Below are 121,896 nucleotides of genomic sequence, written 5' to 3'. Positions count from 1 at the left end.
AAATGAACTAGGCAATAAATTTAAATGAATTTATTTTGTAAAGTCCTCATCCGAAAGGAATGTCAAAAACACCAAATAGTTTCAGTCAGCAATAAAGGGAGTAGGCCTGGGAGTCCTGAGAAATAAAGCCTAGGGCCTCAAACCTAAAGCTCTGGACTTTCAATTAATTGAGACGAATTGACCCCAGTTCGGTTTAAGTGAAAGTGGCTGAAAGGAACAGGTCCCTACACCTTCCAGAGCATGGGACCTGTGCCTTCGAGGCCTCACTACTCAACAGAGAAAAGAAGATAAACGTTCACAATCCATTAACCCACACCCAACAGGCTCCGCCTCTCCCCCAGCAGACGGCACAAGCCAACCCCAGCCCGCTCCCGTCTCACTCACACCCTGAACCCAAGGACCGGGCCCTGCGCCCGCGGCTCTTGAAGTGGTCTGAGGATCCCAGGTGGCTACCTCCCACCTGCAGCTGCGGTCTAGCCCCGCCCACCTCGGCCAACGCCTCCGGAAACAGCCGTGCGCGTTGCCCTGGCGACGCGCAGCAAGGCAGGTTCCACAGAGCCGCGCGGCTGATACTACTGGCGCCAAGCTACCACGCGCCACGGCAACGTCCGACGTGATTGCGTCACGAAGTCGGCAGCCAATGAAACGAGGTGCTCGAAAAGCTGGATTGGGTTTGAATCTTGTTGCAGAGTTTGAATCGCGGTGAGGCGGACATCGAAGTGAAGTGTCGCGGTAACCTTTGGTGGACTAGAGGTGAGTGAGAGGCACGTGAGGAGAAACTTCTCGTCTCGGGAACGCTTCTTTTGATGGCCTATCTCGCTGGAAACGGAAGGCTCCTGAGGCCGCCTGAGGAGAAGACGGGATGGGCTTGTTGACAAACGCCGAAGGACTGAGTGGGGGGTGGGGGGGTAGGGGAGGTGGGGGTAGGGGGCGGGTAGTTAGCGTCCCCGGGGAGAAAGTGAAAGGAAGAGGAACTCGAGTCCCAGCTAGAGCAGGGCTCTACCTGATCGGGAGCCCTTCACTGCTCCACAGGAAGGGCAGAAATCTCCTGCCTTAAATTCTGAGAAAGTCGAAAGTTTTAAAGGACATCCTGGCTCTTTCCCTAGACTGGCAGAGCACTTTAATTGCCTTGCACCTTACAGTGTAAAGTTCGTTCCGGACTCCAAATTCAGAATGTTTTGTTTAAGATACAGTTGTAAATGTAACTCTGAGCTTAACTATGTAATAAGGAATTTTGGTTTTCCAACTTACAAACTTTTTGTCCTGCAAGGTCCTGGTGTTAACTTGGCAAAGGTCAGTCGGGAACCTCCTCTGAGTCTCAGTTGTAGCGTCAAGATAAGACCTGCCAGCACTGTGTAACGGGATTGACAAGAATCAGATGAGGTATGGAAGCGATACCACTTGGCAAAGTGCTTTGCAAATAAATAAGAACTCCTTTTACCCTCTGTTCTTAGTTTATGCAAGACTTTTAGCAGCTTACTAGGCATTCAGATACAGAGAGATCAAGGCTAACTGCTGTTTATGAAAAGAGTTTATTTGTCCAGAATTAAATAATTTTGTATAATATATACTTTAGGTTATTTACTATGAACTATGGAGTAGACTGTGTTAAGCATTCTACAGGGTTTAGTTGGTAGTGTTATTCCACTACATTCAGCCCCTCTGGGAAGTATTTATGAACTTTGGTGCTAGAGAATATCAGATCCAAAGACTAGATAGTGCTTGTTAATAAGTTTCTGTTACATTGTAAGAATTGACTTTTTCAGTAAACAAAGATTATCTGCCTTTAACGGTAGTAATTAATCTCTTCTGTTACTGAGCAAGTATATAGAAGTACATAAAATTTTCACTTTAAAAGTGCATCTTGTCAATATCCATTGATAGCCTGAATCAATTAAAGTACACAATAAAGTCACTTTTATGGTAACTCCATGAAATCTAGGAGGAAAAAATAGCCCAGATATTAGTGCCACCCTTAAACTCCATTTGAAATTTTTGTTCCTCCCTGATGTTTTTAAGTTAGTAGAAGCACTGGCTCTAACACTAAAGTAATTTCCAGAGAGGTGTAAGCTGCATAGAGACTACAAATGATATTGTGGAGGATAGTTCCTGCTCCTAAAAAATGTTTGTTGAACCTGAATCTAATTCAGATTTGAGTTTGAATATAAGAAATCATTTATAACTGTATAACTCCACACTCAAGATAATTTGAGCAACGTTTCTGTTCCTTTGTTTGAAAATGTTCTCTTGTTATTCCAGTAGAGTGTAATCATTAGGGACATGGGCTTTGGATTTAGACATGAGTCTACATTCTGGCTTCTCATTTACTAGCTATGTCATCTTGGAAAAATTACTTGTCCTAAATTAAGTCTCTGTTTTTGTAAAATGGAGACTATTGTAGAGTATGCCTTATATGATTATTTTAAGGATTGAATAAGATGATGAATATTAAATGTTTACCATACCATATGTATGTCTGACATATATAACATGCTCAAATGATAATCATTGTTCATTAATAGTAGTTATCACTTTACTGATCTAATTTAAGAGTTCTCAATAGTATATTTGCTGAGAATAGATGCTGTTGGATATCCCACAAGCAGAAAGAAATCATACATTTTTGGTTTTATTTCAGTATTCATTCAAGAGCTCCTACGCTAGGCCCTGAGGTTTCTATCAAAAATAGGCAAATATATATTTTTATTCTCTCTGAGAAAATTTCTAGAGATTAAATATTTACATCTGAAAGAGTAGTGATTTAAATACTTTGACTTCATATCCAGTTAGTCTGAGTTCAAATCTCATGTCTTGTGCTTCCAAGTTAACTTTAGCCAGTTAATTTAATCTCTCTATATTATATTTTTCCTATGATAATAATACCTATATTATAAGATTATTATGGGGATTAAATGAGAAGTATGTAAGTTGCTTAGCAATTTCTATGTGTATACTAAGAGCTCAATAGAAAATATTCCATAAATACAATGTTATTAAATGGAAGATTGTGCTTAAGGTAAATTTTAATAGTTTCTCCTTTGGTTTGTTTTTTGAAATAAAAATAACTAGTCTTGTTTAAAATCCAAATTCTACAAAAGAATATACAGTAGAAAGTAAGCCTGCCTGTCACCCAGACCTTCATATTTCCCCACCATGGGGCAACTGGTGTTACCAATTCCTTGTGTTGTCTTCCTGAGACAGCCCATGCATATACAAATATGTATGTTTTTAAAAATTCAAATGGTTACATGCCAAGTCTATTCTGCACTTATTTTTTTGCACATATATTTTGAAAACCTTCATTAGTTCATTCATTCATCTATTGAACAAGTGTGTTTTGAGTCGTAAATATTGAACAAGCCCTGTTCAAGTTTCTAGGGTACAAATGAAGCCCATAGTCTCATAGTGCTTATATTCTAAAGAGGAAACAAGCAGTAAATATGTAACCAAATAATATTTTCCAGTTAATCTAGATGCTAAGAAGAAAAATAAAGCCCTTAAGAGATTAAAGAGGAAAAGGCAAGGTGACACTATTTTGAATGGAATCTTTAGGGAAAGCCTCTGTGTAGTGCTATTTGAACAGAGACCAGAATAATGAACTGAGAGATTAAGATTTGCAAGTGTCTGAAGGTAGAGCCTTCCAGGAAAAGAAGAGAAAGTGCAAGGTTATGAGGTTAGAATAAGACTGAGTATTTTAGGAACATTTAGGACAGTGTGACTGAAGCAGAGTAATCAAGGAGGAGGATAACATTTAAAGAAGGGGTTGAAGAGGTAGACAGGGCCAGATATAGAACCTACAAGACATGCTAAGGAGTTTACATTTTATTCTGATGCTGGGAAGTCATTGGAGAGTTTGGAGCTGGGGAATGACGTGAGATACATAACATGATCTGATTGCTCTTGAAGAGGACATCAGTGCATGCAATCAATGAATTAAATAAAATTTATTATTTACTTGCATATAACCGGGGGTGAGTCTAACTTATTTGGTTTATATTTTTTTCTTGGGTGAACAGTAGTGGCTTGTAAGTTAAGAATTTGCCTCTTCAACTTGGTTTATATTATCTTGCAGCTGGTGTAGAGAATTAGATTTTAACACCTCTTCATTAAATGTAGCAGAGGAATGAGCTTTTTTTATATAAGTGAATGTCCCAGAAAATTGAATGTTACCCTTGTTAAGTATAACATGGCATGGTGTCTTAACCACCCTCAATAATTCATATAAAAGATGATCTTCCCATTTTCCTAATTTTGTAAACAAGAAACTGCGTACACTATGTTATTTTTTTTTTTTGATGCCTCAGAATCCTCATTGTAACTGCCTATTACTGCCAGTCATACTTACTATAATATGTTGATTCTTTCAGAGAAATATATTGTATGTTTGCCTCTATTCTAAATGAGTGAGTTACTCTCTTGGATTCTGTGTCTGCTTTTTATAATTTATTAATTTACTCATTAATCAAATATTTGAGAACATGCTATTGACTAGGCTCACTACAAGAGATTAGGGATATAATGGTAAAAACATACAGTCCCATTAGCTATTATTTCTTGTCACTTTCTTATACCCTTTTCCAATCACATGTAATAATAAAATATTAGAGCTAGAAAAGGACTTTATCCTTTCACCAATCCTATCACTTTATAGATTAGCAACTGAAGCCACTCCATTCTCATTTATATTCTACTTTCTCAAGACTAAACAAATACCTTCTTATTATAATGAACAGTGGTGTTGGAAGTATTTATCTTTAATGTTTTAGTCCCATCAATGAAATTCTAGCAGCTTACTCTTGGTTCTATTAAACAAATATAATTAGGAGTAGATATGACAGAATTAATCAGAAATTGTGATTCTGTCTTCTGAACAGTCATCTGAAAAGAATGTTTGAATCAACACATTATTACACAGATAGCAATATCTAGGCTTTTCTTTTGTTGCTTCTTGGTCAACATGGTCAAAGAATTTGCTTTCTGTGTGCCTTTATTCAGAATCAACTAGATGCCCATCTCTTTTAGTTGGCCATGTCAGGAAAGAAAACTGGCATCATGCATTAATGTAGGAAAAACTTCATTTTTTAAGTTTATGTGTTTATTTTGAGAGAGAAAGAGAGCAAGTGCACACATGTGTGTGTCCTTGAGTGGGGGAGGGGAAGAGAGAAGGAAAAAGAATCCCAAGCAGGCTCCGAGCCATCCACAGAGTGCAACGCAGGGGTCAGTCTCTTGAACTGTGAGATCATGACCTGAGCTGAAACCAAGAGTTGGATGCTTAACCAACTGAGCTACCCAGGCTTCCCCAAGACATCAGTGTATTTGAACATAGACTAATTGTTTACATTTTGGTGATTCTGTTGACCTTGGGTGTTTTTATTAAGAAAATTATAGTCACTCCTTTGTTTTGAAAAATTGGAGAAATGTGTGATACTTTAGAAGTTACAATGTCTTGGGGCGCCTGGGTGGCGCAGTCGGTTAAGCGTCCGACTTCAGCCAGGTCACAATCTCGCGGTCCGTGAGTTCGAGCCCCGCGTCAGGCTCTGGGCTGATGGCTCAGAGCCTGGAGCCTGTTTCCGATTCTGTGTCTCCCTCTCTCTCTGCCCCTCCCCCGTTCATGCTCTGTCTCTCTCTGTCCCAAAAATAAATAAACGTTGAAAAAAAAATTTTTTTAAAAAGAAGTTACAATGTCTTTCTTAAAATCTATAGCAAGTTGTAAAACAAAGTTGTATTTGAGTTTATACTTCTTAAACCTCTTTAGATATTTGTCAGTATTTCTACTTGATGTATTCCTTGAGTAAGATCATTTGCCTTCTAAAATACCTTCAGCAGTTTCCAGTAAAGTGCAAAATTAAATCTAAACTTGATAGCCTGTACTCAAGATTTTCCAAATCTGGCCCCACTCTTATCTAGTTATAGCTTCTTAATGCAACCCACTCTGTTTCCTTTTGTTCTCTCCAGCTGCCTTAGGACTGGGTAAAGCTAAGTTGAGTATTTCTTTATATACTGTAAAGTTGCAATTAGCTAAAACGAAACAGCTAAAAGAAATGAGATTTAAGCAGATTGACCATGCTTAAATCAGTTATGTCTTCACCACAAGCTCTTTCTTACCACAGGCCTTCAGACTTCCTGCCTAAGATACTCTTGTCCCAGAGAGCCACTCCTCTTCAGTTTCTGTAAAAAGACACTCCACTAGACAAGCTTTTCTCAACTGCCCCATCTAAAATAGGAGCCCACACATACACTCCTGCCATCTGTCCTGAGACCCAGGAAAATGCCTAGCTCATATTTATTTAACGTGTAACTAGTTTTCCTTCATGAAATGCTTTTTTTTTTTTTTTTTACCTGGTTAATAACTATGCATCCTTCAACTCTCCGCTCCTGTCACTTCCTCTAGGAAGTTTCTAACTATTTGAGCCCCCCATGATAGTCTTACGTAGCACTATTAACCTTTATTTACCTTACAGTACTTGTCATAGTTACACCTTTACATATTTGTGTCACTATTTTACTGATACCACTTTCTCTCACTGCACTGTATATAATAATAATAATAATAATAATAATAATAGCAATGGTGGCAAACACTTGTAGTACCTACCGTGTGCCAGGCATTGTTCTAAGTTCCTCACAACAGCTCTGTGAGGTAGGCATTATTATTAGTCCCACTTTACAGATGAGGAAACTGAGCCACAGGGAGGTTACATAACTTGCTGTCACGGCCAATAAATAGTAGAGCTGGAATTTTAACCTAACGTATCTGGCTCCAACATCTAACAGTGAACGTATTGAGTTGATTCATTAATTAATTCATTAGCAAGAGATCCCATCCAACCTTGAGATTCTAAGGTCTATTTTGAAATAATTACCTAATGTTTTGTGCTTATTTAACCATTTCATTTGTGTGTATTTTACCTATCATTGGGGGGGAGGGTAATTGTATCCGTCAAAATCAAAGCATTCAATATTCCTAAGAGCTTTTAGAAATGTGTATGGAGGTCAGTTTTTGGTATCACCCGGAATGTGGGATGCTACTGGCCTATAACAGAGGTCAGAAATGTTAAACATTCTCTAATACATGGAACAGTTCCAAACAAGGAAGAATTGTCCTATCCAAAGGGCCATCATAAGCCCATTGGGAAACACTAAAAAGATGAACATGTCTCTGGCAAGAAGAGACAAGAATGGGGGTGGATAGGGAAGCGAATTGACATTTATTGAATGCCTTAATACAGTTAATACTTGTTATATCTTTTAGCCTTCACAACTATGAGGTATTATTTCTTTAATACAAATGAGAAACCTGAGACTCAATGAGGTTAAGTAACTTGTCCAAGGTCACAGAGGTGAGGCATAGGTGCTTTGTGGAACTTGGCTAGTCAGAAGGTAATTCTTCTGGATGGAACCTGACTGTTGGAATCAAAATGACCATCCTTCCCTCTTCAGCATTCTATTTTTGGGGAAAGACAGAGTCCTAAAAAGGGAGTGCTGTGTCCAGTGTCTCCTGCTTTTAGATTACTTCGGCCTTCTTTGAATTCTTCCCAAAAGTGTATGGTTTTATCATTGTTGATATTCATCCCATTTTAAAATAACAAAATATTGGGGCATCTGGCTGGCTCGGTTGGGCAGCCAACTTCGGCTCAGGTCATGATCTCACAGTTTGTGAGTTTGAGCCCTGCGTCGGGCTCTGTATTGGCAGCTCAGAATCTGGAGCCTACTTTGGATTCTGTGTCTCCCTCTCTCTCTACCCCTCCCTTGCTCACGCTTTGTGTCTCTCTGTCTCTCAATAATAAATGTTAAAGAAAAAATTTTTTAAATAACAAAATATTTTCTTCTAACCTTCCCCCCCCCCACACCATTTCTTGGCTCACTTTTGTATTATTATTACCTGTGTTCACTGAGTCTTCTCTCATCAGGTTTTTGTCCCGTCTTCCCCTAGAACTTTTCTTCTAGTCGACTTCCATGTTACTAAATCTCATGGTTACTTCTTAGTGTGTACTTTATGTATTCGCAATATCTAACACAGTTGATGATCCTGTCCTTCATTTAAAGATTCCCCAAAATCTTAGTGTCATTTGAAACTCTAAAAACTATTAAAAGCTTCAAAGAGCATTAGGACTCTGAGGACAAACTGTACTTTTTTAACTTGGGTTCTATCCGCCTTGACATTTCTAGATTTCTAGATCTTCCAACACTCAGGCCAAGAACTTTGGAGTTATTCTTGAATCCTATCTTTCTCTCATACTGCACATCTATCAGGAAAATCTATTGTCTTTACCTTCAGAATACATCCAGAATATGACCGCTACCTGCTTCTGAGTTGACAGCATCATCTCCTGTTTATGTTACTAAAATGTTCTAACTAGTCTCTATTCCTTATAGTGTGTTATCTACGCAGTAGTCAGAGTGAGCAGATTATATCACAAAACAAAAAATTAAATGACACACACACAAAACCCTGATAAATCTCTCTGCCTGAAGTATAAGTCAGACCCTGGGCTTCCACTTAGACTGAAACACTATTGTTAAACCACATACAACCACAGCTAGGCTGCCCAAACACCAAGCTTTGGCTTTCACAAGAACTTCAGCACTATTTTAGTTTGGGTTATGGGAATGGACAGGAAAAGATCTCTCAGAATCATCATGGTAATGAAGGGAAAGTCTTGGCTTTTGAACTATTTTTAATAAAAGTGATCTTGGCTGCAAGCCTGTTGGCAGTGGAAATTGATACATCCAGACTCTTCTCTACCTGTATCTTCACAAACCCCTGTGTTTAAAAATAGTTACAAGGATGCCTCAATTAGTTAGCCCAGGCATGAAGGTGATAAAGATGGCATATACACGATGATGTGTTCAGAGATCCTAATCTGCTCTGTAATTCTATAAGTCTACTGTACGTCAGAGATGGTAGGTTTAAAAATTGTCTGATTGGAGCGCCTGGGTGGCTCAGTCAGTTAAGCATCCAACTCTTGATCTCGGTTCAGGTCCCGATCTCATGGTTCATGAGGTTGAGCCCCATGTTGAGCTCTGCACTGAGCATGGCGCCTGCTTAGGATTCTCTCTCTCCCTCTCTTTCTGCTCCTCCCCTGCTTACGTGCTTGCATGTGCGTGGTCTCTCTCTCTCAAAATAGATAAACTTCAAAAAAATTTTGGCTAGACTGTCTCACATAAAATTAAATAGTAAAAGTGAAGATAAACTAACAAAGATCAATAATTTGGAAACCTCAATTATCCAGAAAATAACCTAGAATCTAAAAGTTAAAACTAAGAAAAAAAATTAAAAACATTTTAGATTTTCTAACGTATTTATTCATCAAATAGTTATACAGTCTACCATGTGTCAGGCACCGTTTTAGGCTCTTGGAACATTATCAGTAATCAAAACAGATTTAAAAAAATGCATGCCTTTAAAGAGTGCATAGTTTACCTGGAAGAGAGAAAATAAACAACAAATACAATAAATAGGTAAAAAATATATACTATTTGGAGTTGGTAAGTGTTTGGGGGGAAAAGCTGTATATAAGAGTAATTAAGCATTGGTTTGGTAGTTTTAATAAGTCATGAGGAGGGCAACATTTGAGCAAGGACTTGAAAGAAGTGAGGGACTTAGTCATGCAGATATTGAGGGAAGCATTTTGTAATAGAATGGCTAATGGAAAGACCTTATTGGGGTGCCTGGTGTGTCAGCTGGAATGGAGGGAACAAAGGGAAGATCAATAAAATGGGAAATTGAGACCATTTAGAGAACTTAAACATGTACTCTGAATAAAATAAAGAACGACTGGAAGGTTTTGAACCAAGGAGTGAAATATACATTGTATTTTTTAAATGTACATATTTCCAGTAACATTTACCAGGTGAGTAGAATAGAATTATTCATAGTTTTTTTAGTGACTACTACATTCCAGTCATATTATAATAGAATTAATATTAATACTTTATTTTCCTTTTTAATTACAGAGAAATATTCAGGCTTTCACATAAACGGAAGCAAGATAGTCAATAATGTCTGTCACCGAGGAAGACCTGTGTCACCACATGAAAGTAGTTGTTCGTGTGCGTCCTGAAAATACAAAAGAAAAGGCAGCTGGATTCCATAAAGTGGTCCATGTTGTGGATAAGCATATCCTAGTTTTTGATCCCAAACAAGAAGAAATCAGTTTTTTCCATGGAAAGAAAACTGCAAATCGAGATATTACAAAGAGACAAAATAAGGATCTCAAATTTGTATTTGATGCTGTTTTTGATGAAACTTCAACTCAATTGGAAGTTTTTGAACACACTACTAAGCCAATTCTTCGTAGTTTTTTGAATGGATATAATTGCACAGGTAATTATTTCAGTTAGAGTTTAATTTTTCCACCTGATTTCAGTTTTACATTAGAATGTACATCAGCTTGGCCCATTCTTCTAAATATAATCCATTTTAAGGTGCTTTTTGCTAAAAATTATTAAGTTCAGGAGTATTTCGCTGTAAATGTAGACTTTCAATCTTTGAAATTCAATTATCACGTGCTCACTTCGGCAGCACATATACTGAAATTCAATTATCACATATAACATATCTTGAAACTCTCTCTTCTAGAGCTTTGCTATGGTCCCTTTAGGCAGTCATCTTCTCAGTTTCCTATGTTATTAAACCACACATGTCTTGTAATTGATGCCAGATTTCTCACAATTTAATTCATTAGTATTCTCTCCGCTTACCTATACAACGATCTATCCCTGGGGAATAGTTGGACATTTCATTTATAATACCTTGAAATAAAAATGTTAAAAGGCCGTATTAATTGAGTACCATGTGCTATTTCAGCATATCTTCAGCCCAGAAAGCATCTCTAGTGTTCTGGATAGATCTCTAATTTGCCTTTCAAAACAGCCATGTTCATTTCCTAGAGAGAGATCCAAAAGGCCAGTTAATTCAGTGTTTCTAAGGCCCTTAACACTATTATTTATATCTTATTTTTGTAATTACCACCATTTATGACATTTTCTTTAAGATACCCCAAAACTGTAACATGTTTCACTGTCTCTGACTCATTCAGTTTTATTACAGAAGACTTACCGTCTTGGTCAAATAAGAATAGAATGTGGTTTATTGATTAGAACTGCTGTGATTCTCATTTTTAAGTGTATATTTTCCTCATTCATGAAACTCCATATTGTCTCTAGAGATTTTTAAAATTTTTCTTGACTCCAAATGAAAAAGTCTCCACCAAGCAAATAGTGAATCTCTGTTTTCTTCTTGACTTTGTTTTACACTATGATCCAACTGTCTTAAGACTTCTCAGTTTACCACTAGCTTACATAATATAGAACAAAATGAAACATGTGTCAGTTCAATTAATTCTGTTGAAAAGTATTTTAGTAGTTTGTTAATATTTGGTTTATCAGGGAAATTTAACTTATAAAAATATTCTTACCAGTAATAATATGAGGACTTAATTGTCTTAATTGATTATTATGTCAGCAATTGCCATATGTAATTCAGAGTAGCTTTTTGTTTTTTGTTCTTCAAACATCACTTTTATGTTATGCTAGAGAGAATTGTGAAAACAAAGTAATTTGCCTAAAACAAATTTTATTTTTTTAATATTTTTTTTAATGTTTATTTATTTCTGAGACAGAGAGAGACAGAGCATGAGTGGGGGAGGGGCAGAGAGAGAGGGAGACACAGAATCCAAAGCAGGCTCCAGGCTCCAAGCCATCAGCACAGAGCCCAACGCAGGGCTCGAACTCACAAACCATGAGATCATGACCTGAGCCGAAGTTGGTTACTCAACTGACTGAGCCACCCAGGCACCCCTAAATCAAATTTTAAAAAGGAATTTTATAAATGGCTTCTATTGGAATTCATTTATTCAGCAAACTTGCAGTGGATATCTGCTTTGTTTCAGCTGATTCGCTATTTCAGCTATTCGCTGAAATTCGCTATTCGCAGTTTCAGACTTAGAGCTCACAGTTGGAAATACAGGGTGATACAGGCTAGAATAGAAGGATGTGCAGCATACACTGAGAACTCAAATGAGGGAGTACACATATCTGCCTGTGACATGGAAAAGTGACATGTGTGCTGAATATTTAGAACAGGTGTAAGTGTTCCAGCTGGATTAACTGGAGGAACTCTTCAATGGAAAAGCAGTGGAGTAGATAAGGAGCAGCACATGCAGAGAACGTCACACAATCTAATATGCCTAGACCACAGCAAGGGAGGAATAGGATAGAGAGAGGGCTTAATAATATTAATATTCCAAGTGGAGGAATTTCTACTTTCTCATATAGGACTATGGAACAATTAAGGAGATTTAACATATTCGATTTTGTTTTCATAAAAATAACTGTACAAAATTCTAAGAGATGAATTAAAGAAGATTGAGACTAGGTAGGGATACTGATAACTGATTAAAGGTTTTAAGAGTGCTGTAGAGGAGGGGCGCCTGGGTGGCGCAGTCAGTTAAGCATCCGACTTCAGCCAGGTCACGATCTCGCGGTGCGTGAGTTCGAGCCCCGCGTCAGGCTCTGGGCTGATGGCTCAGAGCCTGGAGCCTGTTTCCGATTCTGTGTTTCCCTCTCTCTCTGCCCCTCCCCCGTTCATGCTCTGTCTCTCTCTGTCCCAAAAATAAATAAAAACGTTGAAAAAAAAAAATTTTTAAAAAAGAGTGCTGTAGAGGAAAGGGAGCACATGAGCTGGGGGGTGGGGAGAGTAGTGGTACCATTAACCAGAATAAGGAATACAGGAGTTAAGAGTAGATTTGTGCTAAAATTCCCAGGTTTTAGGATAAGCCTAGAAGTTAATTTTGGATCTAATGAGTTTAAGGTTATGTTCAGGATATACAGATAGAACTCTCCACTGGACAGTGGATATAGTAATGTTGTGTGTCGTAATAAAGAGCTTTGATCCCCTTTTATAAAAACTTAGTACTTGCATATGGTGCCACTGGAGCTGGGAAGACCCACACGATGCTAGGATCAGCTGCTGAACCTGGAGTGATGTATCTAACGATGTTAGACCTTTACAAATCTATGGAGGAGATTAAAGAAGAGAAAGTATGTAGTACCGCAGTTTCTTATCTGGAGGTGAGTTGACAATATCATTCTTTAGATGAGTCAATAGTATTACAAAATCTTTAAGACGTTCCATGGCCTATTCAAACTATTCTATCATATAGTAATTTTCTTATGAATGTATAAAATCATTGAAATTCCTGCTCTTAGGTATTTGTTATGCATCTTTATCTCTTTCTGCTGAGTATGTTATTTTGGCCTAATTTCTGAGTAGCATGATTAGCACAAAGACCTTCCAGATACCCTTCACCCAGATCCCCCATATTTTACTACCTTTACTACCTTTGTTTTTTCCCTTGGTATGTGTGTGTCTTCCTCTTTTTTCTAATCTGTTTAAGTTACAAACTTGTAAAAACAAGAATAACCACTGAATAGTTATCAAAATCAGGAAATTTTTAACAGTGATAGAACACCATTACCTAATCTATAAATCTTAATGAGATTTTGCCAATTATTCCAATGTTGCCCTTTTTGAAAAAGGAAATCTAAGATCATAAGTTGCATGCAATTGTCATATCTCTTTAGTTTTAATTTGGATTTTTTTTCTCTGTTTTATGTCACTGTCATAAAACCTCTAATTTGTGTTAGTCAGCAATTGGATTCAGGTTGTAAACTAGCAAGAACACCGTAGAAGTAATGTTGAGTTCTTATGGTATCATAACTTATGTGGTTAGTTAGTCCCATTACTGGTTTGGTTAACTTTGATCCATTTCATTATGTTGATGTAGGCAAAATTTCTGCCCTATAAAGATATTACTTCACCCTTTATCCTCTTACTCCTCAAACTTTCATCTATTACTATTGGCATCCACTGATGATTCATGCCTGAATCAGTTATTATGATGGTAGATGATAGTGATACTTAAATTCCATAATTTCATCTATAGTCATTCCTCACTTTCTCCTATACGGAAAGAGCTTTTCCTTTTCTTTATTATATCAGTGTGGACTCATGGTTTCTTAATATTATTTAAGAGCTTATAAACCTTTTCCATAATTAAAGCTCAAATTATGCTAGATTTGACTAGTCAGGTCTCCTTCATGTTTCTCTTGTGTCCTTTTGACATACGCCATCATTCTTTGAGGACTTCTGCTTTCTTAGTAATAGCTGACATTCAACAAATCATAACCAGGTGGTAGGCACTCTTAACTTTGTGTTCAGATAGTGTTTCAGATACCAGTGCAGAAACAAATCTGTGATTTTACTGCCTATTCGTTTGTGGTATCGGAGAGAACATTTCTACTGGTTACAGCTCTCTTATTGACATCTTGTAGTTTGGTCCCTACTGAGAAAGTTTCTTCACATTTCAAAAATTGATTAAGATATGTAGGTTGCTGAAAAAACTCATTGTCTATGAGTAAGTGTTGAAAAAATTGCTTTGAACTTAATTGGGGAAAGAGCATAGCAGTATTCATTATTTCTTCCTTAGATCCTTTTATAACTGGGGGAATTCTAAAGTTTGGTTATTTTTATGTTTTTAATTGTTTTTTCTTTTAATCTGCCTTCATGTTATTAATGGTAAGGAAGGCAACGTCTAATCTAGTGGTTTTCATTCAGGCTCTGCACCCGAGTTGGCTATGGAGCTTTTTAAAAATAGACATACCTAGGTATCACCCCCTGGACATTTTAATTTAATAGGTCTGGATTGTGGTTGAGGCATCTTAGGTTTTTTAAAAGTTCCCAGGTGATTCTGATGTGTAGACTGGCTTGAGAATGATTGTTCTAATTGTGTATTTTGTGTGATTGAAATGGGTAAGGGGAAGCGTTTGAAAAGTGACTGCTGCTTATCAGAAAAATAACAACCAACAAAAATTATCTCTTTCGATTTTACTACTTTTAAGAATTTATTACATTTTGGGGCACCTGGGTGGCTCAGTCGGTTAAGCATCCGACTTCGGCTCAGGTCATGATCTCACGGCTCGTGGGTTCGAGCCCCGCGTCGGGCTCTGTGCTCACAGCTCAGAGCCTGGAGCCTGCTTCGGATTCTGTGTCTCCCTCTCTCTCTGACCCTCCCTGTTCATGCTCTGTCTCTCTCTGTCTCAAAAATAAATAAACGTTAAAAAAAAATTTTTTTATTACATTTAAAAATTATGATTCATTGTAGAAAATCTTACCAGAAATGAAGTATCACTATTGGCTATTTATTAGAACATGGAAATAACTTAAAATATTTCTTAAAGCCTTAATTCTGTGTGTGTGTGTGTGTGTGTGTGTGTGTGTGTGTGTTTGTGTGTATGTATGTGTATGTGTTTAAGTTTTATCACTAGTTGTAGTTGTCATTTGTTTGGCAAGTAGAAAATTCAGTAACTTTGATAAATTCATAAAATCAATAGTACCATTTTTATGCCTTGCTTACAAAATTACTAAAAAATATATATATTGCCAGAGACATAAAATACAGATGTGTATTCAATGCCATGCAGTAGGGTAAGGCTATTTGGCACCATTCTGCTATTACTTTTGTGACCATGGACAAATCACTTAACCTTCTAGGGCCTCAGTTCCCCTCATCATTCAAATGAAGGGTGTGTGTGTGTGTGTGTGTGTGTGTGTGTGTGTGTGTGTGTGGTGGGGGGGGGGGTCCTATTATGGAACTTATTATTAAGAATTGCATATTAAACTTAATGCAATTAAAAGATAAATGAAATATATCCCTGATTATGGGTTTTCTTTAACTTTTAAGCTCTAAAATTTAAAAAGTTTTGACTGTTGGGGCATAATAAAATAACAAATATCTTCAGTAAGAACTATGGCATCTCCATATAACTTACTAGAATCTCCCAAGACCTTATGTCCCATATATTTCCAGAAAATAGGAAAAGGCACATTCAGCTATCTTATTTGTTTCACTGTAGTTATCAAACTAGAAATTATGGAGTAAGAATATAATGACTCACCTCTAAATTTCAGTTGCACACCTAGGTAATAAAACTTCTGTTTTCTCAGACGATAGAAAATTAATGGCAACAAGAGGTAGAATGGGTGAGATGAATGAAAATGAGTTGACGCTTACCTTTAAGATGTAATTCTAATACAACCTTAAATCAGTAGCATATGTGATGTTATCACTATTATTTCAACATCAGTGCTAAAGCAGTTGTTTTTCGGTTTTTTTTCCCCCTTAAGGTATATAATGAACAGATTCGTGACCTCTTAGTAAATTCAGGACCACTTGCCGTTCGGGAAGACGCCCAAAAAGGGGTAGTTGTTCAGGGGTTGACTTTACATCAGGTATGTTTATAAATGTCTTTTTCCTTATGCTAATAGCAAGCATGATTATTTAGCCATTTACTTTTTTTCCATTGTGTTCAAGATAGAAGAAAAATAATGAAGTGCAGAGTTAAAATAATCAGAGTGTATCTTTAGTATTATTTTGTTTCCCTTTGAAATAATTGAATGACCTTTTCTTTTAAAAATCTACTTGAAAATTTAATACCATGTGTTCTGCATAATACATTTATATTTTATCTCCACAGAAAGAAAAGATTTTATCTTTTATTTCTCATAGAACACCAAACAAAGTATAGTTGACCCTTGAAAAACCTGGGTTTGATCTGAACGCGTACTCTTATATGCAGATTTTTTCTTATAAACACAGTACAGTACCGCAAATGTATTTTTTCTTCCTTATGATTCTCTTAATAACATTCCCTTTTTTCATTTATGGTAAGAATACAGTGTATAATACATGTAACATGCAAAATATGTATTAATCACCTGTTCCTACTATCGGAAAGACTTCAAGTCAACAGTACATTATTAGTAAAGCTTTGGGGAAATCATAAGTTACACATAGATTTTCAATTTCCTGGAGGGGAGGGGTGGGGAATATTTAATGGGATTCAATTTATAGAAAACGTTTTTTACCTTTTATCTTTAAAAGTCTTTTTCCTTGTTGAAAGTTTATTAAAAATTTTAAAGATAGATGGCTAATTTGTATATTTTTCTTTTACTTAAACTTTTCTAGCCCAAGTCCTCAGAGGAAATTTTACAGTTGTTGGATAATGGAAACAGAAACAGGACACAGCATCCCACTGATATGAATGCCACATCTTCTCGTTCTCATGCTGTTTTCCAGGTAACAGGCCATTAGACTATTGCTCTTAAAATTCAATTTAAAATGAACAAAGCCAAATTCATGTGTGGTAGTTTTCACATATACAAAGAAAATCCCTTCACCTGTGGACTCCTTACTCAGTATTTCCTTAACTCTACAGCTTTGAAAAGATTTTATCAAGAATATTCAGAATTGAGATGATGTAAATCGGAAGTATAAAGTTTTACATGTGTGAAGATACAGGATAGTAAGGTAGTAGTGTTAGAGGGTTTTTTCCTTGAGTTAGTTGTTTTTGTTTTTTTAAGTTAGCAAAAATATTTAGTCTTTTCTAAAGATAACCTTATATTCAGAGCAAACTTTCTCTTTATAGATCTAGATTTACAGAACCAATAAATTGGGGAGATACTGATTCACTTTCTAAAGATTTCACCATAGGGACTGTGTGAGTAGTTGCATTCCTGAAGGACATTGATTACATTGTTACAGTTCTTTTTAGGAATACAATTCTAGAAAGAGTTAAAGCATAGGTTAATAGATATTATTTTTTGTAGCTTCTGGTCCTGTTAAAATACAAATTATTTTATAGCTTCATTCCGGATTATATTATTGGAGCACATCTTATAAAAGAAATTGACATAGTTGAAAGAATTCATATCAGAGGCAGTCAAGTCATTCAGAAAGTCTCTAGTCCATAAAATTTTATTAATCTTTTCTGTTCTTTCCAATGACTCTTCATTTATCAGTGGTCATGAGAGAAATGTTTATCTGTGACACTGAAATTTCCCCAAAATGTCTTAGACCCTGCTTTATAAGAATATTAGCAAAGAGTTTTATAAAGGAATAATAGCTAATCTTCTCCATCTCTTTTAAGTTTGCCACTTAGCTTATTTCAATTAAACTATAAAGTAGCCTGAATTGGCTCAATAAACAATGCTGTATGCCGATGAGCTGAACATGACAAGTACATTTTACTATTTTTTTTTTATATGGGATATTTTCTTAAATATAACAACATACAACAATTTTGGGAATTAGAATACATTTACTCTCCAATTTAGGCCAACATCAAATTCACCTTTCCTTTAGGAAAAGTCCCCGGACAAAGGCAAAGCATTCTGACCACTGCCTTTGGTTTTCTGTTAAGAATATTATTTCTATGGGAATGCAAGCTGGTGCAGCCACTCTGGAAAGCAGTATGGAGGTTTCTCAAAAAACTAAAAATAGAACTACCCTACCACCCAGCAATTGCACTCCTAGGCATTTATCCAAGGGATACAAGTGTGCTCTTTCAAAGGGACACATGCACCCCCATGTTTATAGCAGCACTATCAACAATAGCCAAAGTATGGAAAGAGCCCAAATGTCCATAGATGGATGAATGGATAAAGAAGATGTGGTATATATATATATATACAATGGAGTATTACTTGGCAATCAAAAAGAATGAAATCCTGCCATTTGCAACTACATGGATGGAACTGGAGGGTATTAGGCTAAGTGAAATTAGTCAGTCAGAGAAATACAAAAATCATATGACTTCATTCATATGAGGACTTTAGAAGACAAAACAGATGAACATAAGGGAAGGGAAACAAAAATAATATAAAAACAGGGAGGGGGACAAAAAAAAGAGACTCACAAATATGGAGAACAACCTGAGGCTTGCTGGAGGGGTTGTGGGAGGGGGATGGGCTAAATGGCTAAGGGGCATTAAGGAATCTACTTCTGAAATCATTGCTTCACTATATACTAATTTGGATGTAAATTTTAAAAAATAAAAAATAAAGTAAAATTTAAAAAAGAAAAAAAAAAGAGTATTATTTCTAGAGTACCTGTTCCCTACCACCACCACTGGTAAGTCTATGTTCTGGTTCAAGGGTTACCAGAACACAGATGGTAGTTGTTTTGAGCTTCTGTCATGCCAACAGTCATTTGCCCTCTGGTACACATATGGGAAATCTCACTTTTGAGGTTTTTTTCAACTTCCATAATTCTGGTATTCTTACATATCAGCCAGTCAGAATATTATACTTTCTTCAGTATGTTTTTGAAATGAAAATAATTTTGATTTCATGCTCTTTTAAAAATCAAGTGCACATTTCTCTTTTAATTTTGTTAAACCTTATCCTCATTTTTCCTATTCTCCTGTAATTTCAAAAAGATTTATTTGCGACAACAAGACAGAACAGCAAGTATCAGTCAAAATGTACGAATTGCCAAGATGTCACTCATTGATCTGGCAGGGTCTGAGCGAGCCAGTACTACCAGTGCTAAAGGGACCCGATTTATAGAAGGCACAAATATTAATCGGTCACTCTTAGCTCTTGGGAATGTTATCAATGCCTTAGCAGATGCAAAGGTAGGTGCCATATGTTTACTTATTTAAATATATTGAAATGCTGAAATATGTATAATTCCTAGAAAGATACTACTTAAAATACTTTTTTTAATTTTTTTTTTAACGTTTTATTTATTTTTGAGACAGGGAGAGACAGAGCATGAACAGGGGAGGGTCAGAGAGAGGGAGACACAGAATCTGAAACAGGCTCCAGGCTCTGAGCTGTCAGCACAGAGCCCAACGCGGGGCTCGAACTTACGGACCACGAGATCATGACCTGAGCCAAAGTGGGCCACTTAACCGACTGAGCCACCCAGATGCCCCAAAATAATTTTGTTTTAATGGTCTATTATAAATCAAATGTCATTTGTATATAGGGCAAAGATCACAGAAAGCCTAATATATCAAATAAAGCTATATTTTGTTTCGTTTTAATTTCTAGTTTTAGAATCAGAATTTGTTGAAAGAAAACGATTGACTATCATATTCATAGTATTCTTTCGTACTTTCTCATCACTTATTTTCTACCTGATTATTAAAATCACCATTTAGGGGTACCTGGGTGGCTCATTTGGTTGAGTTTCTTATTCTTGATTTCGGGTCAGGTTATAATCTCATGGGTCGTGAGATCAAGCCACGTGTCAGGCTCTGTGCTGATGGCATGGAGCCTGCTTGGTATTCTCTCTCTCCCTGTCTGTCCCTCCCCTGCTCATGCACCCTTTCACTCTCTCTCAAATAAACATTTAAAAAAATAAAATGATCACTTAATGATCACTACACAGCAAGCATGATAATTGAATTGGGATGAATATGAAAAACATATTTAGAAAAGCTAAATTTTGTTCTGGTTTGTATTTTATATACTGTAAGATTGGGTTAAATGTTAGAGTTTTAATTTTTCTTAGGAAGAAGGGCTTAAGATATAAAGTATAATCAAATCACCTAATAAGGTCATGTTTATTAGATGTCTTTGAGGCATTTAAAAATATTTTATGTCTACTATATGCTGGAGTGCTTACTAGAATACAGCATATTTAACAATTTCTGTATTGGTAAAAATGACTTTTTTTTTTTTTTTAATCAAGTTCAAGCCAGGTTCAAGATTTAAGAAATTGTATTTAGGAAAATACAGGTCAATGAATGCTAGGAAAATGTTGTATTTTGATGTAATAAAATTAAAATGATTTGGGAAGTGTTTTTAAAAAAGGCAAGTTCCTGAAATCACATAAAGATTACAAAGGCAATATGTCTTTTATATTCTAAGTTAAAATCTCAAACGTGTAAATAGCATGATAAAGAGACTGATTTTCTGAACTTAAGCCATTTATAGCATTTTTTCCATACTGTCTAAACTTTTAATAATTGACTCCTATTGAGTCATTTATGAGCCCATGTTTAACGTTTGGACTTGTACACGTAAAATCATTTCAAGTTAACACCAGTAATATACATTCCACACTATTTGGGAAACACTGCTATAGTGGAAAGCACAGTACTACTGGAAACTGGGGCACCTCGGGTGCATTTCTAGCTCTGAATTATCAGGCACATGACCCGAAGCAAGCCATTTCACTTTTGGTTTAGCTTCCATTAGTCTTTTGTAATATGAAAGATCTACACTAGATAGCATAAGATTGCATTTAGCTCAACATTATAATGTTTTGTTTTTATATAGAAAGTGCTTTTTGGAAATTTTGATTTTTACTTTAAAATCAGAACTGTATCTTTTAAGTAAAGGGGAAAACCTAGAAGTATTAAGTTCTCTTAGAACTCTGTTGTCCTTTTAGATGAAGTCTCTGTAAAATTATAATTTTAATTTACTTTATGTCCATGTTAGCTAATTATTTAATGAGAGAAATAGCTGTATGCCATACAAAATTCTTACTATATTTGTATAGGGCATGTAATACTTTTGTATTTTAATTTTTTTTAAATGGTGATTTTTTTTTTAATGGACATTTATTTTTTTAAGAGAGGAAATTTGCTAAAATAATATGGAAAGATCTTCTTAAATATACTCCACACTCAGTTTTCCCAGTTGTTAACATCTCACATTTATCTGGTGTACTTATCACAACTCATAAACCAATATTGATTTTTTTTTAATTAGCTAACGTTTATTGAGATGGGGATATAATCCTTAGGTAGAATATTTGTTTTATATATTCACTCAATAGTTCCATAAGATTCATCATCATCATTTCAATCACCAATTATATCATAAGTCTCTGCAAAGTTGGGCAGTGCTTAAATTCTTAGAGTGAAGTGATAGCAGGTTTGCATTTAAATGTGGAAAATGACATAAGAATTCTTTTTTTGTTCTTTCAGAGAAAGAATCAGCATATTCCTTACAGAAATAGTAAGCTCACTCGCTTGTTAAAGGATTCTCTTGGAGGAAACTGTCAAACTATAATGATAGCTGCTGTTAGTCCTTCCTCTGTGTTCTACGATGACACATATAACACTCTTAAGTATGCTAATCGTGCAAAGGACATTAAATCTTCTGTAAGTGTGTTTACTCTGCCTTTGTTGTAAGGGCATTAGATGTATACTATTTTTATAACTCTAAAAAATATTGTATTTTTACTAATTAGCAAACAGGGTTAGAAATGTCTTTATTGGCTTGGTTAATTGAGCATTTACTTGGACAATTAAATCATTAAACATCTTGATTACATATATAATAGATACCGTTATTTAGTCTTTTGGAAGCTAGAATGCTTTAGTGCCTTTCTTCCTAAACTTTTTCACATCACGGCACATTATATTTTGATGGCACCCTGGGGTAATTGGTCAAGGCTTTAACACATTTGTTATAGCCAAGGATGATGCCATCTGCTATAGCTCAGATCTAGCCCTTTCTTCCTGAAAACCTTGGACATGTTAGGTAATTTCTCCAAGCCACGGTCACTTCATCTGTAAAATAGATATATCTTCCTCAGTTTATGAAGTAAATAGCCCCTTTAAAATAATTCATGATATTAATGCAAACAATATAGCTCTAACAATATAATAATTATTGATCAGGTCAGTATTCTCGCCAGTAATTTGGGGCAATTTAAAGAAATTTAGGTCAAACATGATATATGTTTAAAAATCACAGGATCTCAGGGTTGGAAGAAACCTAGAGTTCAGGTAGTATGATGATTTCTCCTCCTGCTTACCCTTCTGCTACTCCCACTGTATGAAGATGAGCCAGTTATTGTCTTCCTTAGAGAAATGTCTATATACTTTTTATATAATTAATTGGGAAAGATTATATTAAATGGGTACACAAAGCTTTTCACATGTTTTTCATATATTCCTTACACCAACCTATTGATACTCAGAATTTTAAGTACCAAATTCTAAATCAGTTAAGTAAGAAGTGGACAGGGCCTTGAAATCAAGTATTTGGACTTATATCTTTGATGTTTTCCCACTATTCCATAGCTGCCAAGGAGCCCATACAATTATAAAAAGGATAAAATGTAATAAGAACTCATTAAAAACTAGTTGAACTTAAAAATGATTGAAACTTAAAATTATCTCTAAATTTCTTAGAAGTCAGAGGAAAAAGGAAATGGGCAATTTTAATTATAATGTGAATGAATGTTTTGTAAGTTCTTAAAAGTATATTTTCTCAGGTAGTAAGATAATTTCTTTATAATTTCATTTATTTTGTAGATGTGCTCAGCATGTCCTCTTACCATAGATTTTGAACATGAGCGTAAATGATCATGATTATCACATGACTGTAATTGTCTCAAATTTTGAATTCATGGATCTGAATTAATGAGGATATAATGCCATTTTTCTTATATATATATATATATATATATACACATATGTATATATATATATATAAATATATATAGCTATGTGATTATTATCTACCTACATACAATCATAATTTCTATCTTTTAACAGTTGAAGAGCAATGTTCTTAACCTTGACAATCATATAACTCGGTATGTAAAGATCTGTAATGAGCAGAAGGAAGAGGTATGTCTTCTCTTTATGTTACTCTCCTTTAGTTCTTCATTTATGGGATTCTGCAAACTTAATTGCTTAAAAATTTGACATTTTTTTTCTATTATAGTTGAAAATCTAGCATGTTCAGTTATTTTTCACAGCTAACATTTTTCTGTAGCCATGTATTATGGAGACAAATAATTTGTATTTTAACTAGTGTTTCTCTCTACTAGATTTTAATGTTAAAAGAAAAACTAAAAGCCTATGAAGAACAGAAAGCCTTTACTGATGAAAATAACAAAGCAAAGTTAATGATTTCAAACCCTCAGGAAAAAGAAATTGAAAGGTAAAAATGACATTAAGATCTCATTTTGAGGATTTTATGGTTTTGAAATTTAGTCAGATATTTTATGTTATCATCATTTTTTGTGTAAGTATGTCTTTATATATATTCTCAACTGAATTCAGGAAGTCACTGATTGCTCTTTATTTGCACACTTCGAAGATCAGATCATTTTAGTTATGATTATACACAGTTGTGATTATACCAGGACTTGGGTATAAGATGGAGAAAGTAAAGCCAGTTACGTCACTTATGAAATTAGTTTTTAGCTGTTTTCATATTTTTCTTCTCAGGTGTCTTATTCCACTCAGGCTGCTATAACAAAATACCACAGAGTGGCATCTTATAAACAAAATAAATAAACAAAAATTCTTTCTCACAGTTCTGGAGACTGGAAGTCCCAAGATTAGGGGGCTAGTATAGTTGGGTGAGGGCATTCTTTCCAGCTGAAGATTTCAATTCTTGAATCCTCACATGAACTCTGAAGGGAGATCTCTCTCTCCACTGCCTATCTTATAAGGGCACTAGTCCCACATATGAGGGTCTCTGCCCTCATCTGATTACCTCCCAACAGCCCCACTTCCTAATATATCACCCTAGGTGTTAGGTTTCAACATAGGAATTTTGGGTAACAAACATTCAGGCAATCTCATCTGGCATGATATCATTATTTGTATAGTTCACATGAATCTTATCTACTCTTTCTTGACTATGTATAACTCTAATAATTCACTTAGTTTGGTTAATTATTTGAAGGGACATCTCTCAGTGATATAAATTAATACGGAATTTTGATAGGTTCCCACTAAGCTTCCTAGCAGGTAATTGGAAAAAAAAAAAAAAAAAAGGTGTTGATAATACAATATACATGAATACTTCTCCCCTAAGCAGTTAAGATAATTTTCCAAATTGTCCCAAAGGGGATGCTAGTTCAAAAGCTGTGAATCTTGAGTTATCTCTAAGAAGGCAGTAAGAAATTCTTGGATCAAACAAATTTGGAAATTACACCTTACTTGAGGATTCTAGGTGATTTCCAAAGTATATCAGTTTATTAAAGGCTCTGAGAGGTCTTATAATAAAGGAATCTGTTCAATCTTGATTGAAGTTGACTGAAGTTAAAGTTACTTGACATTCTCCAGAGCCAGTGTTCTGTTATCATTAGTATGAGAAACTAACCACAATTTGGAAACCAATGATTATTCACACTGTTTTGGAACTCTAGAGGTTATGGAAGATATCTTGCTATATGTAAGAAGACTAGTTGACAGTGACTTTCAACCTAGTTTCAGGTACGACACCATTTTTAAAATTGGATTTGTATTTTGAAGTTTATGGAAAATATCCTTGATTTAAAAAAAATAATGTTTTCTGACTCAGTTGACCCCAGATGCTAAGATTGCTACTTCTAGTAATAGTACTTTATCTTTGTAGATGACTTTATAGTTTTTGATGATTTTTAGCCCCATATCAATTTAATCTGATCACTAGAACAATCCTTTGAAATTTGAAGTGGGATATTGTTTTTTCAAAGATAAGCCAAGAACTTTTAAATCTTAATCTTTTTCTTCCATACCATGCTGTTTTACAAATATCATAAGAGGTAATTAAACAACTATTTCTCTGAGTGACAATCAGTTTTTAATATAGCATAAAGTTGACCTATATATTGGACTCCTTTCTTGCATGGAATTGTTCAACACTATCTAACCAGATTTAGTTATCAGTTGAAACCTTATTAAACTTTTCTGCAATTGATGGCTTTAAGTTTTGAACCTTTCCTTCTGGTAAGATGATTCTGGAGGGAGATGGCCTGAACTATGAAATAAGCATTTCAGGGGGGTATTTTTCACATTTCAACCTGATTTAACCAAGAGTAAAAGCCTTTAGAGTTTTAATTTGTACAACATGTTAAATAATTTACTTGTATTACAAAGAAGCTTTAATAATCGGGTTATATACCCCATAGCCTTTGTCATTTTCCCTCAAAATTAGCTGTCTCCTGAAAGAAATACATGAAATAACTTTTATCATATCCATCATACTGTTACATAGAGCTTTTTTAATGCCATGAATTTGCAAAGTGTCTTTTTAAAAATAAACTTAACATTTTTATATGGTTGAATGAGATAAAAGGAAGAATGTACAGTATTTACTGCCTATCAAAGCTATTCTAGGAGAAGTCATAAAGAGAAAGTACAGTTCTTTATATACAGAATAATTATAAAACTTCACTATGAGTGTATCATGAAAATTGTGTAGAATTTAATATTCATCATGTATCACCTAAAATTATTGGCAAAGATTTTTGTTACTAGTTACTTGAATGTTTTAAATGACTAGAAAATAGTTGTGAGTCAATCCCTTAGGGTTCTTTCTGTTTTAAAATGGTAAAATTTTTTTTAAAGGAGATCTCTAGAAACCTTTGATACTATTACCTTTTCTTCCATCCTCAACAATAGACCCCCACCAACTAAAGTGAGTCTGAACCACAAAATTACAAAATTGACCAATATTTAACTATGTCCTTGAATAAAATGTTATTAAAAAACCTGAGAAATTATCTTTGAGTATAACCTAAAGATAACTTATCAATTCATTTACTGGCATTAGCGTGTTGTAATATAATACAATGGAATTGCAATGTCCGTACATACTTCCTATGAAATATTTATCAGTTTGACAAAACTGCAGTAAAGTCGATGTATTGTGGTTTATAGCCATTCCTAATAGAGTTTCATTAAGAACTACTGACGTAAATTGGCAATGTTTTTACCACAGGTCCTCACAAATACATTTAAAATTCTAGCTGAGGAACATTTATTTTTAAATGATATACTTTGTTACAGTTGTATTTTAAAGGCTTCACAGTTAATTTTTCTTTGAGAGTTTTACCTGTATGTGACTATTTATACTGTTACTGTAGCTCAGACCTACCTGATCTGAGATTTTAAAACATAAATATATACTTATAAAACTAGAATATTGCTGTGACCAATGTTCTGATGACCCTGGAGGATGCAGATTTGCTGGTTCCTTTTAGGCCTTTTATAGTAGTTTCTCAGCTTGAGGCCTTTTATGTGTTTGGAGATGCTGTGAATCAAATTCCCCAACTTTGATTCTCTAAATCTCCATTGCCTTTGGAGGAAAGACACTGGAGTGGCTTTTCTAGGTTTGCCACATTGCAAACTTGGTTGTTTTGGGTCCTGGCAGTGTCAGCTGACTCTTAGCCAGGCTGTAGGGGGTACCTAACCTTATGGTGTGTTTTTGCTGTAACAAATTCTGAAACTAAAAACTGGCTATCTCACTTTCCCTAGGGGGCCATGGAGGCACCATATGATCATGCCACCCACTGCTTATTTCTTTGCAGTGAGCCAACATCAAAACAACACACAGTAATGTGTTGCTTCTGGGGCCTTGTTAATTGGGATAGTACAGGTCCAAATTATCATCCTCTTCCTACAAACAAAATATTTTATTTTTGCTAATAAGCAGCTGGATTACATAGAGTACATAACTTATATACCTATGACTTATATATAGAGGCCTTATAATACCCATATCTTTTAATAACATGATCTTCCTTGAAAGAGGAAGAATACAGTAAAAATAATTTAATATTCTTTTCCAAACATTTTGTAATTTCATAGGAAACAGTCACTCTAACCTATTTGCTGTTTGTCGTTTAGTCTAATTCTGTGAGTGATATATATTCTTTTGCTCATTTATTTCTTTAGGTAAACATTGTAACATCTGTCACAAAATTAGTGAGATTCTATAATGTGTTTTAATTTTTAATTTTGGTAGATTTCAAGAAATTCTGAACTGCTTGTTCCAGAATCGAGACGAAATTAGACAAGAATATCTGAAGTTGGAAATGTTACTGAAAGAAAATGAACTTAAATCATTCTATCAACAACAGTGCCATAAGCAAATTGAAATGATGTGTTCTGAAGACAAAGTAGAAAAGGTATTTATTTATAATTAAATTTTAGGCACTGTAAAGACATGGGGACTTCTAATTCTAGAAATGTGATAGGTAATGTTATTTAATCGCCCATTCACTACAAATACCTGGAAATGCTGGGGGAAATGTATCAAAGATTGTTTCAAATGCATAGTTACGTATGCAAGACAGAAAATTAAATTCCTAGGTGTCAGAGAGAAAACGGAAACCAAAAGAACAAAATCTCAGTTGGAACTGTTGCTTCTGTGAGGGTTGTTGGAATGCTTAACATAAACCTACCACACTCAGGAAATGTTGGGTATCAAAGGTGAGGCAGTGGGAGCAGTATATCCCAGATGTAGGTGGTAATGTACAACTTAGACCAAGCTCAGATCTTTTTTTTCCAGGAAAGAATATTTTATCACTAACATTGTTAGAATTTCCATTGCGTGGTACTTGAAAAGGCAGACCATCTTTTACTTGGTTTTATTATTTTATGCAACTGTACACTGCCCTACAACCTCCATATACACAGCCCACTCCCGATACCCTAGCTTTGATGTACACTGCTATTTAGATAAGGGACCGAAGGGAGACCAGGGAGATAGAAATGGCAGACCCCACATAAAGCTGGGAACCTCAGAAGCCTTCACCGTTCATATTGGTGGTACACCTTGAAGAAACATCTTAATCAGCAAGACAACCACGCCTAGAGTAAGAAAAAGTCTCATGTAAAGATTGTCATTATAAATATACTTTTCAAAGAGTTGAGGTTTGAATTTTTACAATCCATGTGTTTTATTTAGTAAAGCCTTAAAATGAAAAATTAACATAGAAAATGGTATCAGAGCAGCAATAATCTATGGGTAACCGTGCAGAAGCCGTACAGAAATAGCCTATTGAAACAGACCCTCAACTCAAATTACTAATGAGAACTCACTGTCCAAATTACAAAACACATGGTGAAACAATCCACCATAAACAAGTCAGCAGACTTAGCAAATAATGACAGGATTCCCAAAAATTCAGACACTAGAGCAATCTGATTTAAAAACTAAAAAAACTACTGGGGTACCTGGATGGCTCAGTCGGTTAAGGGTCTGATTTTGGCTCAGGTCATGATCTCATGGTTTGTGGGTTCAAGCCCCACATCGGGCTCTGTGTTGACAGCTCAGAGCCTGGAGCCTGCTTCAGATTCTGTGTCTCCCTCTTTCTGTTCTTACCCCACTCGTGTTCTGTGTCGCTCTCTCAAAAATAAACATTAAAAAAAAAGTTTTTTAATCTATAAAAATGACTGGGGCGCCTGGGTGGCTCAGTTGGTTGGGCGGCCGACTTCGGCTCAGGTCATGATCTCTCGGTCCGTGAGTTTGAGCCCTGCGACGGGCTCTGTGCTGACAGCTCAGAGTCTGGAGCCTGTTTCAGATTCTGTGTCTCCCTCTCTCTGACCCTCCCCTGTTCATGCTCTGTCTCTCCCTGTCTCAAAAATAAATAAAACATTAAAAAAAAAAACTATAAAAATGACTAAAGTCGTCAAAGTAGGAATTAATGATAAAGGAATTAAAGGTCAAAAGAACATACATAATACAAAAAAAAAAACAAATGAAATGTCCAGAAATTAAAGATTTATTCACTGAAATTTATAAGTTCATTTTATAGGCACAATGCTTTAAATACTTTGCATGCATTAACTCAATTCTCAGAAAACCCTATGGGACATGTTATTATCCTCATAATTAAGATGAGGAAACCAGAGGACAGAGAAGTCATTTTGGGCATAGTCACACCTCTCATTGGTATCAGACCTATATGGTCTGAACTCAATCAAGTTGATTCCAGAACCTGTTACCTCTGTCCTTTTCTGTGTGTTAGATACAGCTAAAGATGAATTACTGAACTGGGAGATCTGAGGAGACTATGTCAAATAGAGGATAAAAAATAGCAAATGTAAATAAAATGTTGTTGCATGAAGGACAGACTGAAAAGTCATGCATTCTTCTAATAATTATTATGAGGGAGGTATATTAGTGCAAAAAGGGGAAAGGATAATATGCCATTTCAGGCTTAGAATTTTCTAGGACTAATAAGATGTCAATAAGATGTATGTTCAAGAAGAATGAGTTCTAAACAGGATAAAAAATAATGTATTCCTAGGTGTATGCCATTCCAAATCACCAAAGAGCAGAAAAATAAACATTTTGATAATTATTCCCCCCCAGTTCTGGTGTTCACTGATGATAAGCTTAATTTATTTTTATTTTATGAAATTAGTTACATAGATAATACATGAGATGATTTGCAAATTACTTATTCAAAAGCTGTCTCTTAGGGGCTCCTGGGTGGCTGAGTCGGTTAAGAGTCCAGTTTTGGCTCAGGTCATGATCTTGCAGTTTGTGGGTTCAAGCCTGCAACGGGCTCTGTGCTGACATCTCATAGCCTGGAGCCTGCTTCAGAGTCTGTGTCACCTCTCTCTCTGCCCCTCCCCTGCTTGTGCTCTATCTCTCTCTTTCAAAAATAAATAAACATTAAAATACTAAAAAAAAAAATAAAAAAAACTCTTATAAATAACTTTTCAGTCCTCTTAGACCTCTACCCCAGATGTGTTTTTCCTGTCCCAGAAGTATCAACTCTATATAAAAATTTCACATGTTTTAATGTTGAAAGCCATCAAATTTTAAACAGTGCTTTAAAACACTAGTATTTCAGTTTTTTTTCCAGCCTATGAAATTGTAAAATGTGATATGCTAAGAAACTAATCTTAAAGGATTCATTAGTATATCACTTTGCCAGCGTATCAGTAGCTGTTACACTATCAACATTAGTATTTTTACTTATAAGTATGCATTTATTGTGCCTTATCTTTTCAAAAAATGTCTATTTAAAAAATCACTGTTAGATATGATTGACACCAAAAATGTGAGTACTTAGTAAGATGGAGTAGGGGAATGGGTTTGGCTGGGTTTTTTAAATTTTTTTTTCTGTTTTCATCTGTATTCTTCTGCTTAATTGCCTTTTTTTCAACCCACTTACCTTTTATGATTTCTTACTTTTGGTCATTTCAATCTACATGTTCCAGTTCTTATAGGTATTTTCATGAGACTAGGTAAACAATGGAGATAAAACCTCTTAAGTGTATCGGTTTGGGTTAAATTATTGAAAAACATAGGAAGGCATCTATAGAGATTGAGTTGTTTTTGTTTTGATTTTTACACACTAAAGTGTCAAACTATAGTTTACTAAACTGCTTGCTAAGGCAAGAAATTTTATATCTGTGTTGGACCCTCTCCAAAAGTGGTTTATTATCAGAAGTGCTAAAAGAATCTCATAACATTGATTCAGGCAGAAATGGTTCCAGAGTATAGACTCTGAGATTAGAATTAAAGTGAAGCTCTTGGGTAATTTTATGACCATATAAAGATAATCTGCAGATTATTGTTAGCAAAATAACGAGTTTATTTACCACATTAGCAGTCCTTTTGCACAAAGCAGTAGTAACACCTAAATTTTAGAATTATATGTTTGTTCTCACTCAAAAAGTTTTGTGGTATTCTGGGGGTTTGTTAATAAAGTGTATAAAGTTCTTTTTAAACCTTAACAGGAAGCATTTACTTTAATGTCAGGGTTTAACATGCATATTTAGAATTTATTCTCAGTTATTTGCTATTTATTTCAGAACAGTAGGTCATTATGAGTACCCTGATGGAAAATGTCCCCATAGGGAACCATCATAGAGGATACATTTGATGGACATTAGAAGTAAAAACTCAAAAGCATACTTTTTGGGGTTTTGAGTTAGGAACTTTTTGGTATTAAATTATTGGCTGCCATGAGAGCCTCAGAGCATTTCCTGCCCTGGTTTCTAAGAGTTCCTACAACATTTATAAATGTTAAAGCCAAGTAAAGATAATCTGATTTAACTGCCTTCCTCCAGGCAGGTACAAAACTTTTATGTTCATTTTCAGATGAGGTGATAAAGAACCACTGAGATTAACTTGCCTAAGTTTTCATACCTGCTGAATACAGCAGAAGAAAGTCAAGAAGCTACATATCCTACCTTCTGTTAAGGTAGTGGCTCTAAACTTTTCAGGTCTCAGGACCCCTTCCTATTTAAAACAAAAAAAAAAATTTTTTTAGGACCTAAAAGAGCTTTTGTTCATATGAATTCCATCTACCAGTATTCCTATATTAAAAATTCAAATTGAGACTTATAAAAATCTATTTAGTATCAGTTAATTTTATTTAAAATTTTTTTTTTCAACGTTTATTTTATTTTTGGGACAGAGAGAGACAGAGCATGAACGGGGGAGGGGCAGAGAGAGAGGGAGACACAGAATCGGAAACAGGCTCCAGGCTCTGAGCCATCAGCCCAGAGCCCGACGCGGGGCTCGAACTCACGGACCGCGAGATCGTGACCTGGCTGAAGTCGGACGCTTAGCCAACTGCGCCACCCAGGCGCCCCAGTATCAGTTAATTTTAAAACCATTAGCTCATTGCATGACAACATAACTAACACTTTAATGAAAACTAGTGAGTTATATTTTCTAAAACAAACCAAAAGAGATAGTGAAAAGAATGACACTGTTTCACATTTTTGCAAATTTCTTTAATGCCTGGCTTTCCCCAAAAGTTTCACTACATCTTTTATGAAAGATAGCAAGAAAGAAGAAGTTAGCTTTTAAAGAGAGCCAAAAGGCCAGATTTGTGCCTACATAAAACATCAAAACTATTCAGAATATCCATTATGGGTCCTGAACCAATCATCAGGTAAGATCAGATATTTATAAGCACTCTGATATAAGCTTTATTTTCTATTACTTGCACCAGCCTATCTAAAAGCGTTGTGGGCAAAATCAGAGCAGAGTTATTTCTTCACATCTTTCATGTTGGAGGAAAGGCAAGGTGGGACTTGTGTCTGCTTTGATTTTGAGTAAAATCGTGGGAATTATCAGACCTTGTACGAACTTTTCATATGCAACACTTAATGGAATGTATTTTAGCACACACACACAAAAAGTTATGGTCTTCAATTTGGCCAGTGAAATTCTTAAAGCCATAAACTCTCAACATGTAATTTTATAAAAAGGAGTCACAACTCAATTTCCTATTTTCCTGCAAGCAGTAGTATTGTGGAGATTTCAAAGGGGAAGTAGCTTTAAATATAAAAGTATAGTCTAAATAGATTACAATGGCAAACTTACAAGAAAATCTACTACTTTGCTAATATCACATACATCAAATATGGTAAAAATTAGTCTGGCTATTAAATACATTATTTTTCAGGCCACTTGCCGACGAGATCATAGACTTGCAATGTTGAAAACTCGTCGCTGCTACCTAGAGAAGAAAAGGGAAGAGGAATTGAAGCAATTTGATGAGAATACTAATTGGCTCCATCGTGTAAAATCCGAAATGGAGCTCTTAGGTCAAAATGGCCATATTCCAAAGGTAAGATGTGTTTATGTGTTCAGATTCACTTTGTAAAAACTGAGTTCTTTAAACCCATTGTCTTTGTCATGGAGTAAATATCTTTCATAAGACAACTATTGCTCCATCTCTCTGAGATTTGATTCTTTTTACCATTTATATTTGAATATACCATCTGCCTTGCTAATTACCCGTTAAATTTGCCTTTTCTGTACTTTGAGAAGAGTAAGGTTACTTTTAAGTGACGTTACTCTTAAGCGATCGCTTCCTTTTATGAGGTAGCTCTTAAGTTAAAATGAAGTAATCAAACTACTTGAGGATTCATCATATAGGTAATTTGTTTTAATGCTTGATGTTTTGTGGAAAAATAGTTTTAAATGTAGTTACCCTTACTTGCATTATGGCTAATGAAAGCTGTATGTATGTGTATGAAAGTGAAGATATTCCACCTAGAATGGCAAAGGATTACAAAAAGTAGTGATGGGTAGTGGTTAATGGCTGAATCAGATAAGAATTCTGTTCATCCGCATGGTTACAGAAATGTGTCTTTACTGCCTTTACCAGTTAGGTCTGTATTTTGTTCCTTTCACAATAAGTCTTGGGAATATGCAGTTCATTCCCAATATAGCACCTGCAAAATGTCATCATTCTACTTTTCATTTCATAGTTTCCATGTCATCATTTCATCTTTAGCCTCAAGTTCACACTTAGGCCAAGAAGAAGAAGAGAGAAAGAAATGGGGGAGAGCAGAAGCTTTTCCAGAAACTCTTAACAGACATCTTATTGGCTAGAATTGTCACATGACTGTCCCTAGATATAAGGGAATATGGAAAGGTGACACATTATCACCCTGAACAAAATTAGAGTTTTCTTAATAAGAAAGAAGAGGGAAATGAATATATAATAAGCGACAAGTAGATGCCTACTACAAAGAAACTAATTTTGATCCAAGTACCTAATACTTTAAAAGAACAATTTCTTTACACTCTTTTTTTTTTTTTTAAGGAGGAGTATCTACAGCCTTTACTTTGGTGGTGCTTTTCTGAAATTCACTACTATGTATTAGCAAATTGGTATCTAGTCCTAGAACTTTGAAATTTCTAAGAAAACACTAGACTGATTATCAATACAGATAAAATAAAGCTCAGTATACTCAGTAACAAACGAATCCAAGTTGTAATGGTTAATATTCAAAGGTAATTTTAAAAGATATTACCCAGTACACCATGATTAGGGAAATGAATTCTCTGGTTGTCTAGCAATAGCTATCAGGGGCCATCCTTTTAGCATTACAGCTCAGACTGGAGAGGGAGAAGATTAGAGGGAGCAGTCAGTGATGACAGTCAAGGTAGTGAAAGGAGCAGTGAGCAACAAACAGCAGATACCCTGTTTCCTAAAAAGAAAACCAAAGACAAGTAGAGACTGAGTAATTGTTTAGTGTGGAGATTTGTGGAGGGTCAGCCAACAACTTGATCTACACTTCAGTTATTCTAGAAGTCTTCAAAGTATCTTGCCGAAAGCATGCCACTGGATTAATTCGGTAGATTAGGTATTAAGTGTAATACAAAGCATAATTTAATAATATTTTATAATATAATTTAATTGATAAAGCACTTTGGAATATTCCCTACAGAGAAAGAATGTAAATACTGGGGAAAGGTTAGACTTCAGAGTTGGAGTGGTTAGTCATTCTGTTATTCAGTAGTTGTGTTGAATATCCCCTCTAACACTGTTGTATGATTTTGGATAAGTTGTTTAATTTTGTTGTCTTAATTTCCTGTCTTCAAAATACATTTAAATGAGATGCTATATGCAGAGGCCTAGCACCACCTAACACATAGTAGATGGTTGACAAATATATAGTATTCATCTATAACATACATGTCAGTAGCCAAAGAAAAGTGTCAGCTGCATTACAAAATACATTTTCTATTCTTCCTCCAGAACAGTGATTCTGACCTTTTTGGGTAATAGATGCCTTTGAGAATCTGATCAAAAAGCTGTACAGATCTTCTCCCAGAGATTAGGGAGGTCACATTCATATAATTTCACTTTTTTTCTAAGTCATTTTTCTATTTATCAGCATTAAGAGTATCTACTTTAGAAGCAAACTAAGGGACACTTTTTTTAATGCTGTATTCATATTAAGATGAGAGAATAGACATTTACATAACAAGAGGAGTAAGCAAAAAGAGACAGTGATTAATCAATAAACTGTACTAGAGATTATTTAGGTTTAGAAAAGGTAGCTTCTAAAATTCCACGTAGGTCTAAGGCATCTAAAGTTGTAAGGGCTCATCATAGAATGCAGCAGCCTCCGTCAGAGCACCTACCAGAGCACCCAAGCCAGGTGCTGAGTGACAGGTTTTCTGAGAAAACAGCTGAGAATCCTGGGCACATAAGTGTTTCTCATTCACAGCACAAGAGCCTCTTCTCTTGGAAAGGCAGCAGGTGTTGAATGTTTAGAGTAGTTTTTGGTTTTGTTTCACTTATTTATAAGTTTTACTTATTCATTAGATACCATGTATCTCTAATATGGTCTTGTTTTCAAAATGATCATTGTCAAAATGACTTTAGGTTAGAGGTAAAATTTTTGCACTTGTTTATCTATTTGTTTACTTGTTTTAAAATAGCTAATTTTGAGAAAAGATTCACATTGTAAACTTGGCTTTCCAAAGACAACAAGCTAGCCAAGGCCCATTGTTGACTAATATAATTATACATTCAAGGCTTGTCTTTTTAAGAGATAAGTAATTCAAGAAGATAAAAGAATAAAATTATTGGAGGAAATATTTAAAGAAGGGTTTTGTTTTGTTTTTTTAAGAGAAAGGATGGAATATTTGGCAAATATGTTCAGACCATCAGGATCATTGAATTTTCTAACTGGAAAAGACTATAGAGATCATCTAGTCAAGCTCTTAAATTGTAGTCAAGTAAAGTGATCTCCATAAACACTATATTTTTGGCTTAAGGTAGCACTTTTGTCCTGGCTGAAACCATCTCTAAGACAACTTGACTCATAGGCCAGTGCTCTAACCATATTATCCTGATTCCCTAGGGAGGATTTTCTCTAAAATGCATGCTATATTTCTTGAAATATAAATCATGTAAAGAAACAACCCCCAAGTTTACTCTGTCTCAGATATATTAAATGACATTATTTCCAGTCATAGTGCCTACCACTGGCATGGGAAGTTTTGAAAAAAAGAAAAAGAAAAAACAGTTTTAAGCTTTTAGATAATCTGGTCAAATGCAGGTTAGGAAGGAATATTGAAAAGTTAAAATGGATTATGGGAATTGTCTCCAGGAGGAAGTTTCCAAGCTTAGCTTCCCTGCTTATCGGATTGCTGTCTTAGCCCCTCAAATGTCCAAAAGATTTCATTTCCTTTCATCGTATTGAGTAAAATTTTCCCAGTTAAGGATTCTGAGAATGCTATTGGACTATCCCATTCATTCTTTCATATGACCACTTAGCTGACATTTTCCTACTGAGGGTATAGTAGGCTTAAGGAAAGAAGAATGACATTAGGTGATAGGTTGGAGAACACTTGTACCTAAGCACATGAAGTTTAGGAAAATGGGCAGCTACAAAAGACTTTTCATACTTTTGCTCTAGGATGAAGCTTACACCAGATTGAGTGAGTGAAGGCAAGAAATTTTTATTACATGCAACTTCAGACACTGGACACTAGGTCTGTAACACTAAAATAGTTTGACACACCCCCCTCCTGGTTCTGAACCTAACATTCTAGTATAGATAGTGAAACTATAAACAAACAAATAGGTAAATGAAATAATTACTGATCAGTGCTCTGGCAGAGACTATTGGTAGTAGAGTGTCCATCTTTAAATATAATGCTCAGAGAAAGCTTCCCTGAAGAAGTGACATTTAAGTAAAAACTGGTCATATTCATGTATTTTCACAGCATTATCAACAAATTGGATAGACCAAGAAACTGCCACCAGAATAAAATTTGTTCTGAGTTCCTAACACTTAGTTTCTGAGAAACTTGAAACTTATCTTGCTTGTAAGTTATAGAACTCCTATACCAATATGTTTATTTGTCAAATTGTTTCTAAACATTATCATTTTATATATAAAAAATTAAAATTATTAACACCAATATAAAATAAGTTTTACTAAAATTTATTTAATTTCAACATTCTTAAAGGAATCTGAAGTGTAGTTTGCATTGTTTTCCCCAGGAGCTCAGTAAAGATCTTCATTGTCACCATTTGCACCTTCAGAACAAAGACTTGAAAGCACAAATTAAACATATGATGGATCTAGCTTGTCTTCAAGAACAGCAACACAGGCAAACTGAAGCGTAAGTGCATGGATTTACCTATTCTACAAATTTTAACATTGTGGCCCTAAGGAACCTGAAACAGAAGTTGTTTTCCAGAAAATTGAGTTTTATTAGGTATAGGATACATTATTTTTTAGTGTCTGCCAGCATCAGAAAGTATGCAGAGTTAGAAAACATTGATAAAGTATAAAATAGGTAGTTCTTCTCCAACTAATATTGTTAGTGCTTTATAATAAAGTTTTGAAGGCATTTTTCTATAAAACTTAATTATTAGAAGCAATTACTATTAATACCAAATCAATTTTTAAGGAGGCAGTTTTTAAGTATTCATAATTCCAGAATGATTTTTCTGTCATTAAAATGAAATTACTAAAAATGTATATTTTTTAACATCAGTTGTCCCAGTTTTTATGTGATGCTATAGTAGCTCTTTCGTGCTCTACTAGCTTAGTAGTAACATCTTTTGAAACATAATATTTAAAAAGTATAAGTCTTTATTTTTGTTATATGTCAGTCACCTCTTTCGGTGTCACTTTCATGCTCTGTAGAAAAGAAATTTATTTCTCTAAGGGCTTTCCACCAGTCTACAATTCTGCAGTTCTAGTATTCTTGCATATCTAGCAATTAATTTTCCATACGTCTCATGTAAGGGAAATCATATTAGGATAGTTACTTTAAAAAGAAGAAAAAGGAGGGGTGCCTGGGTGGCTCAGTCAGTTGAGCGACCGACTTTGGCTCAGGTCATGATCTCACAGTTTGTGAGTTCAAGCCCCGTGTCAGGCTCTGTGCTGACAGCTCAGAGCCTGGAGCCTGCTTCAGATTCTGTGTCTCCCTCTCTCTCTCTTTCTCTGCCCCTCCCCCACTCATGCTCTGTCTCTCTATGTCTCAGAAATAAATAAACATTTTAAAAAAAATTAAAAAAAAAAAAAGAAGAAAAAGGAAAGGAAGAACTTTAGGGAGATATTCTTCTGTGGATAAAAGTTCAACCTAATGTCCTCATACTTTCTATATCTCTGTCTAGAACAGACAATGAAAATTCTTTTACTAGCAGTCAAACCACCTACAAGAGTTAAAGTTATCAAAGAAACCCATTAATTTATTTTACCCATACTGTATTTATTATATAAGACATATATACATTTTAAGGTAAATTTTTGTTTCAAAATGGGCAAAAAGATTCTGACTAACTCTCCAATTTAGTAAATTGGTGAGCCAAAACATTACAAGCAGAGGTAACACAGCATAGTAGAAAGAGTATGAGTTTTAGAGTTAGTCTTGAATTCTATTTTATATTAGCAGTATAAACTTGCATAAATTATTTAACCTCACTAAGCCTTAGTTTTCTTGTATGTTAATAGATTATAATACTTTCCTTAAAAGATTTTGAAAGGATTTAAATGACATTAAAATAAAAAGGAGGTGAACTGTCTTATTCTGACCTTGTGTAGTGGAGGCAAAAAAACTTATTTAATACACATTCAAAGTGCTGAAAGAAAAAAATTTCCAACCAAAAAAACCCTAACCACCAACAAATTATCATTCAGAACTAAAGGGGAAAGATAAAGAATTTTCCAGAGAAGCAAAAGCTAAAGGAGTCCGTTACCATAAAACTGGTGTTACGAAAAACATTAAAGAGACTTCTTTAGGCTGAAAAGAAAGAATGCTAATTAGTAATAAGAATACATGAAGGTATAAATCTCACTGGTAAAAGGAAATATATAGTAAAGGTAAGGAGTTAATTACTTAAAAAGCTGGTATGAGAGTTAAAAGAAAAACTCTAACTGTAATAATTAATGGATATATAAGATAAAAAGACATAAAATGTGTCATCAAAAACATAAAACTTGGATTATTAATTATATATTATATATATTATTATAGGTTCTATGTAGAATCTAAAAAACAAAACAAAAAAAGTCCTAGCCAGAGCAATTAGACATTAAAAAGAAAGAATAGGAGTCCAGATTGGAAAGCAAGAACCGAAATTGTCACTATTTGCAGATGACATGATACTATATATAGAAGACTCTAATGACCATCAAAAACTGCTACAACTAATAAATGAATTTAGTAAAGTTGCGTGATACAAAACCAATATACAGAAATCTGTTGGGTTTCTGCATACTAATAAACTATCAGAGAAATTAAGGAAACAATCCAATTGACAATTGCATAAAAAGAATAAAATACCTAGGAATAAATTTAGCGAAGGAGGTGAAAGACCTGTACACTGAAAACTGTTAGGATACTGATGAAAGAAATTGAAGACAGAAATAAATTTAAGATATTCTGTGCTCATAGATTGGAAGAATTAATGTTGTTCAAATGTTCATACCATCCAAAGCAATCTATGGATTGAATACAATCTCAATCAAAATTCCAATGGCATTTTTGACAGAAATAGAACAAAAATTCTAAAATTTGTATAGTGTTACAGAAGATACCAAATAGCCAAAGCAATCTCAAGAAAGAAGAACAAAGTATCACACTTCCTGTCTGATTTATTTCCTTCAAACTATATTACAAAGCTGTAGCAATCAAAACAGTATGGTGTTGGTTTCAAAACAAGTATGTAGTATACTGTATGTTGACTAACTAGAATTTAAATTTAAAAAAAAAAGAAACTGCTCTGTGTATTAAAAAAAAAAAAAAAAAAAAAAATGTAGATTAATAGAACTGAGTAGAGAGCCCAGAAAATAAACCCACAGATATAAGGTCAATTAATTTATGACAGAGGAGCCAAGAGTATACAGTACGGCGATATGCAAAAGAATAAAACTGGACCACTGTCTTACACTATACATAAAAATTAACTCAAAATGGTTTAAAGACTTGAACATAAGGCCTGAAAACATAAAACTCCTAGAAGAAAATGTAGGTAGTAAGCTCCTTACCACCACATAGGTGGTAAGAGATGATATTTTGGATTTGACACCAAAAGCAGAAGAAACAAAAGCAAAAATAAGTGAAATTACATCAGACTTAAAAACTTCTACATACCAAAGGAAACCAACAACAAAGTTAAAAGGCAACCTTCTGAATGAGAAAAAATATTTGCAAATCATATATCTGATAAAAGGTTAATGCCCAAAATACATGCAGAACTTATACAATTCAATAACAGAGAGAGAGAGAGAGACAATCTGATTTAAAAATGGGCAGAAGATCTAAATAGACATTTTTCCAAAGAAGACATATAGATAGTGAACAGGTACATAAGAAGGTGCTCAGTATCACTAACCAGGATAATGCAAATCAAAACCATAATGAGATATCACCTTATACCTATTAGAATGGCTCTTACCAGAAAGACAAGAAATAACAAGTGTTTCCAAGTATGAAGACAATAAGGAATCCTTATGTATTATTGATGGGAATTGGTGTAGCCACAATAGAAAACAGTATGGAGGTTCTTCAAAAGTTAAAAATGGAACTACTGGGGCACCTGGATGGCTAAGTTGGTTAAGTGTCCAACTCTTGAATATGGGCTTAGGTCATGATCTCACAGTCATGAGATTGAGTCCCATGGGCATGAAGTCTGCTTAAGAATCTCTGTCTCTCTGCACAGTCCTGCTCATGCTTGCGCACTCTCTGCTCTCTCTCAGTCTTTCTTTAAAAAAAACAATAGAACTCTACCATATGATCAACCAATTCCACTTCTCAGTATTTATACAAAGAAAATGAAACACTAACACAGAAAGATATATGCACCCCATGTTCATTGCAGCATTATTTATAATAGCTAAGATATGTAAACAACCTAAGTGACTATCAGTGGATGAAAGGTTAAAGAAAAAGTGGTATATGTTTATGTGTATAACATATCTATACACACACAATGGAATATTATTCAATCATAAGAAAATAATGAAATCTTGCCATTGGTGACAGCATGGATGTACCATGAAGGCATTATACTAAATGAAATAAATCAGTGAAAGAGAAATAACAAATGATCTCACTCCTATGTGGAATCTTAAAAAAAAAAAAAAAAAAATTCATCAATACAGAGAACATATTGGTGGTTGCCAGAGGCCAGGGTTGGGGAGTAAGCAAAATAGGTGAAGTGAGTCAAAAGATACAAATTTACCATCATAAATAAATCATGAAACAAAATGTACAACATGGCGGCCATAGTAAAACTGTATTGCACATCCAAGTTGCTCAGAGAGTAGATCTTAAAAAAGTTCTCATTGCAAGAAAAAAAAACTTACATGTGGTAATGAAAATTAACTAGATTTATTGTGGTGATCATTTGCAATATAAATAAATCAAAAAATATAAATGAATGAATGCATAAATACATTCAAACAAACAAATATAAGTACATATGTATGTCATGGGTCCCTAAGACCACCTCCTTGTTTGATGATTTACTATGATAGCTCACAGAACCCATCATATAGTTGTACTCATAGTTATGATTTATTATAGCAAGAGCATGCAAAACAAAATCAGCAAGAGGAAAAGGCAAATGGGGCAAAGTCCAAAGGAAACCATATGCAAGTTTTCAAGTGTCTTCTTCCACTTGGACCCACACAGGATGTGCTTAAGTCCTCCAGCAAAAAGTTGTGAATACATTTTAAATGTTGTCTAAACTTCGGGATCTCATTAGACAATTAGTGCACTTGGGTTTTTACTGGGAGTTGGTTACAAAGGCACCTTCTACCTAGACTGTACCAAAATTCCAGACTTTCCAGGAGGAAAGTAGTTGTTCAGCATAAACCATATTGCTTATACAAATAGTTTAAGTACAGTGAGCCACTCTTATCAGTTCTGAAAATGAGAACACTCTCAAAATTCAAGTATTAAGATGTCAACCAAGGGCCAACCTTGCCAGCAAGCCTTTTTCTTTCTTTCTTTTTTTTTTTTGTGTGTGTGTGTGTTTATTTTTGAGAGAGAGACAGAGTGGGAGCAGGGGAGGGGCAGAGAGAGATGGAGACACAGAATCCAAAGCAGGCTCCAGGCTCCAAGCTCTCAGCACAGAGCCTGATGCAGGGCTTGAACCCATGAACCACAAGATCATGACCTCAGCTTAACCAACTGAGCCACCCAGGTGCCCCAACTAGCAAGACTTTTTAAGAATAGCAACCTCTGGCTGGCTGTGTTATGTGTTCTCTGCACAGCACCTCATTAGTATAGGTGCTCAATAAATACTGTTTATTTTAGTGACTTTATACTTAATGACTTTTCCCTATAGTTGTTGCCTACGTGATTTAAATGGAGTACTCTCTACCCTCCCCAAAAGGGGCAGTGTCACAATTTATGTGTACTACTATCTAAATATTTAAGTCTCTGAGGTAAAAGCGCAGTTATTTCCTTGACTGTTAAAATCAATGCCTATCCTTTTTCCACTGCCCTACCATACTTCAGATAATCCTATTCTGCCGGATGTTATGAGTCAACTGAATCAACCAGGTCCGAAGCATTTCAAGGTCATTCAAGTTGTTTGACATCTTCCTTGATATAAAAATTAGGAACCATTAATTGAGTGTATAAATTTATAACTGTTTAGCTGTGGTATTTCTTCAGTGAGCACTTACATGGAGGTCTAATACATAAAAAGATACATTCAGTACTGCTCTGATTGATAGCATTAGGCAAGATTTTGAATCAGAGCCAAGAATCCAGTGCCCCTTTGATTCCCTTTAGCTACCATCCTTGTCCACAACTCTTCTACTTGGAACCCCTCTGAATGGCTTTGAAAGCCATTGCTTTAACTCATAAAGAGCTATCTTGGAGGAAATTTGACTGTGTGGTTCCTTCAAAATACTATATACCTGAAACGGATCTCATCATTTAACAGTGCATTTTTTCATTTTAATTCCATGGTACTTAGTATGAGTAATAACAGTATCTTTGTTTTATAAATCACATAATGCTTTGTAGAAACCTTTTACATGTATTTAACTCACTTAGTTTTGACAGTAGTCTCCTGTTGTAATGACTGTCTAGTTGTACCCCAAGTTATCGAGAAGAAACCTCAGTTCGTGTATTACCCAAGATCACCTTGGAATTGAAAACTAGCCAAGTGCTTGTAATTCCCATCCAGGATTCTTTCCACTCTTTACTTAATGTAGTGAGAATATGTTGAGGTATTTTATTGAAATATCTAAATGAAAACATATACAAGATATTATTTAATGATGTGCTAATACTTAGGATATTATGTAGAACTGTAATAGTGTATTTAAAATTTAATATTTATCTCTCTTGTCACCTTTTTTATATAGAGTATTGAATGCTTTGCTTCCAGTCCTAAGAAAACAGTATTGTGCATTAAAAGAAGCTGGCCTTTCAAATGCTGCTTTTGAGTCTGACTTCAAAGAAATTGAACATTTGGTAGAGAGAAAGAAAGTGGTGGTTTGGGCTGACCAAACTAATGAGCATACTTTAAAGCAAAATGACCTAACAGGGGTTTCTGTTCTTATGACCTTTCCACAACTTGGACCACCAGATCAATCTCCTTGTTGTAAGTACAGCTTTTCTTTTATTAGGTAAATTATAAAGTTATTTCTAAAGAGTAGCCTCCTTTATATATTGATCTCCAGAACAGTTAATTTTTTAATAGGTTTGGCTATTTTGTGAGAATTAATGGGAAAATTAGCTTCACAATCATTTCATTAACCAGTACCTTTCAAAGGTTTAAGAGCCAAGTATGCTTGATGTTCTAAATAACTCTAGCAATAAAACCTTTAAGTTATTTTACCTATTTTTGATGGAATAATTGTACTTCCACCCTTCTTTAAAAGTTAACCTCATTTAAAGATGAAGATGATAATTAAGAATATTATATTCTGTAATACATAATAATCTGTTCTTAAGATCAACTAACGGCATAGAATAAACTATATTTTATTGCCATATATCACTTGTTATCAAAGTGTGTTTAAGACATTTTAATTGCAAAACAAACATATAATGTTTAAAATAAATTCAGGCAATACAGAATTACACGTACAAGTAGAATGGCCTCTTCAACTTTCCCCAGAACCCAATCTTGTATCCTGTCTCAGAAATAAATACATTTAACAGTTTGATTGTCTTTATAGTGTGTGTGAATGTGTGCATCCGTGTGTGTATGTGAATGTGTAATATTTGTAGTACATAGTCTAACTCTAGCTTTTTGTTAAGTTTCATATGAATCCTAGCACATAATATATATTGATCTACAACTTTTTTTTTATTTGTCTAGTTTATTATGAACATATTTAGGGTATATGCTTAAAGAATTTACCTTGTTGGGGGCGCCTGGGTGGCGCAGTCGGTTAAGTGTCCGGCTTCAGCCAGGTCACGATCTCGCGGTCCGTGAGTTCGAGCCCCGCGTCAGGCTCTGGGCTGATGGCTCAGAGCCTGGAGCCTGTTTCTGATTCTGTGTCTCCCTCTCTCTCTGCCCCTCCCCCGTTCATGCTCTGTCTCTCTCTGTCCCAAAAATGAATAAACGTTGAAAAAAAAAAAATTAATAAAAGAATTTACCTTGTTTTTTTTTTTTTTTTAACAATTGTGAGAATTCAGAGAATAGATGTACTATAATTTATTTAGCCGTTGATCTATTGGTGAACAGTGCATCAGAAAACATGCTTGTATATTCACATTTGTGCATATGTACCAGATTCCTAGAGACTGATTTGTTGGAATATAGGACAAGTAATTTTTTAAAAAATTAATCTGTCAAACTCCAAAATTTTCTCTATGCCAAATGTATATGAGATACCTCTCTCATTCTTATCCCAAAATAATAGCAACCCTAAACTGGTCTGTATTCTTTTTAAATTTGCAGCTCTCAGACTTTACCTCCAAACTTTTCTGTCTTTCTGGAAGTTTGGATCTTCCCAAGGCCCTATTCTACTTTTCTTTGTTTCCAGTGCTGGTACTAAGAGGTCTCCATTTTGTTTAGAGAGTTTTAATTTACCGTACAACATCGCAGTCAATCCATTGATCAGTTAATCTGATTATCGTTGGTAATTACCTTGTAGTCTCTCCCCATTCTTTTTTTCTGAGTTTACAGATTTGGGAAAAGCGTTTCTCATATATACAATAGTGGGGTCCCAATTTTCCTTGTAGCTTTTCTGTTGATCTGATCCATGTGATTTCCAACTTCCAAAAATTACCCAGTTTCTGATGTTGGCGCTGTTTCTTTTTTCTATTGCTGATGCTGTGTCAATGGATTTTAAGAGGAAGATGAGGCAAATCTCTGTAGATTTGTGTATTTGATTTTATTTCTTTTAGTATGATCTCTTCTTGTCAAAACGGTCAGTCAAATATTTATTTTGTAGCTTTTTCCTTTTAGGTGTTTGTTTACTTTTTCGCTGTGGGTTTTATTTTCTATTTAATTGTTTTTATCTTTACTTTTATTATTTCTTTCCATCTACTTTTACTCGGTTTATACTGCTGTTTTTATTTCTGACAGATAAAGATGGATATTTGTTCATTAACTTTCACCTGACTTTTCTAATTTATGCATTAATGTCCATAGGTTTCCCTCTAAACACAGCTTTAACTTCATTTCACAAGTTTTGATACATAATATTCTAGATTATTATTCGTTCAAAATATTTTCTGATTTCTGTTGTAATTTCTTCTTTTACCTATGGAGCATTTTTTTCCTCATTTTTTATTTAAAATTGCACTTTCAGATTGAGCAAATTTCCATTTGTGTTCAGGCTTGGAGAAGCAATTAAAATGAGGATCATACTTTTTTTTTTTTTTTTTTATGTTTTATTTACTTTTAAGGCAGAGAGAGAGCATGAGTGGGGATGGGAAAGAGAGAGGGGGGAGACACAGAATCTGAAGCAGGCTCCAGTCTCTGCACTGTGAGCACAGAGCCCGACGTGGGGCTTGAACTCAGGAACTGTGAGACCATGACCTGAGCCGAAGTTGGACACTTAACCAACCGAGCCACCCAGGCGCCCTGAGAATCATACTTTTTTAAGTGCCATATAGGCATCTGATATATATTTCACAAAACTGATAAATTAGTTTTAATATTTTTTAGTTTTTATTCTCTAAAAAGCTATAGCATATTCCATCCAATTTTTTATTTTTAGCTTAATTAAATTGTATTCAGAGAAAATACTTAATATGATTTTAATCCTTTGAAGATTATAGAGACTTGCCTTATGCCCAACATATAGTTAGCTGGTATAAGTGTTTCAAGTATGCTTATAAAGAATGTGTATTTTGTAGTCATTTATTGCCAGTCTGTTAGGTCAAATTTGCTGTGTTCTTCAAATTTTACTCTTATAGACTTTTTTTTTAATTCACATTCTATCATATACTGAGGAGACCTATTAAAAATTCCCTTTATTACATTGGATTTTTCTATTTTGCATCAGTTTTCTTTCACCACACTAACAAATCAACACAAATATGTCAACCTAAAATAACACTGATTTATTATTTCCGAGTTCTGTAGATCAGAATTATGGCAGGCTCAACTGGTAACTCCACTTAGAGTTTGAGAAGGCCAAATCAAGGTGTAAGCCAGCTGGATCTCTTTCCTGGATGTTCTGAGGAGAGAATGTGCTTCTAGGCTCATTCTGGTTGTTAGCAGAATTCAATTCTATGCAACTGTAGGACTGAGGTCCCTGTTCTCTTGGTGCTGTTGGCCAGGGGTCATTCTCCAATTTTAGAGGTCACCCATATTCCCTGGCACGTTGCCCTCTTCATCATTTCATTTCCTAGCCAAGAAAGGCAGGACACTTCATTCTCATGCTTCGAATCTCTCTCACCTCCCCTTCTGCTTCATCTCTCCTGCCTACAGTTAAAGGGAAGTCTCTGCTTTTAAGGGTTCATATGGTTCTATTGGGCCTGCTAGGTAATCTAGGGTAATCTCCCTGGTTTAAATTCCATAACTTCAATTACATCTGTAAAATCCCTTTTACCATGTAATGTAACATATTCACAGGTTCCAGGAGCTAGGGATGGACATCTTTTAGGAGATATTTCCCCTTGTAGTTCTGTCAATTTTTGGTTTTTATACATTGAGATTATATTATTAAATCTATATATTTCAGAATTCTTACATCTTCCTTTTTTACAAAATGTACTTATGTGCTTATTCTTTTTTTTTAATATGAAATTTATTGTCAAATTGGTTTCCATACAACACCCAGTGCTCATCCCAAAAGGTGCCCTCCTCAATACCCATCACCCACTCTCCCCACCCTCCCACCCCCCATCAACCCTCAGTTTGTTCTCAGTTTTTAAGAGTCTCTTATGCTCTGGCTCTCTCCCTCTCTAATCTCTTTTTTTTTTCTTCCCCTCCCCCATGGACTTCTGTTAAGTTTCTCAGGATCCACATAAGAGTGAAACCATATGGTATCTGTCTTTCTCTGTATGACTTATTTCACTTAGCATCACACTCTCCAGTTCCATCGACGTTGCTACAAACGGCCAAATTTCATTCTTTCTCATTGCCAAGTAGTATTCCATTGTGTATATAAACCACAATTTCTTTATCCATTCATCAGTTGATGGACATTTAGGCTCTTTCCACAATTTGGCTATTGTTGAAAGTGTTGCTATAAACGTTGGGGTACAAGTGCCCCTAGGCATCAGCACTCCTGTATCCCTTGGGTAAATTCCTAGCAGTGCTATTGCTGGGTCATAGGGTAGATTTATTTTTAATTTTCTGAGGAACCTCCACACTGTTTTCCAGAGCGGCTGCACCAGTTTGCATTCCCACCAACAGTGCAAGAGGGTTCCCGTTTCTCCACATCCTCTCCAGCATCTATAGTCTCCTGATTTGTTCATTTTGGCCACTCTGACTGGCGTGAGGTGATATCTGAGTGTGGTTTTGATTTGTATTTCCCTGATGAGGAGCGACGTTGAGCATCTTTTCATGTGTCTGTTGCCCATGTGGATGTCTTCTTTAGAGAAGTGTCTATTCATGTCTTCTGCCCATTTCTTCACTGGATTATTTGTTTTTCGTGTGTGTAGTGTGGTGAGCTTCTTTATAGATTTTGGATACTAGCCCTTTGTCTGATATGTCATTTGCAAATATCTTTTCCCATTCCGTTGGTTGCCTTTTAGTTTTGTTGATTGTTTCCTTCGCTGTGCAGAAGCTTTTCATCTTCATGAGGTCCCAATAGTTCATTTTTGCTTTTAATTCCCTTGCCTTTGGGGATGCGTCAAGTAAGAAATTGCAGTGGCTGAGGTCAGAGAGGTTTTTTCCTTCTTTCTCCTCTAGGGTTTTGATGGTTTCCTGTCTCACATTCAGGCCCTTTATCCATTTTGAGTTTATTTTTGTGAATGGTGTGAGAAAGTCATCTAGTTTCATCCTTCTGCATATTGCTGTCCAGTTCTCCCAGCACCATTTGTTAAAGAGACTGTCTTTTTTCCATTGGATATTCTTTCCTGCTTTGTCAAAGATTAGTTGGCCATACTTTTGTGGGTCTAGTTCTGGGATTTCTATTCATTCCATTGGTCTATGTGTCTGTTTTTGTGCCAATACCATGCTGTCTTGATGATTACAGCTTTGTAGTAGAAGCTAAAGTCTAGGATTGTGATGCCTCCCGCTTTGGTCTTCTTCAAAATTATTTTGGTTATTCGGGGCCTTTTGTGGTTCCATACAAATTTTAGGATTGCTTGTTCTAGCTTTGAGAAGAATGCTGGTGCAATTTTTATTGGGATTGCATTGAATGTGTAGATAGCTTTGGGTAGTATTGACATTTTGACAATATTTATTCTTCCAATCCATGAGCACAGAATGTTTTTCCATTTCTTTATATCTTCTTCATTTTCCTTCATAAGCTTTCTATAGTTTTCAGCATACAGATCTTTTACATCTTGGTTAGTTTTATTCCTAGGTATTTTATGCTTCTTGGTGCAATTGTGAATGGGATCAGTTTCTTTATTTGTCTTTCTGTTGTTTCATTATTAGTGTATAAGAATGCAACTGATATCTGTACATTGATTTTGTATCCTACGACTTTGCTGAATTCGTGTATCAGTTTTGGCAGACTTTTGGTGGAGTCTGTCGGATTTTCCATGTATAATATCATGTCATCTGCAAAAAGTGACAGCTTAACTTCACCTTTGCCAATTTTGATGCCTTTAATTTCCTTTTGTTGTCTGATTGCTGAAGCTAGAACTTCCAACACTATGTTAAACAACAGCGGTGAGAGTGGACATCCCTGTCGTGTTCCTGATCTCAGGGAGAAAGTTCTATTCTTAACCCTAAGTTTACTATTAATATAGCTGTCCGACTTTTCTTTTGCTTCATGTCTTCATGGTTCATCTTTTTTCTGATTCTTTCACTTTAAATCAAACATGTGTCTTATAAACAGCATGTAATTGGGTTTTGCTTTTTTTATATATAATTCTTTTTTTTTTTTTAAGTTTATTTTGAGAGAAAGAGAGAGACTGTGAGCAGGGGAGGGTCAGAGAGAGGGGGAGGCAGAGAATCCCAAGCAGCCTTCACACTGTAAGCGCAGAGCCCGATGCAGTGCTCAAACTCACAATCTCTGAAAGTATGACCTAAGCCAAGATTAAGAGTCGGACACTTATCCCATTGAGCCACCCAGGCATCTCTGGGTTTTGCTTTGTTGTTCTGTTTATTAGTCTTTATCTTTTAAACTATTCATTCCTTTTCTACTTGATGAATGTATTGATATTTGGTTTTAAACCTGCCATCTTGTGCACGTTTCTAGTTGTCCTGCTTATTCCAAATTCTTTTTCTTTTGAACTTTGCTTTAAAATGATAGAGTGATATTTAATATTCCATTTTTTTACCTCTCAGCTTGGAAACTATATACTCTTTTTATATTCTTTTAGTAGTTACCCTTGAGTAACATTATGTATCCTTGCTTTATCAAAGTCTGTTTATCAAAGTAATTATGTTACATTCACCCTCAAACAGTGCTAGAAACTTAAAAAATTCTTTACCTGGGTAAACTCCTCTCCTGACATACCATTGTTATGATGCATTTTATTTTTCTATATATAATATACCCATAAAATGTGTTTTTTTTATTGTCTATGTAATCAGTATTCACATTTACTCTTTTTATTCTTCTATATTTTCTCAGCATCTCTGCATCTCCATCCAATAAATTTTTTCTTTCATCCAAAGAATCTTTTGTATTTCCTTTACAGTGGATGTGCTAATGATGAATTTCTTAGTTTTTATATGTCTGAAGCTGTATTTATTTTACTTTCTTTCTTAAAGACTATTTTGCTGGGTATAGAATTCCAGTTTGGTATTCTTTCTTTTCTTAGCACTTTAAAGATATCATTTCATTATCTTCTGGGTTTTTTTTTTTTTTTCTTGTTGTTGTTAAAGTCAGCTGTCATTTCTTCCTTGAATATAATCAGAATTCTGATCTCCTAAAATATTTTCTCTTTGTTTTTGGGTCTTAGTAGTTTTGCTCTATTATTCCTATATGATTTTATTTTTACTTCTGTATGTAGTTTCATAGAACTTTCAAATTTTGTGTCTGGATTATCTTACATTAGTTCTCCTTGCCTTATATGTGCTTTTTTTTTTTTTTTTTTTTTGTCTCTGGAAATTTCTTTTCACATATTCTATAGTTTACTTCTCTTTGCAGCTGTGTCAAATGGTTCCTAAATCCATCCAGTTCTTAATTTCAGTTGTATTTCAGTTCTAGAATTTCTATTTGATATTTTTTTTATAAACTCCGTTTACTAAAATTCTCACTGAACACAATGGGTGTAATTATTTTAAAGTCTGTGTCTGAGAATTTCAGGTCTGGAACCCTCTGGGTCTGTTTCTGTTATCTCTTTCTTCTGGTTCTCTTTCACGTGGTCTCATTTCCTTGAAGACATGCTGAGTTTTGTGCATTGGGCATGTATTTGCAGAATTGTTTACAGAAATACTTTAAGACTTCTCATAGTAATGTCTTCCTTCAGAGAGGATTTACATTTGTTTCTTCTAGGCCCCTGATGGCATTAACAATCCAAAATCACTGTAGTCCAGTTTTAAGGACTGGGATAATTTGAAACTACACAGAGGGGCGCCTGGGTGGCGCAGTCGGTTAAGCGTCCGACTTCAGCCAGGTCACGATCTCGCAGTCCGTGAGTTCGAGCCCCGCGTCAGGCTCTGGGCTGATGGCTCAGAGCCTGGAGCCTGTTTCTGATTCTGTGTCTCCCTCTCTCTCTGCCCCTCCCCCGTTCATGCTCTGTCTCTCTCTGTCCCAAAAATAAATAAACGTTGAAAAAAAAAAAATTAAAAAAAAAAAAAGAAAAAAGAAAAGAAACTACACAGAAACTTCTGCTAGGGTCTGCCTACCCCCTGTTTTACCCTCAAGAGCATAAGCTGTTTAGAGTTCTAACTCAAAGCAAGCAGAGTTTAGGAAGAACTTTGCCCTAACTTCGAACGCCAGCACCCCAGTTCTACCAAGTTCTCAACAACATTACTAAGTTTTTCTGCCACCTCCTTCAGGATCAGCAAAAAATCTCAAGGGGAAAATAGCTGTAAATGCAAAGATTACCTTCCAGAGGTTCCCAACTTTCTCTTGATACTTACCTATAATTCTTCACAATCTTATTAGCTCTTCTGTGCATTCAACCATATGTTTTTTATATTTTGTCCAGAATTTTTTATTGCCTTCAGTAGAGAGATTGGTCTGGATTACCTAGCTCTCTATTATTAAGTTCCCTATGTTAATATTTTTACATTAAAATGAGTGGGAATTTGGAGATACCTATTTATATCCTCTTTTTCTTTTAATAAAGTACTATCGTCATTAGAACTAACCTAGTTGAGATCTTAGGAAAGAAAACTTAAGATTTTTTTCAGATTCTCTTGTACCTTTTGGGCCTTGGGGTTTTTTGGGGTTTTTTTTGTTTTGTTTTGTTTTGTTTTTTCTTATATAATGTACTCAAGATGTTGGAGAGGAAATAGTGTTTTAACACCAAGATTGAGAAATACTGACCACCTGATGGTCATTATTACTTATTTAAAAATCCATATTTCACTTACAGTGTAATTGCATAGACTATACTTGTCAGCAGTAAAACGCAACATTTATTTGGCTCATAATTCCTTTTCATAACATTTTTAAAAGGAAAAACTGTTGAAGTCATGTTACATTTTATAAACATGTATTTCCTTTTGAAAGTGTATCAGAAGATGAGTTTTGTTTTTATTATGTTTTGTTCTTGGTTTGTTTAATATTTTGTTCACATGATTTCATAGATTAACTATTTGTTGTGTCTTATTCATTCCATGAATTTTATATGTTGTATTCACTATGAGTAGGGAGTCAAAGATGAGTAACAGGGAAGGGACATGGAGTACAAAACGAGTCCACTTATAAATATTTATTTTTCTTAGTCTTAGAATACTAAAATAAAATTGTTCATTAAAAAAACATAGTGAAATTTATGTTTGTGTTTCTAAAGATATGAAGCAATACCTAGATAACATATTATGAAAATTATACTATTAATGGTAGCCTTAACACATTTAAGAAGTAAAATTGAAGAGATTCAACTTAAGCAAAACCTGAGTTAAAAATGTGTCTCGGGGCGCCTGGGTGGCGCAGTCGGTTAAGCGTCTGACTTCAGCCAGGTCACGATCTCGCGGTCCGTGAGTTCGAGCCCCGCATCAGGCTCTGGGCTGATGGCTCAGAGCCTGGAGCCTGTTTCTGATTCTGTGTCTCCCTCTCTCTCTGCCCCTCCCCTGTTCATGCTCTGTCTCTCTCTGTCCCAAAAATAAATAAACGTTGAAAAAAAAAAAAATGAAAAAAAAAATTAAAAAAAAAAAATGTGTCTCATTCATCTAAGCTTATACATGTGTTACTGACTTTTTTCCTACATTCTCATTAATAGGTAATAAGTAGTTTTGTTGTCAAATTTCTTGTTGTTGTTCTTGTTGTTAAATTTCAAAAATGCTAAACACTCTGGTATTTGAGACATGAATTTGGGTTTTTTTTGTTTTTCTGGTGCATTAGGGACCTTTTAATAGTATTTATTAGATCAGCAGCAATCTTTATATTTAAAATGCCTACATTGCTTTTAAAAGTCTGATGAGATTAACCATGATTTAATCTGTGCTCTGTTGTTAGGCATCTAGATTGTTTAATAACTTTTTATTATAAATAATATTGCATTTAGCAAATATGTATATTTATCTTGATGCTCATGTCTGATTACCCTTATGACAAATTCCTAGAAGTAAAATTTCTAACTCAAGAAATAAGCACATTTTTTTAAAGTTTAAAGTATATATTGCTTCCTAACTTCTCCCACCCCCATGTGATTATACCAATTTTAATTCCCATCATCAGTGTAAGAAAATGTGTTCCTTTCTCCCTTTATTCTCACCAACTCTTGGTGTTAAAGTATCTTTAATTTTTAATTTATAGAAAATTGTTTTCAAACATACGTAGAATTGCAAAGTATACAGTAATGAACTCGATGAACCCATCACCTAACTTTAAGGTTTATCTCATGGCTAGTCTTGAGAACTCCATCTGCTTTTCTCCACCCCATCAAATCTGTACTGGATTATTTTGAAAGAAATCTCAGCGTATCATTTCTTCCATTTACATCTTAGTGTCTCTAAAAGAAAACACAATATCCTTTTCATACCTAATGTCATTAAATATCTATCCAATTAGTGTTTAAATTTCCCCCTTTGTCTTAGAAATGATTTCTTTTTAAGTCCTTTCATCAGCATACAAACAAGGCCCATACCTTGTTGTTGGTTGATATATCTATTAAATCATTTTGAATGTGGGGTTCTCTCTCCCTCTTTTGTCTTTGCTAGCTAATTTATTGATTCTTTGCCAATTTCAACCATAAATATTCTTTCCATTTTTCCTTTGTTTACTAGTATAGTTGAATATATTTTTTCTCATCTATTCAAGGATCTATTTTCTTTTCTGTGAATTACTTAGCCATCAATTGATCATTTTTCTTGCATAGTCATCTTTTGTAAAAATTGTTACATATTTACAAGAGCTTAGGATATGAATGTTTATTCATTCAGCAATATTTATTGAACTTCTATGTGCCAGATACTTATGCTAAGGATGCATCAAAGTACAAAACAAATTTTTTAACCCTTCCAGAGTTTACATTCTAGGGCAAGAAGAAAGACAATAAATATAGTAAGTAAAGTAACCAAATCTTAGAAGGTGGTACATGCTATGAGCAAAGAAATACGGGGAGTTCAGAAGGGGGAGGGGGAGAGGTTGCTACTTTAAATAGCATTGTCACAGTAGGCTTCACTGATAAATGTGAAGAAGTTCACAGTTGCCCATGTAGATATCTGAGAGAAGACTCATTTTTAGGTAGAACAACTCACGCAGATCTCTAACACAGTCTGACATATTCAAGGAATGGCTAGGACATATAATTGGTACAAAAGAAAAAGGAATTAAAGTAGACAGTGATGAGATCACAAAGATCAAGTGGAGGAAAGCAGATCAAGTAAAGTCTTATAGGTCATTATAAGGACTTAGACTTTAACGCTGAACAAATCAGGGAACCATGGCATGATCTGAGCAGAGAAGTAACATATTTCCATCATGTTTTCAAAAGATCCTTCTGACTGGTGAGTTGAGAGTAGATTGTAGTATGGCAAGAGTGGAAACAGGAGACTACTACAATAACGCAGGTGAAAGATGGTGGCTCAGACCAGATTGGTAGCAATGGAGTTGGTGAGAAGTAGTCAGATTTCAATATATTTTGAAGGTAGAACTAGCAGGATTTCATCACAAATTGGATTTGGGATATGAGGGAAACAAAAAGTCAAGGATGACCCTAAGGTTTTTGAATTTAACAACAGAAAGAATCAAGTCACATTACAAGAGATTGGGAAGACTTCAGGTAGAGCAGGTTTGTAGGGTGGGGGTGGCAGAAGATTAAAGCACAATTGGGGCATTTTAAATTTGTCTACCATACATCCAAGTGGAGGCCGTGGAAGCAGTTGGAGATAAGAATCTGGAGTTCAGAAGAAAAGTCTAAACTGAAATATAAATTTGAGAGCTGTTAACATTTAGATGATATTTAAAGCCATAGGACTGGATGAAATCATCAAGGGATATTAACTCTTTCCTGTAAGATATATGTTGTGAATATGTTAAGTTTATCATTAACTCTTAACATTGAGATACCCCTTTTAATACTGAATTTTTAAAATTTTTATGTCATAAAACAACTTCATTTTTTTTCTCTCTTGCTTTTGGAATAATTCCTCAAAAGGTCTTTTTATCCGTAAGGGTTTTTTTTTTCTTTTAATTTTTACTTTCGTTTTCTCTAATTTATTTTGATGTAAGGTAACAGGCAAGAATCTAGCTTAATTTTTTGCAAAGAACCTGACATTCTTGTGTAATAAGTTGATAGTCCATCCTCATGGTACCTTTGTTTTAAATGCAATAGGTAGTCCCATAATTCTATTTTTGGAATTATTTATCCTATTCTGTCCTATTCTTTAGCTTATTTGTCCTAGAACTAGTAGCTATTATTTTCATAACTGATACTTGATAGTATCTTTGATATATAGCAGTGCTAGTCCCCCTTCATTATTCTTTGTTTTTAAAATGCTATTAGCTGCCCCTAAGAAATAAATTTTAGTATAAGTTTTTCAATTCCAAAGAAATAAAATATTTGTAAAAATTTATAAGTTAATTTTGTCTTCACATTTTTTCACCATCAAATCTTCTCATTCTGCAATAGTGTGTCTCTCCATATTCATATTTTCTTAGATGTTTCTCAGCAAAATTTTAGAACAGAACTTTCTTTGTATATATTTTGTACGTTTGTTATTAAATTCCTAAATGCAATATTTTATATTTTTGTTACATGGATTATTTAAATTTTTCTTATTAATAAGCCTGTATTATCTCTTAAGAAACTAACTTTTAAAATTTTGTTCATTTTAATATCTTACCAATGTCAGTGCTTGATTTTGGAATAGTTATTTGACTTGAAATCTTTGCCTCCAAACTAAATGTCTGTTTACTTGGAGTAAAACATGCACCTATTTTAGGTCTGGAAAACAGAAAGTGCACTCACTGAGTGCCATGCAGGATGGGGGTGCTGGCAGCAAGGTTTATTTATGGAACGGATAAAATTCCTGACATTAAATGAAAAGTCAAGATTTCCTCATTATCCATCTGGAAACTCACATTTAGTAATATTTCTGTCTCTAACCTTTCCTTTTCTTAAATTTTGTACCTCATGTTAGTGGTTTTTATCTTAAAGTACAATAAAAGAAAAGATACCAGTAGAATCAGTGTCTTCTATATAGTAGATATATTATGATTGATTATAGTTCCAATGTAAGTTTAGGTTTACCCTAAAATTACTTGAATATGTCATTTAAAAAAATAAGTCTCTAGATGAATTCCTCATATAATAAATATGAAATAGCAAAAATATTTATAACCTAAATTTTCCATGTATTTTCCCATTTGGCAATAAAATTTAATCATTACCAATAGACAATGGAAGTCATGTTTATATCCCTAAATACATTTCATTTGGCCCTTATTCTCCTCGTAGACAAAACAGTGTTCAGTTGCTCATCCATAACTGTAAATGTTACTATAAATTATAAGGTTCTTGCATTGTTCCCCCCCTTAAAAAAAGCATGAATAGTAGGAAAATGAGACTGAGTGGAAAACATGGTATCTGCTATTTCCCACAAAGGCAAGTATCAAAAGGTTATGGTTGATTTATTACTCAGAGTGTTGGATTAATTTAAAACACTATGCCAATTTTTTAATACGTAGGAAAATGTATTCTCTCTTTGCAATATTTGTAAGTAGCTGTAAACTATCTATATAAGCATTAATACTGCAGTAACCACAATAGTGTCATATGAATGCATTATAAAATGTTTATTGTATGTATGGTTAATCGTAGTACCTTAAAGTTACATATCTTTTAAATAGTTAAAATTCACTCACCTGTATCATTTGCAACTGAATTCCATGAGTCATAAGGCTGTTAAAGGAATCCAGATTTATGATTAGTACAGTAATTGTATCAAGCATTTGTAGCCTAGAAGTGTTTATTGAAATGCATATATTAATATTTGATTTCACTTTAGACCTTTGCCAACTAATTTTAATTTAGCATAGTTTCCCAAAATACCTCCTCACGTACATATTAACATGAGTACTAGCAAAAGAAAAATCCTTGCCATCATTTTGTACCAAGCCTCAATTAGATCTAATCCCATTCATCAATGTCTCCCTGTCGTGAACCCTGCTTTGCAGCCTGTGACTCATGTTTGCTAAATACTGCATTCTGCTTTTTACACTAACGTACAGCTCTGTAAATCTTTTAACGTTTGCAGTCTTAAGCTCTTGATAAATTAGTTCCTCTGGGTAAAATCACTCAGGACACCTGATATGGCACATCAAAAGATGACCCCAGAAGGCCTGCCCATTTTTTAAGAGAGGGATTTTTCACTCATTAGTGATAAATTATCTAGTCTCTTTATTTAAAGGAACCATCTGTGGAATATTTCAGAAAGCTAAAAAATATAGACCCCTCGTACCTAAGACATCACATGAAATTGCCAATTCATACTTGTGTTTTAGAGATTTATTTAAAACCAAGAGAGAAAGACAGGAAATAGAATGATGGTTCTTAACTCAACTTATTTTAAAACACTTTGAGAAAATGTGATGTAAGAAATGAATAATAGCAATATCTAAACTAGTTTCCATTTCTCTTGTCTCTCCTCTCTCCAATCTACCCTTCACACTACAATTATCTTCCTAATAAAGTGCAGACCCCTTATTTAGGAGAGCCTTCTTAAGGCTTTTGCCAGTCTGTTTTCAAGCTGCAGACTTACTTTTCTACAGCACTTGGTGTCCCGGGCTTTTCTTAAACATACTCTGTTTCTTGCCTCTCTAGTTTCCAAGCTTTTCCCTCAATCTTGAATGCTGTTTCCTCTTGCTTCATCCCACATCCTAACTTATTAAAATCCTTATCCCCGCTGAGAGTCCAGTTCAGATTCTGCTTTCTTTATGAACCTTCCCTTTACTGAGTCCTCTCTCCTTGGCCTGTACATAGCCTTGCATTTCCACCATATTTTTTGTATTTCTGTTACAGTGATTACCACCCCTTACCTTCTCTCTCCCCAACAACTGTATCTTCATTGGCAGTCAGAAACTGTTTTCTGTAATTCATTTTTAACTTTATTGCTCCTTTCACTAATATTTTAGCCTTTTTATTATCTTAGCAATAAATGTTCATTTATTTGAATTTGGAAAAAGAAGTCCAGCCAAAAGAAATAAGATGTCTTTCATTAACGTCTATTAATATTTTGTTTTAATAGTTGGACATTTTTTCTAAGCATTCATATGCAGTTGGTATTTTTTAAACAATAAATATTGAGATATACATAGAATTGATCACCAGCTTTTTCTCACCGAACCACTTGTTACACACATTTTCCTATCAAATATGAAATTAAATTACTTTTAACAATTGCATGCTTACCTAATCCCCTACCAATGAACGTTTAGTTTGTTTTCATTTTATTGCTGTTAACAAGTAACATTCCACTAAACATCTCTCTGTGTGTTTATGTTTCACAGCTTGTCTAATTATTTCCTTAGGCTAAGCCCCTAAAAAATAGAATAGCTAGATCAAGGGGTATGTACATTTTCACAGTATTTGATATGCATTGTCAAATTATTCCCCAGAACTATTATAACTGTAGAATCTACCACTTTACATGGGTAATGAACATGGGCATTTTTTTATGTGCTTTTGTCCAGTTGTGATTCTAAATTACCTGTTCACTTCCTTTGCTTTCTTTTTCTCTTTCATGTTTCTTATTCATCTTTTAAGAATTCTTTCTTGGTAGACCAAAGATAACCAACCACACAGATACATATATATATATAAATACCCAGACAGAGACATGTACACATACAAGAGCTTTAAACCCTTTGCCATATATGGTACTTTTTTTTCTTTTATTCATGGTGATTTTTAATTTTTATGTAACCCAACTTTAAATTATAAAAATACCCATATTTCATTCACTCTTAATGTTCTTTTTCTGACAGTAGTAGTCAGGAGATAGAATCTGTTTTGGGGAGATGAAATTATATATTACCTCTATTCATATTTTTGAATCTGTGAAATTTTTTTTTTAAGTCTTCGTTATAATTATATATGCTATTACTTTGGTTTCTTTACCTGACTTCAGCAAGAGACTTGAGTTCTGTCAAAAACAAATATGATTGATATGATTTTGAGCATGTCACTTTCTTGCTGTGAACAACAAATTATAAGATAATCAAATACTAAATTCTGGTTCTTTGTGTGAGATGGTACCCACTGTAACTTTTCTGTGATCTGTAGTTAGGAAAGAAGTAGGACCTGCTTTAAAGTGGGAATTTCTAAACTGGAAATTCATTTAAAAAATATAGATTGCTAGCCACCTGAGTGGCTCAGTCGGTTAAGTGTCTTGATTTCGGCTCAGGTCATGATTTTGCACTCATGAGATCAAGCCCCATGTCAGGCTCTGCTCCAAGTGTACTTAGGATCCTAATCCTAATCCATCTGCTTAGGATTCTCTCTTTCCCGCTCTCTCTGCCCTTACCCTGCTCACGCTGTCTCTTTCAAATAAATAAACATTTAAATATAGATAGATAGCTAAATGTCATGATTTCTGTGACATAGGAATATCACAGTGACATTTCGTTTAAAATTATTTAGACCTGACTTTCTTAATAATTTATTAATTTAAGGGCATTTCTTATAATAAAAAATAATAATCAAAGAATTATTTAAAAGTAAAAATATACCAACATTCTTATAACTACCTTAGGAAAATCAGCATATCAGTTTTTCTTCTGTTGTTCACTTGAAACTCATGATGGATGACATAACAAACTGCTAGAATTTATCTAGTATTTCTAAACAGTATGCTTACACTGCTGTTTATTGATTTATCAATGTTTAGATTTTTATCATCTTCTGATTCTGATTGATGAAGATTTAGTTCACTTATACCACCACTATTTCTTCTTCCCTGATCTGCTAATGTAGCCAGGTATTATACAATATACATAGTTTATTATTATATATTATTATATAATTACTATGTGATAATTATTAAAACATTATAAACATGTATAATATTATATAATACATAATTAACTTAAATCTATAATATCCTGGCATATTAGCAGGATCAGGTAATAAGTGGCATATATTATATATAATATTATACTTACACATATGTTAATAATATAACAATACTAGGGCCTATTTAAGGAAATTTTTATAATAAAATATAAATATTATTAAAACATTTTTTAAGTTTTAGGCATAATTTTTAAGTTAATAAATATTAGCAAGATTTTTTTTAAGACATTCCTTAAAACTACTTTCAGAAAGATAGATATGAAAGCAATCTGTTTCTGCTTTCTACTAGAAATGTTTCAGATTCCTCAACCAAATCTGTGGGATAGGGTTCTTGGAGAAATGAAATATTGATAGAAATAATGAAGAAGACTAGATTGTGCTTGGAGGTGGATTTAAATGGCTTAAAGAACAATACAGCCAATAAATACATTTTTAGATGTTTCTCTTCAGGTCTTTTGCATATGCTTTTTCATGAGACTGTCCTATATTTCATTAACAGAGTCAAAATATACAACTTATTGTTTTTATTATACTACCATAATTGATCATATTCCTTAAGATCCCAGAAGTTTGAGAAAGAGATGGCAATGGCAGATTAATTAGTATATCAATTTCATTTACTTCTTCATTAACTCCTTACCCAGGGATCAAATATTTATTCATAATTTCTTTTCATCACTAACAAATGTAATTTAATGGAGAAGCAAATTATTCTAATTTCATTATGATTGTCACTGTTTTTATTTTGATTTTAAGCTGTGGCTTATATTAGCATATTTTATTCTGTATAATACTATACAAACTACACAAATGTTAATGTACATAAGTTGTAACCTAGGTAATATTGTGTTACAATCTGGACAATCACAGATGAAAATTGTATTTTTTTTTCCATCTAATCCACAACTTTAGTGCTTGCATTTACAGTTCATTTTAAAAGTGGTTTTAATACTTAAAAGTCTTTTGAAAGGCTTCTAAAACTTGGCAGTCTCAACAAAATGTTTTTGTCTGACTTCCTTTTTAAGCCTCTCTATGGACTTACAGTAAACAAACTTTTTAAAGCGGGAAATCTCTAGCCATAATGCAGGAACAGATGAATAGAACACTAACCACTTTATCCTGAAATGCACATTTTCAGTTGTACATAAGATGCCTTAAAGCATCATATAAATATTTTAAGATGTTTCGTAAACTATTAATGGATAAGTATTACAAAGACTAGGATTGGATTCATTAAACACAACTTATTATAGGGTTTAGAAGAGGAGCTCTTCTATATCTTTCAGTAGTCCTATCTCTGATTACTTTTAAAATCCTGTTTTGAATTATAGCACATAATTATTTCGAAAAGTTCTATTATTTAATCGTATAACTTCCACCGCCTACCCTCTTTCCTAAACTAGGAGTTTATCAATAAGTCTTTAGCATGTCATATGTATTTTTGTTAAATTGTTATTTTTAAGAAAAGCCTCATGATTCTAGAAATAGCAATCAGGTGCATTATATTGTTACCTCATTAATATGTGCCTTCAACAATGTGAAGTGTTAATAAGCCTAAAAAGATCCTCTTGAACTTAAGAATAATTGTATTAGGCCTTTATAACTAAAGAAATACCAAAGTTATTTTTCAGTGAACAATTCTCTGAGTAGTTCCCAAAGTGTTTTTACAATTTTATATAATCCGGTTAAGTAGAAAATAGTAATAGAAAATTTGCAGATCCTTAAAGTGACCTCTCTCTGTTTAATCATCTGAATATTTCTCAACAAACATATAAAGAAATTAAAGTATGTCATGTCATCATATGGAATCTAAATGTGAAGGTAAAGATAGGTATAAGAAATCCAATAACTAAAGCTGGAGATCTTTAAGACACTTAGAATATCTGAAGACAAACTGATTAAATCCTTGTTCTTATACAAAGTATGTCTTCTTTCTTAGAGATTTTGCTATCCTAAATGTTATTTTTATTTCTGCTATTGTTCTTTATATATTTTCGGTATATCAACATTACATCTGCTGGCATTCAGATTACACAGGCAGTTCCCTGAAGAAAAGGAATTTTCCTTCATTCTGGAACTCATGACTTTAAATCTATTTTATCCATTTCTCACCATATTGAATGATTTATTTCTGATAATTGAGTCACATTTTTATTAGCCCTTTTTAAATTTTTCCAGGTAGGAAGTTGTTCTCCCTTGCTTTTTGTTATATGCCAGAGAAAACATGACGTGGGGAGGGAGGTTGGTGGTAATCCTCTAGAGAGTAGGGCTAAGTAAAGATCTTTCCCACCTTCCCTAGGCCTAGAACATTCATACGCTCTTCTTTTTGCCCATTCCTTTCATATTATTTGTTTACATGTTTCAGTTAGACTTTTGAATGTAAAACTTCACAGCTTTGGCCAGCTTGACCCCACTTGGGGTCCACAGATTTTGAGTAAAGCCTTCCCAGAACAAGCAAGATACATATTTTGGCCTGCTTTTCCCTTTACAGCTCCAAAGTCTGATTATTTTATTTTCATCAAAACTCTTACATGTGGGTGCATATGTGTGTTTGTCTGCCTCCCCCTCTGCTTTCTCTCCCCTCTCCACCTTCATCTGCTTTTAAAATCCAGCTTACATTTTTATAAAATAATACATACTTTTTAATATGTACATAGTGAACATAGTGCATAGGTTAGAAAGCTAACAGGTACTCCTATTTGTGGAAATATCTCTGCCATTTTGTTGCCCATTCCCAATTCTTATTCCCCTTTTAGCGGTAACTTCTGGTTTTTCCTTTTAATTTCCAAATTTCAAATTTATACTGCTAATTCCTATTTGCTTACATTTTTCCAATTTTAAATATCATCTACTTATTTTTTTTTACTTTGGACCCTAAGTATTTAATACCTTTACATGCTATATATGTTTCCTCCCCTACTCCATCTTTCCAAAAGTTTTTCAGCTTTGTAAAAATAAATCTCTAGGGTGTGTTCAAGTAAATATTGTTTCTTCTTGAGCCAAAAAAATATGTAAGTTTTCTTTCTTGTATAGCTTTATTGTTTCTGTATGTAGTACTTGCTTTTTTTCCCATCCTCTTTTTTGTTACTCTCCCTTATTTTACAGAAATACATCCTCCAATAGAGTCTTCCAGTGGGTGTGCAGGAAGTAAATTTTTTGAGATAGTGCATGTTTGGCATTATATTATCTGGTTATTTGACTAGGTATAGAATTCTAGGTTGGAAATAATTTTTCTAAGAACCATGTAGATATTGGCTCCACTGATTTCTAAATCCCAGTGTTGCTGTTAAGTGACATGCCATTTTTATTCCCCATACTTTGTGTGTGACTTTTTCCTCTAAGGAAGATTTTGGGATTTTCCCTTTATCCTTAGTTTTCTGAAATGTCACAATGATGTACCCTGGGTATTAGTCTTTTTTACTTCATTAAACTAAATAGTCTGGGCTTCTCTCTCTCTGAAAATCTTTATCTTTTCACTCTGAGAAATGTTCATATATGTATGTGTGCACATATACATATATGTACCTCCATATAATAATATTTTTTCCTACTTCCTGCTCTGTCTTTGGACTCTTAACTAATCTGGTGTTGGATTTCCTGGGTTGAGCCTCTAATTCTTTTATTTGCCTTCTTGTATTTAACTCTTTTGGTTTGCTTGTTCTTTCTAAGAGATGTCCTCCACTTGATCTTACAGACTTTATTTTGATTTTTCGTCCCTCTCATATTTTAGATTTCTAAGAACTCTTTTTAGTAATTCAGTGTTTCTTTCCATAACATTTTGTTTCTATTTCATGAATGTAGTAATTTCTCATCCCTCTGAAGATATTAATTGTGGTTATTCTAATACAGTCTTCTATTTCTACATTGTCTATTTCCTCTCTTTTTTTTTTTTTCCTGCATGTAGTTCTCTATCCTGATTATCGTGTTGAAAGATATATACTCAAACATCTGGTGACCCTAGTTATATTCTGTGTACATAGTTAGGTCTTTCAGCTTTACTTTATGGTGATCTCCAAAAAAATAGTTTTGGGGAGCCTGAAAATGTGAGTACCTATGTCTTTATTGTTATGATTTGTCTATGAAGAATTCTGATTTCCCATTTAGGAGGTGTGTAAGTCTGGCACCAGTGTATTAGAGCAGTAGGAGAAAAATCTGTGCATTCATTATTGAGAAATTACTAAAAAAAACCCTAATGTAAGCTGTGCATGATGGCCCCAAGTCTCCACCTGTCCAGAGAATAAAACCTCATGTCTTTTAACAGGGTGATGAAGGAATAATCACCTGGCAGGACAGGTGACATTGATGGGGTAAGAATTTAGGGGGTCCAACTTCCTTATACAGACTTTCAATCAGTTCTGTTTTTAGCTCCACCCTGTGCCTTCAGAGTCATCCTCATGCCTCCAATTCCTGAGATTTTCTGAGGCTTCAGAGAGCTAGGTTTTTATTTGTTTTTGTCTCATTCCTTACATTACTCTTATTTTAAAAAACATTTTTGCTATTTACAATTTTGGAGGAGCAATTATACATTTATTACAAAAGTGGTCAAATGCTTTAAGAAGAAAATAACATTCAGAATTTTTCCAGCCGTAATCACTAATATTTTAATAGATTATGCATATTTCTTTCTGCTGTTTTCTTTAACTTTCCCCCACCTTTTTTGCTTGCAGAGTTTGTATGTGTATGTTTTTTGTTTTCAAAATTGAGATCATGCTGTGTGTACAATTTGTACACTTCATTTTTCCATATTTTCAGATAATCTATGAAACATGGCTTTAAATAATTTTGTAGTTATGAATGTCCCGTGTTTTATTTAGCCATTATTCTAATCGGTTTCATTCTCCATGTGGTAGGGACTCCATCTTGTGTGGGAGTGAAGAACATGCATCTTGATTATCAGCAGGCCTGAGTTTGTATGCCAGTTCTGCCATTCCTTTGTTCTGCCATATCTTTTTACTGATCCAGTGAGTTCCCTCAATACGTGTTATCAGTATGCTTTGCCCATAACTTGCTGATACTCAAGTAGAAATTAGGATCCACAAATGGGGGACAAATGCATTCCTTTTCATGGATCTAACAGCCCCAGGAGTATAGAAAAGGAACCAGAGCTCTAGGTAGTATCAGCTAGAAACTTTGCCATTTGCCCAAGATCTTCTGATCCATGTGTAGTGTGGTACCAATGCTAGGAGCAAGGCCCACAGGTTTGGGTACTTTCTGTTCCGTACTCCTCTCAATACTGAGACAGCTGGGCCAGGACTGGGTTTGAGGGCCTCTTAGTGCTACTGCTAGTATTCAGATATTACCATTTTACTGTATCCCAGAGCTTTGTCTCATCCTTTCTACTTCTACTTCATCTACTCCCTCATTCCTATTCCTAATGTAAGGGACTCTAGTAACATTCTGCCAGTGTCTTTTACTCAACTCCCAGGGATAGCACTGAAGGATGAGGTGGGGGAATATTTTATCATATTCTCCTCCATGTCTTTCTTTATTCTAGTTCTAGGTACACAGTATCATCCCTAAAGTCCTCTAATGTCCTAGTGTGCAGATAATATTCTTCCCTTATCACCAACATTAAGACAAGTTTTCTCCTATTTTTATTATATGGTCATTTTAAAGGAAATGTGGAAGGAAAGCTAGATGCCTCTACTTAGATTACCATCTTGGTTAAAATTGATTGTCTTTTGCAAAGTTAACCTTCATGTCCCTTCTTGTACCATGGATGCTTCTAAAACAACACGTACAAGGTGAAGCCAACCAAGTTCTGGTTCTTCCAGCGAGAAATTCTTCCAAGTATTTGATGCCTTTCTGTCTTCCCTCCCTATCAAAAAGAAAAGGTTCTGATATCATGTATATCATATATTATTTGATCAAAATGTATTCATTATGGGACCACATTTGCATTTTGAAGCTTCACTAAATACGCATTAAAATGCAGTGGCTCCTTTTTAAGGAATTGAATGCAACAATCAATCAACAAGGTTTGGGGGTGGAGCAGTCAGTCCTTGTATCTGAAATCATAGTAGGTCTATGCCTAGAACTGAAGATAAATCTGTTTCAATTGTTAGAGGGTGTCTAGAGATGAATTTGCAGAGAAAGTAGAGTGCCTAACCTAAAAAGGGATACTCTTTCTGTATCATTCTGTTCACTTAAATCTTTCCCTCCCTTTGTATAAATCCTAGGAGCCAAAGTCCATTTTCAGTAATTGTCTTTCTGCCACCCTTTTCTAGAACCATTTCCTACTGAACCTCTCTCCTCTCTCCTGTTCTTTCCTTTTCCTTACCCAAGCATGATAATAACAGCCATCATCTCTGAATAAGAAGCTATATCCTCAAACCCCAAAAAGTATCTGCTGCCTCAGGTCCATGAGCATCCAAACTAGACAGGGAAGGAAGCAGATTCCCAGACACCTGCATTTACTTGAATCAGAGTTCCTCAGTAGAGGACAGGACCTCAAATGTGATAAGTGGGAGTGGGGGGAGGAAGCTGTCAGTAACAATGAGGATGCCAAATTTGAAGGAATGACATTTAGGACCTTTTGAACTTTTCTGTAATTGCTCACATAGAAATGGCTCATGGTTTCACTGAAAGTTGTCAATTTTGTTGATTAAATTATATGAAATACTGCTCCTTTGTGTGAAGTCCTTATCTTTGGTCCTGATTATTGGGCAGCTAGTCACATGTATGTATGTCACTGAAAATGTTCTGAATTTACTTTATATAATTTTAATCTGGTCATTTGATTACAACACCCTTCCCACATCCAATCATACTGCTACCAGTCTAGTCCAGGCTCTCATTTTTTGCCTGAGCTGTAGCAATAGCTATGTTACTGATTTCTCTGTTTCCTCTCTCACCCATTCATATTGTTATCTACACATTAAACAAGGCAATCTTTTTTTAAAACATAAATCATATCACCTCATATCCATGTTTAAAATAATCCTCCACAGATAGCCCTTTGCACTTAGAATATCTCATTTTATCTCATTCATAAGCCCTAACATTGGCTGGCCTCTTTTGAACTCTCTGGCCTCTTCTTATTTCTGTTTTCCCTCTGACTCACTACACTTCAATCACATTAGTCTTCTTTCTTTTCCTTGAGCTCAACAAATTTATTGTTGCCATCGGGTCTTTGCACTTGCTATTTCCTCTGCTTCTTTCCCAGATCTTTGTAGGGCTGACTCCTTCACAGCCGTTCATGTCGCATCCCATCTCCCATCTTTAGAATCACCTTCCCTGGCCATCTAATTAACACCCTTCCTATATCCCATCACTCTCTATTACATTTCTATGTTTTATTGAATTTAAATGAATTTGTCATGATTATCTTAATTCAGATAATTTACTTTTCTTCCCTCTCTCCCCAGAAATGTAAGTTATTAAATGTCTTGTTTACTGCTAGATTCTCAAAACCTAAAAAAGGTCTGGAACATGGTGGGTGCTTACTACTGGGTGGATGAACAAATAGTGACTTCTCTTTATGCGGATACAGTCCTCTTAGTTGTTTCTCTTGTACCATAGCTGACGAAAACTTTTTTTTTTCCTTTTGTAATTAAAATAAACATTGATACTAGATTGGAAATAATAGTAGTGACTTCTTTTAGGTGTCTTGACATGGTTACTGTTATTATCTGGAAATGAATTTCAACATATTCATTTATATCCCATGGATCATAATTGTTTCAGAGCAGTAGAAATGCAGTATACTTACAATGTGTTGAAGAGCTAGAGTCCCAAAACTGCTATTTCTAGACCATAAGATACATTGCTACCTACTGCCTCCTATACTCAAATATATGATGCCAGTTGGTTTGGGGGATGGAAATGCCCAGGAGAGAAGACATGCTGTCCTTCCAAGGGGCTACCAATCATTTTTATCCCACTTTTTAAGAGCCTATAACAATGCATTTTTAATTTGCTATCCTCTCCTGTGTGACACCATGTTCCTGAGGTATTTTATTGACTATTATCATCTGTTAGAGTCCCTTGTTCTGCAAGTCTGTAACTGCATGATTCCTTTTCTCATTTTATGAAGCTTTTTTTAAAGGAATTATAATCTGCCTCCAGGTTCCTTCTTTATCATTTCCACTCCGTAGGCCCAAGAATTACAGAATCTTGTTAGATAGTATTTTCCCAGTCTGAATCAGGGGAAACTACAACTGCCCCAAGCCTTGTCTTCTGGAAAGTTACTGTACATCCTCTAATGGAAAAGTACAGCAAATCTCTTTTATAGACATAGACCTAGCATACCCAATGGTTCTTAAAGCCTATTAAAATGTACAGTGTCCCTAACCTAACAAGTCTCCAGTTTGCCATGCCCACTTAATATACTTCACTTTATCGCCTAAAGGAGAATAATTGTTTATCATATAATTGTATTTATATATTCTGGAAATCATATTCAAAGTCAAATGTCAGTTTACTGTGTTCTTTTAGTTTTCATGGATTAAATGGAGACATAATTTCTTTATCAAGTAACAGTAGATTGACTGTTGAATTTCTGTGTAAGCCTCTAAATCTTGTTTTTAGTCTGGTTATCTCCTGTGCCTTTCTGAGCAACTAGTCAGCCTAAGTAGTCCTGAAATGACCATCTATTTTCTGCTCCCTTTTTATTATTGTATGTATTTAATAATTGAAAGGATAAATATAAAAGAACCCTCTGGATTTGTGTTTTGCATATATGTTGTAGGTTTGTAGCATCTCTTCTTCCAGGCACAGGAAAACCATGGTATGTGAATCTACGTTAACCACCACATCCCCATGTTTCTCCTTGAAGTTATCATATCTTTCTTTCCAAGAGAGCAGAATTATAGCTAAAGATGTGTCATAATGACATTGCTGTTGATTTCACTGACAAACTGTTAGTCTGATGATATCAAAATTTGATGTTGGGTGTATGTTTAAATTATCCCAGAGAACAGGTGGATATTTCTTCAGTGTCTTATGGAAGACCCCTGTTTTCATGTTCTTTACAAGCAGTAGGGTAAAAGTGGTCCACCATCATGGGAATTTGCCCAGTGCCACTCCAGAGATTATCCCTTTCTAGATACTATGTACAAGAAAAATAGTGACTCTGGATAATCCTTATCTCTTGAGATTTCATGTTCCATTGTGTTTTAAGTTTTACAATATTGTTATGAAGCCTGCATTTTTAAAGAACACTTAGTTGTGTATGCTTTACCAACACTTTTGGTTTATATTACAGTTTACTATCAGCTTTGGTAAACTGGATATCTGATAAACTAAAAATGAGACATTGTTTGAAATGTGTTCTTTTTGTGATAACTGTGTATAAGGTATTAATGGAAAGTAAATTATAACTTTCTCTGTAAAAGTAGTAGTGCTAACAGTTGAATCATATTTACATATCTAGAGCCTTTCTTTGAACCTTAAGTATTTTATAGATCTTACCTAATCCTAGAAAACTCCCTGTACATGAAGGTAGTATCCGCCCCCCCCCCCTCACCGGCCTTTTTTAGGGGGTATTAATGCCCACACTGCTTAAGTGAGTTGCCCAAGGTCACTCAGTGAGTTGTTGCTGAAGCCAGAAATAGAATCCAAGTCTCCTGACTCCCAATTCAGCTCTCTATCCTCGATATAGTTTTCTATCCTCTATATACCCCTGCTGCCTCTCATGGGAAAAGAAGTTAATCTTCCAGCTATTAATAGCCACCAAATTGGTGGTAGCAGCACAGTGGAGAAAAGTAACTGTCTTTACACTGCAGCATTAGTATAAAAATATCTGGTAATGGAAAATTTGACAAATGTCATGTTAAAGGGAGTGGAAAATTATTTTAAGATCTGGATCTCATTTATCTAGTTCTCAGAAAAGTAAAATTCCTTAGTAGAACAGGGATCATATTTTTCTTCCTGTTTTTAAATTGTCTTTCCTAGAGGGTAATTGTCAACCTAGCCATAGCAGAGCCTATTGTCAACTAACATAGTAAGAATAATGCATGTACTGATTATTATAAGTGATTATTATAAGTGTATTTTCTAACTGGGTTGAAAGCTTGAATTGCTTTATTGAAATATGTAACACTTATGCAGCTTTCAGTGTTATTTAAGTTAGTATTATATCATAAAGCAAATGTAGCATTAGTTGGGAATCTTACTGCATGATTTGAAAACATGGGCAGAAATACACATTGTAGTTTCCTGACAATATACCTCCAGCAAAGTTGCTTCATGTCAGGCACCTGAAGTTCACCGTGAATGAAACTGGCAAAGCAGCGGAAAGTTAATTAAGAAAGACAAGATTAGCACACTGGAGCTGATGAAGTGTATGGTTATGTATTCAATCAATTCATTATTCTATATATTTTAAAAAGGTATTTGAGAGGTAAATATTAAGCCTGTCTAGATTGTGGGAATTCAAACTTAAGTTCAAACAAAACAATTTGTCTCTTAATTTTGGAACAAGAAACAGGAATTTCCTTACTAATAATCTCTGGATATCATGTTTCTGTTTAAAGATCACTAAAAGCCTTTAGTCAGAAGAATGACATCAACATTATGTTTCAAGTTTAAGTGTAAGAGAGAAAGGATTGGTGGAGGTTCGAAAATGCAAGGAAACAGTAAGAGTTAGTTATTTGGGACCCAGGTGACTGAGAAAGTAGTGGCGAGAGGATAATTACAAGAGTGTAGAATAAGACTAGAGGTCAAGTACAGATCTTTAGGGAAATATATACGTTTACTGGATGAAGGAAAAAGAAGGTAATAGATGTTGGAGAGGGAAATCATTTTGAAAAGCTACAGAAGTTGTAGGATAGAGCTAAGAAAAGTTCATTAAACTTGATGACCTCTTGACATTTAGGAGACTTACTTGTACAGAGTGATAAGGAAGGGCCATGTAAGAGTATTCTGACCTCTTCAAATTATGTTCATTTATCTTAAGGTACTAATCTAATTTTCAAAAACTGATGAATTATGTATGGTATAGGAAACAAATGATCAGAACGCTTTATTAACCACCATATCTGAGATAGTAACATTTAATTCTTTCATTCACTTGGGATTTTATCGGTTATTGCCATTCTTGTTAATTTAGACTAGACTGCCACCCAATTAAAAAATAACTGGTGGGGGCGCCTGGGTGGCGCAGTCGGTTAAGCGTCCGACTTCAGCCAGGTCACGATCTCACGGTCCGTGAGTTCGAGCCCCGCGTCAGGCTCTGGGCTGATGGCTCAGAGCCTGGAGCCTGTTTCCGATTCTGTGTCTCCCTCTCTCTCTGCCCCTCCCCCGTTCATGCTCTGTCTCTCTCTGTCCCAAAAATAAATAAAAAAATAAACGTTGAAAAAAAAAATAACTGGTGATATTTTATAATCTCTAAGTTATTAAGTTATTAATCTCTGTGTGTACGATTATTGAGTACTTTTTTGTTATCTTAAAACATAAATCAAACATAAAATCTAAATTCTGCTATCTCTAAGAATTAGGGTTGGTATTAGCCATTTATTATTTATTTTCTGTTCCAGAATCTCTTTATAATGAGTTCATTAACATTATTTAAAATTATTAGCAATAAACTATGTTTTTCTTTCCAACTTTCTTTTAAATTTTAATCAGTTGGCAGAAAATGTACTTTATTATTGGTGGTGATGTTGTTGTTTAACTGATATGGTTATTGGAAAACTATTTAGGTGACATTATTGAGCTTCTTTTTAATTTTATTGAATAGGTACATCTTCAAGTGAATCTAATCTGTTTAAAATCCTTCCACAAAAAAGAACCCGAAGAAAATTAATGCCTTCTCCCTTGAACACAAAACATCCCCAAAAGTCTACACTGTCTGAAAGTTTGCAGCTCAATGATTCTCTCAGCAAAGAACTTCAACCTATTGTGTATACGCCGGAAGACTGTAGAAAAACTCAAAATTCATCTATAGTGACCTTACTACAACCATCATCACATTCTACAAGTTTTCAGACCATCAGCTCAAATGTAAACAGTGATAATCCTCTGAAAATGTTATGTGAAGCAGGTATTCCTCTCAGCAGGAGGAAAGAATATGGACAGGAAGATTTGGACTCTACATTTACTATATGTGAAGACACCAGGAGCTTAAAGAGTAAATTACCTGAACAAGAATCACTATCAAACAATAACATTTTACAAAGGTACAAAAAAGAGTATTTACCAGTTCTTCTTTTGTTTGTGTTTTTATTTCATTTTGTTTTGTTTACATAGTCTTTAAACCGTAGATTTTTTTTCTTCTTTTGTTATATTTAAGGTCTATTTCATGAGTCAAGTATGCTATCTTGATTACAAAAGTCAGTGTTTTACCTTCATTAAATCTTGTTTTTATAAATATTAATCCACTAACACAATATTTTAGTCTTTAATTTGATATCTTAGTTGATTGACCCTCAGTAGACTAGAAGAAACCTTAAGGTATATTTAGTTTGTCCTACCTACTCCAAAGTTAGATGATACAAGCCATCATTAGAGGATTACTGTGTTTACTTTTATTTATTAATATGTTCACTAAAGAAAATCTCACATTTTTTATTCACGTTCAGCGAACCTCAGCTTACCCTGAATCATCATATATCTAAGGTATGGCTGACTACATGTCATCCAAGCAAACAGCCTTCTCACTTCTTCTCAGTTCATGTCCTGTACACTTCATCTGTTTAATCACAAGTAATCCAAATATGGGAAGAATGATACCTTCACCTTTCTATGCTGTTGGGATGCAGAAATCTCTTGAGAGTAACTCTTTCTATGAGATAAAAAAGAGAGAAGAAAACCCTAGGGCAAGCAAGAGAGGCTTTATAGTCTACAATAATATTTTTCTTTGTATATTCATACAAAATAATATTCTAATTATGAAAGTGTATGTTCATTTTTCTCCATAGTACAAATCAAAATTACTCATTTTATTTTTTATTTAATATACAGGCTTGCCTCTTCTTCATTTTCAACTAAACATTCTCTGCCTATACCAAGCATAGTACCATCCTACATGGCAATGACTGCGGCTGCCAAAAGGAAACGGAAGTTAAATAGGTACAATTAAACATAAACTGACTCAGTATTTACATAAGATCATCTTTATACTTTGTTTCCTATAGCTGCTTTTTATTTCATGTGATTAAACTGTGAATTATTACATATTTATTTAATGTTTCTTTACTTTGGAGAAAGAGAATGTATGTGAGCGGGGGAGGGTCAGAGAGAGAGAGGGAGACAGAATCTGAAGCAGGCTTCACATTTTCCACACAAAGTTGATATGAGGGACTTGAACTCACAAATCATGAGATCATGACCAACCTGAGCCAAAGTTGGATGCTCAACCAACTGAGCCACCCAAACGCCCCCTGTGAATTCATATTTAAACGTATATATAATTAATTGCTCTGAATGCAGCACTGGATTTATATTATCAAAAGCAGATCTTGATAAATCCTAAGTATTTCACTTGCTATTTACATAAAGTATTCTATATCTCAGATAATTAAAAATAAGTTGGAAAGTCTTCTGGCCTTCAGAAATGTCATTTAATTTTAACTTTTCTTCTGGTGACAACTTTTACTCATTTGGTATTTTTCTTTTTATACATTAATTAATTGCTTCAGTCCTAAAATATGTATTTTGATATATGACTAAAATGTAATGAGCAAAGAGACTTCTATTTCTGGCTATGACAATGTAGCTTATATCAGACCGAGCCCACCCATCAACAAGTTATAAAAGCTGATAAAACACAACCAACGGCTGCTTTAAAGGCACTGGAGAACAACCAACGTAGCCAAGACTTGAAGGTCTAAGATGCAGAGGAAAGGAAGACAAGCTATAGAGAGTCAAACCTTCTCTGCCTCTTTTTTCCATTTAACATTTGCCAAGCATCAAGTGTAGAGGCCAAGCACGAAATGGAAGACTCCAGCTACCAGCAGTCTCACTGATCTAAGGAAAGAAAATAGTTCTATATGTAGCTTTTGCCCTCAAGATGTTTGCCAAGTTCTGAATTCTGTGGCATAAGAGGCCAAGAAATAAAGCCGAAAGAAGCAGAAGTATTAAGTAGAGTTTTGACATTCTCATGCAGCTGGGACACAAAAACTATACCGGGATCCATCAAGAAGAAAAGGTGCTGTTAAACCTTCAGGATTTTATTTGAGACCCTTGAAGGCCTGTGCTGTAGGAGTAGGGCAAACTGGAGATAGACCAGTTCTTAAAAGCCTGAAACAGACCTTACAACAACTCAGTCTCTTTGGATCAGAGTGATCTAATTCTGTCCTGCCTGCTTGCCAGAAGAAATTAATTTCTGGAGAAGTATACCTAGAGCATATACAGGTTTTTGGTTTGTTTGTTTTACATGTTTAGCACTTAAGCAAAAATCACCAAGTATGCCAGGAGACAGGACCAAATGACTGAAAACTGAAGATCCATAAATGATACAGATATTAAAATTATCAGGTAGGGACTTTAAAAATTTAACTGTGATTAAGTTCAACAAAACAGTGACAATTTCCGAAAGAACTATATTGTACTAAAATGAATCAAATGAATATTCTAGAACTGAAAAATGAAAATCTACTGAATTTAAGAATAAATAAGTAATAAAAAAAAATTTTTTAATAGATTAGACACAGCAGAAGAGAGTTTAGTGAACTGGAAGACAGATTGACAGAAAACTATCTAAACCAATGTGCAAAAGGATAAGATAGAAAATATGGAAAAGAGTGAAAAAGACATATGAGACACAATTAGATCTAACATGTGTGTATTTTGAGTCCCAGAAAGAAATGAGAAAAAGAATGGGGAAAACAGTGTTTGAGGAGATACTGGCTAATAATTCTCCCAAACTGACAAAAGATAACTAATCACAGATTCAAGAAGCACTGCAAACCACAAACAGCATTAATACTACAAGAAACATACCTAGTTACATAGCAATAAAACAACTAAAAATCAAAGACAAGGAAAAAATCTTAAATACACTGAATTATAGGACACAAAGTCCATTTTGTAGTCTTTATATCCCACGACACTGAATGCAATGACAAGATTGTAGTAAATGGTTATATTATAAAATGACTGAATTGCTTTATCTCTTTTTCTTTGACATGTGATTATGAGGAAGAGTATAAGATCCTAAAATAGGATAACTCTTTTTAAGTTTACTGTTTTCCACCATGAACCTCTTATCATCTGGGCTAGTGTAAACAAATTTACAAATAGTCTGTTTGTGCCACATAGAGTATTACCTCATTAGCATATTTAAGATCTGTCCTTTTCCCTTCCAAAGTATAGCAGAACCTTGGAACATAGATTTAAGATTCATGGATTGATTTTTCTAGAATGTCTTTATCCATAACATTTAAATTTCTGTATTTTGCTGTGGCACAAATTTGAATGATGCAATTTGTCTGGCTCCTGTATGAGTATCAATCATTTAATGAGTGAGCCTAGCTAACCATCATGTTTCATCCATCTTATCACTAATTTTCATTGCGTCAATTGTGTTATTCTTTCTGCTAATTAGTGTTGGAATTTTTGGTTCTTGTGGTTCTTCACTGATAGCATGCTCTTTTGTGTTAACTAAGATGTAGCAAAAGTTTATAGCTAATTATCATTTCAAAATGTTTGAATCATTATCAAAATCAAATGAGTTTTCAAGAAATGTCCAGGTATGAAAATTATATTTAGAGTGGTTTTAGATGAATTAAAGAGCTTCCACATGAGCAGCTAATATTGCGAAATAATATTAAAGGACATATGAAGAAAGTAAGATTTCTCATAGCCTATTAATTGCTCTATTACATTCCCTCTGGTACCAATAATTAGATCCTGCCATTAACTAAGGTTAAAAGAGATTAATGCTAGAAATGTACATAATTACTTTTTTTCTTTTTTAATCTTCCTTTTCCCCAATTAAGCCTACATGAGTTAGAGTAATAAACTCTGGTATTTTCCATTTAGCATATTTTCCATTTTATGTACATATTTAGGTGTGTATGTGTATTCTAATGTGGTTTCTAAAAATGAAGAAGGGAAGGCTCCATATGTATAGTTATTTTAATTATTTTGTACCAGTTTTTCTCTCTGAAAAAAAAAAAATTACAGTCCAAAAAGCACTGGATATTCTAAAAACTTATGAAACTCAACTTTTTAGTTACTGCTTAAATTGAGAATATGAAATTTTTAATCATTTCAGATTATTTAATACCACTATAGCACACTGATTTAACTATAAATCAGCCTATCAAATGTAATATATACATATGTAAAATTGTACTTATAAATTATACTAATCAGTTTTGGAGGTTTGTTTGCTTTGTGTTTATTTGGTTAGTTGGTTTTTTCTTTGTTTCACAATCTAGCTTAGCACCCAGAAATGAGTCTCACATTCATAATACATTTTTGGTTTGTTTTGAAAGACATCTAGGGGTGCCTGGGTGGCCCAGTTGGTTAAGCGTCCAACTCTAGATCTTGGCTCAGGTCATGATCTCACAGTTTGTGGGCTCGAGCCTGCATCAGACTCTGCATGGACAGCACAAAGCCTGCTTGGAATCCTCTCTCACTCTCTCTCTCTTTCCCTCCCCAGCTCTCTATTTCTCAAAAAAAAAAAATAAACCATAATAAAATTCTGAAAGACATCTAATGAGTCCAACTAGAAACTATCTCAACTGAAAGAATATGAGATGCATTATGTTAACATAATGCAGAAACATACTACTTTTATAAGGGACAGGGGTTAAATCTTTACTTTCATTAATAGTTGTAACAGTATATTTGACACATAACCAGAAGAGTTATTAAATTTCTTCTCAATATAGTCTTTAACATAATTTGAATTTTCACTCATACCAATTTTAAGTCTTTTTATTTTGTGATCCAACATAAATCTAAAATAAATTTATAACATGAATGTTAAACATTTCGTTAGTGGACTGTTTTATCTAAATCCTAAAAAACTGTTTGCAGGTATTTTACTTATATATAAATATATAACTTATTTTTTATTTCATTCCTCAAAATATGAAGATTCTTTCAGATAGATTTATTTGAAAGCCTAATTTTCAAGTAAAAACAATTTATGAGTAAAAACAGAAGTCCTAGAACCAAAGTGAAAAATCGTACCACATAATAATAAAGGTAATTTTAAGATAAATTGTTAGGAAAACTAACTCTTATCAAAAGTAACCCATGACATTGATCTCTATACTTGAAATAACCAAATGACCAAAAAAGAATTTTTGCCTTAGACAGCGGATACATATATTATCCAAAAAGGGCAGTTAGTACCCCAAACAGAATTATAGTAACTTAGTTTATTTAGCACCATTTAGAAATGGAGAATTTCTACAACCAAATTTGTTTGCTTTCATAATACTAGTACTTTTTTGTTAGCATTCTGAGTAGATATAATTTATATTCTTGAACAGAGTAGGCAAAATTACATTTGGAGTACCATAATTACTTTTCTCACAGGCTCTAGAAAAATTGAGGTACATAGGTTGATTTATTTTTGCCAGCACTCAGTGTGCTCATGCCTGTTTTTCTTTCCTATCATAGTAAGTTGCCATTTCTGACCACTGTCAGTTACCATACAACTGATCCATCTTCTCCCTATTCCACAAACACACCCACATCAGTTTACTATTTGGTTAGAGCAAGCTGTTGCCATAACAGGGAAGCCCCCAAGTGTTAATGCAACCCACATTCAAATTAGTATTAACTTGTAAAATGGCATATGATATCTTTTTTAATCAGCAACTCCCTAAATTAGCTTATTTGAATCAGTATGAAGGGGGGATGTTTATCCTTCACTGGATCCCAACCCTGCCTGTTAAAACTTGATCCTCTTTGGATTAAGAAGGATTGGATTGCTATTTTTCAGGACCCAGATCAAACTCCTCTTATCCACAATCTTTCAGTTGTTTTGTTTTTTCTACTTTTAAAATCAGGAACCTACAGCTCCTTGTAGTTTAAAAACCTACAGCACTGTTTTTTGCTTTACCTTGTATTATTTTGTATATTTGTCTTATTTGTCCCCCACTCCCCATAAATTCATTATGTAAGTTTTCAGGACAGGGGTTATTAATGCCTAACTTATTTGTATATCCTGTAACATGAGGCCATAGTAGTAGGTGTTTAGTCATAATATGTCACCTCAAATTGAGTTAGAAATTTGACCCTTTAAAATTTTTTTAAGATAAAACAAATGAAAATAGGCCATTCTTTTCATTTCAGTTTCTATAATTGTAGTAATCAGAGAGAGATTCTCAGTCTATTACCATGCTTCGATATAAAAACAAGGTTTCCAAAAATCTCACTTGTTTATATTCTCCAGATTAAGGTTCATGCTCCAAATGTATAATATGAACTTGGTTTTTAACCTCTTGCAGGGTGCTCTTTATCTCTACACTTGGAATAATAGAGTTTGCTTATATTCTAGCAGGGCACTCTGAAAATATTTTGTTCCAGACTTGTTACATATACCTACAGACATAATCTCCAACTTGAGTAAACATCATTAAAATCACTACATTTCCCTATGGGCCAAAAATGTGTTTAGTACCTCCAATTTTATGGAATTTTGCAATTTAACTGTTTTATTATTTCACTTTCTCTTTAATCTTTATTGCATGTAGAATATGTATTAGAACTTCAAATATAAAAAATGCTTTACTAAAATAAATTTTTTTTTCCCTCAAGTTCTGCATCAAATACTTCATTAACTGCGGAGGTAAATTCTGGATTTGCCAAACGTGTTCGACAAGATAATGCAAGTGATAAGCACTTACAAGAAAACAGACCAACAGCAGGTATGTCTCAGCTCTTAATTTGAGATTTAATAACATGATTGCCAAACATATGTATAGTACATTTTTTTTACAGTGTTCTCATAAGAATCTCCTTTTATCTACCCATTACATTTACTACATGGTAAGTGTGACTTTCCATGTTACAGATAAGAAAATTTAAGACACAAAATAGAAAACACTTACCTGAGATCACACAGATATTTCATGGTGGAGCCAGACTTCTAACTCAGTATTCTTTACACCCATACTGCAGAAGAATTCATAAATAATTTAAGTAATAATTGAAATAATTAGCTAAATGTATTATTTTTTTTTTTTTTTTCAACGTTTATTTATTTTTGGGACAGTTAGAGACAGAGCATGAACAGGGGAGGGGCAGAGAGAGAGGGAGACACAGAATCGGAAACAGGATCCAGGCTTTGAGCCATCAGCCCAGAGCCCGACGCGGGGCTCGAACTCACGGACCGCGAGATCGTGACCTGGCTGAAGTCAGACGCTTAACCGACTGCGCCACCCAGGCGCCCCATAAATGTATTATTTAATAAGTTAATGATTAACTGTATTTTACAGTTTACTTGAAATTTATTAGCTTATTATTTTTAATAATTTGGCCTCTGAATCATTAGTGTAATTATTGCCAGGCTTCAATCTGTATCTAGTTACAGTCATATTGTAAACCACATTAGCAAGTTGCAAAAGATGCTGATGGAGACAGCTACATCTTCTCAATTGCATATGGCAGTGACATGAATCTGTAGTAACAAAACAACATCTTTGGTAAAAGTAGAGGTAGTAGCACAAACCAGGATCTGGGCATTGGTGTCCAGACCTTTGTCTCTCTGACACTGTAATTCATGACTTCATTTAGGAAGTATTTCTTTACTATGCACTGACTATATGCTAGGTTCTGTGACAGATAGCAAGATCTTTAAGACCCAGTTTGGTTTCTTCCCTAAAGTAACTTGTAATTATGGTGCTTGGAATTTAAAGGGGTTTCATGAGATAATGAGGGTTTCTAAGAATAACATGAAAACTTTTTTTTTCCCCTGTCAATCCTCTTTATTAGAGTAATACAGAATCTCTCAATAGCTTTGCCGAACTGTATCGATAAACCCTTACTTTTTGTGGTAGCCAGTGGCATCCTTAAGTTCAGTGGAAATGTCTTTAATGAAAATTTTAAAAATCAAAAAAGTCCTGAAATGTAAAATTTACTACAATTATTTGGTTAGCATGCCAAACTTAATAATGTTTAAAAATGTGTATGTGCAGTTAGTATAGATATATATTGCCCCATTGGTCTCCTGAAAAATTTCCCCAGGAAATCATAATTTACAACTAAATAATTTATGATATTTCTCAAATAGAGATTTGGTTTTCCTAATATGCTTATTTCCTAAGAGTGGTATAAAAATGCATTAAATATCTCATGTATAAAGAGAGGTGAATTAAAAAAATTCTACAGAGAAGAATGTAGGAGTTGATACTAAACTGCAGTGCTTGCCAGAGCAAAGAGGAGCTAAAGCTAAGTTAAAAGATTATGTGTTACTAAGGATAATGGAGTACTTAGAAAGAAGTATTGGTTTAAGGGGCAGTAATAGTTTATGTGTATTAGGATAGCCAAGTGAAAATGCCCAAATACACATGAGAAATTACTAGAAAAGTAAGAGAGAACTAGAGCTGCCTTTCCTAGAATATGTTTATCTGAGTTTTCCAACTAACAATATACAAATAAAAAAACAAAGGAACATCAGTGGGAAAGAAGGTAACTGCTATTTACTGAGAAATAAGAGTGTCAAGAGACTACGTGCCCCTGAAACTAAAACCTAATGTGACCAGGAAAATGGATAAGAGATTAGGCTGATCCGTAAAGAAGTCAGTGGCACTGTTTTTAACAGCTTGGTTGAGCAGTCATGGTGAAGGCTTATGAAGAACCAGAGGAATGGACATTTGAGACGTGGCAGGAAAAGGAATAAGGGCTATGGGATCAGGATTAGCACTTAGGGAAGTACTAGATACAAATTATACTCTTAAATAGGAAAAATATGAAAGTTTAAAAGTCTTAGGGAAGTAATCCCAAAGAATGAGGGGAAAAAATGATGCAAAAAAGAAAGAGAGCAATGCTTGTAGAATAGTTGAAAAAGAACAAAAGTAAATGTAGTGGTTTATTCAGTGATATTGCTTGATACCTGTCAAACTCAGTTGACAACATGGAGAAATGATTTCCTATTTTTAAATGAATGTTGTTAATGTTTCTTTCATGTCATGTTTTAAATCATGTTAGTTAACAACTATGAATTTTAAAAATAAGTTTTTCTTACTTGGTTATAATTTTTAACAAATTTTTATACATTGAATGAAAAGTGAAAATTATTTTTGAATGATACTTTTACCATATTTATATGTCTTTTTTTTTTCCTTTCTAGACTATAAAAGAAACATCCATAAAGTAAAGGCAAACATGGTTAGAAAATTTGGAAGAAGTATTTCAAAAGGAAGTCTAAGATAAGTCACTTCAAAATCAAGGAAAACGAAATTGACACGTCTCCTTTTAAAAAGATTTGTTGCCAGTGCCCTTTCAGGAACTTATTTAAAACCTTTGAAAGAAGACCATCTTAAATAAAGCTCAGTTTACCCTAATTACTTTAACAAGCAGAAGATGAAGTTCTTTCTGTTTTATTCTTTTGTATTCTAAGCAAATATGAAATTTCAACCGAAAAAGTTATGGTTTAATAAAGTTACTAACATATTTGTTACCCTTTGAGATCCCTAAGTCAGCATGGTGGCAGATCAGTGTTACTATGCTACAAGTTGATTAGAACATTTTAGAAAATAATAGTGAGTTACATTATCCTTACTGTTTGTTTTAAAATGAGAATTTAGAAGTGATAAAATTATGGCACAGGATATGTTTAGTCTTACATTATTTTAATCACATGTGACTTTACTTTCCAAAAATACTTTGATGTACAAATGTACATATATGTGCCCATAAAGTTGTTGTAAAGATTATTTAAGTAGTCTTCATGAATAAAATACTAATATTGTTCCTTGCTACTTGGTATATTAAAGATGTAGATTTTACAATGTTGGCTTTTCTGTCTTATTACCACCCCTTACACACTTTAAACTATCATTTTGTGTAACATGTGAATTTTGTAGATTTGTATTTCAATTTAGATCAAGGTATATGGCAGTAGCACCAAGTCTGAAAATAATCCGTAGATTCCTTAATGATAGTGAGACAATGTTTTTAATCATTCCTTCTCCTATAGGAAATATATGGAGCTGCAATTAATCATATTGTTCACTTGCCGTGTTTGACCTGTTCATCTTCTGAGTGCAACAAATATTTGATCAAGCACATTTTTAATTTAATTGGCCTGGGAACTATTCCACCAGAACAAACAACCACTTAACAACCAGTTGAAACATCTTAGGACCTTTAATTTAGTCATGTTTTTCAACTTAAAATCTGGTGGGAGAGTATGAGATGGAATAATAATCTTTCAGGTTCCTCCCAACTCTGGGTCTGCAATTCCATATTTATAAATGTGCACACAGGATCTGTCATAGCAAGAGCCACCCATGCAATTTCTTTGGGGTCCCTTTGACATTAAGCCTTTAGTTGTGTTGCCTATTTACCAGTCACTTTCGCCTGTTTTCCTTTCCATCTGTCTTAGGAAATTATGTGTTTCAAAAAAAAAAAAACACATCCTTTTACTAGATAATGATGAATAGCTAGCAGGATTCAGTGACCACACCTCATGGTCCACCTCATACCATAAGATGTGAGTGATTATTTTTTCCCCCATCTCCCCTCCTCCCCACTCTGGCAACCACTAGTTTGTTCTCTGTATTTATGAGTCTATTTCTGCTTTGTTTGTTTGTTCGTTTGTTTTCTTTTTTAGATTCCACATATAAGCGAAATCATATGGTATTCGTGTTTCTTTGTGTGACTTACCACAATACCCTCTAGGTCCATCCATGTTGAAATGACAAGATCTCGTTTTTGTATGCCTGAGTATGAGTGAATGATTTTCTTATATGCCATTTTTATAAGCCAGAGGTTTTGCCTTCTATAAAAATTAATAATGCATTTGTGATACAACCATATTAAGGAGAAAGTAGTGGGAAGAAATCATAATGATTGTGAGGAAAGAAAGCTGTTGACTATATGAATACAGAGAAACTACATGCATTTAAACTAGAACAAGAGGGGCGCCTGGGTGGTGCAGTCGGTTAAGCGTCCGACTTCAGCCAGGTCACGATCTCGCGGTCCGTGAGTTCGAGCCCCGCGTCAGGCTCTGGGCTGATGGCTCAGAGCCTGGAGCCTGTTTCCGATTCTGTGTCTCCCTCTCTCTCTGCCCCTCCCCCATTCATGCTCTGTCTCTCTCTGTCCCAAAAATAAATAAACGTTGAAAAAAAATTTTAAACTAGAACAAGAATACTATTCAGTAAGTCACTGTGAAATAATTTTTTTTATTATCATTTTAGAGAGAGAGTGAGCAGTGGAGGGGCAGAAAGAGAGAATCTTAAGCAGGGTCCATGCTCAGCATGGAGCCCAACACAGGTCTCTGAGCCCACGACCCTGGGATCATGACCTGAGCTGAAATCAAGAGTCAGGTGCTCAACTGACTAAGCCACCCAGGCGTGCCTGGAAAACAATTTTTAAATGAACTTTATTCATGTAAAAAGACTAATCATTAGTATATAGCTCAGTGAATTTTCACAAAATGAACACATCCATGTAACCAGTACTTAGATCAAGGAAGTGAAAATTATCTATATCTCCAAAAGCCTCCCTTGTATCCCACCTTCCTATAAAGGTAACCACTATTCTAACACTATAGACAGATTTTAACTAAAATAATTTATTTTTATTAAAAAATAATATCTTGTTTGAAAAAGTGACATGAACTATAGACCGTAAAAATGAGTTCCCTCCTCATCCCTTACCAATATCATCCCAGTTGTAACCACTGCTAATAATTTAGGTACCCCACCGGGTCATTTCCAAACCTGTATGCTTGGTTTTATACAAAACTTGTATCATGCTGTATATTGTTTTGCAGTTGGCTTTTTTATTCATATCTGAAAGCAGCATGGCCATCTATGTCAAATTTTTAAGTGTGAATTTTTTAAGTACTGCTATCGCAAATAGACTGCTCTTAGTATCAGCTGACAACAAATAATTTATATGTGACAAATCAAAGATCAGAGAGGAACCTCGATGATGCTCAGTCTCTTTTGACTAACACTGAACATGGTTTCTGAGAATAAGTTGGATTACTCAGTATTATTTGTAGATGAGTGTCCAAAGGATGGTCCACACACATGACTCACCTTGGATATTCTACTAAGAGAAGGGTGTTGTGTAAAAGAAGAGTGGGAAACAGAGTCTCTTGGGACACTGATCATGCACATTGACAATGTAAACCCTAAAGTCTTGCCATCCAGCATCTTATTTGATTTAATCCAGTAATTCTCAAATTCCTTTCAAACCTCAAACTTATTAAAAATGTTTAAGTGAGGATAAGGCAGTGAACCCTTATATAATCCTAACACTGAATCCATTTATCAAAATTTTCCACATTTGCCTGTAGTATCCCTTTTATCATTTGATTTTGTGTTTGTTTGTTTGTTTGTTTTTTTTGCTTTGCACACCCTAGACATTTTATTTCACCTTTATATACTGTTCACGAATCTCTAAAAAAAAATGGCCATTTTTTATTTAAATATAAAAATGTATCTTTTTATTAAAGCACTCCTAGTAATATCTCTAAGAATGTACTTTAAACAATAATGTTCTAGGGGCATCTAGGTGGCTCAATCCATTAAACACCCAACTCTTGATTTCAGCTTAGGTTATGATCTCATGGTTTGTGAGATCAAGCCTTGCGTAGGGCTCTGTGCTGACAGCATAGCCTGTTTGGGATTCTCTCTCCCTCTCTGACTCTGCCTCTCCCATTCTTGCATGTGTGCTCTCTCTCTCTCTCTCTCTCTCTCAAAATAAATATTTAAAAAATAGTGTTTTAGATTAAAAATCTCTATAAAGTTAACAGGATTAGAAAACAGAGCTTTATGGTAGGGATTTACTAGTTTCAAATAACCTCTTTTGACATGTTAGTGCTAAATCCACCAATCTTTTTCATTCATTCGTTTTTGTAGAGTAACATTTTTTAAAAAGTAAGTTTATGTTATGATTTCCTACTTTTTAAAATTAGCTGGGGAACTTGTTCTTATGTGCCTGGATATTGTGTTAACTGTGTACATGCTAAATACACACCTGGTATGTATTCCTAAAAATCACCACTGCTGTGCAGAACTATGCAGTAAAACCACAGAGCTTATAGGGAAAATGGGTTAGGGGACACAACACTCAAAAGCTTTGTCATTGACACAATAAAACAAAGACTGGAAGCTAATATCAACAGTATCCCAGCTTCACACATTAAATGTTTAAGAAATGTATAAATGAATAAATAAATATGGCACTTTGCTTTGAAAAAGAAGTTAAGTTTGCCTGTAAAAGTGGGTGTTGAAGGGTTGTAGCTTGTACAAGTTAATGTAAAATAATGGAAGGAGGGTGATCCAAAGTTAGATGGACATTTATAAGATCAGATGTGGATAGCCATGGCTCCTCGTTCTTGTGAGGTGTGTGCATTTTGTGTACTCCTACATGGCTTGGTTCAGCCGGATGCAGTGTTTTGTGTTCACCTAGTGTTTCATATGGATGAAATAACACAAACATGAAATGCACATTATGCTCAAATTGTTTCCCCTGATCTCTCAATGGTGCTGGAGCAAACACGTGTTTTCAAAACAGTTAAAGCAGAACTATACATATAAATACTAAGTTTATTATTAATAATCAGAATTAGTATTTATGAGAAATGTATTTTATTTTAAATTATCCTTTGGTTCTTTCACATTTAAATAACTTAGAAATATCTAAGATAACTGCTCAATTAGAGCTTTGGTGTTGTTAGAGATACAGATTCTAGAATCAACATTTTAACCCTCACTTGAGAGAATTCCAGTCACAAGTCTTCTGAAGTATCCCATCCTTGGGAAGGAGCCATCAATCAATACCTTTTAATAATAGTCACATTTGGGGGGGGGGGCTCTTATCATGTGCTAAGTGCTTTAAATGCAATTTTCATTTATTCTTCACAACAAACTTAAAATAGATGAAACAGGGGCACCTGTGTGGCTCAGTCGGTTAAGCATGGGACTTCAGCTCAGGTCACAATCTCAGTTTGTGGGTTTGAGCCCCACATCCGGCTGTATGCTGATAGCTCAGAGCCTGGAGCCTGCTTCAGATTCTGTGCCTCCCTCTCTCTGTGCCCTTCCCCCACTCTCACTCTCTCTCCCTCTCAAAAATAAACATTTAAAAAATAATAATAGTAAAAGAAAATAGATGATACAGATCCACAGCCCCTCATACACAGTTCTAAAATTTCATAGGTTTTGAAAATTACTAGAAGTTTTTTGTTTCTGTAATTTTGGGCAGTAAAACCTGAGTTCCGCTAATGTGAAACTAATGAGAGTATTTATCCCACTTGGAGTGAACATTCAAAGTTTTCAGGGGCGCATGGGTGGCTCCGTCGGTTTAGGCGCCTAATTCTTGATTTCATCTCAGGTCATGATCTCACGATCCCTGAGATTGAGCCCTGCATCCGACTCGCACGGACAGCACAGAGCCTGCTTGGGATTCTCTCTCTCCCTCTCTCTCTGCCCCTCCCCCCTCCTTCTCTCTCTCTCTCTCGCTCTCTCTCTCTCTCAAAATAAACATTAAAAAAAAACTCAAAGGTTTTACTACAGAATGTTACTGATTATGGAGTGTTGTCCTAGATCCCATTGAGGGTGTTGTATCAGCAAGTATGTGTACTATATTGCCTTTCCGAAACAAAGAATTTTGAATTCCCGAACTCCTAGTCCCAACTATTTCAGAAGATGTATATCTATTTTTCTGCTTAAAAAAGAGAGAAGACAATTAGAAAATTTTATTAATTTGCCAAAAAAAATCCCACAACTAAATGGTAGCAGAATTGGGATTTTGAACTAAGATTGGTATAAAAGGGTTGCTGTTAACCCTAGACAGTAAACATTGCCTTCATCTACAGTGGAGCTAATATTCTACATATGGATAACTGTACAAAAAGTATCTACTACAGAAAACCAGTTCCACTCCCATGGTCACCTGTGATTAGGTAATTTAATTTGTGGATGAAGGTCAGCAAATTGATTATACTACAGATTTGGTGGAAGTTTATTCAATGCATTTTATAATTATAAAATCATAATTTATAAGTAAATTATATTTATCTCATATTGTTTATATGAAAACAAAAACAATTTAAAGTATTATTAAAATATTATTAACAAAAGTCTATAGTATAATCACTGAAGACATTCACAAATCGTATGGATTGATTATTCAATCAATTGCATATTCACAAATTGCTCCTGAGGTTTTGGCCACTATTCAAGGTAAGATATGTTACAAAATCACTGGTTTATATCCTGAATCTTTTTGTGTTAAGATTCTGTATTCAAAGTCTGAAGACACCACTTGGACACTAATACAAAATATAGTATGTGTTTTAAGAATAAGCACAGAAAAATAGTTCTTTAAATGTATAGGTAGAGTACTAAGTTCTCCCTCTCCTGTAACTTCCCTCAAAAGACAGTAGTTGACAGATAGTCCATACTTCTCAGAGTGAACATCATTTAACAAACCACTCAAGCCCCGCAAATGGCAAGTTCTGCATAACACTATAGGGATTAGTCTGTCAAGTTAAGAGCTGTCAGGAAAGGTTAGTTCTGAGATATTTCTATCACGTATGTGTCTGTATACCTAAAGCAGATATAAGACAAAATAAGCCAGGAGTTATAATTTAAAAAATATTTATTCTCATACTTTCAAACAGATGGAAGGTGAAAGATGTCTGTTTGGTATAATTAAGAAGATTAGTGACATGAGAGGAAAACAGTTCTATGATCAGGACTTTGTCCTCAGCCTCATTTCTCATCCCTGCAGAATGTTCTTACCCTCTGCAAACCACTTCTCAAAAACGAAATGCTGGGAATCCTTTCTACCATCCCCTGCACACATCCCTTTCCCATTCTCCCTTTATACGACTATTCCAGAATCACATGTTAAAATATATATATATATATTACTCTCTCCTGTTTTTCCCAGTAGCAATTAATAACGTAGGTTCTTAATTCCCACCCTAATTCTCACTGTTCAAAATGCTATTTGAAAATGTTCCTTTTCCAAGTATATTGCCACTCTGAATTCTTCATATCAAATAAAACAAATCTACTCAAGCTGAGTCTGAAAGATCACCACCTGACTGCCATTATGTTTTCCTCTTTGCCTGATTCCTTTGCTTTCTCCAAACAAGTCTGCCAGTTTTTTCTACCTCCCCATTCAATTTCAAGCTGAACTATGTTGTTAGTCCCCGATTAGCTCTGCCCCCACAGTTTGAAGAGAATCTCCTCACTCAGAGTACATCTCTGACAACCAGCAACCCTCTTTCTGTCTTTTGCTACAGAGCACTACCTAAAATGGCCCCAACTCAAAAAAGTCTCCAGCTACCACTGAGCTTAATAGATAATCACAGTGGGGTTTTGCCAATAAAAAAAGGTATTTTCCAGGTTTGAGAGCATAAGTGGGTATTTTTAAATCCTGGAATCAGTGTTAGAGGGCTTCTACTTTTTTTTCCCCCAAACTTCAATTTAACCTATTTCAGCTATTCCATCATTTTACCTATAAAAGTTTAGTTTTCTGTATGATTTAGAGACCATGGGGAATTTGTAGTTTTTTGTTAACTTCACTTACATTGCAATTTGAGATTCATTTTGCCCTACATCTTATCATGTTTCTGGTAGATCTTTAGCTAGTTACTAAATTCTATTCAGTCTTTTTAGCCTTAACTCTTCTCCCCCACCCCCCAAAAAATACATGCAATGTAAACCTGTAGCCACTCTTTATTATACTTTATCAATATTCAAATATTAGATTTTCAAGTATTTATATATATCCACAGAGTTATCACTGTGACATTTTAATAGGATAGTAGAAATCTGTATTTTGCCTGGCCCAGCCTAACATGAGTTTGATAAAACCATCTCAGTTTTTCTTTGGGAAACCACTCTTCCTCAGTGAGGTCCTAATGGAGATATTTCTGTGCATGTGTGTGCACACACACAAGCACACACACACACTCCCCCAGCCCACCGTGACCAGTCAATGTAGTCCCTCTTCTTGGCAACAATGATCTGTTCCAAGAAGACATCTGATCCAAAATTTGGAGTCTTCCCTAAAAATGGAGAATTTGTTTTCTTCCCAGGTTACTATTGGATCGTGTAAGCATAGATCTCTGACATCTTCCCCAGCTTCATGGAGAAAGCTGTCAGCAGAATGAAGTCAACACAGAAAGGTGAGCAGAACTGAAAAAAGGAGAGAGAAAGAGAGAGCAAGCGCCTGGTGACATTGCTTGAGCTCCTATTTTTTTTTTATTATTTTTTTTAATGTTTATTTAATTTGGAGAGAGAGCATGAGCAGGGGAGGGGCAGAGAGAGAGAGGGAGACACAGAATCCGAAGCAAGCTCCAGGCTCTGAGCTGTCAGCACAAAGCCTGACTCAAGGCTCCAACTCACAAACCGCAAGATCATGACCTGAATGGAAGTCCGGCCCTTAACCAACTGAGCCACCCGGGCCCCCCGATTGAGCTCCTTAATCCAGGTTTGCCTGAAAGTAGATTCAATTTCTGGACTATCCTATTCCATAAACCAATGTATTCCCTTTATCACTTGAGCCACTTTTCTTTTCTTTTTTTTTTTTTTTTTTTTTTTTTTTACTTTTTAAGATCTAGATTCACATGAAGTTGCAAAAATGGTACAGAGACGTCCTGTGTCCTCTTCATCCAGTTTAAGTACAGCATAATACCAAAACCAAGAAATTGATGTTGGTACAGTATGTGTGAACAGTTCTAGGCCTTTTTATCACATGTATTTTCATTTAACCACCACTGCAATCACTACCAAGACCTCCCTTATGTTACCCCTTTATAGTCAAACCCACCTATAATCCCTTACCCTTGGCCATCACTAATCTGTTCTCCATCTCTAAAATTTGATCATTTTGAAAATATTATATAAATGAAAATCAAACAGTATGTGATCTTTTCAGATTGGCTTTTTTCACTCTTTTAATGTCCTTCGGAGTCACTCAAGTTGCATATATCAATAGTTTATTTCTTTTTTATTGCTGAATAGTATCCCATGATGTGGATATGGATATACCATAATGTGTTTAACCATTCATTTCTTGAAGGATATTTTGGTTGTTTCCAGTTTGGGGCTGTTAAAATTAGAACTGCTATAAACTATTCGCATACAGGTTTTTGTGTGTTGAGTCACTTTTAATTTTCGATCACTTGCATCTAAAAGAGTTTTGAGTAATAGAAGCAGAAAATGACAGAAGAGTATAGGAAGAAAATTTTTTTCCATCTTTACATATTCCTTTATTGCCCATAAATTAGGAATTTTATCCAACATTTTCTTCTCTCTGAATGGAAATAGAGAAGCTTCTTTCCTCCACCTTCCTATTTTTACTTTCTCAAAGAGAATAGATTTAACTAACCTGGGATAGTAAAATCCCAATGCCCATTGTTCTACATTGCTCTACTGAGTTGAGTTAAACTGTAGAATGTTATTACTCTATTTCATGTGTAGCCTGGCCTCTTGCTATATTCTCTTGCATCTCTTCTTGCATTCTCTTGGCTTGTGCTTTCTCAGACTTTATTTCCATGTAGTAAACAGCCAGGATTGGGACACAAGCCGGGAGCCTCGCTGTCCTCCAGCATTTCTATTCTTGCTCATTCACATTCCAGGAGCATTGCATAGCCTATGTCCCTGAGGAGCTAGGTGGTATAAGAATTCCAAGATATAAACTAGGGGGGTAGTGATAGAAAGCTCTATACTCTATTAGTAGCCCCATCCAGATCTCATGTCTACCTCTTAATTGGTTTTGAACCTAGAGAAGAGATGTGAGAGATTAGTTTTTCCCAAACTTCCCAATATAAGATGCTTATATATATTTTAAGAAGTATTATATGACTTCTCAAAGATATTGCCACACTTAAGTGCTTTCCACAATTAAATTGAAATTTTTTTATTGCATCATAGTGATCACTTAAATTCTAATCTGTTTATGTTCACTCTACCCCTTCTCTCCCCCATATATAACATATATATGTGTATATATATATACATATATATGTACACACACACACACACTTCAAACATGGTCCTCAATTCCTGAATTAAATCACTCCTATGCACAACTGACCCATAACTGTATTATTCAACTCCACTTGACTCCATCTCTTGAGTACCTATTCTCAACTTTTCATCCTCAGTTCAAACACATTCACTCACCTTTATTGTTGTGATGAGGGCTGCCACTCTTTTCACATTTTTTTACATTACTGAAATAAATTTACAATGTTTCCATCTTGTCCTCATATGTTTTTTTTTTCTTTTTTTAAAGCCAAGGATTGATAGCAACAAAGCTTGCCTTTCTGTACCTGGCCATCACTGGCACATGAGCCTCAAAGCTGAGAGGAGATACAAGGTATCAAAAAGAGATATGCATGATGGGAAAAGGTAGACCATCTATTGGTAATTAGAGTAACAAAATCCATCTTTCACACAAATTTTTTCAAAATTAGCATTTGACTCTGAGCAGATGCTTCTACCAAAGTCCTCTATTTGGTTCTTAGTTCGATAAAGCTACCCTGAGTATCCCAGAGTATAAATCTTTCAAGCAATTGGGCACTTCCACTACTGAAAGCCCAAAGTTCATGATCTTAGTTCTTGCTTTCAAAGCCTCCAATGAAAGAGGATTCCCTCTTGCTTATGTTTTTTTCTTTCTTTCTTTCTTTTTAATGTTTTCTATTTTTAAGAAGTAACCAAGTCTAATTTAGTTCTGTGTGGTACCCAGACAGCCACAGGGACTCTCTTAAATATTTTAATGATCTTGAATTGAAGAAATGTGCTGTTACTATTCTCCATTTCCTGGCAAGATTTAAAGGACAAGCCTCGAGGGGTGTCTGGGTGGCTCAGTCAGTTGGGTGACTGACTTCAGCTCAGGTCATAATCTCATCTGTGGGTTCGAGCCCCGTGTCAGTCTCTGTGCTGACAGCTCAGAGCCTGGAGCCTGCTTCAGATTCTGTGTCACCCACTCTCTCTTCTCCTCTCCAGCTTGTGTTCTATCAAAAATGAATAAACATTAAAAAGAATAAAAAATAAATACAGGGCAAGCCTTGAGAACTAATTGAACTAAATGAACTCCATGCAGGTGAATTTTAATGCTTCTTTTTCACCAACATAATACTTTTTGATTCCTGTAACAGTGATGTTCCCTGAGAGACTGCTTCCTTATGACTACAAGTTTAATTTTGTCGGCAGTGTAGTGTAATGAACTTTTGGTTGTATTTGGTAGTCATCATGACTCTCTAGATCAACCCATGCTCCCTCCCAAAAAAGAAATGATGGGTAACAATTCGTGATATGAAACATCTTTTGTAGGTATTGGGTAGATTTCATCATCTTTCTTTCCCACTATTGGAAGTTAATTTTTAACTAAGAGCGGTGGGAAGTGATGGCTGTCAGAATTAGTTGGAACTCATTTCAAAATTCTCCATCTGTCAGTAGTTCAGCATCATTGCTCATAGGCCCAAGATGATACAGTTGATTGCATTGAAATGACATTTCCAGGTGAAACTCATTTACAAAAGTAAACTAATTCCCAGCAATGACCTTAATGACCATTAGAGAGTCCCTCATCAACCAAAAGTAAGCTGAAAAGGGGCGATGAGTGCAATCGTTCATTTGGCATGAACCAGACATGAAAATTTTCTAGTTTTTTTCCCCAATTCATTTAATGCTCATTTAGAAATACACACCCAAAAGGACTTGATATTTAATTCTTTTATAAACTGTAAACACATCACAGTGGTATTTGGATATCTTACAGACTTTGTCTGTAAACAGAAGTTGCTTCAAGGCATATTCCAGATACTTGCTGGTACAAAATTTTAGATGCTTAACAAGTTCTTCAAATGAATGCCAATAATTTTTAACATTTGGATATGGAAAGCACATTTGGTACAATGAATGTAAAAATGTTTTCCTTTTATAGTGGCCATTGTAAAGGCTATCTATAGAATTCAAGATAAATCCTGAACTATAGGTAGTTTCATGATACCTTGAAATCTATCTCTATCTGAAACGTATTTTAAATTAAAATTCAAGATTCTACATCCTAACATATTATCTAATGCCAGATGGAATGCAACATAATATTGCACAACTTAGCATGACTCAGCAATCCAAGTGGCTTGGATTTAGAATATTTTTCAATTAGAAGTATCATTAGAAAGAAAAATGCTGGTGTTGGGGGAAGGGAGAAAACCTGTTCCTGAGTAACCAATTCTTCAGACTATTATATTGATGAAGGCAGTTGTAGCATTAGCACACATGTAGCAAAATGGACCCTTTGTATTCAAACATGTCTATTTGTGAAAGGGCCAATTAGCCTATCCACAGGTGTACATTAAGAAGCGTTCATAACTGGTTGAAATGTCAAAGTAAATTAGAAGAAATCATTGATGCAACATGAAACTACCTGTACCTTAGATGAAAACAAAAAGCTGAGTAGAAAATATCCACTGTAAATATTCATGAGGCCAACTTTGAAACCTTAGATTTGCCATTTTAAAATTAACTTATTTGTAAAAGGTTCAGAAATGTCATTTAGGTTTATTTCACCTAACTATAATCAGAGCCATAGTCTAATAGGTTTGTATATCCATAAACATTGGGCAGAACCCAGTGACTTATTTGTGAGTAAACTTGCATTTCTTGGTAATGAGCTGTTTCTATTTAGAGTAGGGAAACCAAGAAAGAAATTATCTCACTTAAAATGAATAAATCAGTATTTCATATTCCACTGCACTTTAGTTATGTGATGCTCATAGCAATAAGACTCGAAGCTGTATGAAATTCAAGATCATGTCACTTTTGTTCACCTTGTACATAATCCAGTACTTGGTTTGGTGTTTTCCTGTGCTCAAGAACTCCAATGGGAGGCCCTATCATGGTTCATGTTTGGCATTTCCCAGAGGGATGCAAACTGCTTAATTTAGGAGAACACAATTCCAACACTGTCTGTACAAATGGCACAACAATTTTTTTTAACCAGCAATTAAAAAGTGATTTATTTCTTACAATTATCTCTTAAAATATGTTCTGACTTCTCCGGAGTGGCCTGGGTCATATGTTCTATATCTCTCAGGTAGTGAGTGAGTCATATAACCTGAGAGGTGTATGCCATTTTTCCCTCTGTGTGGGCAGAGGGATAGATGGCTATGCCATTCTCAGCAAGGCTCTCATTTGAGCCCTAAATATGCAATTTTTTAATAATAACTTCTGTTGAAATTTTTAAAAATTACTTTTAACATATTGGACTCGTCTATAATGCCAAGATAAGTGATTGCCTGGAATTATAACTGTAATTGTTTACAGGCTATTTTTAGCTAAAAGTATTATTTTCTTTTGCTGTATTGGAACTCATACTACACATTTAGTACACGGCTTTTATTAATCCTGTGTAAATTTACCACTTCAATATGTTTGAACATCTAGGTTTTGTACTATAGTTTCATTTTCTTTACCTACTGACTCATAAAGAAAAAAAAAATCACATTTTACATGTAAGTGAAATGTTTCATTTTTGAGTAGGAATTGGATAAAACTACTATTATCTCTGTCTGACAAAATCCCAATCAGAATTAAGGAACCGGGGTGCTCTGGCTATTTGAATTTGAGATTTAATGGTTTAAAAGAAGTTTCTGATTTAAAACTTTTTTTTGATTTTGACACTCATTGTTGAAAAGTGGTATTAGAACCTTAGAGTAAGAAGGAATATTAGGAGTTCCTCCTCTAACCTTCCACACAATGCTAGAATCCAAAGCTATGGTGTTGCTGCCTCTTCCTGAAAATTTTAATGGTTAAGAAATCAATCTCTTTGCAAGAGAGCACACTCCATGAATGGAATACTTTGTTAGAAAGTTCTTTTTTTTTTTTTTAATTTTTTGTTAATGTTTATTTGTTTTTGACAGAGAGACAGAGAGAGAGAGAGAGAGAGACAGAGCATGAGTGGGGGAAGGGCAGAGAGAAAGGGAGACACAGGATCGGAAGCAGGCTCCAGGCTCTGAGCTGTCAGCACAGAGCCTGACACGGAGCTGGAACTCACAGACCTCAAGATCATGAGCTGATCCGAAGTCGGATGCTCAACCAACTGAGCCACCCAGGCGCCCCTGTTAGAAAGTTCTAAATTATGTTGAATTCAATTTGGCCCATTGAAACTTTGCTCCATTGGTTCTAGTCCTGTTATTGGAAGCAATAAAGGTATATCCTTTCCTCCCATGTTACCACTTATATATAATGTAAAATCTGCTATGCAGTATCATTAACCATTATTGCAAGTACTTGATAACACCACTGTGAAACATCCAGTTCCTAATCACTTGTGTATGCTGTGTCAGTCAAAAATGCCTTCAGCTGCAAGGAAGAGTACCCAAGTACAAAAGCTTAAGGAATGAGGATGTACTTCCTACCCTAGCTAGAAATCTAAAGATAACTAATTGCTAATGTTTGTTCAGCAGTTGAGCAAAGCTCAGGAATGTTCTCTCTGCAATCCTCTAGGTCTTTCTTCTCATTTCCTATGCTCAAGGCACGAAGAAAAGGAAAGTGCAAGGTTTTCCCCAGATGCATCTCTCTTTTTCTCAAGAAAGCAACAAAAGCTTTCCCAGAAAGACTCCAACCAGACTTGTATGGTCTATTTACCATTTTGTTTCCAGCCCTTAACAGAATGTGGCACCCAGCAAGCAATCACTAAATGTTATGAAATTAATACATGAATGAATGTCTTACATCAGCATCATCATGTGTATAGAACACTGGCCTTAGAGGAATCCAGACCAGAGGGGGGATAAATATAAAATCAAGACACAATGCAATCCAAAAGCTCTCACTCCGCTCTGAAAGAGAAAAGAAAACAACCAGAAGGAAGAAACTAAAGGGAAACCTGTTTAAATGCTATTTCTTGCTTGCTAGGAATTTCAGTCTGACAAAAGGGGCTCTCATGGTACACATTTGATGACACTTGTCTTCAAATAATAGTAAACGTAAAATAAATGATCAATACGTTGTTGTTGTGGAGACTCTCTTGGTGAAATCTCAAAACATAAAGAAAATAAATAAATAAATATTACCGCGGAGGAAAAAGACCTGGGAACTTGTTAGAAATGGAAAATCTCAAGCCTCACCTCAGCCCTCCTAAATCAAAAACTGTATTTTAATAAGATCCCCAGGCAATCTGTAATATGTACTCTTTCCATCCTTTCTTCCTCCACCATCAATTTTTCTTCATTATATATATGATTATACTATATTATTATTATATTAAACTATATAATATTATATAACATGTTCTGTTCTTTTACATAAACCAACTAAGGACTCTCAATGTTATTACTATAGTTACATAGAAATCATGTGTACAGAACTAAGTAGTATGACTTTATCCAAGGTGAAGGAAATGTAATACTCTACATTGGAGTTGACACTACTCCCGTTTGGGGCATTACTTGACACCTTGAGCCAGATTGTTCTTTGATATAGAGGGCTGTCCTGTTCGTTATAGGATGGTGAGCAGCATTTCTGGCCTCTACTCACTAGATGCCAGTAGCAATCCCCACTCCAGTTGTGGAAGCCAAAAATGTTCCCAGACATTGCCAGATTTTCCCAGGGAGCAAAGTTGTCCCCTGTTGAGAAACAATAGTCTGCAAGAAGACTTTGCCCTTTGATAGAAAATCTTCCAAACAGCTTCCCTTCATTTTTTTTCTAGCTCTTCCTTTACTTCTTAGTTTATATCCAACCACTAGTAAACCAACTATTAGTAAACCAACTATTTACTATAATCCATGTATTTTTATTTACATGATGTGGTTTCTATTTTGCTATTGTACCTCCTTGAATAATTTTTTTTTTTAAGTAAAGAGTGTGTGGAAGGCAAACTTTCAGACTTCTTCCTAGTCCCAAAATGTCTCAATTTGGCTCTTACTACTGATTACTGGTTTGGCTGAGTATTCAGAATTCTGTATTCAGTATCCTTTCCACCCAGAACTCATGCAGTGTTGCTAGTGTGATGTCTGATACCAACATTATCATTATTCCTTATGTATTTGTGTAAATATATCTCACTATTGTTTGAGTTATATGAAATTGCCAATATTTGACCATTTTTCCTACAAACCAATAATTTCATAAGGTTCAATCTAATATTTGCTTTCTGTTTGTCCTGCTTGTTCTATTAGGCTTCTCTTTCCCTTTTGGTCTCCTTCCTTTGGATTATTTTTTATTACATTTTTCTTCATCAGTTTGGATGCATATATTCCTTTACTATTAGCGATTTCACTAGAAATTACAACATGCATCACTGACTTACCAAAGTCTAATGGTCCTTGGTATTTTACCTCCTCCCAGACTAAACAAAGATCATCACACACTTTTGCTCCTTTTACCCCCTTCTCACTTACGTGTTTTCGTGAATTTGTTCTGTATCTTATCTCTCAGACAAAATTCTTATTATAATATACAATGTTTATTTAGATTTATTCCCATCATTTTCCATTTTAGTTGTTTTTCTTTTTCTCTCTTTTTTTAAAGTTCATTTAATTATTTTGAGAGAGAAAACACAAGGGGAAGGACAGAGAGAGAGAGAAAAAAAGAGAGAGAGAGGGAATCCCAAGCAAGCTCTGCATTGTCAATACAGTGCCTGACACAGGGCTTGGACTCACAAACCATAAGATAATAACCTGAGCCGAAACCAAGAGTTGTATGCTCAACTGACTGAGCCACCCAGGTGCCCCCATTTTGGTTGCTTTTCATTCCTCTTGTATCTTCTTTTATTAGACAGAATTCCTTTTATTAGACAGAATTGTGTTATATATCATTGCTCATACCTGTATTAATCAGGGTTCTCCAGAGAAACAGAACAAGTAGGATGCATTTGTGGGGAAATGGAGGGATAGGATCGGTGAGTGTATATATAAGTAGATGGACAGATAGATTTATTTTAGGGAATTGGCTATGTGTTTATGGAGGCTTGTGAGTCTAAAATCTGATGACAGAGGCTAGCAAACTGAAGAATCTGAAAAGAGTTATAGTTCAAGTCCTAAGGCAGTCTCCTGGAGAATTCCTTCTTATGTGGGGGAGGCCAGCCTTTTGTTCTATTCAGACTTTCAGTGTTTTGTGTGAGGCCCACCAACATTATGGAGGACAATCTGCTTTACTCCAAAGTATAACCTTTATTCAAATCTTACCTAAAAAACACCCTCAGAGAAACGTCCAGAATAATGTTTGACCAGATATCTGGACACTGTGGCCCAGCCAAGTTGACACATAAAACTAACCATTGCAATACCCAACAAGGAAAACATAAGCAAAATAAACTACCTACACAGGTATTCCTAAAATTTTTTTCCCATAAAGAATCTAAGTCTTCTGAATCACTTTTTGGCTACTCTGCATCCATAGCTTTTCATCAAAGATTCCATTAAGGAACTAAGAGCCATTAGTGATGGGCTCCTAATCTAGTTTTGAAATTATATAGAACTAGCCTACCAGTGACTTCTCTTTGGAAAATGTCATTAAACATGCCTGTGTGATCTCCTTCGTCCTCTTCCCATAACCATTTGTTTTCTAGCAAGTGGAAAGAGTGTTCCACTACTGTCTCAGGGATTTTCCTCCAAGTTTTTGTTTGCACTTTTGCTATTCACATATGCACAGGCAATGATAATAGATAACAGTTGTCTAGCTTCAGTAAAAGTAGGAGGCTATCAGTTATCAGATAAATCCTGGTCTCAGAAAAGATAAAATGTACTAGAAAAATGCATTACAGTGAAATATTTGATAATTGATCATCTCTGCATTTTCTCTCTCTCCTCTCCTAGGACTCAAGTTAAATGCATACTAAACCTATTCATTTAAGTATCTCTCTCCCATACTTTCCATCCTTTCACTGCTGCCAAATTGAACTTTTGGGCCCTAACCTTTCATTATTTTTCAGTTTGAGCATTTCTAGCTGATTCTGTTGCAAATAAGTGCTGTCCCAATTTTTATAGTTTACAATTACTTGCTGTCATTTTTGTCTTCTATCTCCAGGAGTTTTTCAGGTATTGTTTTGCACTTACATTTTATGAAAGGACAGAGGGCTTTTTATAAGTGACTGAACACACTTTGTAGAAAAAATGTATATTGTGTGACTTGTAACTATATACAGTATACTGTAAATGGACAGAACAGATCGTAAAGGATCAATGATGGATTCTGCTATCAGTTTCCTGATCTTCTCTGACAAGGTGGTAGAGAATAATGGTTACAAGCAAAGCCAGTTGGACAGATGTGTGTTTGAGTTCCGGCCATGAACTCTTGGGTGGTTCCTTTACTTCTCTGAGTCTATGTTTATTCATATAATTAAGATAATCACAGTAGTGATCTAAAAAGCTTGTCTTGGATCAGGTTACAGTAAATACGGATCGAGTCTGTAGACTAACATGGCACCTGGCATGCAGTTCACATTGAATAAATGCATTGTCTCATTATTAGGGAGTTGATGACAATCAACCCTTTACCTAGGGAAGTCAGTGACTTTCTTCAGGAATCCCACACTGTAGCCACATGGGCAGCCCTGATACTGGGATGTCCACTGTTTCTTTCAGGTTCTTTCCACTAAGTCCTGAACTTTGTTGTGCATTTGCCCAAAAGTTTGTACTTGAAGTACACCTCTAAGTTCCAGGGCCTTATCCACTGATGCACAGCCTAGAAAGCCTTGTTTCCTTCCATCCTGCTCTGCAAAATGCTGGCCATGCATCATGCTGCAGCTTCCTGTCTCTCTAATTCTTGTCTGCATTCTTATCTGTATTCTTATCTGCAAGAGCCTTGGCAATTGAAAGGGTAGAGAGAAGGAAGAGAGCAGTTGTGAGAGAAGTTGAAAAAGAACATATAAATTCCATCTGGCAATTCAAGTCACTTCCTGTGCAGGGTCCAAATCAGAAACAGATTCTCCAGTGCACAGAAACAAGGGTGCTAACTCCAGAGCTATTCCACACACCTGACCCCCAGGGGAGCTCCACAGGTGTTTCTATTGTGCTTCTTGTTTATACACACATTTCAGATCTCCAAGGGGAGGGGAGGGCGTGTGCCCACCAGTGCAGTCTGAGAGGATTATACAGGAGCACTGGGTCATCACAGAAATGGAAAACGTCAGCTGCTGTGTGGAAGACTGGGCTCAATGCCGAATAGCCCTAGGAGATACTCTGCGGCTGTAAAAAAAAAAATGCAGAATCGTCAAAGATGAACTCATCCTCCTATTTGCCTACTTTCTCCTCAAACTTGACTACAGACAAGTTTCAATTAGTTGGGTTTGGGGTAATTAAAAAGTAATTTCTATAAGGATAGGGCTTATGCCTCATTTATCTCTGTGTCCCCCAGAGATAGCCCTGTGCCTGTAACATCACTGCTGCTGCTTAATGCATAAACAATAGTATTGTTGAATTTGGTCTACTCCAAATGACTTAATCCATGACTAGTCCATGTTGGAAGGGAAGTAACAACTCATGCTTTGTTAACCCCCCACAGAACTTTTGATGAAGAAAAATGAAATATTTCTAAAACTGCTACTCGATAGTGTCAAGATATTTATTACTATTATCATTTATGTGACTTGGAACCTTAAGCAACTCATTTCTCTTCTCTGTTGGACCTGTTCCATTCTCAAAATGTTATGTAGTAAAGATTAATATTGTGTGAGAAAATTATAATTCTCTCTTTAAAAAGTCATATTCAGTTTAATCTATAACATAAACACAGATACTAATTCCAGCCCTCTTGGAGGATAGTTCACTGTGATATTTCTTTCTGTTACAAATGTTTTTCCCAGGCCTTGCTTTGGTAATAATCACTGAGAAATATTTAGTGCCTGGCTGTGTGCATAGCCCTAAAAGGAAAATGATGATGGTCATGTTGGAGAGAAATCAAATCCCACTTATTATTAGACTTCTCCCTATCAAAGATTAATCCCTCCACCTGTGCTCTGGTCCTCTCCCCTTCTGCCCACTCTTGAAACCTGTTCTATCAGGTATACTAACACTTGCCTCTAACAGTTGCCCCTCACGCCTGGGTGGCTCAGTTGGTTAAGCGTCCAACTTCCGCTCAGGTCATGATCTCATGGTTCATGAGTTCAGGCTCTGCACTGACAGTACAGAGCCTGCTTGGGATTCTCTCTCTCTTCCTCTCTCTCTCTGCCTTCCTCGCCCCGCCAAATAAATTTAAAAATTAAAAAAAAAAAAAACACTGCCTCTCTCTCTTCTCCAAACTTCTTTCAAATAACCTGGTTCTTTAGTTTAACAAACTTTAATGAAATACTTGACATATGCCTGGCACAAAGCCGGGAACTGAGACAGATGCAAAGAACACTAAGATATTGTCTTGGCTTCTAGATTCTAGAAGCTCACAGTATAGTTCAGGAGGTTGACATGTAAACAGAGTATCAAGCAGATGTGTGTCATAACAGAGACATTTAAAAGTGGCCACAGGGGTAAATATGATCAAGTATTTTACATCTGACCTAAAGCAATTAAGTAGACTTAAATCCTTTGTAGCATTTGGTGGGATATAAACACACAAACAAATGTGTGAATGAATTTGTGCTCTGAGCATAATCTAAATTCTTATGGTTGAATGCAGCACAGTAAGTCAATTAAATTCAACAAACTTTTACTGAGTATGTTCACGGTGGCCAGTCTTGTACTATTTCCAGATCTATATAAAATAAAAGACACTGGTGTGGCCCCAAAATGCCCCTAGTACAGTGTAGAAGTGTGAAGTCTATGTGTGTTTTCTGGGCAGGAAAGGGGTATATAGGGTGTAGTATGTGGGAATGAAAAGGAAGAGATCAAAGCTACCATTTATTGAGGACTAATAAGGTTCCAAGTACTGATCGTGTAATCCTCACATCTCTATAAGGAAGGTACCAGCACATTGCTCCCCAGGTTCCCCCCAAAAAGAGATCAAAGCCAACCCTACACTTCAAAAAGCTAAATACAGCTTCGATTGCCTCCGAAAGCAAGATGTTTCTAATACAATTCATTCCTTTCAAAGATGGGGTGGATAATGGGGGGTATGGTTTGGACAGTGTATTTTTATTTTTTACATTTTAGTTCAGATCAGAAAATTGGTATTTCGTTACCAAATCCATCAAAAATACATTTATTACTTCGTGTTTGAAACATCTACAATGTTCAAAATTTCAATTAAAAGCATAAAATTCTTTCAAGCTCAATATTAAAACAAAAAACACAGATATAAAGTGCATTTCATGTTCTGTTAATATTTCACTGTGTGGCCACAGATGAATCTCTCTCTCTCTCTCTCTCTCTCTCTCTCTCTCTCTCAGCCTTTATTTTCTCATCTGGTAAATGAGGAAATTGAAGTAGTATCTTAAACCATTTCTATGTTCCTTTCACGTGATTGAATATAACTAAATTTGTTATGCCTGTAAATAATAGGTGGTGATGAAGGTTTCTGATCCCCACAGTTGGATGCTGTAACAATTATGGGCAGGATATTAGACATTGTTACTCAAAGGGGTAGTCTGATTGTGACAAGAATAAGAATGCAGCAGCAGCCCTTCCTGATGAAAAGGGTATCAGCATGTCCTCACAGTCAAGTCTTGAAAGTAATGGCTGCTGCCATGCACTGAATGACAGCCATATGCAGGGGCTTCACAAACTTTATCTCATTTAATCATTGTAAGCACCTCTGAGATAGCTGGCTCAGATGCAAAAACAAAGGCCCAGACAAGTTAAATGACTTGCCTTAGGTAACACAGCTGGCAATTCGCAGCCACTCACCAATAATTCACACTCAGAGGCCTTCTGGAGGGGTTACCTTAATGGGAGGGTCCAGGAGAGCCAGCGCCTCTCCACTGAGACACTGGGCTGGTGTGACTAATTCTGAAGTCCTCTAGGAGGCAGGGGTTATACATATACTCACCTGTGACCCTCTGATAGCACGCTAGTACACTGGTGTGGTGCCATCCCCTCTGTGCCCACCAGAGGAGACTCACACACTGGGGCAGAGAGCCTGCTGCCATGGATTCACTGGCCTATGCAGGCTTTTACAATATTGGAGCCACCATGTAAAAGTTAGATTATGGGGTATGTGGGTGGCTCAGTTGGTTGAGCGTCTGACTCTTGATTTCATCTCAGTTCATGATCCCAGAGTTGTGGGATCGAGCCCCATGTCAGGCCCTGCCCTGAGCGTGGAGTCTGCTTAAGATTCTCTCCCCTCCCACCGCCTTTGCTCCTCTCCCCAACCCTCGCATGTGTGCTCTCTCCCTCTTTCTAAAATAAATAAAATTTTTAAAAATGTAGAAATATTAGGAGATTACATACAAAGTTGCAGATTTCCAGCTTCTCTTCAAAAATCCAAAGACCTAGAAACAGAGTACACTTTGTAGTCTGGCAATAGCAAGCTGGAACCAGCTCTCTGTCTATACTCCTGTACTTTGCATAAATTAGAACAAGGGGCTGCCCCAGGCTGATGGGGCCAGTGGGCTCACAGCTCGGTAAGAGGAGACCAGGTCAGATTTCCCCCACCTCCCTCATTGTCAGCACCCTCTTGCACACTTCCATCTGGCAGCTGTAGCCACACAGCTCCTTCTAAAGGTGGGGCACATTCTTCTCTAACATTCTCTTCATTCTCCCCAGCTTTGAGACCCAGTACCAATTAAACAACTGAAAATCGATGGACTCTCAGTATTTTATACCCAGTCCACTTCACTTGTTTCTCTTATCATCTGGCCTCTGTAGAATTTTTTTTGTTTGCAACCCTCACTCTAATGAATTATGGAGGAAGAGTAGTATGGTGGCCGTCACATGTATTTGTAAGGATAGGACACAGAATGGCAAACAGGGAGGTAGAGACTAGAATTATCAAGCATGGAAGCAGTTGTGCTCAACCGTTTCAAAATTGCCAGTGGTGAACTTAACTTCTTCCATTCCATGGGCTTGCTAGGACTTCCAACACTTCTTGAAGTGCCTGTGAGCCAGGGGTGGTTCCCCTGTTCACCTCATCTGCTTTGCCCCAAACTCACACCTTAACCACTCTTGATTCACTCTTACCTTCTCATAAATGCCCCTAGTGTTCCTTCTTGTTGCCCTCTCCTCATTCTTCATGTAGCACTGGTTCACACATCAATGTCAAAGCTGCCACATTTGATTATCCCAACTGGACACTGACCTTTTCGCAATGAAAGAAACACATTCTTTGCTCAGTTAAAGTCCATTGCACCCTGTTATGGGTTGAATTCTGTTCTCCAGGAAGATATGTGGAAGTCTTTAGCTCCAGCACTTTAGAATGTGACCTTATTTGGAAATAGGGTAATTGCAAATGGAATCATTGATATGAAGTCATCCTGGAGTAGGATGGGCCCTTACTCCAACATGACTGGGGTCCTTATAAGAAAAGGAGAAGAGACACAGGGAGAATACCATGTGATGAGAGAGGCAGAGACTGGAGTGATGCATCTACATGCCAATGAATACCACGAGTTGTTGACAATGACCAGAAACTAAGAGAAAGCCATGGAACAGGTTCTCCCTCTGTACCCCTAGAAGGAACCAACCCCACCAATATCTTGATTTCGGACTTCTAGCCTCCAAAACAGTGAAAGAATACATTCCTGCTATTTTAAGGCACACAGTTTGTGATAATTTGTTATGACAGCGTAGCAAACAAGGATACTTGGCTTCATCAAAAGCAGTGCAAATCTGGCAGCCCAGGCCTGGACGGGTAAAGAATGTGGCTGGGATTTGTTTCAAAAGGACAAGGCCCAGTGGGGATCACTTGGCTTTGGTCTTTGTTCCATAATCTGGGTGAACTGAGCAGATTGGAGACTGTAATTTTTTTTTCTATATCTTAAACATAGTCTTTTATTTTTCCTAACTCCCTGTGTACCACCTCCACTCTCCTTCTCCCCACCCCCAACATCTTGCTCATAGTGTGTTGAGAGCAACATTTCTCTGTGTGGACGTTCTGACTCACTCCTTTTCAATAACACCCTCTTACTTGATAAATCAATAGCCTGACCAAAGTGATGGTGCATTTAGGTCATTAAGCAAAGTAATCATGGCAGAAGAAATGAGGTACAGCTTTGTTTCCAAGGTATTTTTGCTTTTGGTCTTATTTACCTGGATAATGAAATAAAAGTAGAGCTTCTAAAAACCAACTAAAGAGAAAACTGACCATACAGAGCTGTGACGATTGAGCAAAGCAACCAAGAAAAGGTGGAGAATAAGCTCTCGTGGGAAGATATACATCGTCCTGGGAAAATCACATCCTCTTTTCTGAACTTCAGTTGTCTCAGGATGGAATAGATGTTCTTTTCTGAATCTGCTGTAGAGTTCTATGACTCTCTTGTCTTTTCAAAAACAGTTGCAATGTCCAAATAATATGCAAAATCCTCAAGCATCATCAGGTTTGTCCCTTTTTCAGGGGCTTGTTTGTTAAGTATATAACTACCTTTGGATGATGGTTTTTGTAATTCTTGAGGCACACTAGGGACATTGACTTACCATGCCTGTCTACCAGAGATGCAAAGAAGCTGCAAATGGCATTGCCACCAGTAAACTGAGGCACAGAGAGCTTCAGAGAACAACATTTCAAGGAGGACTGCAGAGAAAATCTGTTAGGGAAAGAAATGTGAATGCAGATTTCAATATTGTGCTTTCAATTTCAATAATATGTTTCAATTTTCTCTCTTTGTTTCTGCCTCTCTTCTTTTCCTCATATACTATCTTGGTAAAATACATTTTATTAAGTTTTATGGAAAAATTATAAAAGGCTGATAAGCAAAGAGGAAAAATAAGAAATACGCATAATCTATAAACTGGTAATAAATACTATTGGCAGTTTGGTATCTGCTTTGGGATATGTCTCAGTGCACTTGCACGAGTGTAAGTGTGTGAAATACAACTTCCAAACTGAATTTACAGAGACTAGAAGAATTTTTATAAACTTTTATAAGCCCTCAGAAAGTTTCAGGAGCACAGCTTCTTTCCAGTTAGAAACTACTCAGCAAATCAATCAATCGATTGCTTATTTGGTTGTTTATTTACTTATTTATTTTTTATAAAACATTTATTTTTTATTTTCGAGGGAGACAGAGAGAGTGTGGGCAGGGGAGAAGGGCAGAATGAGAGAGAGAGAGAGAGAGAGAGAGAGAGAGAGAGAGAATCTTAAGCAGGATCCATGCTAAACATGGAGCCCGACACAGGGCTTGATCCCACAACCCTGGGATCATGACCTGAGACGAAATCAAGAGTCGAATGTTCAACCTACTGAGCCACCCAAGCACCCTAATGATATATTTAATTTAGTGCCAACAGCCCAATGTTTATAGGGTCTCTGAGAAAATCAATTTATAGTGTTGATCTTTTTTTAAAGTTTTTTTTTTTAATGTTTGTTTATTTTTGAGAGAGAGAGAGAGAGCACAAGAGAGAGAAGGGCAGGGAGAGAGGGAAACACAGAATCCAAAGCAGGCTCCAGGCTCCCAGCTTTCAGCACAGAGCTCAATGCAGTACTCCAAATCATTATCCATGAGATCATGACATGAGCTGAAGTTGGACGCTTAACTGACTAAGCCACCCAGGTGCCCTATGTTGATCTTTTTTAAGGATACCATATAACCATCTTCAGGAAGGTCATGTGTGGTTTTGGATATTAAAAATCAGTGGATAAATATTCCACATTCTGCTACAAGACCAAGAGCCAAAATGAGTTTTAGTTCCTTTATTGGTTGGACATTTATTGAACATCAACGACATGTACAATCTCATGGTCTATACTGAGTTACGACCAAAGAAAAGTATACTAGATTTCCTCTCCCCTCTGCAACTTATAGTGTAGGTTTTAAAAAAATAATAAATTTTAGGGGTGCCTGGGTGGCTCAGTCGGTTAAGTGTCTGGCTCAGGTCATGATCTCGTGGTTCGTGGGTTAGAGCCCTGCGTCGGGCTCTGTGCTGACAGCTCAGAGCCTGGAGCCTGCTTCGGATTCAGTGTCTCCCTCTGTCTCTGCCCCTCCCCTGTTCGTGCTCTCTCTTTTTTAAAAGTAAACATAAAAAAATTAAAAAATAACAATAAATTTTAGAACTCACTTTTTTTGAACTAAAATCTTATGCTGAAATTAATGTATAAAATACTTCAATTCAGACTGTTCTGGAGGACGCAGAAGTAGAAGCTTAATGTTCCATCGATAAGTTTTTTCCAGGTAGCCTCTAAGGACTCCACAAACTACAGTGTGAAAACCAATAGCTCCAGAAGATGTATAAAAGCATAGATCAGTCAAGGTTTGGGATTATGACTATGGTTGGTCATGGTGAGGAAACCACAGTTAATATGCTCCCCTCTGTGCTTGACACTCTTACTGGGGCTTTGCCTCTATCAATTAATTTAATCATCAAAACAATCTGGATATGTAGGTATAAGCATTTCTATTTGACCCAAAGAAACCTAAGGTTTGGAAAGATAAAATGACTTACCCAATATCTCATAGTTATATTTGGCAGACCTGAGATTCCAACATAAGTATAGCTGACTCCAACATCCTTGAAAACTCTTATACCTAAAAAGAATGCAAGAGTTGAAAACTACACACACACACACACACACACACACACACGTACATACAGAGACAAAAATGCACAAGGACATGCATGATTGATTGTGAAATGAGAGGTAATGGCTAGATCCAGTGTGTCTTGACCATTGGAATGAAAAACGATAGTATTATAGCTAGAAGTCTGAGCACAGCCATTGGACCATGGCAAAAAAGAGAATGTGTGTTTCAGGTAGCTCATAGTGAACAAAGATTGATATGTGCTAATATACACACTGTGTGTGAGACATTCCAAGGATGAGAATCCTTATTGTTTAGAAAATCTACTTGGAGGAAGAAGAACTTGATTTAGAGTTAAAATAATGCTTGGTAGCCTCATAAAAACTCCCTCCCAGATATTTATTAAATTACTATGTCCACAAATTCTTTTGATACTCCTTCCTTCAGGTGGTAGAGCTTAATTCCTTGTTCCCCAAAAGTTACAAGATATAGGTGGTAAGGTAAATAGCATGATAGGGCACTGAATTAAGCTTTTCTGACTACTAAGGCAAAAAATACATGTATATGTATATATAATATATATAATATATATTATATTTTATTGTCATTTTCAGATGAAAGAAAAATCATTGATTTGCAAAAGCAAAAAATATTATTTTCTGTTACCACTTTTAATGTAGAACAATCATGTAGGTCTTTTATTAACTTATTCGTGACTAAACAAAAAAGTTTTCAACTTTGGAAAATACACAGTGAGACTGTCCAGATCGTATGGCTCTTTATAAAAGGGTTTCATGTCTACAGTCAAATTGTAGCTCAATTAAGCTATTCCCGCAAGGTCAGAGATAATGTGAACCCACTAGTTTGTTTTAGGACTATCTAAATTGATTCTAAGAAAATTGCCTTGAAAAATGGAAAAGAATGAATAGTTAAGCACCACTTTTATCACACCTCTCTTACTAAAAACGTTTCAATGATTCCCTATTGCCTACAGGTTTAAGACTAAATACTCTATAGTAAAAGAGCTATGCCTCAGAGGCCTGCTAGAGGAGTCCATCATTAACTATCCATACCCCAGCATTTGCCAGACGTTTGTATTTTACTGACTTTGGCTATTCACAAGTATCTAGTGGATTTGCTTTTAATTTTTAATTTTAATTTCAGTAACATACAGTACAATTTTAGCTGCAGGTGTACAATATAGTGATTCAACACTTCCATACATCACCATGTGCTCATCACGATGAGTGCACTCCTTAATCCCCATTTCCTATTCAACCCATTCCCCCACCCAACTCCACTATGGTAACCATCAGTGTGTTCTCTATAGTTAAGAGTCTGATTCTTTGTTTGCCTCTCTGTTTCTTTTTTTCCCTCTTTGCATGTTTGTTTTGTTTCTTGAATTCCACACATGAGTGAAATCATATGATATTTGTCTTTCTCTGACTTACTTCGCTTAACATAATACCCTCTAGCTCCATCCACATCCTTGAAAATGACAAGATGTCATTCTTTTTGCTGGCTGAGTAATATTCCATTATATATACCAGCTCTTCCTTATCCATCCATCAGTCAGGGGACATTTGGGCTCTTTCCATAATTTGACTTTTGTGGATAATGCTGCTGTAAACATCAGGGTGCATATATCCTTTTGAATCAGTATTTTTGTATCCTCTGGGTAAATACCTGCTAGTGCAATTGCTGGATCATAGGGTAGTTCTATTTTTTAACTTTTTGAAGAATCTCCACACTGTTTTCCAGAGTGGCTGCACCAGTTTGCATTTCCCACCAACAGTGCAAGAGGGTTCCTCTTTCTCTGCATCCTCACTAACATCTGTTGTTTCCTATGTTGTTAATTTTAGCCATGACAATGAGGTGATATCTCATTGTAGTTTTGATTTCTATTTCCTTGATGGTTACTGATGTTGAGCATTTTTTCATGGGTCTGTCAACCATCTGGATGTCTTCTTTGCAAAAGGATGGGATGGAAGGGGGCTCAGTTGGATGGGACCTGGAAAGACCTGCATGCCAGATAGAGGACTTGGGATGCTACTGGGGCCTTCTTGGCACCAGATGATATAGGTTTGCCTTGGAAAGGTAATGGCAGGAAGAAAAAGGTTGATCGACATTATGTAACTCCCTTTATTTATTACCAAAAAATGCATATTGGGTTCTAGTTTCTTGGGATGCATCAATAAACAAAACACACATATACAGACACATGCACACACATACAAAGGTTCTACCCTCACTATATTTATATTCCAGTGGAGAGAGACAGACAGTATTAGATGAATAAGAAAGTTTTATGGTGTTTTCTTAGAAGACAGGAAGTGCTTTGAAAAAAGAAAAAAATAAAGAAGGGTACAGGAGGGCATATAGCAATTTTAACTGAGTGATCAGGGAATCCTTGCTACAAAATTGAAATCTGAGCAAAGCCTAAAGAGATGAGGCCATCAACCATGTGGATATGAGAGAAAGATCTCATCATTCAGAGGGAAAGGGCAGAGCTGGGAGTTGAGTGAGCTGGGGGAAAGGAGTAGGAGATAAGGTCAGGGAGGTGACATGGGGTCTCACAAGCCACTGTAGGAGCTTTGGCTTTTACTCTGAGGCTAACCAGGAGCCACAGGAAGGTTCTGAGTAGTTAGTTGACTTGATCTAACTTAGGTTTTAAAAGAGATACTCCGGCTGAGGCAAGGATAGAAGTAGGAAGCCAAGTTTATGAAAGAAGACCCATCCAGCCATTGATTTAAACAGGCTTAAGTGCCAAGGACCACTTTGTGGATAGTCTCATCTCAGCTGACCAGAGAAGATTGTCACAGCATGAAGCTGATGAGAGCAAGGCTCTTTCCTGATTTTCCCGGTTGCATGTTTTCTTCAGTGGGTCAGTTCGACGACTGAGAAATTCCTGGGTGTCTTGGTGACCGAGGCGCTGGTTGTCTTTTGTATCCAGCCAGGCGTTAGTCCGGTCATCATGTGTGGCTGTCATATTTTCACTTTATTTCAAGACATGGGAGTCTCTCAAATCTCTTCTGTGGCTTTTTTCTCAAGGCAGAGACACCCCTAGTGGCCTCCTTCTTTTGGTCCTGGGGCTGGAGAAAGGAAGCAATAAGGCGTTTATCTGGACAACTCCAGTCTGTCTCCTAGATTCTATTGAAGTGATTCCCAGCACTGCCATGCTAGGGAGAGGCATGTCTTCTTAACAATTAAAGAGGGGTTAAGGAGGTTCAAACTAGCTCATCCCCAGACAGGTCTTCAAAACAACACAGTCCAATAGAAATATAATGCAAACCACACATGTAACTTTAAATAGTCTAGTAGCCACATTTTAAAGTGTAAAAAGAAACAGGTGAAATTAATTATAATAATATATTTTATTACTCATATCTAAAATATCATTTCAATATGCAAAAATATAAAAAATATTAAAGACTTTTTTATAGCAAGTCTTCAGAATCTGGTGTGTATTTTACACCTCTAGGGCGTCTAAATTCAGACTAGTCTATTTCAAGAGCTCAATAACCACAGGTAACTACTGTACTGGATAGCACAACTGTAGAGTTACAGATCCCAAGATGCCTGTTGACTATCACTGCACTCAACTCTTTGGTGCACTAAGTACTAATGATCTGTAGAACTTTCACCATGGAATTGGAATTTGGTTTTATATGGTAGAAAGAAGGTAGAAGCACCTCAATCATATCCTGTCCCCAACTGCAATCTGTCTTTTCTCCACACTGAGAACAAATACATGTAAGAAAGGGCTTTGTAAACAGAAAAGTGTTTTGCTTAAGCTTATTACTATGATTACAACTGCTGGCTCTATCTTTGGAACATACACGCTGTTCCTGCCAGTATGTGCTTCAAGAGTAAAAAGGTACCTGAAGGGGGCACCTGGGTGGCGCAGTCAGTTAAGCGTCCGACTTCAGCCAGGTCACGATCTCGCGGTCCGTGAGTTCGAGCCCCTCGTCGGGCTCTGGGCTGATGGCTCAGAGCCTGGAGCCTGTTTCCGATTCTGTGTCTCCCTCTCTCTTTCTGCCCCTCCCCCATTCATGCTCTATCTCTCTCTGTCCCAAAAATAAATAAACGTTGAAAAAAATATTTAAAAAAAAAAAAAAAAAAAAAAAAAGGTACCTGAAGAGCAAAAGTCTTCCTATGACAAGGGTGATGGGCTCGTTCCAGGAGTTTAACCCCAGGAAGATGTGAAATTCAAACACGGGGCAAATGGATCCTTATTTGAACCAGATTTTCTCTAGCTGCTACTGTCAGGGTAATTTATGGCTAAGGTTTGGCATGTTTTTCACCAAGGCAATTTATTTCCAGGCCCCGTCAAGGGTCTCCATATTGCCTGTCAATGATTACTGGTCTTGGCTGGGAAAATCTCTCCAGCAAACACAGCAGAGCAAGAACTTAGGCTTCAGCAGATGTTTGCACTAGGCAATGTGCAGTCTGGGGTAGAAGAAAGAGAGTTGAGAGGTGTCTCTATATGATTTATAGAGTTTCTTTTACTTTCCCCTAAAGTCAAATTCAGGCTGTTGAATAAATCTAAGAACAAAGTGCTAAAATTGCTAAACAGGCCAAATCAATAACAAGGATACTGAGGGCAGTAGAGGATAAAAAGAAGAACATATACAGATATCTTACTGGACTGTAAGCATCTTGAAGACTGAGCTATAAGCACCTTGAATCAGTTTTGTCACTCCTTTCATTGAGTGAATGAATGATACAACTAATACATTTTATTATTCTGTAACCCAAGACAACAATTAGTTTAAGCCCTTGTGCCTTTCACAAAACCAAGTGTTAGAATTCTGAAGATTGTATAATTGGACCAGATGAACTTCAAAGTCTTTATGAGATTATGATTCTGTAAGTTGACTGGAAATGTGTTAATGTGTACCAAATATCATTAGGCCTAAAAAGTGCTTTAATTAAATTTTGGGGTAGCTACTAGAAAAAACACTTGTCCATTTTTTTTCTCAGTCCATGCCAGCTCAAATTAGCTAGTATAAATATGGGACTCTACTGAGTGACAAGGATTGTTTGTGGTTATTGCTGTGAGATAAAACACAGGGTGAGGGAGCCTGTGATATTAGGTGCTAGCCCAGAATCTTTGTGCCCTAGGCACTCACTAGAGCTCCTTTGGCCATGGTATACATAACTGGACGAGATGACCTGCAAAATACTATGGACACTGACTTTTTACATGAACTTAAGTGGAGAAGCTTCCCAGGGCCACATCTTTGCCCAAGGATTGTGACAAATACCGTTCAGTCCTATAATTCCCCAAGCATTATGTAGGATGCTTTTCTCCCTCCAGGTTCTCCAGGCACAATGTAAACATGTGGGGTGGCTCATTTCTACAGCACTGAAGACCATCAAATTCCAGAAAGTCCGGGACATTCTAAGAAGCTCAACAGAGAAACCATCGGTTTGAAAAGTGAGCAGTTGACAGGCTCAAGGGCGGGCATTCCCAAAGGTGGGCTGGGGGGATAATTTTCCTCTAAGATCTCTCTCCCCACCCACTCCACCTTACTGCTAGAGTAATTGCCCTAAAACCAAAGTCAGATATACTCACTCCCAAATTCACAAACCCTAAATGACTCCCCAGCACCTGCAGAATGAAGTATAAACACCTTGATGAGGGATTTCAGGCTGTCACCGTCTGACCCCAAGCCATCATTCCAACCTCATATCATGTTTCATCCCTCCATGCACTCTAGGAAATACCACAGCCCACTGGACGACTCATCATCCCTTGAACAATATGTGCATTCCCCGCCCCCCACCCTGCCCCACATCTGTGTTTTAGGCTACAATGCCCTCCTTGCCTTTCTGGTCTAGCAAAATCTTTCTTACTCTTCAATGACCCACTCAAACAGCAGTCCACCAAGCACCCCTGTCCCTATAACCAATTGCTTACATCTTATTATTACTTTAATTTAATTCTGCCTTTGATTAGAATACATTGTATAAATGTTCCTCCCTCCTCTGCCACTTTATTTTTGAGGACATGGACCAAGTCTTATTAATTTTTGTTTTTCTCAAAGATTCTATTATATGGTCCTGATCACTGTAGATAGTCAGTTGATGTTTGTTGGATAAAGGAATGGGGAGCGGACTTATGTCTTAACTTAAACTAGCACTTCACCTGGCATTGGTGGGATAGGATTTGTGGTAAGTGCTTCACTGCTTAAGCAAGAGGGGACTGTTAGGAAGAACGTCTTGGTAAGAGAAAGGGCCTTAAGTAGCAAGATTCAGAACACTTGTGTTTGGATGCTGGTTGGGAAGGCAATGTACCCAGGGGTACTTCAAGTGGTTCCCCACTCTCCATTCTCCCCTTTTCTCTTATGAATAGAACATTCAAGTTTTGGGGTGCCTGGGTGGCTCAGTCGGTTAAGTGTCCGACTTCAGCTCAGGTCACGATTGCACGGTCTGTGAGTTCGAGCCCCGTGTCAGGCTCTGGGCTGATGGCTCAGAGCCTGGAGCCTGCTTCCGATTCTGTGTCTCCCTCTCTCTCTGCCCCTCCCCCGTTCATGCTCTGTCTCTCTCTGTCCCAAAAATAAATAAACGTTAAAAAAAATTAAAAAAATTAAAAAAGAACATTCAAGTTTTAGCTGAGCTCATGACTGTCCAGCTGAAGATGACTTTGCTTAGTTGTCTTTAAAACCAGATATCAAAATTTTGGCCAAAGGAATGTTGAGTGGAAGACATATGAGCAACATCAGATCTTTGCCTTTAAAATGAATGCTCTTCACTTCCTCTCTTCCTCTATTTCCACGTGTAGGAATGTGGAGTCAGAGCGAAGTAGCAATGTATATTTGACCATGAAGATGAGGGCAACCCCCTAGGTTGTGATGGTTCCGCCTACTCCATCTGCAATCTTCCCTACCCTGCTGTATTGCAGCCTCATCCTTTCGTAAGACATCTGGCCCAGCCTAAAAATCTTAGTGTTATCTTGATTCTTTATTCTATCAAAGAAAGAGATCCAGTCCATTAGCAAATCCCATTGGCTCTATTTTCAAATATATCCAGAATTCACTGACTTTTCCCCACCTCTACTGGTACCAGCCATCATTACCTTTTACCTGGATTACTACAGTAGCTGTTCATGACCTCACAGCATTTATCCTACTCCCCCCCCCCCCACTGTTTCCCCACCATCAGTCTGTTTCCATAGAGAAGCCAGAGGGATTCTTTTAATTCTTACCAAGTCACATTAATTCACTCCCTTCCAAACCCTCCCAATGCTTCCCACCTCAATCAGAGATGGGAAGTCCTTAGCAATAACCTATAAGGACCTTCATGGTCTGGGCTTTTTACCTCTCCGAATTTGCCTACTACTTTATACCCACTTCTCTGCTCCAACTGCTTAGCGGTTCCTTGCTGTTCCTCATACACTTGGTGTACCTGGTCTCATGGCCTTCGCACCGGTTGTTCCTTCTTCCTGAAATGGTCTTCCTCCAGATAGCCACATGGTTAACTTGCACACCTGAAATTGTTTGCTGAAATGTTAACTTCTTAACTAGGTCTACCCTGAAAATTCTATTTAAAATTGCAACCCCACCTCCACCCCCATCCTACTCATTACCTACTTTGTTCTTCTTAGAAGAACTTGCCATTTTCTAATATACCTTACAATTTATATTTTTGTCTATTGTCTATGCCTCCTACAAGAATATAAGGTGAAGGTGGGCAACTATATATATACATATATCACCTCTGTACCTCCTGTGCCCTGGTACATAATAAGCACTAAATAAATATTTATTGAAGGAATGCAAGTCATAAGAATTCTGGGGCCCCAGCACCATGGGGCTGCTATATCAGCTATTAGACCCTGGATGGTTCTATGACACATAAATAACTTTCTGCTCTTGTCGGTTGGGGTCTTGGTTATAGCAACTGACTCCATGTCCTTATACAAAGATAAGGAACTTGGGCTTTGGACTTGGAAGACTCCATTCAGTCCTATCACACCGCTGCTTGCAACCCTCCTAAGGCTGTCATCATAATGAAAATACTTTCTGATTTTCCTTGCCAACCAACAAATTAAACCAGATCAATTTGTTCTGTCCCCTAACTCCCTTTTCCACTTCATATACTATTCTCACCCATGTTTGTTTCCTCATTAGGGGCTTGGCACCCACTGTTCCACCTACCTGAAACACTCCTCCCCAGCCCCAGATCTTTATAGAACTGCCTCCTTATCATCAGTTCACCATCCACCACCCCAGAGAGGTTCTTCTTGGATATCCAACCTACAAACAGAGCCTTGCCATCCCTGTCCCAAGATCCCTCTCTACCCCTGCACCCTACTTTACATTTGTGATAGCACTTAATATAATTGCTCATTAAACTTCTTATTATTTGCCTGTCTACATTGGGAATTGGGAGTGTTATCCATCAGCTCCCATTCTCTGTTGGTTGAAGTTTGCATCCACAGGTGCTAATTCCTTGCCCACATCTGAGGTGCTTATAGGCCAAAATACCTCCAGGGAGGGAAAACAAAGATGTTAGGTGCACTTTTGAGGTAACACACTATCAATGCCAAGTGATGGGAGCCTTCAGGGAGCTGCTCAACTCAGAGATATGGCTTAGGGGCTATGAGGGGGCATCAGAGGCTCCTGATAGACATCACTTTCTCCCCCTCACCCTCCCACCAGATATGTAAGCTTTATGAGAAAGGGATTTTGTCTGCTCAGTACTCTATTCTTAGTGCATACAGCACTGCTTGGGCTTCGCAGGTATTTAGCAAACGTTAGCTGAATGAATTAATTAAATTCCATAGACTTTTCTTTGTCTCTTTCCTCACCTATAAAAGGGGAATGATAATCCAGTTGATCCTGCAAGATTGTTGCGAGAGTCAAATAAAATAAAACACGGAATGGGGCGCCTGGGTGGCGCAGTCGGTTGAGCGTCCGACTTCAGCCAGGTCACGATCTCGCGGTCCGGGAGTTCGAGCCCCGCGTCAGGCTCTGGGCTGATGGCTCGGAGCCTGGAGCCTGTTTCCGATTCTGTGTCTCCCTCTCTCTCTGCCCCTCCCCTGTTCATGCTCTGTCTCTCTCTGTCCCAAAAATAAATAAACGGTGAAAAAAAAAAAATAAATAAATAAATAAAACACGGAAGATGCTTAGTACAGGAAAAGACCACAGCAAATTGTAAACTATTATGATTCAGCTGTGTGATTTTGATCTAGAGAAGATCACTTCTTCTAGGCCTCATTTTTTAAATAATTATAGTTTTACCTTTCTCCAAGTTAGAAAAGAGTAAAATGTGATAATATATATTACTGATAGCATTGTATATGTATACATTGTTATTATCACTCATTCATCCTTTTGAGTTACAGATTAATTATAGCTGGACAGGCAGGCAAAAATCCCTGTGGGAGAGACAAACAATAAAATGAATATATTTGCTAGGAACTGGTCCTGAATCTTTGTGTCTTAGGCAATCACTTGACCTCTCTGGGCCTCAGTGTTTATAACTGGACTCCATGACCTGCCAAATCCTATGGGCTCTGACTTCTTTAATATGAACTTAAGTGGAGAAGCTATCCAGAGAATGCAATTTGCATAAAGACTTTACAGAACAGAAGGAGCAAGCTGAGTATTCTTGTCAAGTTACATTGTTTGTTTACCAATCAAGATACGTTAAGCAGTGCCAAGCAGCAAACATCTCTGTGGCTCTCGAATCAAAGGTTTATCTCTTGCTCACACTACGTATCCACTCTGCTTTGTCAGGAACCTGTTCGGTGTTGGTCTCATCCAGGGACCAAGGCTCACAGAGATAGGGAATAAAGAGGGCTGTAAAGTCACACACTGGCAATTAATTGCTCCAGCCTGAAAGTGACACATGTCACTTCTACCTACATCTATTGGCCAGTTATATGATTTTGCTCAACTGCTAGGGGACAGGGAAATATAATCCTCCCACATACCTGAAAGGGGAGGAAAATGCAGATGAACAATGGAAATTTCTACTATATTTAATAATGTACTTTTCCCACATACATATCGCAAAATTATTTATGAGATGGTCAATATTGAAAAATCTTTCATCATGGGAAATTTCTTTTTTTTTCTTTTTTTAAAAATGTTTTTTAAATGTTTTTATTTATTTTTGAGACAGAAAGAGACAGAGCATGAGCGGGGAGGGGCAGAGAGAGAGGGAGACACTGAATCTGAAGCAGGCTCCAGGCTCTGAGCTATCAGCACAGAGCTCGACGCGGGGCTCGAACTCACGGAGTGTGAGATCATGACCTGAGCTGAAGTCAGACACTCAACCGACTGAGCCACCCAGGCGCCCCTATCATGGGAAATTTCAAACACACACAAAACAGGATAGGATAACAAACCCCCAGATATCCACCATCAATCAACACACCACTATTGTTAACCACTGAAAACGTCCCCAGTGTACAAAACAGCTTCTTATTTATCCAAATTCTTATGTTGGACATTTGGGCACTGCTGAGTTTGCCACTGTGCATCACACTGCAATGAACATCCTTACTCAAAAGTTGTCACTTATTTGATTATTTCCGTATGATAAAATCCTTTGGTCCTTTTAGTGACAACTTCTAAACCTATCTTTCTCCCTACCCACTGACTTCCTGGGTCACTCCCCATCCCCCAAGTAATGCAGAGTCCCAGGATAAAGGTAAGGACAAGACAACTAAATGTTTGTCCAATCAAAATGTTTTTCAATTTTTAATAATACTCTAGACTTACAGACGTTTCAAGGAAAATATGATTAATACATAATTTGCCAGACTGAATTAAAACGTGATTTGGTGCTCACTTGGGCAGCAGATATGCTAAAAATTTGAGTGGTAGAGAGATTAGCATGGCCACTGGGCTAGGGTGACACACAAATTCACGAAGTAGCCTGTGTTTTGATAAATAAATAAAAGTAAGTAAATAAATAAAGTACGATTTGTGACTTAAGAGTTTAACATGACTTAAACTGATCATTCAGTAAGAAAATTTCTGAATTTCCCCCCAAAGCTCCCACTCCCTCACATAAGTCCCCTTATTGGAGAGAGTACTTTGAGTCAGGGCAGACTTGCAGTTTGATAGAAAGACATGAATCCTAATTTGAGTCACACTCTATCTACAAGCTGTGTCACCTAAGTCAAGTTATTTAACTCTTTCCAAGCCTCCATTTTTTTCCGTTTGTAAACTGGCAGTTCTAACTCCCAGGTGTCCCAGTGTTGTGACATGTAGACAACATGGTGTTTGTGGAAACATCGTTATTACTAGGCCGGTATGCATGGGTGCACAATAAAAATTCCACATCCTGTTTTATTCTTTCTTTGTCTTTTATCTTCAGGATATACTCAAGGCATGAAGGTTGCAGTTATTTTGAACAACAATGTTCATGTTATAGTTCTTAGCGAGCATGTGATTCTTGACGACATGTCTGGCAATCAGTAACATTGTTTTGAATTTAGTGTTTTTCCATGACACCAAAACCAAATTTGGGAAAATTCTTTCAGGTAAGTCCTTTCCTCGGAAAATTCCCATTCCCTCATTTGCAGCGGCCAAGTACTATTTGCCCCAGGATGCAGCACCTTTCAAATTGTTATTTTCAATGTTAATAAATGATTTCATTCATTTCCCGTTTTCCTCTGTTCACCAACCTGCCAGGAGCAGTCACATGCCGGCCTTAAAATAACTGTACTGGTAAACAACTGATTCAAATTATTAGTAGGATATCTGTAATTGTGTTACATAGTCAAGCCAGCTGGAAATGGGCAGACATGGCTGCTAGCATCCAGCTGTGTGATTTGGTGACTGCAAGCGAAGACTGGGTTCAAGAGGGCCTGGAAAGAAGAGTATTATAAGACTTAAAAATATGAGTTCAAGGTTGGTGAGAAGAGAAAGCTCTGTTCTGCTTTGGTCGTATTCTCCAGGGTGCCCGGCACACAGCAAGCACACAGTAGGAATTAACAAATACATCTGGGTCGAGTGGATGCCAGGAGGGGAGCAAGTGTTCGCCTTCTCCACATTCAATTTTGCTCCAGTATTTTTTCAAGACCCTTCCTATTTTTAGTAATTTTCACCATTTGGGGTTTCTTTGCTTCACCAGTCAAACTTCTCTGTGTATTTCTTTACCTAGTGGCAAGGCTGGCCCTCCAAGACAGTTCAGTAAAGGTTTGTTCAATGAACAAAAGGTACAGAAGATCTTCTGCAAAAGATACAAGGAGCTAAACTCCGGATGTTTTGAGAGAGAGATGGAGAGGGATGGAGAGAGAGAGAGAAAGATAGAATGCCTGCCTTTGTGCGTGGATACTTACATGTGTGATTTTAAAGTGTTCTGCGAGGTGGGACACCAGATCACTGTTGTACTGAGGAGTATACTCCTTATTCATGGCTTGCTGATGTTGAAACTTAATTAAGAGAACTCTAGGCAGAATTCAAATCTGTTTTCTCAACAGTGGTTTTGATGAGGAGTTTTTTTTTATCCTTATTGCTTTCAGATACACATAAATCTTTTCTCTCTCCATTTTTCCCCCACGTGTGTGAAATGTGATACTTTTCAGTATTCTTGGGTTCTTTTGGAATCCAGACTTTTCACTTCCTCCACATCTGCTATGAAACCAAATATTGATTAATGTGACCTATAAACCTAAATGGTTAAATGGGGCCAATGACCAATTCCTATTCTTGGATTTTTTAGGAGTTTCTGTCATTTTTTCCAATCTCCCTCTTAACTGTGCTTTTTTGTTGTTGTTGTTTATGAAAAGATTAAAGGAAAATTACAACATCAGCAGTAAAGTTCTCAACCACATCTGAGGTTTAAACTCCAAGCCTTTTGACTAGCATTAACCCAGACCGTCTCACCAACTTTAAGACAGAAATGTTTCTAACCTTGCCACTTTTGTCCTATAAAAATTACAAAATAATGTGAAAACATAAAAAACCTAAACATCTCCAGAAGGTAGTGCCCATTTGTTTGAAGGTTCCATATATGACAGAGAATAATTAGCAATAAAATAGGACTATCACTCAGTGACTCCACAGGATGAAAAATATACTTAAGGGGAAAACTGTTATAACCCACAAGGTCCTGATATTCTGACTTAGACTGGTAAAAGGATGCTATAAAGGATGGCTGCCATGAAGACTGGGAGAGCAATTCAAGTCATACTATTACTTTTTCCCAGACAAAATATCCTATCCAAAGTAGGATATACAGAGTCCTCTGTTACAAAATCCCAAGGGGTATTATTTACATAGAATACAATGAGACCCTCCATAGTTTGTGCAACATGGAGACCTGAATATATGCATGCAAGTGAGCAGAGGCTTCCTCTACATAGCCACCTCCATAGAAAGCCTTAATCCAAAAACATTGCCTTGTTAACAACTTTAGAATTACCTTAAAGGTCTGTGTTACATTCTTTGGAATAACTTTAATAGCTGCAAATAATCCTTCAATGGTGGACTTGACATTTGGAAATATTAACAATCTTTAGGTACCAAATCTCATGTAAATGGTAGAACATGGAAAATGTCATTTTTTTTTTTGCTAAAAAAGAAAGAATTTTGAAGTATTTAGATTAATTTTTCCATGTGACTGAAGTGAGTCTGAATGTTTTTTCCCAAGGAGATAGGAGAAAGTTAGGAGCAAAGGAAACCTCAAAAGAATAAGCATGTGGCCTCCTATTGACATACTTCTAAGGATAGTAATGTTAATTTGGTTATTATATATTTTTTCCAGTCTTATTTTGTTAATATCACATGTACAATCTAGTTTGAGTGTCCATATCG

The 121,896-nt window shown here is 35.8% G+C and overlaps 1 protein-coding gene across 2 annotated transcripts; it reads left to right on the top strand.

Annotated features, from left to right (window-relative positions):
• The first annotated feature begins 640 nt into the window (after nt 1-640).
• KIF18A (kinesin family member 18A) lies at nt 641-82,374 on the top strand. Of its 2 annotated transcripts, XM_045484827.1 has the most exons (18): nt 642-753; nt 1,271-1,383; nt 9,958-10,327; nt 12,917-13,074; nt 16,190-16,294; nt 17,031-17,141; nt 19,282-19,479; nt 21,787-21,963; nt 23,368-23,442; nt 23,646-23,758; nt 27,560-27,722; nt 32,976-33,140; nt 37,326-37,447; nt 43,663-43,901; nt 72,201-72,639; nt 73,424-73,527; nt 79,180-79,293; nt 81,717-82,374. In XM_045484827.1, the coding sequence occupies exons 3-18, from the start codon at nt 10,003-10,005 to the stop codon at nt 81,797-81,799; spliced, it is 2,691 nt and encodes an 896-aa protein (XP_045340783.1). In that variant the 5' UTR covers nt 642-753; nt 1,271-1,383; nt 9,958-10,002; the 3' UTR covers nt 81,800-82,374. The 2 variants fall into 2 exon arrangements, with proteins under 2 accessions (XP_045340784.1, XP_045340783.1); XM_045484828.1 differs by lacking the exon at nt 1,271-1,383 and having other exon boundaries at nt 641-753.
• Nucleotides 82,375-121,896: the final 39,522 nt, after the last annotated feature.

The sequence above is a fragment of the Leopardus geoffroyi genome, chromosome D1 (genome assembly GCF_018350155.1).
Source record: "Leopardus geoffroyi isolate Oge1 chromosome D1, O.geoffroyi_Oge1_pat1.0, whole genome shotgun sequence".
NCBI lineage: Eukaryota > Metazoa > Chordata > Mammalia > Carnivora > Felidae > Leopardus > Leopardus geoffroyi.
This window is presented reverse-complemented; position numbering and strand designations above follow the sequence as displayed.

Excerpts from the sequence above, each read along its gene's own strand:
- KIF18A (XM_045484828.1), top strand. The coding sequence starts at position 10,003 with ATGTCTGTCACCGAGGAAGACCTGTGTCACCACATGAAAGTAGTTGTT. Across the intron at positions 19,480-21,786 it reads ATGCCTTAGCAGATGCAAAG|AGAAAGAATCAGCATATTCC; the intron begins GTAGGTGCCATA and ends TTGTTCTTTCAG. Across the intron at positions 79,294-81,716 it reads AGAAAACAGACCAACAGCAG|ACTATAAAAGAAACATCCAT; the intron begins GTATGTCTCAGC and ends TTTCCTTTCTAG.